At 40.2% G+C, this 144,179-nt stretch overlaps 1 protein-coding gene across 1 annotated transcript; it reads right to left on the bottom strand.

Moving 5' to 3' along the window:
* Nucleotides 1–27,639: 27,639 nt before the first annotated feature.
* LOC140554335 (uncharacterized) lies at nt 27,640–87,921 on the bottom strand. The gene is made up of 101 exons (XM_072677219.1): nt 87,809–87,921; nt 86,311–86,414; nt 85,963–86,051; nt 82,736–82,818; nt 76,015–76,169; nt 75,503–75,624; nt 74,344–74,405; nt 74,137–74,237; nt 73,958–74,030; nt 73,711–73,865; nt 73,193–73,314; nt 71,702–71,763; nt 71,495–71,595; nt 71,316–71,388; nt 71,069–71,223; nt 70,551–70,672; nt 69,060–69,121; nt 68,853–68,953; nt 68,674–68,746; nt 68,427–68,581; nt 67,846–68,030; nt 66,332–66,393; nt 65,699–65,853; nt 65,181–65,302; nt 64,019–64,080; nt 63,812–63,912; nt 63,633–63,705; nt 63,386–63,540; nt 62,868–62,989; nt 61,706–61,767; nt 61,499–61,599; nt 61,320–61,392; nt 61,073–61,227; nt 60,492–60,676; nt 59,393–59,454; nt 58,760–58,914; nt 58,242–58,363; nt 57,082–57,143; nt 56,875–56,975; nt 56,696–56,768; nt 56,449–56,603; nt 55,868–56,052; nt 54,772–54,833; nt 54,565–54,665; nt 54,386–54,458; nt 54,139–54,293; nt 53,621–53,742; nt 52,461–52,522; nt 52,254–52,354; nt 52,075–52,147; nt 51,828–51,982; nt 51,247–51,431; nt 50,150–50,211; nt 49,943–50,043; nt 49,764–49,836; nt 49,517–49,671; nt 48,999–49,120; nt 47,839–47,900; nt 47,632–47,732; nt 47,453–47,525; nt 47,206–47,360; nt 46,625–46,809; nt 45,526–45,587; nt 45,319–45,419; nt 45,140–45,212; nt 44,893–45,047; nt 44,375–44,496; nt 43,213–43,274; nt 43,006–43,106; nt 42,827–42,899; nt 42,580–42,734; nt 41,999–42,183; nt 40,902–40,963; nt 40,269–40,423; nt 39,751–39,872; nt 38,589–38,650; nt 38,382–38,482; nt 38,203–38,275; nt 37,956–38,110; nt 37,375–37,559; nt 36,276–36,337; nt 35,643–35,797; nt 35,125–35,246; nt 33,966–34,027; nt 33,759–33,859; nt 33,580–33,652; nt 33,333–33,487; nt 32,752–32,936; nt 31,654–31,715; nt 31,447–31,547; nt 31,268–31,340; nt 31,021–31,175; nt 30,629–30,750; nt 30,466–30,527; nt 30,278–30,378; nt 30,126–30,165; nt 29,663–29,841; nt 28,511–28,632; nt 28,321–28,382; nt 27,981–28,242; nt 27,640–27,735 (listed from the first exon to the last, which is right to left on the bottom strand). The coding sequence occupies exons 1-101, from the start codon at nt 87,919–87,921 to the stop codon at nt 27,640–27,642; spliced, it is 11,145 nt and encodes a 3,714-aa protein (XP_072533320.1).
* Between the last annotated feature and the right edge of the window lie 56,258 nt (nt 87,922–144,179).

Raw genomic sequence — 144,179 nt, 5'->3', positions numbered from 1 at the left:
ATATTCTGCTTCAACCTACCAATCTGTGTCTTGAGCTCAGTGAGGAAGCTGAGGGGTACTTTGCTGTCTCCATCTTGGAAGAAGTACTCCATGTTCCCTTCAATCTGGTTTGCTGAGCTTCTGTTTACAGAAATTGGAAGAAAGATCATTATGATTCTGTTTAACTCCACGATGACCATGAGAGGGGAAAGAATTGAGAGCAGAGATCAATGCTGTGGAGAACTTACGTGAAGACAGAGCTTTTTGGTTCAAACAGTTGTGCGTCAGGTTGATTTAGCAGTGTGTTCAGCTGGAGACAGAAACAAAGACATTTAGGTCCAATTGTATATATGACCTCATTTATAATGCCACCATCAGGTATTTTTAATGAGATCTTCAAGTGAAAACAGTTCAGTTGGTTCCACATATGACTCTCCAGTAGGTTAGAATCCATCAAATCAATAAGATGTTAACTACTGAACCTAATTCTGATTGGAGAAACATGTTCAGCTGTGTTTATTTAAACAGTCAGTGATATAGACTCACCGCTGTGTTGATGGAGTTCTGCACTTGAATGTAGGTGCTGTTCCTGAGGTCAGGGCTCTCTGGCATGTTGACATTACTGAGGCTAAATGTAAGGATGACTGCATAAGATGTGTCTGGAATTTCTGAGGAAGAAAATAAATGTCTTTTATTGATCAACTTACAAAATGGAACCAGAATTTCTGGACTGGCTGTGGATCAAGTCTTAGGGAATTGATTGGGCCATTCTCCGTTTAAAGGTTTACATTTCATAGAAAGGAAAACGTACTCTGATAGGTGATGTTCAGCACTTTAGTAGAATCGCTGAGGTTTGAGTATCGAGAATTGATCAGAGTTCTGGTAACATTGTTGACCAAACTCTCACTGGGAACGGGAGAGGAGGAGTTGAACACCAGCTTGGTGGAGACCACTGCAGCACCAGATCTGGAGGAATAATAAAACATTATATTGATGGTTTCTAAAGGATGATCAATCAACTATACCCTAAATCGAATCATCAGAAATGAAACATACATTGTGGAAGGAGTTGCTGCAAAAGTCACCGTCAGACTGCTTGTAGATGTTGGAGAAGCTGTTGTTGTTGGAGCTACAAAACAATAGAATTATTTAGAGATAAGGATTATATGAAACCTGATCAACTTCAGAACCAAAAGTAAGAGACCATCTGAAATACAGCATATTCTGCTTCAACCTACCAATCTGTGTCTTGAGCTCAGTGAGGAAGCTGAGGGGTACTTTGCTGTCTCCATCTTGGAAGAAGTACTCCATGTTCCCTTCAATCTGGTTTGCTGAGCTTCTGTTTACAGAAATTGGAAGAAAGATCATTATGATTCTGTTTAACTCCACAATGACCATGAGAGGGGAAAGAATTGAGAGCAGAGATCAATGCTTTGGAGAACTTACGTGAAGGCAGAGCTTTTCGGTTCAAACAGTTGTGCGTCAGGTTGATTTAGCAGTGTGTTCAGCTGGAGACAGAAACAAAGACATTTAGGTCCAATTGTATATATGACCTCATTTATAATGCCACCATCAGGTATTTTTAATGAGATCTTCAAGTGAAAACAGTTCAGTTGGTTCCACATATGACTCTCCAGTAGGTTAGAATCCATCAAATCAATGAGATGTTAACTACTGAACCTAATTCTGATTGGAGAAACATGTTCAGCTGTGTTTATTTAGACAGTCAGTGATATAGACTCACCGCTGTGTTGATGGAGTTCTGCACTTGGATGTAGGTGCTGTTCCTGAGGTCAGGGCTCTCTGGCATGCTGACATTACTGAGGCTAAATGTAAGGATGACTGCATAAGATGTGTCTGGAATTTCTGAGGAAGAAAATAAATGTCTTTTATTGATCAACTTACAAAATGGAACCAGAATTTCTGGACTGGCTGTGGATCAAGTCTTAGGGAATTGATTGGGCCATTCTCTGTTTAAAGGTTTACATTTCATAGAAAGGAAAACGTACTCTGATAGGTGATGTTCAGCACTTTAGTAGAATCGCTGAGGTTTGAGTATCGAGAATTGATCAGAGTTCTGGTAACATTGTTGACCAAACTCTCACTGGGAACGGGAGAGGAGGAGTTGAACACCAGCTTGGTGGAGACCACTGCAGCACCAGATCTGGAGGAATAATAAAACATTATATTGATGGTTTCTAAAGGATGATCAATCAACGATACCCTAAATCGAATCATCAGAAATGAAACATACATTGTGGAAGGAGTTGCTGCAAAAGTCACCGTCAGACTGCTTGTAGATGTTGGAGAAGCTGTTGTTGTTGGAGCTACAAAACAATAGAATTATTTAGAGATCAGGATTATATGAAACCTCATCAATTTCAGAACCAAAAGTAAGAGGCCATCTGAAATACAGCATATTCTGCTTCAACCTACCAATCTGTGTCTTGAGCTCAGTGAGGAAGCTGAGGGGTACTTTGCTGTCTCCATCTTGGAAGAAGTACTCCATGTTCCCTTCAATCTGGTTTGCTGAGCTTCTGTTTACAGAAATTGGAAGAAAGATCATTATGATTCTGTTTAACTCCACGATGACCATGAGAGGGGAAAGAATTGAGAGCAGAGATCAATGCTGTGGAGAACTTACGTGAAGACAGAGCTTTTTGGTTCAAACAGTTGTGCGTCAGGTTGATTTAGCAGTGTGTTCAGCTGGAGACAGAAACAAAGACATTTAGGTCCAATTGTATATATGACCTCATTTATAATGCCACCATCAGGTATTTTTAATGAGATCTTCAAGTGAAAACAGTTCAGTTGGTTCTACATATGACTGTCCAGTCGGTAAGAATCCATCAAATCAATGAGATGTTAACTACTGAACCTAATTCTGATTGGAGAAACATGTTCAGCTGTGTTTTTTAGACAGTCAGTGATATAGACTCACCGCTGTGTTGATGGAGTTCTGCACTTGGATGTAGGTGCTGTTCCTGAGGTCAGGGCTCTCTGGCATGCTGACATTACTGAGGCTAAATGTAAAGATGACTGCATAAAATGTGTCTGGAATTTCTGAGGAAGAAAATAAATGTCTTTTATTGATCAAATTACAAAATGGAACCAGAATTTCTGGACTGGCTGTGGATCAAGTCTTAGGGAATTGATTGGGCCATTCTCCGTTTAAAGGTTTACATTTCATAGAAAGGAAAACGTACTCTGATAGGTGATGTTCAGCACTTTAGTAGAATCGCTGAGGTTTGAGGATCGAGAATTGATCAGAGTTCTGGTAACATTGAGGACCAAACTCTCACTGGGAACGGGAGAGGAGGAGTTGAACACCAGCTTGGTGGAGACCACTGCAGCACCAGATCTGGAGGAATAATAAAACATAATATTGATGGTTTCTAAAGGATGATCAATCAACTATACCCTAAATAGAATCATCAGAAATGAAACATACATTGTGGAAGGAGTTGCTGCAGAAGTCACCGTCAGACTGCTTGTAGATGTTGGAGAAGCTGTTGTTGTTGGAGCTACAAAACAATAGAATTATTTAGCGATAAGGATTATATGAAACCTGATCAACTTCAGAACCAAAAGTAAGAGACCATCTGAAATACAGCATATTCTGCTTCAACCTACCAATCTGTGTCTTGAGCTCAGTGAGGAAGCTGAGGGGTACTTTGCTGTCTCCATCTTGGAAGAAGTACTCCATGTTACCTTCAATCTGGTTTGCTGAGCTTCTGTTTACAGAAATTGGAAGAAAGATCATTATGATTCTGTTTAACTCCACAATGACCATGAGAGGGGAAAGAATTGAGAGCAGAGATCAATGCTGTGGAGAACTTACGTGAAGGCAGAGCTTTTCGGTTCAAACAGTTGTGCGTCAGGTTGATTTAGCAGTGTGTTCAGCTGGAGACAGAAACAAAGACATTTAGGTCCAATTGTATATATGACCTCATTTATAATGCCACCATCAGGTATTTTTAATGAGATCTTCAAGTGAAAGCAGTTCAGTTGGTTCCACATATGACTCTCCAGTAGTTTAGAATCCATCAAATCAATGAGATGTTAACTACTGAACCTAATTCTGATTGGAGAAAAATGTTCAATTGTGTTTATTTAGACAGTCAGTGATATAGACTCACCGCTGTGTTGATGGAGTTCTGCACTTGGATGTAGGTGCTGTTCCTGAGGTCAGGGCTCTCTGGCATGCTGACATTACTGAGGCTAAATGTAAGGATGACTGCATAAGATGTGTCTGGAATTTCTGAGGAAGAAAATAAATGTCTTTTATTGATCAAATTACAAAATGGAACCAGAATTTCTGGACTGGCTGTGGATCAAGTCTTAGGGAATTGATTGGGCCATTCTCCGTTTAAAGGTTTACATTTCATAGAAAGGAAAACGTACTCTGATAGGTGATGTTCAGCACTTTAGTAGAATCGCTGAGGTTTGAGGATCGAGAATTGATCAGAGTTCTGGTAACATTGAGGACCAAACTCTCACTGGGAACGGGAGAGGAGGAGTTGAACACCAGCTTGGTGGAAACCACTGCAGCACCAGATCTGGAGGAATAATAAAACATAATATTGATGGTTTCTAAAGGATGATCAATCAACTATACCCTAAATAGAATCATCAGAAATGAAATATACATTGTGGAAGGAGTTGCTGCAGAAGTCCCCGTCAGACTGCTTGTAGATGTTGGAGAAGCTGTTGTTGTTGGAGCTACAAAACAATAGAATTATTTAGCGATAAGGATTATATGAAACCTGATCAACTTCAGAACCAAAAGTAAGAGACCATCTGAAATACAGCATATTCTGCTTCAACCTACCAATCTGTGTCTTGAGTTCAGTGAGGAAGCTGAGGGGTACTTTGCTGTCTTCATCTTGGAAGAAGTACTCCATGTTACCTTCAATCTGGTTTGCTGAGCTTCTGTTTACAGAAATTGGAAGAAAGATCATTATGATTCTGTTTAACTCCACAATGACCATGAGAGGGGAAAGAATTGAGACCATAGATCAATGCTGTGGAGAACTTACTTGAAGACAGAGCTGTTTGGTTCAAACAGTTGTGCGTCAGGTTGATTTAGCAATGTGTTCAGCTGGAGACAGAAACAAAGACATTTAGGTCCACTTGTATATATGACTTCATTTATAATGCCACCATCAGGTATTTTTAATGAGATCTTTAAGTGAAAACAGTTCAGTTGGTTCCACATATGACTCTCCAGTAGGTAAGAATCCATCAAATCATTGAGATGTTAACTACTGAACCTAATTCTGATTGGAGAAAAATGTTCAGTTGTGTTTATTTAGACAGTCAGTGATATAGACTCACCGCTGCGTTGATGGAGTTCTGCACTTGGATGTAGGTGCTGTTCCTGAGGTCAGGACTCTCTGGCATGCTGACATTACTGAGGCTAAATGTAAAGATGACTGCATAAGATGTGTCTGGAATTTCTGAGGAAGAAAATAAATGTCTTTTATTGATCAAATTACAAAATGGAACCAGAATTTCTGGACTGGCTGTGGATCAAGTCTTAGGGAATTGATTGGGCCATTCTCCGATTAAAGGTTTACATTTCATAGAAAGGAAAACGTACTCTGATAGGTGATGTTCAGCACTTTAGTAGAATCGCTGAGGTTTGAGGATCGAGAATTGATCAGAGTTCTGGTAACATTGAGGACCAAACTCTCACTGGGAACGGGAGAGGAGGAGTTGAACAGCAGCTTGGTGGAGACCACTGCAGCACCAGATCTGGAGGAATAATCTTGTTATTCATTTATTTTATTTTTCATGTGTAATCAATTTTCATTTTACATTCATATAATACCTACTTTTCTATTAGTTGACCTCCTAAAGCTGTTGTGGTTGGAGACAGAGCTGATTCAGTTGTTGGTGCTGATATGTCTGCCGTAGTCTCTGGTACTGATACTGTTGTACTGGACCAATCTGTTTGCATTGTTGATTTTGGTGTTATATTTGGAGTTGTAAGTGTAGACTCGGTAATTGTGGGAAATTCAGAGGTAGTCGCTGAAGTTGTTGGGTTTTTTGAAGTAGTTGAGTCAGCAGTTGTTCGTGCTGTGTTTGTAGCAGTCTGAGGTGTGGATAGCGTACCAGTCTCCAAACCAGCTCCTGGTAGTACAGCTGTTAGAGCAGTTATAGGTACATCAACAGTAGAAGTTGTAGCTAATGTTGATTCCATAACTTTAGGTGTAGTAGACTCCAGTGTGGAGGTATTGGTGGTTTCTGTGGTCGGTGAAGCTGTTTCTGTAATTTTTGGGTCTGAACCTGTAAATGCTGATGAAGAAAATGATACTGGAGTTGTTGGTGATTGGGTTGCAGTAGATTCAGGTGTGGATGCAGTTATAGTTGAAATATCTGTTGCTGTAGTTGTTGGTGCTATACCTGTAGTTACTTTACTAGAAGTGCTTTGAAGTGCTGGTGTTAATAAAGTTGTTGTCTTAGTAGTTGTTTCAGCTGCTTCTGTAACTGTTGTAGACTCAGGTAAGGGTGCAGTTGTTACTTCAGCAGTACTGGTTGCTGACTCTGTAGTTGAAAAAGTAATTGCCTTAGTAGTTGGTGGTGTTGTGACTGAAGTAGATTCAGGTGTATATTGAGTAGTTGTCACGTCAGTAGTAGTAGTTGCTGATTCTGCAGTTAAAGTAATTGCCTGAGTAGTTGTTTCAGTAGTTGTTGGTGGTGTGACTGTAGTAGTGTCATGTGTAGATTCAGTAGTTGTCACTTCAGTAGTAGTTGTTGCTTCTTTTACAGTTGAAGTAATTGTCTCAGTAATTGTCTCAGTAGTTGATGGTGTTTTGACTGCAGTGGACTCAGTAAATTCAGTAGTTGTCACTTCAGTAGTAGTGGTTCCTGGTTCTGTTGTAGATGTAATGGTTTCAGTAGTTGTAGTGACTGTGGTGGACTCGGGTGTAGATTGAGTAGTAGTCACTTCAGTAGTTGTGGTTATTGGTTTTGTAGTTGGTGAAATAATTGCCTGAGTAGTTGTTTCAGTAGTTGTTGTTGGTGTGACTGTAGTAGACTCAGGTGTAGATTGAGTAGTTGTTGCTTCTTCTGTAGTTGAAGAAATCATATCAGATTTTGTTTCAGTAGTTGGTGTTGTGACTGTTGTAGTTTTCACGTCAGTAGTAGTTGCTGCTTCTATACTTGATGTAATTGTCTCAGTAGTTGTTTCAGTAGCTGTTCTGACTGTAGTAGACTCAGGTGTAGATTGAGTAGTAGTCACTTCAGTAGTTGTGATTGTTGGTTCTGTAGTTGGAAAAGTACTTGCCTCATTAGTGGTTTCAGTAGTTGTTGTTGTAACTGTTGTAGACTCAGGTGTAGATTGAGTAGTAGTCACTTCAGTAGTTGTGGTTGTTGGTTCTGTAATTGGGGAAGTAATTGCCTGAGTAGTTGTTGCAGTAGTTGTTGGTTTTGTGACTGTAGTAGACTCAGGTGTAGATTCGGTAGTTGTCACTTCAGTAGTAGTGGTTCCTGCTGCTGTTGTCAATGTAATGGTTTCAGTAATTGTTGGTGTTGTGACTGTACTAGACTCAGGTGTATATTCAATGGTTGTCACTTCAGTAGTACTGGTTGCTTCTTCTGTTGTTGATGTAATGGTTTCAGTAGTTGTTTCAGTAGTTGTTAGTGTTGTGACTGTAATAGACTCAGGTGTAGATTGAGTCGTTTTCACTTCAGTAGTACTGGTTGCTGCTGCTGTTGTGAATGTAATGGTTTCAGTAGTTTTTGGTATTGTGACTGTAGTAGACTCAGGTGTCGTTTGAGTAGTTGTCACTTCAGTAGTAGTGGTTGCTGCTTCTGTTGTTGATGTAATGGATTCAGTAGTTGTTGGTGTTGTGACTGTAGTAGACTCAGGTGTAGATTGAGTAGTTGTCACTTCAGTAGTAGTGGTTGCTGCTTCTGTTGTTGATTTAAAGATTTCAGTAGTTGTTTCAGTAGTTGTTGGTGTTGTGACTGTACTTGACTCAGGTGTAGATTCGGTTGTTGTCACTTCAGTAGAAGTAATTGCTGCTTCTGTAGTTGATGGAATTGTCTCAGTAGTGGTTTCAGTAGTTGTTGTTGTGACTGCAGTGGACTCAGGGGTAGATTGAGTAGTAGTCACTTCAGTAGTACTGGTTGCTGCTTCTTTTGTTGATGTAATGGTTTCTGTAGTTGTTGGTGTTTTGACTGTAGTAGACTCAGGTGTAGATTGAGTAGTAGTCACTTCAGTAGTACTGGTTGCTGCTTCTGTTGTGGATTTAATGGTTTCAGTAGTTGTTTCAGTAGTTGTTGGTGTTGTGACTGTAGTAGACTCAGGTGTAAATTGAGTAGTTGTCACTTCAGTAGTAATGGTTGCTGCTTCTGTAGTTGAAGTAGTTGTCTCAGTAGTTGTTGGTGTTGTGACTGTACTAGACTCAGGTGTAGATTTGGTAGTTGTCACTTCAGTAGAAGTAATTGTTGTTTCTGTACCTGATGAAATTGTCTCAGTAGTGGTTTCAGTAGTTGTTGTTGTGACTGCAGTGGACTCAGGTGTAGATTGAGTAGTTGTCACTTCAATAGTAGTGGTTGTTGGTTCTGTAGTTCGTGAAGTAATTGCCTGAGTAGTTGTTTCAGTAGTTGTTGGTGTTTTGACTGTAGTAGACTCAGGTGTAGATTGAGCAGTAGTCACTTCAGTAGTAGTGGTTGCTGCTTCTGTTGTTGATTTAAAGGTTTCAGTAGTTGTTTCAGTAGTTGTTGGTGTTTTGACTGTAGTAGACTCAGGTGTAAATTGAGTAGTTGTCACTTCAGTAGTAATGGTTGCTGCTTCTGTAGTTGAAGTAGTTGTCTCAGTAGTTGTTGGTGTTGTGACTGTACTAGACTCATGTGTAGATTTGGTAGTTGTCACTTCAGTAGAAGTAATTGTTGTTTCTGTACTTGATGTAATTGTCTCAGTAGTGGTTTCAGTAGTTGTTGTGACTGCAGTGGACTCAGGTGTAGATTGAGTAGTTGTCACTTCAGTAGTTGTGGTTGTTGGTTCTGTAGTTTGTGAAGTAATTGCCTGAGTAGTTGTTTCAGTAGTTATTGGTGTTGTTACTGTAGTGGAATCAGGTGTAAATGCAATAGTTGTCACTTCCATAGTACTGGTTGCTGATTCTGTAGTTGATAATGTAATTGTCTCAGTAGTTGTTTCAGTAGTTGTTGATGTGGTTAATGTAGAGGAATCAGGTGTAAAATCAGTAGTTGTCTCTTCAGTAGTAGTGGTTCCTGCATTTGTTGTTGATGTAATGGTCTCAGTAGTTGCTGTTGTGACTGCAGTAGACTCAGGTGTAGATTGAGCAGTAGTCACTTCAGTAGTACTGCTTGCTGCTTCTGTTGTTGATGTAATGGTTTCAGTAGTTGTTGGTGTTTTGACTGTAGTAGACTCAGGTGTTGATTGAGTAGTTGTCACTTCAGTAGTAGTGGTTGCTGCTTCTGATGTTGATGTAAAGGTTTCTGTAGTCGTTTCAGTAGTTGTTGGTGTTGTGACTGTTGTAGACTCAGGTGTAGATTGAATAGTTTTAACTTCAGTGGTAGTGGTTGCTGCTTCTGGTGTTGATGTAAAGGTTTCAGTAGTTGTTTCAATAGTTGTTGGTGTTGTGACTGTACTAGACTCAGGTGTATATTCAGTGGTTGTCACTTCAGTAGAAGTAATTGCTGCTTCTGTACTTGATTTATTTGTCTCAGTAGTGGTTTCAGGAGTTGTTGGTATTGTGACTGTAGTAGACTCAGGTGTAGATTGAGTCGTTTTCACTTCAGTAGTCGTGGTTCCTACTTCTGTTGTGAATGTAATGGTTTCAGTAGTTTTCGGTATTGTGACTGTAGTAGACTCAGGTGTAGTTTGAGTAGTTGTCACTTCAGTAGTAGTGGTTGCTGCTTCTGTTGTTGATGTAATCATTTCAGTAGTTGTTGGTGTTTTGACTGTAGTAGACTCAGGTGTAGATTGAGTAGTTGTCACTTCAGTAGTAGTGGTTGCTGCTTCTGATGTTGATGTAAAGGTTTCAGTAGTCGTTTCAGTAGTTGTTGGTGTTGTGACTGTTGTAGACTCAGGTGTAGATTGAATAGTTTTAACTTCAGTGGTAGTGGTTGCTGCTTCTGGTGTTGATGTAAAGGTTTCAGTAGTTGTTTCAGTAGTTGTTGGTGTTGTGACTGTACTAGACTCAAGTGTATATTCAGTGGTTGTCACTTCAGTAGAAGTAATTGCTGCTTCTGTACTTGATGTATTTGTCTCAGTAGTGGTTTCAGGAGTTGTTGGTATTGTGACTGTAGTAGACTCAGGTGTAGATTGAGTCGTTTTCACTTCAGTAGTCGTGGTTCCTACTTCAGTCGTGAATGTAATGGTTTCAGTAGTTGTCGGTATTGTGACTGTAGTAGACTCAGGTGTAGTTTGAGTAGTTGTCACTTCAGTAGTAGTGGTTGCTGCTTCTGTTGTTGATGTAATGGATTTAGTAGTTGGTGGTGTTGTGACTGTAGTAGACTCAGGTGTAGATTGAGTAGTTGTCACTTCAATAGTAATGGTTTCTGCTTCTGTTGTTGATGTAAAGTTTTCAGTAGTTGTTTCAGTAGTTGTTGGTGTTGTGACTGTAGTAGACTCAGGTGTAGATTCGGTAGTTGTCACTTCAGTAGAAGTAATTGCTGCTTCTGTTGTTGATGTAATGGTTTCAGTAGTTGTTTCAGTAGTTGTTGGTGTTGTGACTGTAGTAGACTCGGATGTAGATTGACTAGTTGTTACTTCAGTAGAAGTAATTGCTGCTTCTGTAGTTGATGTAATTGTCTCAGTAGTGGTTTCAGTAGTTGTTGTTGTGACTGCAGTAGACTCAGGTGTAGATTTAGCAGTAGTCACTTCAGTAGTACTGGTTGCTGCTTCTGTTGTTGATGTAATGGTTTCAGTAGTTGTTGGTGTTTTGACTGTAGTAGACTCAGGTGTAGATTCGGTAGTTGTCACTTCAGTAGAAGTAATTGCTGCTTCTGTTGTTGATGTAATGATTTCAGTAGTTGTTTCAGTAGTTGTTGGTGTTGTGACTGTAGTAGACTCGGATGTAGATTGACTAGTTGTTACTTCAGTAGAAGTAATTGCTGCTTCTGTAGTTGATGTAATTGTCTCAGTAGTGGTTTCAGTAGTTGTTGTTGTGACTGGAGTAGACTCAGGTGTAGATTGAGCAGTAGTCACTTCAGTAGTAGTGGTTGCTGCTTCTGTTGTTGATTTAAAGGTTTCAGTAGTTGTTTCAGTAGTTGTTGGTGTTGTGACTGTAGTAGACTCAGATGTAGATTGACTAGTTGTTCCTTCAGTAGAAGTAATTGCTGCTTCTGTAGTTGATGTAATTGTCTCAGTAGTGGTTTCAGTAGTTGTTGTTTTGACTGCAGTAGACTCAGGTGTAGATTGAGCAGTAGTCACTTCAGTAGTACTGGTGGCTGCTTCTGTTGTTGATGTAATGGTTTCAGTAGTTGTTGGTGTTGTGACTGTAGTAGACTCAGGTGTAGATTGAGAAGTTGTCACTTCAGTAGTAGTGGTTGCTGCTTCTGTTGTTGATGTAATTGTCTCAGTAGTGGTTTCAGTAGTTGTTGTGACTGCAGTGGACTCAGGTGTAGATTGAGTAGTAGTCACTTCAGTAGTTGTGGTTGTTGGTTCTGTAGTTCGTGAAGTAATTGCCTGAGTAGTTGTTTCAGTAGTTGTTGGTGTTGTGACTGTAGTAGACTCAGGTGTAGATTGATTAGTAGTCACTTCAGTAGTTGTGGTTGCTGCTTCTGTTGTTGATGTAATGGTTTCAGTAGTTGTTTCAGTAGTTGTTGGTGTTGTTACTGTAGTGGAATCAGGTGTAAATGCAATAGTTGTCACTTCCGTAGTATTGGTTGCTGATTCTGTAGTTGATAATGTAATTGTCTCAGTAGTTGTTTCAGTATTTGTTGGTGTGGTTAATGTAGAGGAATCAGGTGTAGAATCAGTAGTTGTCTCTTTAGTAGTAGTGGTTCCTGCATTTGTTGTTGATGTAATGGTCTCAGTAGTTGTTGGTGTTGTGACTGTAGTAGACTCAGGTGTAGATTCAGTAGTTGTCACTTCAGTAGTAGTGGCTGCTGATTCTGCAGTTGATGATGTAATTTTCTCAGTAGTTGTCTCAGTTGTTGTTGGTGTTGTGGCTGTAGTAGACTCAGGTGTAGATTGAGTAGTTGTCACTTCAGTAGTACTGGTTGCTGCTTCTGTTGTTGATGTAATGGTTTCAGTAGTTGTTTCAGTAGTTGTTGGTGTTGTGACTGTAGTAGACTCAGGTTTAGATTGAGTAGTAGTCACTTCAGTAGTACTGGTTGCTGCTTCTGTTGTTGATGTAATGGTTTCAGTAGTTGTTTCAGTAGTTGTTGGTGTTGTGAATGTAGTAGACTCAGATGTAGATTGACTAGTTGTTACTTCAGTAGAAGTAATTGCTGCTTCTGTAGTTGATGTAATTGTCTCAGTAGTAGTTTCAGTAGTTGTTGTTGTGACTGCAGTAGACTCAGGTGTAGATTGAGTAGTAGTCACTTCAGTAGTAGTGGTTGCTGCTTCTGTTGTTGATGTAATGGTTTCAGTAGTTGTTTCAGTAGATGTTGGTGTTGTGACTGTAGTAGACTCAGATGTAGATTGACTAGTTGTTACTTCAGTAGAAGTAATTGCTGCTTCTGTATTTGATGTAATTGTCTCAGTAGTGGTTTCAGTAGTTGTTGTATCTGTAGTTGCGGATGTTTCAGTCATAGTGTCTGTAGGTGCTGTAGTTGTCTCTGTAATTAGTGATATTGTCGGGTCTGTTGTTACATCAGTAGCAGTAGTTGTAGTTTCCTCAGTGTTTATGTTTGTAGTACTGTTGGTAATTGGAGTGGTTGTTGTGTCCAGTGTTGTGGTGTCCAGTGTTCTACAATGAGTACAATGTGGTGTCATAGATTTTTTCAGAGTAAAATCTTCAGATAGTTGCAGTGAGGTTTCTAATATCTAATTTGAATTATATTTATATTAGTAAAAATGCTAACTTCATTTATTGACTTTGTACAACATTAAAACAGAGCTTCTTGAAGTTTACTTACGTTTGGGCTGCAATCCTGATAAGCATACACCATAGACAGACTGTCATTAAATAAAGAATATTATCATCAGATTTCAGTCTCAAAATCAATCGAGCTCAGAATCAATCTCAGAATTCAGTCTCAACAACATTCAGTGGTTTGTCAAGAATGATGCTCTTCTTTTTAGTATAAACTTTGTCCTATAGGCATATTTTCTCATAATTTAATTGGAAGCATTATATAGAATTGTCTTTTGCTAAAGTTTGTGTGCTCTTGTTTAAACTCCATGTACAGTTTATGTTGAGTGTAATTCTCATTCTCTATAGAGACACACTTCTGTACCGTGTTTGTACATAATTACTGTTTATTTACTATTTTAACAACAATAAAAATGGTAACAGCACATTAACATTTTCTAATCTGTTAACTTTAGTAAATATACATTGTGTTTAAATGCATGTGGAAAGTGTCATGTTTAAGTATTTTTCTTTTAAGAAAGTGTACATTTTCACAAAGGGTGCACTAAATTTTGTATAAGAATGTAAACATTTTATATATACAGTGGTGCTAAAAAGTGTTTGCCCACCTTCCTGATATCTTATTTCTTTGCATGTTTGTCACACTTAAATGTTTCAGATCATCAAACAAATGCCAATATTACACAAAGATAACACAATCAAACACAAAATGCAGTTTGAATGAAGTTATTATTAAGGGGGTTTCAAACCTACATGGCCCTGTGTGAAAAAGTGATTGTTGCATAAACCTAATAACTGGTTGGGCCACCCTTAACAGCAACAACTGCAATCAAGCATGTGCGATAACCGTGCTGTGGAGGAATTTTGGCCAACTCATCTCTGCAGAATTATTGTAATTCAGTCAAACATTAACCACCTTTTTAAGGTCATGCCACAGCATCTCAATCGGATTCAGGTCTTTGACGAGGCCACTCTAAAGTCTTCATTTTATTTTTCTTAAGCCATTCAAAGGTGGACTTGCTGGTGTATTTTGGATCATTGTCCTGCTGCAGAACCCAAGTGTGCTTCAGCTTGAGGTCTTGAACAGTCTCTTTCTTACGGTACACTGACCTTAACTGAGGCAAGTGAGGCCTGCAGTTCTTTGGATGTTGTTGTGGGGTCTTTTGCAACCTCTTGGATAAGTTGTCGCTGCGCTCTTGGGGTAATATTGGTCGGCCGGCCTTACCTGGGAAGGTTCACTATTGTTCAATGTTTTCGCCATTTGTGAATAATGGCTCTCACTGTTGTTCTAAAGCTTTAGAAATGGCTTTATAAACCTTTCCAGGTTATAATGATTTCAATTATGTTGTATCTCATTTGTTCCTGAATTTCTTTGGATCGCACCATGCCATTTAGCTGTTGAGGAACTTTTGTTCTACTTCACTTTGTCAGGCAGGTCCTATTTAAGTGATTTCTTGATTGAGAACTGGTTTAGCAGTAAGAGAAATTGAACTCAGCTTTCCAAAGATATGATAAACCACAGTTAGTTTTAACAGGGGGCAATCACTTTTTCACACAGAGCCATGTCATTTTGGATTTATTTCCCTTAATAATTAAAAAAAAATTAACTGCATTTTGTTTGTTAATTTTGTTATATCTTTTCAAGACAAAAATCTTTGTATAATATTTAAGTTTGTTTGATGATCTGAAACATTTAAAATGTGACAATTATGCAAAGAAAATCATATCAGGAGGGAGGGGCACCACTTCTTCACAACTCTGCATAAAGCTAAGAAGACAACATACCAGTTTTTCTTTTTTATTTATAGTTTTCTGCTCATGCATTTAAATTGTTTCAAGGCCTTCCACCATCCAGGCAGTTCATACATTTGTTCTACTAGACATTCAAACACAACTTTGCCAACACAATAAAATACAAAGTGTTTCAATAAACACAGACTCAGTCCTGAGTAGCTTGAACTGCAGAAATGTATAGTTACATAAATTGTTAGAAACTTAGTAAGTTGCTTTTTTGCCACCTGTAATACAAACACCAATGACAGTTCACCTCTCAATTTAGCATTCTAAAGAAACTGCAATAAATGACTAAATAAATGAATGTTGATGAACATTAGGGAGTAGTAATTTTTCAGAGTATTAGAGAGATTTATGTACTTGGCTCCACAGCTCTTCTTTTTCACGGTTGATCGTTTGACACATTTGACATATTGCTTAAGGGGTTATAGCCCCTATAGGGGGTATTGATCTCTATTAGGATTACAGTATGTGTAATTCAAACACTCTGCAGCTGGTGACTGTCCAAGTGTTAAAAACCTCAATTATTTATCCATCCATCATCTATAAATCTGCCTCAATTAAACAAGCACAAAATCAGTTGCTAAAGTCTATAAAACATATGTATTATGCAGTACATGATTCTAGGAGTGTCATTTCAGTGTTACTTACATATGGTGAGGAAAGTGTGTTTTCTGCTGCCATCATATTTCCAGAGAGGAAATCTACAGATCAGAGGTCAGTTTTAGTTTCACAAACTTTAAACATTAATTCTTAAACTGTTGTTTAAACTGTTGGTTCATATACTGGATCTTTTAGTCATGCTGAATGGTATTTAATGAAATTTGAAGATGTTGCTTATGCATTTGAAGTGTGAGAGTGTATGTCCTCCTTGAACTTAATTAAAGATGCAACACTAGACATACATTTAGCTCAATCTCCAATGTCTTATCTCTGATTTAAACATCGTTTCTCCTGAAAAACTGAGAAGCTCAACTACAGTTTATTAACAATTGAAAAATTATCTCAACTGGTAAAACAGTGAAATCTATAATGATCATAAGGCTGATGCCAGTAAGCAGTGGCTAAGATTTACATGTGAGCAAATGAAGACCATAAATACATTTAAAAGTATATTAAAGTAAATAAAAGTACACATGAATCTAACTTGCCAATAAGGTCTGAATTTCAATATTTGCAAATATTTAAAAGATTGCTTTACCTTAATGTATTCTTCAAAGTCATAACCATCCAATCTGAGCTCCAATCCGTCTGTAACTCAGTTCTGCTGTGTGTTCTAAAAGTGCAGGGTCGCTGTGGGACGTTATTTATTAAAAAGACAGTTTGACGTTGTAAGGTGTGGCTACAGGTTCTGCCTCTCCCTCTTCTTTTACTCAATCAACAATAACAGGTGTACGTCCACAGGCTGGTGATTATTACTAAGTGAATTCCAAATATGCCGTTATTACAGACTGAATACAGAATAGCAATAGTCAATATCACCATTAGAGCCACCATTTAACACCACAGCCTGAGGAAAGATATATACTGGGTTCATTGAGTTGTTTTTTGTTGGTTTTGACTGGTGTGATTCAGATTATTAATAAACATCTTAATATATATTAAATAGTTTTACTAAGAAGTTTAAAAGGGCTAAAATATTAGGGGTTTTTTTGCTTACATTCAGGATTTTGGTTGAAATGTAACTATCAATTTAGAAAATTTCACTTGTGAATAAAAAGTATTTTTAACTCAGACTCAACAAAATGTAATCACTTTATTCTGTGGTATTGTTTTACTCATTAAACAAGTAAACTAAAGGGGTAACGTAATAATAAGAGGTAAAGTAATGAGGTAATAAGAAAATATTATACAAAATGATCTTTAGAGCTAAATGTTGTTATATTTGAAAAAATCAGTCACCACAATGACCACAAGCTGAAGAAATCTCCATTCTCCTAAATGTTGTCTTTGTGATTAGATTAAGATTAATTATATTTGAGGAAAATTATTGCTGTGTTAGTAAATAAACACTGAAACTCTGAAAGGCCTGAAGATGTTGACATAACAGTCAGGAATGTGACCTCACTGTTTTCCCACCTAAAGCTTCATTATTCTAAATTGAGCCTCTGCTAAAAAGATTACACTGTATGAAGAGATTGTTTATTTTTATGTAAACTCAGAGAGTAGAGTAGATTCAATGTTTTGTTCTATAAATTCCTTCTAAACTATATATATTTTTTATAGAAATCTTGTTTTGTAGTTGTGTCCTAGTTTACTGTTGTGTATGTGTGTAATGTGGGCCTGTGTTTGTTGTAAAGGTTGCTGGTTGGTTCTGCTAAGGTATCACTCAAAGTATGTAAGTAAGTATGAACTACAAGAAAACATTGATATCCTACTATTAAAGGTTGATTTAACTTTTTTACAGAGCTTTTTTAAACTATAAATAAAACAGTATTATTATTATTATTATTATTATTATTATTATTCATTGTAGTAGTAGTAGTAGTAGTAGTATCTGTTTGTTTATTTCTTTCATGTGAATGCTAAAAGTGTGTGTTGTAGACCATCTGTGAGTGTTGGTTTGGTTTGTAGCAGATGTTTGTTTTAGATTAGGATACGATTAATAAAAGGTACAGATATATTTGGAGTGACATAAAAGTGTGAGGGGTGTGCGTAAAAGTGCAGAAATAGATCTAACGACAGCATGTAATAACTGAGTCTGTTGACGTGATGGAAATGGAAGTCTTTGCTCCACCCGAACATGTTCCTCTAGAACAAAACCGGTTCTTTTACATCACACATGTCCATCAGCCCAGAGGTTAGGACACCTGTGGGGATAAAGAAATAAACAAATTGATCAGGTTGTGATCGATAGCCGATTTGTTGAGTGGAATCAACTGTTAAATGTTACTCTCAGTCCAGATTTACTCTCAGTCCTGAACTACGAGCATTAATTTAGAAATATCATATAAGATGTAATCTTTCAGTACTGGAATGTCAGCTTGTTCCGGAAGCCAATAGGACATATAGGAACAATTCTGAAAAGCTAAAATAAAGAAAAAGAAATATATAAAAATGACTTACTTAAAACAACTTATCCTAAATATCATAAATGATGTAATAAATGTTTTAATGTGATTTCTGTAATAGTGATATGTAGTATGTCTAGAAATACTACCTATCACTATGTACTACATATATCACAGAGTACTACATATCACAGAGAGGGTAAAGGGCCTTGACAATTTAAACCCTCTCTGGGTTGGCTGCCCACCGCTCTGGGTGTGTGTGTACTCACTGCCCCTAGTTCACTAGTGTGTGTGTGTGTGTGTGTGTGTGTGAGTGTGTGTGTTCACTACCACAGATGGGTTAAATGCGGAGGACACATTTCACTGTACAGTGACAAATATATTCACCTATTTACCTATTTTTTACCTATTTAATTATCTAAATATTCTTTGATAATGAGAAATAGTGTTTATGACCCGAATAATAAATATGAAAGAAATATTTTGTATTTCCTAAACATTTAGAAGGACAGTCTCATTATAAAGTGAGTGATCATCAGGAAAGCTACAAATCTAGGTCTGAATACAGGTGACATGTGAGGTGGAGGCTGGTGATCAGAACTCCAGGGAAATTGTGGTTACACTGGTTTAGTTAAAGGTGTGTCACTCACTCACAGAAATATGCACACCTTAAAGGTGTGTCAGACATGATAGTGTATAACAGTGTTCTAGGGTGGGGATGGGGGGGGGGGTGAGTCACCTTATTACCAAGAATAAACACCTCTATTATGCTTCCTCTGAATAAGCTCTACCATATCTTCTTAATCTGCTAGCACAACACAACTGGAACTCAACACAACTGGAGCAGAATGCTAACTGTTAATTGTGTTATATTATCCTGCATTGACTAGCATCTGCCCTCTGCTGAGGGACGGGGAGAGGAAGACCTGTCTTTCCCAGAGATAGAAAGAAAGATGACAGTAATGCTTTCTGGATCCCAGAAAACCAGATATTTTTGGAAAAAATATCCAAATCATATGAAAAATAAAATCAATTTAAATAAAATAAATAAATAAACGTTCAACCCAATAAAGTATGATAGAAATGTGTGTGATCTGTGTGATAACGTCTGATTTCTTAGTTTCTTTTGTAAGAGAACCCGTCATGGGATTAAAGAGGGATCCGCATACATTATTATTAAAGTAAAAAAGTCACTTACTTTTTCTAGTCTGCAGTCTGTGTTCAGTGTTCATGTAGGAACAAGCAATTGAACTGGGTTAATTCAACTCAAGTAAATACCTTTCAATCTTATTTACAAAACATATTTGAGGTGAATGAACTCAGTTCAATTGCTTGTTACCGCACAAAGTAATGTTTCTAGGTTGAACAGAAACCATTTTACATTTTTACATTTTACAGTTTTTTAAACTTATAATTATTGCTGAAATTGTTATTAAAAATAGATAGATAAATAAATAAATAAATAAATAAATAAATGTGAACTGTAGGAAAGTGCGGAAGGGGTGTTGGAGTGTGTCTGTAACCCGTTACTTAGTTCCTCTATGTCTGCTCTCAGATTGGCTCTGAACTAATCTGCACTCTGTCTGTTGTTTTACGGATTTAGCCAGGGGCGTGTCTAAGACAGGTGGAATGTCTCTCTCACTCGTGCGTACACACACTTAAATATGCAGAGTGAAAGACAGTAGTAATTATAACAGTGTGTAACAGCATGGGTTGGGTGTTTTCAAGACAGATGGGAGGGCTCACACACCTTTCTTTATTGTGTAATAATTTGCAGTTTCAGTTACATATTGTTCTGAGAGTAAAACCTAAAGGTCACCAAACGCAGATCTTATAGTGCTGTCGGATGGAATTTGAACCCTGTACATTTTTTATTTCTGTATGTCTTTATCAACATTTGTAGGTGGGGACTGTGTGGAAAGAGTGCCTTCCTTCAGATTTCTGGGTACGCACATCTCTGAAGATCTCTCCTGGAACACCAACACCACAGCTGCGGTCAGGAAGGCACAGCAGAGACTCTATTTCCTGAGAATTCTCATGAAAAATAACCTCCATGAGAAGCTGCTGGTGTCCTACTACCGCTGTGCCATTGAGAGTGTGTTGACCTCCTGCATCTCAACATGCTGCTCAGCGGCAGGAAGGAGAGCACTACAGAGAGTGATCAACTCAGCCCAGAAGATCACCGGCTGTCCACTGCCCAGTCTGGAGGACCTGTTCAGCTCCCGCTGCCTCAGCAGGGCAGCCAACATCCTGAAGGACTCCTCCCACCCTGGACATCATCTGTTCCAACAGCTGCCCTCTGGAAAACGCTTCAGGTCCATCACATCCAGGACAAACAGACTGAAAAACAGTTTTTACCCCAGCGCTGTACGGGAACTGAACACAGCAAAACACACACACATTCACAGAGCACTACCAAGGATCTCAAAACTGAAAAAAAAACAACAACAACAACAACAACACTGATAGCTGCACTTTCACCAGCCTTGCGCACTTTCACTTTGCCATATTTATTCAGAAAAATCTCTTAACTACTCAGGATTTGTGCTATTTATTGTATGTTTAAGCACCTTAAGGATTGCTGCTCAATTTCGTTGTACATAGTGCATCTTATCTTATCTTACATCAAAAACAACACAGCACATAATGAATCATTAGTTCATTAAAACCAGCGTTAGTTATTAACCTTACAGCTTCTGTCAGCACAAACCCTTAACACAGACTTTACAGCCATTAGTCTTGGATTGCGATTCCACAGTTAATTTAACAGTTAACAGTGTAAACAGGATAAATGTTGATCTGACGTGTGTTAAAAGTTTGAGCTGATGTAAAGTACATCAGCTTAACAAATTAAGTTTTTTATTAAGATGTTATTCTTTTGTTTATTTGAATAACAGGATGGAAACAAGTGTTTGATTTCCATTACAATGAAAAATGTGATATTAGTTGTCAGGCCCTTGTTATCACCCCCTCCCCCGGGGCAATCCTCTCCGCATCACCGCCCTGGACGTGCACCCCATGGTTCCTAAACCTATCACCCACGTCACCACTAAGGTGAAACCAGCCCCTAGCTTCCTCCACAAGGAGGAGGCTTCCCTGTTGGTGCTCCCAGTCTCTGATCACGCTCTGATTCTCGGTTTGCCTTGGCTGAGCCAACACAACCCCCATATTTCCTGACCCGAACGACAAATCGTGTCCTGGTCCCTGTATTGTCACGAGCACTGTTTGGACCTAGCCCCCCTCCGTATCATGTCTACTAAAAGTAAAGGTAAAGGTGCACGTATTTGTCACTGTACAGTGTGGACTGTACAGTGAAATGTGTCCTCCACATTTAACCCATCTGGTAGTGAACACACACTCACATGTGTTAGGGGCAGTGAGTACACACACACACCCAGAGCGGTGGGCAGCCAACTCCAGCGCCCGGGGAGCAGAGAGGATAAAGGGCCTTGCTCAAGGGCCCAACAATGGCAGCTTGCCGAGCCCGGGAATCGAACCCACAACCTTGTTATCAGTATCCCGGCGCTCTAACCGCTGAGCCACCACTGTACTACTGTAGAGAGCCCCAAAACCCGAGGTTCAGGTCATCCTGCCCGCAGAGTACGTAGATATGCAGGATGTCTTTAGCGAGGCCCAGGCTTGTTAAACTAAGCTTCCACCTCATAGCCCCTATGATTGCACTATAGACCAAGCGGAAAGCTCCACATTGCCCAAGGCTCAGATGTACCTCCTTACAGGGGAAGAGGAGCGAGCGATGGTGGAGTACAAAGCAGAAGCTCTAGCTCAGGGTTATATATCCCCTTTTAAGTCGCCTGTAGCCTCGGGGCTCTTTTGTATTCAAAAGAAGGGAGGGGGGCTACGTCTATGTATCGATTATCGCGCCCTGAACGTGATACCGAAGCACTACTGTATGCGATACCGACTGTTTACTAAGCTAGACCTAAGGACAACCTCGGATGCTTCGTGGTAGCCTTTTGGACAACATTTTGGTCTACTCCCCTGACCTATGCATGTGCACCAAGTCCGTCTTATCCTGGCAAAGCTTAGGGCCCACCAGTGCTTCGCTTAACTGCAAAAGTATGTGTTTCATGTTTCCGAGATCCCTTTTCTAGGGAACATTATCAGCGAGCCGGGGGTTCAGATGGACCAGGTCAAGGTCCACAAAGTCCTAGATTGGCCTTCTCCTGGCTGTGTAAAGGAGGTATAGCGGTTCCTGGGGTTCACAAAGAAATTGGAATATGTTGGCAATGCAGACAGCTCAATTTCGGGATTCCGGAGGACATCGTATCAGATCGTGGGGGCCAGTTCTAGTCTCGGGTCTGGGGGCATTTTGTGAACACCTGGGGTTGAGTGTGAGCCTCACCTCTGGGTAACTCCCCTCCCAGTCCAACGACCAGTCCAACGGCCAGTGCGAGCACACCAACCAGGAGCTGGGGAAGTTCCTGAGATTATACTGTCACAAGTTCCCCAGTGACTGGTCCCAGTATTTAGTCTGGGCAGAGATGGCATAGAACTCTCTGTGGTGTGCAACCTCTGGCCTCACCCTGTATCAATGGTAGCTTGGGTATCAACCACCACTGCCCTCTGGACAGCCGCGGAGACACAGGTGCCCGCGATGGACTCATGGATGCGCCACAGTGAAGCAGTCTGGACCACAGCCCACCAGCACATCCAGACCTTCCTGCGGTGCTACAAAGCTCAGGCAGACCATAAGAGAGGGGAGACCCCGTCCTATGTGCCTGGAGATCGGGTATGGCTGGCTACGGATGATCTGCGGACGGGGATTCAAGTCAAGTCAAGTCAAGTCAGATTTATTTGTATAGCGCATTTTACAACTGTTGTTGTCACAAAGCAGCTTTACATAATTAGTACTTAATAAAGGACAGAGACAGAGAAGAAAGAAGAAATAACATGAAGGATCAAAGACCCCCATGAGCAAGCCAACGGCGACAGTGGCAAGGAAAAACTCAGAGCTGGAGGAAGAAACCTTGGGAGGAACCAAGACTCACAAGGGGGACCGACCCATCCTCCTCTGGTCAGAACTATTTAAACATTAATGATAAAAATTACCAAAGCAGATACAACAGAAAGTTAATAGTGGTGATATTAATAGTGGCAGACAGACACGAGTCCATCTAGGTTTCAACACGGCCACCAAACAGTCACCTAAGTCAGATAGTTTATATCTAGTGTCTTTTGGACCTAAAAAGAGAACCTCGGTTTTGTCACTGTTAAGAAAAAGGAAGTTATGTGACATCCAGAGTTTTATATCCTTTACACAGTCCTCCATTTTCTGTAGTCTAAATTTATCGTCAGGTTTGGCTGATATATAGAGCTGTGTGTCATCTGCATAACAGTGGAAATTAACGCCATGTCTGCTTATAACTGAGCCCAGTGCTAACATGTATAATGTAAATAATAGTGGTCCTAAGGTTGATCGAAGGGTATTTTCTAGATCGTTTGTTAATTTAACTTGCTCCGTTTGGTCTGACCAAGCTAAGCTAAGGTTGATAGGGGTGGGAGGTTTTTAGTAAACTGTACAGCGGTCATTGTGGCTATTGTGTGCTTTAGACAGTGTTGGGGGGACGAATTTACATTTCGCCTAAGATGTAGCTCAAAGGAGATTAGATAATGATCTGATATTACTGAGCTTTGAGGTAGAATATTTAGCTGATCAATGCTAACACCCAGGGTCAGGACTAAATCTAGGGTATGATTACAGTAATGTGTGGGTCCAGTTACGTTTTGTATAATGCCAACAGAATCTAAAATTGATACAAACGCCTTTGTTAATGGATCGTCTGCTTTTTCGAAGTGAATATTAAAGTCTCCTACTATTATAACTTTGTCACTGCACACTGCCAAGTCTGCAGCAAAATCACTAAATTCTTTTAAACATTCAGAGTCGGGCCCTGGAGGCTTATAGATATTAATCAGTGTGAAAGCATTTTTATTAGTGTCTGGATTTGATATATTAATGTAGAGAATCTCAAAAGAAGTGCAGGTGTTACAGTGCTGTTGAATAATATCTAGTGTATTCTGGGAGATTATACATACTCCACCTCCTCTGCCTGATAATCTAGGGCTATGTACGTATTTATAGCCTGTGGGGGTGGCTTCATTTAGAGCTATATATTGATCAGGTCTAATCCAGGTTTCGGTTAGGCAAAAAACATCTAGTTTCTGAGCACATATAATTTCATTTACCATCACTGCTTTTGAGGTTAGTGATCTAATGTTAAGTAGACTGAACTTTAGGTCTGAGGTGCTGCTGTTATCGTTTGATTGCGAGATTTTAACACTGATTCATTTATTAAAACGAGCTGATCTAGATGTTCTCTGTTTGGCTTTAATTCAGGGCACAGACACAGTCTCAATACGGTGAAACCTGGGTGACACCTCAAAGCAGCTCTCAGACGGTGGGTTTAGCCAGTCTGTCTGTGGCCTGGTCTCGGCTCTGGATTGTCAGCAGTCCTTTACACTCCTCTGCCGACTAACTAGCAGACTATGCGCTATGCTGCACGAAAGTAAGGCAGCACCCTCCCGCGTGGGGTGGACACCATCCCTACCTAAAAAACCTGGCTTGCCCTCAAACTGTAACCAGTTATCTATGAAGCCCACATGATTTTCGGAACACCACTTGGACATCCAGCGGTTCAGCGCTGTGAGTCGGCTGTAGGACTCAGCGCCGTGCCTCATTGGGATGGGACCAGAGCAAATTACGGCATCGGACATCGTCTGGGCCAGTTTAACCACCTCTTTAATATTATCCTTCGTAACTTCTGACTGCCGCAGACGAATATCATTGGCCCCTACATGAATAACTATCCTCGAATATCTCCTGTTTGCTAGCCGCTTAAGGTCACTGCTGGAGCCCCTAAAGGACCAGCTATCTTCAGGTGTCGAACAATAGAGTCTCCTATTACCAGAGTTCTTTAAACAGGCTCCTCAGCCCCCGGGGCTGCTACCAGTGACTCTTTCACTGGTAACCCTAACCCTAACCCTAACCCTAAACCCTAACCCTAACCCTAACCTAACCTAACCTAACCCTAAACCCTAAACCCTAAACCCTAACCCTAACCCTAACCTAACCCTAACCCTAAACCCTAACCCTAACCCTAACCCTAACCCTAACCTAACCCTAACCCTAACCCTAACCCTTTGGCTCTCTATCCTTTAGTAACCCCATGATGCATACCTCTAACTGGTCCACCTTTTCCACCAGAGAGCTAACTAACTCACATTTAGTGCAAACACTATCATTATCACTAGCGGTGGGAAAAGGGTCTAGACTAAACATGCCACACTTCTCACACTCAGAAAGTCCAGAAACAGCCATAATAAAGTAGGAACTCACCGCCTGCAGTTGACTTGAAATAAACTGAAATAAACGTTGTTGTGGGGTACTCCGCTTTTTGTTTTGTCTTTTTGATAAACCTGTGGACTGTAAACACAATCTAAAAGCAGTTATGACGAAAAGCGCTAGAAAGTGATAGAAAGCAGAAAAAACAAGCTAAACACAGAGACAGTGATTCCTCCAAGGACCGGGGCTGGAGTCAGGATTTCACACAAGGGTTAGCTGCAAAGTCAGGGTGAGTGCTATGGTGTGGATTCCCCCTCACAAATGATCAGTTAAGTTTTCTGGACCTTATTTGATTTCTAAAAAAGTAAACCCCAAAATTCCTCCTTAGTTTATCTTCTGCTTATATCCTGCTCAGCTCTTTTGCTCCCTGCTCCTCCCAGTCTCAGGTTTGTTGTTTTTGCCATCTTGTTTGTCATATTCTGTTTTGTTCCTCATTCTGGCCTTTAGTTGCTGCACTTTGTTTTTTCATAGTACCTTATTTTGTGTTCTGTTGAGTTTAATAAACAATCTTGTTTAGTTCCATCTCTGCGAGTGTTCATCCCTTTTTTACACAGTGGATCATATTTAGGGCTGTTTTGTTCTTATAAGAACAGGTGCTTGGACCTACATACCACCAGGGCTTCCAGGTATCATTTGGGAGAATATAATGTTGTAATGTTGTAAGTATGAAAAAACAAAAAATAGTAATAGATAGCACCTTTCTCCTGATTAAAATCCTTCCTCCATCTTCTTATATGCTTCTTTCTGTTCAGGGTCACAGACGGTCAAAAATATAAGTAAATGAGCTGCATCTGAAACCTATTAAGTATTGTGTAAAACTCTCTCTTTATGTTGGATTTTTGACCAAACTGAGATGCAGAAGTAAAACAATAGTAAAAAAAAGTTTACTTTGAGAAATTGTTCTGTAATCAGTTACTTCATCAGTTTAAATTGGACTGACTGGTCACTTTAGGTCAGGGATGATCAGTCTTATCCACAAAGGACTACAGGTTCTCATTCTAACCACACATGACTCCTTCTCTTTATTCAGTCGGCCTCAGTGTTCAAACAGTGAGGTAAGCTCCTGCAGTGTTGGAATGAGAACCTGCTGCCTGGCCTACCAGGCCTTTATGGATGGACATTCCTGCTTTAGAATGATCAGAACAAGTTATTTGGAATGTCTTCCTTATTATTCCAACGTTATTGTATGAATTAGAACAAACAGTTCTGATCAAACTCTGTGTATAGTTGATGTTGTAAGAGTAAATAATTCACATTCTCTTCAGAGAGACACCTTTCTGTACATTTTAATTACTGTTTAGGTAAAGGTGCACGTATTTGTCACTGTACACTGTACACTGTGTCCTCCGCATTTAACCCATCTGGTAGTGAACACACACTCACACACACACTAGTGAACTAGGGGCAGTGACTACACACACACACCCAGAGTGGTGGGCAGCCAACTCCAGCGCCCGGGGAGCAGAGAGGGTAAAGGGCCTTGCTCAAGGGCCCAACAGTGGCAGCTTGCCGAGCCCGGGAATCGAACCCACAACCACTATTAATCTTCTAATTGCTGCTATTAACCATCATTATTCTTACCATTACTCCTGCTAAACATATCAGTGACAACTTATGAGATCTTGGACCCTCCGAATATTTCTTCCTCCAGTTTTTCTGTTACTGTAGCCTTTGGTTTTGTGTTTTATGCTTTTGCCTTATTTCTGGATTCCTGTAAAGCTTTTTTTTGTGACAACAACAGTTATAAAAAGTGCTAAATATAAAATCTGATTCAGTTTAGATTTTCTTTGCTTTCAATGTACTAAATTTAGTAAATAAATATAAAATATGATTAAAACATAAAGTTTGCTGTAAAGGAACTTATACTCAGAACATCAACAACATGTGCAGTTTAAACAAGGGTGCACAAACTTTTGCTAAAAAACTGTGTGTAAATTAATGCTGTTTTTACTTTCTATTCTTACATATCTTACATTTCTTGTTGTAGCGTGTTTTTAATGCCATATTATACTGATTACCTTCCCCCACTGTTTACTATTTCTCTCAAAGTTTTTTCATAAACAACAACAAGCTTTGCATGAATCATTGTTTTATTGATTTGATTTATTTATTTGATTTGAGTTGAACAGTTACATTTCTTGTTACCACTTGTATTTTTGTGTCTTTATACAGATTTTTACAACTGAACTGTTTCTTTTTATCTGAACAATAATTATGTAATTAGAGATACATTTGTGATTTTAATGAATGAATTATAATTTTTTAATATCATAGATTTCTCTTTACCTCAGAAAATAAATTAAAGCAAAAATATATGTTCTTTCAGCTTAGAAAAATAAATCTTTTATACTGTTTCAGTTAAGCTACATTAAAAGACCTTACAAACATTTACTCATGCTTAAAAAAATGAACCCCCCCCCCAAAAAAAAAAAAAAAATTCCAATGATTACATGTTTTTTTTATGGTGTGTTTTTTAAAAGAGTCCATTTCGTGTTGTGTACTGGACATTGTAGGATCTCCTTCTACTGTAGCGCCTTCTTATGGCAGCACAGCAACCACATAGCATACACTGAGAGAGAGGGAGACAGAGAAAAACCTTTTGATTAGTTTCATTGATGTTTAATTACAAGGCATTTTGGAGCATTTCTATTGGTCCATTTGTTATTAAGAGTTTTTAAAATTACATTAAAGAAAGGAAACTAACAAACCTGGAGATTTTAGGTTTTGTTCTGACAATGATGATCTGTTTGGTGCTGACTGTGTTCATAAGCAGGACATTGCAAATAGATTTAAAAGTGTTTTAGTGTTACTTACACCAATTATAATCCACAAGGGTACAAGAATGATGGCTATCCCACAGGGGATGATGATGGCCAGTGCCCATCCAGGAAACCCTCCTCCAGTGCTGTTTGTGTGGGGTGTGGCTTGAACAGTGGTACTGAGGACTGTGGGCTGAGGGGTGGTGGAAGCCAGACCACTAACTTTGAGAATTTCCTCAAGAAATCCACTTGGGGTCTTGATATCCCCCTCCACAAAGACATACTCTGAGTCTGCCTGAATTACAGTGTAATTACCACTAAAAAAGGAAAAAGAGAAGTAAGTAATTATTTCTCTCTATATATAAATGAATACTAACTGTGGAGAGAACACTTACGTGTAGTTTGCCACTGGGAAGACAAACTGTGAAGCATTTTTGGAGTTCAATATTTTGTTTAGCTGAAAGAGAATGAACAGATTAAATACAGAATAAATATAAATCAAGTGACAAATACAACAAATGTATTTTTTTTATTATTATTTATTAATTATTTTTATATTTCTTTCATTCAGAATATTCCCCTCACCAGGCTGTTGACAGTGTTCTGAATTGCAATATACGTTTCATTCCTCATTTGAGTGTCTGGAGACATGTTCACATTGCTGATTTTGAAACCAAAGCTAATACGGTAGGAGTTGTTACCCGTTTCTAAAATGATGATGGAAAAAAACACAGGATTATAAACAAAAGCTGAAATAAACATTATTTTTAAAATGAAAAAAAAATTAACAATAAAACTTGAGAGCAATTTTTGCTGGTTGTTACTGTCAGGCCCTCGATATCGCACCCTCCCCCGGGGCGATCCCGAGCCGCTGCCCACAGGCCCATTTAAGGACTTCCTGGCTGTTTGTGTTCATTCACTGTTCATGACTTGAACCTGGGACTGGGAGCCATGAATTGAACCTCATTGTATCCCTGGATCTCCAGGGATCTCCTTTACTCCCCAAGTATTGGTGGCGTGTTTAGTTTGGCAAGTGATTCGTTCTTAGTCAAGCGATACCACAGTCTGGCAAGCGTGTTATGTTTGCTTCCTGCTCAGGCGACCCCAGTTCTAGGCAGGTGCTGCTTACTCAGGTTTGGCTTGCCTCATTTTCTAGTCAGGCAGCTGGCCCCGTAGGTTCACAGAGCGCAGCTCTGGATCTACTGTTCTGTTATTAGTCAAGAGATATAGTCTGGTTCAAGAGGCAAGCGTGTTACGTTCGCTTCCTGCGCATGCTCCTAGGCGACCCCGGCTCGAAGCAGTCGCTACATACCCAGGTCAGGTTATCTAGTCATGCAGCTGGCTGCTCAGCTACCCCTGTATGTTCACAGAGCGCGGCCCTGGATCTAGTTTAGTGCTACCCCTGTTTGTATACAGAGCGCGGCTCTGTCCTTAGTTCGTTATTGCCCAAGTGAGGCTTTCAGTTTAGTCCCCTTTTTAGATCACCCCCCTCGTTATTCTCTCGTTCAGCTCCCTGCTTCTCCCAGTCCCAGGTTTGTTATGTTCGCCATCTTGTTTGCCACAGTCTGTTGTGTTCTTTGTTTTGACCCTTAGTTGCTGCACCTGGTTTACTCTTAGTACCTTGTTTGTGTTCTGTTAAGTTAATGAATGTTCTTGCCTTGCTGAAGACACAATAGTACGTTGTAGAACATCCACACTTTATACTACAAAATTAACATCATGAAAACAAAAACTTACTCTGAAAGGTGATGTTCTGGATGCTCACTGGGTTGTTCAGTTTTTGCATTCTGATATTTTGCCTCATTCTAATGCTGGAATCCAGCAGAGAATTGGCAGCTTTAAGGATGTCAGCTTCAGTGGGTAAAATGGTCACGTTCTTAAAGACCAGGTGAATATAAATCAGTACGGTTCCCAGTCTGAAACATCACAGAATTTTTAGAGGAAGAAACACGGATGAAAAGAGCAGCTTTTCTAACTTGCAGTGAAAGTCAAGGTATAAAGATATTATTTCAAGTCATTTTTGAGCATTTCCATTGGTATATTCATTATAGAATTCAGACAAAATAAAGATAAAATATAAAGATTCAATATTCAAATTATAAAAAAAAAGAAAAAGGACACAAAACAACTAAAGTGACAATATGTAAGAATATGTACATATTTAAATGTTAAATTAATATTTAATATGCATTGCACTTACAGACTTGGGGCTGTAGAAGTCTCCAGAGTTGTGGTTGCTGTGGCAGTTGTAGTTGTTGTCAAAACTACAAAAATATTGCTTGCAAGATGTTAACAAAAACATGCCAAGTAATGTGAAACTGAAAAACAATTAAAGACTAATAGCAGAAATAAACATACCATTTGCAATCAGACTTAGGAAACTGGTTGGTTTTTTAATATCCCCTTCTTGAAAACTGTAAAGAACATCTCCAAGAATTTGATCAGATGTGCCCCTGAAAAATGTAAGTTATCAGGAATCAGATTATAAGTTGCTTCATATCGGTTTGTAATTTAAGAACTGAATCAATTTTAATACATACGTGAAACTAGTTGTTTGAGGAATAAAATTATCAATGCTTGGATCATTAAGGATTGTGTTCAGCTGAAGAAACAAAAAAGACATGTAAAGATACCCATTATAAGAGGAGTGTTATTTAAATATTAGCTAGAAACACAAATTTTTTAAAGCGTGAACAGACTCACCGCTGCGTTGATGGAGTTCTGCACATGGATGTAGGTGCTGTTCCTGAGGTCAGGGCTCTCTGGCATGCTGACATTACTGACGCTAAATGTAAAGATGACCACAAAGGAGGTGTCTGAAATTTCTGTAGAATACAAAAAGTGTCTTTTAGTCTTTTAACACAGATTTCAAAAAGGTGCAATAACTGTCTGAATAGACGTGGATAAGGACTTCTAAGTCATGTGGTGACTGTGGTCATTGAAAACCAGATTATGGCTAAAATGTTAAATAATACAGTCCAAACTCTATATACAAAAAATGTTCCCTAAATGCTGAACATTATAAACTGCTAAGTTAACTATAAATTGGGGAATGAATTGGGATATTCAAATATCAGGTATAATGAAAAACATACTCTCATAGGTGATGTTCAGTACTTTAGTAGAACTGGTAAGGTTTGGGGATCGAGAGTTGAGCAGAGTTCCGGCCACACTGAGGACCAAACTCTCACTGGGGACGGGAGATGAGGAGTTGAACCCCAGCCTGCTGTGAACCACCGCAGTACCAGATCTGGAGGAATGAAAAAATTGTGGATTCTTTTTTAGTAAAGTGTTTTAACACCTGAATATCTGTTCAAGGTAAAACTCATAAACACAACATACATTTTGGAGGATGTTGTGGAAGAGGTCTCCAGCAGTTTGGTTGTAGTTGCAGGAGAAACTGTTGTAGATGCAGCTAAGAGATAAAAAGACATGAAGGTAAGTCTATTCAAAGCACTGGGTGGGATTCTAAAACAACATAACCAAACCAGGCACTGGCAGGACATTGTTCCTTAACATACCAGTTTGTGTTTGAAGGTTACTGAGGAAGCTGATTGGAGTGTGTTTATCTCCATCTTGGAAGCCGTATTCCATGCTTCCTTCAACCTGGTTTGCTGAAGTTCTACCAATGGAAATGGAAGTGTAAGTTAGTGTTGATATCAGTTGTTGCGTGATAACAAGGACGGGAAGTGATTCTGGAAGTAAAATAAATGCTGTGGTCAGCTTACGTGAAGACAGAGCTCTTGGGTTCAAATGGTTCTGCATCAGGTTCATTCAGAAGGGTGTTTAGCTGGAGACCAACACAAAGATTTTGAAATTTAATCACACATAATATGAAGTCTCATTGCACCCTTTTGAACCCATCAGTTACTGATTTCTTGTTAAAAAGCTTTTCAAACTTATTTACAACTGGGCACTTTAAATAGTAGCTACAGTAGCACCGCCTTCAATGTCAAATGAAGTTTCAGAGTTGATTAAATGTCTCACAACTGATTGGATATTGAATTTGGGAACAAATGCCACATGTTTTAAGATTTACTACAGCATAAAACCTCCTGTCATTTTTATGCAGTTTGGGTAAGTTCTAGGATTGAAGCGGGTTGAATTTAGAGAAGTTCGATCCAGAACTATTTTTTCCAGTATTTTTCACTTCAAAACAGCTCCATACTCCAGCAATTTGGGTGTTTTCTTAAGTTCTGAAAATGTTACTCTTTGTTGCCATAACAAGAACTTAATGCCATAACATATCATTGATAAGGGATTTGAACTGGATCAGGATTAATTCAGTCAACATTAATAAATATAACATGTCTGGATCAGCTCTGGATGTAAAATGTCTGCATCAGGATCAAAGCAGTTATTTCTATGTTATAATGTGTTTGGATAGGCTTTACACCCACTCCTTTAGGTCAGATTAGGACATCTAGAAGGTTTACAGTTTGGTTGGAAAGAAAAGTGTACCATATCAACTGATAGTTCAATCATTTTAAATGTGTTCATTAAAAAAAATAAGAAGTTTTAAATCATTTCCAACTGGACAGACACAATACTAGGAACAACATCCAACCTTTCCAATTTTACGTTTCAGGCTTGATTCCCCTGATTACACCTGACTGTAAGTAGACATTTGTAAACACCTCACAAAGTTCCAGGATATATAACACAAAACCTTCTGATTGGAAGAGTATGATTTTTGGACAGCTCATCTCTGACAGCCCTGTATGACCCAGCTGTAAAAGACCTGAGTCAATATGATGGGTTTAACAGTGAGCTGATGCTTTGAATCTAGTGTGTAAGAGTTGGGAAAACACTCAACTCTGCAGTACCGGGTTCTCCCTACAGGGGCTCTGAGATTCACTGCTATAGGACAGGTGGTAATACGGACTCACCGCTGTGGTGATGGAGTTCTGCACTTGGATGTAGGTGCTGTTCCTGAGGTCAGGGCTTTCTGGCATGCTGACATTACTGAGGCTAAATGTAAAGATGACCACATAGAAGGCGTCCGTCTTTTCTGTGGAATAAATCAATTGATTTTTAGGATTTTGGAACAAAGTACAAATTTCAAATGAGTAGGATACCACTGTGGAGAGCTGTAGGTAAGGATTGTTTAATAGGTTGTTCCACCAATCATGATTCAAGTTGTTTATTTTTGACAATGACTCTGATCTGATCTCTAACCTGATATAACTGTGGTCATACTGAGTCTGTTTCATCTTTGATTTTTTCAAATTCTTCCATAGTGAAGATACGTTCATTTATTCCCAGAATCTGAAAATGCGTCTGTTGGTCTTAAATTGTAGATAGCGCTTTTTAGCACCTCTATGACAGTGGAATTATCAGGTCATAACAAGGTCAGATAGCCTCTCCAAAGGATCTGAAAGGAATTCAGGAAGAAAGACAAACATACTCTCATAGGTGATGTTCAGTACTTTAGTAGAACTGGTAAGGTTTGGGGATCGAGAGTTGAGCAGAGTTCCGGCCACACTGAGGACCAAACTCTCACTGGGGACGGGAGATGAGGAGTTGAACCCCAGCCTGCTGTGAACCACCGCAGTACCAGATCTGGAGGAATGAAAAAAATGTGGATTATTTTTTAGTAAAGTGTTTTAACACCTGAATATCTGTTCAAGGTAAAACTCATAAACACAACATACATTTTGGAGGATGTTGTGGAAGAGGTCTCCAGCAGTTTGGTTGTAGTTGCTGGAGAAACTGTTGTAGATGCAGCTAAGAGATAAGAAGACATGAAGGTAAGTCTATTCAAAGCACTGGGTGGTATTCTAAAACAACATAACCAAACCAGGCACTGGCAGGACATTGTTCCTTAACATACCAGTTTGTGTTTGAAGGTTACTGAGGAAGCTGATTGGAGTGTGTTTATCTCCATCTTGGAAGCTGTATTCCATGCTTCCTTCAACCTGGTTTGCTGAAGTTCTACCAATGGAAATGGAAGTGTAAGTTAGTGTTGATATCAGTTGTTGCGTGATAACAAGGACGGGAAGTGATTCTGGAAGTAAAATAAATGCTGTGGTCAGCTTACGTGAAGACAGAGCTCTTGGGTTCAAATGGTTCTGCATCAGGTTCATTCAGAAGGGTGTTTAGCTGGAGACCAACACAAAGATTTTGAGATTTAATCACACATAATATGAAGTCTCATTGCACCCTTTTGAAACCATCAGTTACTGATTTCTTGTTAAAAAGCTTTTCAAACTTATTTACAACTGGGCACTTTAAATAGTAGCTACAGTAGCACCGCCTTCAATGTCAAATGAAGTTTCAGAGTTGATTAAATGTCTCACAACTGATTGGATATTGAATTTGGGAACAAATGCCACATGTTTTAAGATTTACTACAGCATAAAACCTCCTGTCATTTTTATGCAGTTTGGGTAAGTTCTAGGATTGAAGCGGGTTGAATTTAGAGAAGTTCGATCCAGAACTATTTTTTCCAGTATTTTTCACTTCAAAACAGCTCCATACTCCAGCAATTTGGGTGTTTTCTTAAGTTCTGAAAATGTTACTCTTTGTTGCCATAACAAGAACTTAATGCCATAACATATCATTGATAAGGGATTTGAACTGGATCAGGATTAATTCAGTCAACATGAAAAAATATAACATGTCTGGATCAGCTCTGGATGTAAAATGTCTGCATCAGGATCAAAGCAGTTATTTCTATGTTATAATGTGTTTGGATAGGCTTTACACCCACTCCTTTAGGTCAGATTAGGACATCTAGAAGGTTTACAGTTTGGTTGGAAAGAAAAGTGTACCATATCAACTGATAGTTCAATCATTTTAAATGTGTTCATTAAAAAAAAGAAGAAGTTTTAAATCATTTCCAACTGGACAGACACAATACTAGGAACAACATCCAACCTTTCCAATTTTACGTTTCAGGCTTGATTCCCCTGATTACACCTGACTGTAAGTAGACATTTGTAAACACCTCACAAAGTTCCAGGATATATAACACAAAACCTTCTGATTGGAAGAGTATGATTTTTGGACAGCTCATCTCTGACAGCCCTGTATGACCCAGCTGTAAAAGACCTGAGTCAATGATGGGTTTAACAGTGAGCTGATGCTTTGAATCTAGTGTGTAAGAGTTGGGAAAACACTCAACTCTGCAGTACCGGGTTCTCCCTACAGGGGCTCTGAGATTCACTGCTAAAGGACAGGTGGTAATACGGACTCACCGCTGTGGTGATGGAGTTCTGCACTTGGATGTAGGTGCTGTTCCTGAGGTCAGGGCTTTCTGGCATGCTGACATTACTGAGGCTAAATGTAAAGATGACCACATAGAAGGCGTCCGTCTTTTCTGTGGAATAAATCAATTGATTTTTAGGATTTTGGAACAAAGTACAAATTTCAAATGAGTAGGATACCACTGTGGAGAGCTGTAGGTAAGGATTGTTTAATAGGTTGTTCCACCAATCATGATTCAAGTTGTTTATTTTTGACAATGACTCTGATCTGATCTCTGACCTGATATAACTGTGGTCATACTGAGTCTGTTTCATCTTTGATTTTTTCAAATTCTTCCATAGTGAAGATACGTTCATTTATTCCCAGAATCTGAAAATGCGTCTGTTGGTCTTAAATTGTAGATAGCGCTTTTTAGCACCTCTATGACAGTGGAATTATCAGGTCATAACAAGGTCAGATAGCCTCTCCAAAGGATCTGAAAGGAATTCAGGAAGAAAGACAAACATACTCTCATAGGTGATGTTCAGTACTTTAGTAGAACTGGTAAGGTTTGGGGATCGAGAGTTGAGCAGAGTTCCGGCAACACTGAGGACCAAACTCTCACTGGGGACGGGAGATGAGGAGTTGAACCCCAGCCTGCTGTGAACCACCGCAGTACCAGATCTGGAGGAATGAAAAAATTGTGGATTCTTTTTTAGTAAAGTGTTTTAACACCTGAATATCTGTTCAAGGTAAAACTCATAAACACAACATACATTTTGGAGGATGTTGTGGAAGAGGTCTCCAGCAGTTTGGTTGTAGTTGCTGGAGAAACTGTTGTAGATGCAGCTAAGAGATAAGAAGACATGAAGGTAAGTCTATTCAAAGCACTGGGTGGTATTCTAAAACAACATAACCAAACCAGGCACTGGCAGGACATTGTTCCTTAACATACCAGTTTGTGTTTGAAGGTTACTGAGGAAGCTGATTGGAGTGTGTTTATCTCCATCTTGGAAGCTGTATTCCATGCTTCCTTCAACCTGGTTTGCTGAAGTTCTACCAATGGAAATGGAAGTGTAAGTTAGTGTTGATATCAGTTGTTGCGTGATAACAAGGACGGGAAGTGATTCTGGAAGTAAAATAAATGCTGTGGTCAGCTTACGTGAAGACAGAGCTCTTGGGTTCAAATGGTTCTGCATCAGGTTCATTCAGAAGGGTGTTTAGCTGGAGACCAACACAAAGATTTTGAGATTTAATCACACATAATATGAAGTCTCATTGCACCCTTTTGAAACCATCAGTTACTGATTTCTTGTTAAAAAGCTTTTCAAACTTATTTACAACTGGGCACTTTAAATAGTAGCTACAGTAGCACCGCCTTCAATGTCAAATGAAGTTTCAGAGTTGATTAAATGTCTCACAACTGATTGGATATTGAATTTGGGAACAAATGCCACATGTTTTAAGATTTACTACAGCATAAAACGTCCTGTCATTTTTATGCAGTTTGGGTAAGTTCTAGGATTGAAGCGGGTTGAATTTAGAGAAGTTCGATCCAGAACTATTTTTTCCAGTATTTTTCACTTCAAAACAGCTCCATACTCCAGCAATTTGGGTGTTTTCTTAAGTTCTGAAAATGTTACTCTTTGTTGCCATAACAAGAACTTAATGCCATAACATATCATTGATAAGGGATTTGAACTGGATCAGGATTAATTCAGTCAACATGAATAAATATAACATGTCTGGATCAGCTCTGGATGTAAAATATCTGCATCAGGATCAAAGCAGTTATTTCTATGTTATAATGTGTTTGGATAGGCTCTACACCCACTCCTTTAGGTCAGATTAGGACATCTAGAAGGTTTACAGTTTGGTTGGAAAGAAAAGTGTACCATATCAACTGATAGTTCAATCATTTTAAATGTGTTCATTAAAAAAAAAGAAGAAGTTTTAAATCATTTCCAACTGGACAGACACAATACTAGGAACAACATCCAACCTTTCCAATTTTACGTTTCAGGCTTGATTCCCCTGATTACACCTGACTGTAAGTAGACATTTGTAAACACCTCACAAAGTTCCAGGATATATAACACAAAACCTTCTGGTTGGAAGAGTATGATTTTTGGACAGCTCATCTCTGACAGCCCTGTATGACCCAGCTGTAAAAGACCTGAGTCAATATGATGGGTTTAACAGTGAGCTGATGCTTTGAATCTAGTGTGTAAGAGTTGGGAAAACACTCAACTCTGCAGTACCGGGTTCTCCCTACAGGGGCTCTGAGATTCACTGCTATAGGACAGGTGGTAATACGGACTCACCGCTGTGGTGATGGAGTTCTGCACTTGGATGTAGGTGCTGTTCCTGAGGTCAGGGCTTTCTGGCATGCTGACATTACTGAGGCTAAATGTAAAGATGACCACATAGAAGGCGTCCGTCTTTTCTGTGGAATAAATCAATTGATTTTTAGGATTTTGGAACAAAGTACAAATTTCAAATGAGTAGGATACCACTGTGGAGAGCTGTAGGTAAGGATTGTTTAATAGGTTGTTCCACCAATCATGATTCAAGTTGTTTATTTTTGACAATGACTCTGATCTGATCTCTGACCTGATATAACTGTGGTCATACTGAGTCTGTTTCATCTTTGATTTTTTCAAATTCTTCCATAGTGAAGATGCGTTCATTTATTCCCAGAATCTGAAAATGCGTCTGTTGGTCTTAAATTGTAGATAGCGCTTTTTAGCACCTCTATGACAGTGGAATTATCAGGTCATAACAAGGTCAGATAGCCTCTCCAAAGGATCTGAAAGGAATTCAGGAAGAAAGACAAACATACTCTCATAGGTGATGTTCAGTACTTTAGTAGAACTGGTAAGGTTTGGGGATCGAGAGTTGAGCAGAGTTCCGGCCACACTGAGGACCAAACTCTCACTGGGGACGGGAGATGAGGAGTTGAACCCCAGCCTGCTGTGAACCACCGCAGTACCAGATCTGGAGGAATGAAAAAAATGTGGAGTCTTTTTTAGTAAAGTGTTTTAACACCTGAATATCTGTTCAAGGTAAAACTCATAAACACAACATACATTTTGGAGGATGTTGTGGAAGAGGTCTCCAGCAGTTTGGTTGTAGTTGCTGGAGAAACTGTTGTAGATGCAGCTAAGAGATAAAAAGACATGAAGGTAAGTCTATTCAAAGCACTGGGTGGTATTCTAAAACAACATAACCAAACCAGGCACTGGCAGGACATTGTTCCTTAACATACCAGTTTGTGTTTGAAGGTTACTGAGGAAGCTGATTGGAGTGTGTTTATCTCCATCTTGGAAGCTGTATTCCATGCTTCCTTCAACCTGGTTTGCTGAAGTTCTACCAATGGAAATGGAAGTGTAAGTTAGTGTTGATATCAGTTGTTGCGTGATAACAAGGACGGGAAGTGATTCTGGAAGTAAAATAAATGCTGTGGTCAGCTTACGTGAAGACAGAGCTCTTGGGTTCAAATGGTTCTGCATCAGGTTCATTCAGAAGGGTGTTTAGCTGGAGACCAACACAAAGATTTTGAGATTTAATCACACATAATATGAAGTCTCATTGCACCCTTTTGAAACCATCAGTTACTGATTTCTTGTTAAAAAGCTTTTCAAACTTATTTACAACTGGGCACTTTAAATAGTAGCTACAGTAGCACCGCCTTCAATGTCAAATGAAGTTTCAGAGTTGATTAAATGTCTCACAACTGATTGGATATTGAATTTGGGAACAAATGCCACATGTTTTAAGATTTACTACAGCATAAAACCTCCTGTCATTTTTATGCAGTTTGGGTAAGTTCTAGGATTGAAGCGGGTTGAATTTAGAGAAGTTCGATCCAGAACTATTTTTTCCAGTATTTTTCACTTCAAAACAGCTCCATACTCCAGCAATTTGGGTGTTTTCTTAAGTTCTGAAAATGTTACTCTTTGTTGCCATAACAAGAACTTAATGCCATAACATATCATTGATAAGGGATTTGAACTGGATCAGGATTAATTCAGTCAACATGAATAAATATAACATGTCTGGATCAGCTCTGGATGTAAAATATCTGCATCAGGATCAAAGCAGTTATTTCTATGTTATAATGTGTTTGGATAGGCTCTACACCCACTCCTTTAGGTCAGATTAGGACATCTAGAAGGTTTACAGTTTGGTTGGAAAGAAAAGTGTACCATATCAACTGATAGTTCAATCATTTTAAATGTGTTCATTAAAAAAAAAGAAGAAGTTTTAAATCATTTCCAACTGGACAGACACAATACTAGGAACAACATCCAACCTTTCCAATTTTACGTTTCAGGCTTGATTCCCCTGATTACACCTGACTGTAAGTAGACATTTGTAAACACCTCACAAAGTTCCAGGATATATAACACAAAACCTTCTGGTTGGAAGAGTATGATTTTTGGACAGCTCATCTCTGACAGCCCTGTATGACCCAGCTGTAAAAGACCTGAGTCAATATGATGGGTTTAACAGTGAGCTGATGCTTTGAATCTAGTGTGTAAGAGTTGGGAAAACACTCAACTCTGCAGTACCGGGTTCTCCCTACAGGGGCTCTGAGATTCACTGCTATAGGACAGGTGGTAATACGGACTCACCGCTGTGGTGATGGAGTTCTGCACTTGGATGTAGGTGCTGTTCCTGAGGTCAGGGCTTTCTGGCATGCTGACATTACTGAGGCTAAATGTAAAGATGACCACATAGAAGGCGTCCGTCTTTTCTGTGGAATAAATCAATTGATTTTTAGGATTTTGGAACAAAGTACAAATTTCAAATGAGTAGGATACCACTGTGGAGAGCTGTAGGTAAGGATTGTTTAATAGGTTGTTCCACCAATCATGATTCAAGTTGTTTATTTTTGACAATGACTCTGATCTGATCTCTGACCTGATATAACTGTGGTCATACTGAGTCTGTTTCATCTTTGATTTTTTCAAATTCTTCCATAGTGAAGATGCGTTCATTTATTCCCAGAATCTGAAAATGCGTCTGTTGGTCTTAAATTGTAGATAGCGCTTTTTAGCACCTCTATGACAGTGGAATTATCAGGTCATAACAAGGTCAGATAGCCTCTCCAAAGGATCTGAAAGGAATTCAGGAAGAAAGACAAACATACTCTCATAGGTGATGTTCAGTACTTTAGTAGAACTGGTAAGGTTTGGGGATCGAGAGTTGAGCAGAGTTCCGGCCACACTGAGGACCAAACTCTCACTGGGGACGGGAGATGAGGAGTTGAACCCCAGCCTGCTGTGAACCACCGCAGTACCAGATCTGGAGGAATGAAAAAAATGTGGATTCTTTTTTAGTAAAGTGTTTTAACACCTGAATATCTGTTCAAGGTAAAACTCATAAACACAACATACATTTTGGAGGATGTTGTGGAAGAGGTCTCCAGCAGTTTGGTTGTAGTTGCTGGAGAAACTGTTGTAGATGCAGCTAAGAGATAAAAAGACATGAAGGTAAGTCTATTCAAAGCACTGGGTGGTATTCTAAAACAACATAACCAAACCAGGCACTGGCAGGACATTGTTCCTTAACATACCAGTTTGTGTTTGAAGGTTACTGAGGAAGCTGATTGGAGTGTGTTTATCTCCATCTTGGAAGCTGTATTCCATGCTTCCTTCAACCTGGTTTGCTGAAGTTCTACCAATGGAAATGGAAGTGTAAGTTAGTGTTGATATCAGTTGTTGCGTGATAACAAGGACGGGAAGTGATTCTGGAAGTAAAATAAATGCTGTGGTCAGCTTACGTGAAGACAGAGCTCTTGGGTTCAAATGGTTCTGCATCAGGTTCATTCAGAAGGGTGTTTAGCTGGAGACCAACACAAAGATTTTGAGATTTAATCACACATAATATGAAGTCTCATTGCACCCTTTTGAAACCATCAGTTACTGATTTCTTGTTAAAAAGCTTTTCAAACTTATTTACAACTGGGCACTTTAAATAGTAGCTACAGTAGCACCGCCTTCAATGTCAAATGAAGTTTCAGAGTTGATTAAATGTCTCACAACTGATTGGATATTGAATTTGGGAACAAATGCCACATGTTTTAAGATTTACTACAGCATAAAACGTCCTGTCATTTTTATGCAGTTTGGGTAAGTTCTAGGATTGAAGCGGGTTGAATTTAGAGAAGTTCGATCCAGAACTATTTTTTCCAGTATTTTTCACTTCAAAACAGCTCCATACTCCAGCAATTTGGGTGTTTTCTTAAGTTCTGAAAATGTTACTCTTTGTTGCCATAACAAGAACTTAATGCCATAACATATCATTGATAAGGGATTTGAACTGGATCAGGATTAATTCAGTCAACATGAATAAATATAACATGTCTGGATCAGCTCTGGATGTAAAATATCTGCATCAGGATCAAAGCAGTTATTTCTATGTTATAATGTGTTTGGATAGGCTCTACACCCACTCCTTTAGGTCAGATTAGTACATCTAGAAGGTTTACAGTTTGGTTGGAAAGAAAAGTGTACCATATCAACTGATAGTTCAATCATTTTAAATGTGTTCATTAAAAAAAGAAGAAGTTTTAAATCATTTCCAACTGGACAGACACAATACTAGGAACAGCATCCAACCTTTCCAATTTTACGTTTCAGGCTTTATTCCCCTGATTACACCTGACTGTAAGTAGACATTTGTAAACACCTCACAAAGTTCCAGGATATATAACACAAAACCTTCTGGTTGGAAGAGTATGATTTTTGGACAGCTCATCTCTGACAGCCCTGTATGACCCAGCTGTAAAAGGCCTGAGTCAATATGATGGGTTTAACAGTGAGCTGATGCTTTGAATCTAGTGTGTAAGAGTTGGGAAAACACTCAACTCTGCAGTACCGGGTTCTCCCTACAGGGGCTCTGAGATTCACTGCTATAGGACAGGTGGTAATACGGACTCACCGCTGTGGTGATGGAGTTCTGCACTTGGATGTAGGTGCTGTTCCTAAGGTCAGGGCTCTCTGGCATGCTGACATTACTGAGGCTAAATGTAAAGATGACCACATAGAAGGCGTCCGTCTTTTCTGTGGAATAAATCAATTGATTTTTAGGATTTTGGAACAAAGTACAAATTTCAAATGAGTAGGATACCACTGTGGAGAGCTGTAGGTAAGGATTGTTTAATAGGTTGTTCCACCAATCATGATTCAAGTTGTTTATTTTTGACAATGACTCTGATCTGATCTCTGACCTGATATAACTGTGGTCATACTGAGTCTGTTTCATCTTTGATTTTTTCAAATTCTTCCATAGTGAAGATGCGTTCATTTATTCCCAGAATCTGAAAATGCGTCTGTTGGTCTTAAATTGTAGAAAGCGCTTTTTAGCACCTCTATGACAGTGGAATTATCAGGTCATAACAAGGTCAGATAGCCTCTCCAAAGGATCTGAAAGGAATTCAGGAAGAAAGACAAACATACTCTCATAGGTGATGTTCAGTACTTTAGTAGAACTGGTAAGGTTTGGGGATCGAGAGTTGAGCAGAGTTCCGGCCACACTAAGGACCAAACTCTCACTGGGGACGGGAGATGAGGAGTTGAACCCCAGCCTGCTGTGAACCACCGCAGTACCAGATCTGGAGGAATGAAAAAAATGTGGATTCTTTTTTAGTAAAGTGTTTTAACACCTGAATATCTGTTCAAGGTAAAACTCATAAACACAACATACATTTTGGAGGATGTTGTGGAAGAGGTCTCCAGCAGTTTGGTTGTAGTTGCTGGAGAAACTGTTGTAGATGCAGCTAAGAGATAAAAAGACATGAAGGTAAGTCTATTCAAAGCACTGGGTGGTATTCTAAAAGAACATAACCAAACCAGGCACTGGCAGGACATTGTTCCTTAACATACCAGTTTGTGTTTGAAGGTTACTGAGGAAGCTGATTGGAGTGTGTTTATCTCCATCTTGGAAGCTGTATTCCATGCTTCCTTCAACCTGGTTTGCTGAAGTTCTACCAATGGAAATGGAAGTGTAAGTTAGTGTTGATATCAGTTGTTGCGTGATAACAAGGACGGGAAGTGATTCTGGAAGTAAAATAAATGCTGTGGTCAGCTTACGTGAAGACAGAGCTCTTGGGTTCAAATGGTTCTGCATCAGGTTCATTCAGAAGGGTGTTTAGCTGGAGACCAACACAAAGATTTTGAGATTTAATCACACATAATATGAAGTCTCATTGCACCCTTTTGAAACCATCAGTTACTGATTTCTTGTTAAAAAGCTTTTCAAACTTATTTACAACTGGGCACTTTAAATAGTAGCTACAGTAGCACCGCCTTCAATGTCAAATGAAGTTTCAGAGTTGATTAAATGTCTCACAACTGATTGGATATTGAATTTGGGAACAAATGCCACATGTTTTAAGATTTACTACAGCATAAAACCTCCTGTCATTTTTATGCAGTTTGGGTAAGTTCTAGGATTGAAGCGGGTTGAATTTAGAGAAGTTCGATCCAGAACTATTTTTTCCAGTATTTTTCACTTCAAAACAGCTCCATACTCCAGCAATTTGGGTGTTTTCTTAAGTTCTGAAAATGTTACTCTTTGTTGCCATAACAAGAACTTAATGCCATAACATATCATTGATAAGGGATTTGAACTGGATCAGGATTAATTCAGTCAACATGAATAAATATAACATGTCTGGATCAGCTCTGGATGTAAAATATCTGCATCAGGATCAAAGCAGTTATTTCTATGTTATAATGTGTTTGGATAGGCTCTACACCCACTCCTTTAGGTCAGATTAGGACATCTACAAGGTTTACAGTTTGGTTGGAAAGAAAAGTGTACCATATCAACTGATAGTTCAATCATTTTAAATGTGTTCATTAAAAAAAAAGAAGAAGTTTTAAATCATTTCCAACTGGACAGACACAATACTAGGAACAACATCCAACCTTTCCAATTTTACGTTTCAGGCTTGATTCCCCTGATTACACCTGACTGTAAGTAGACATTTGTAAACACCTCACAAAGTTCCAGGATATATAACACAAAACCTTCTGGTTGGAAGAGTATGATTTTTGGACAGCTCATCTCTGACAGCCCTGTATGACCCAGCTGTAAAAGACCTGAGTCAATATGATGGGTTTAACAGTGAGCTGATGCTTTGAATCTAGTGTGTAAGAGTTGGGAAAACACTCAACTCTGCAGTACCGGGTTCTCCCTAAAGGGGCTCTGAGATTCACTGCTATAGGACAGGTGGTAATACGGACTCACCGCTGTGGTGATGGAGTTCTGCACTTGGATGTAGGTGCTGTTCCTGAGGTCAGGGCTTTCTGGCATGCTGACATTACTGAGGCTAAATGTAAAGATGACCACATAGAAGGCGTCCGTCTTTTCTGTGGAATAAATCAATTGATTTTTAGGATTTTGGAACAAAGTACAAATTTCAAATGAGTAGGATACCACTGTGGAGAGCTGTAGGTAAGGATTGTTTAATAGGTTGTTCCACCAATCATGATTCAAGTTGTTTATTTTTGACAATGACTCTGATCTGATCTCTGACCTGATATAAATGTGGTCATACTGAGTCTGTTTCATCTTTGATTTTTTCAAATTCTTCCATAGTGAAGATGCGTTCATTTATTCCCAGAATCTGAAAATGCGTCTGTTGGTCTTAAATTGTAGATAGCGCTTTTTAGCACCTCTATGACAGTGGAATTATCAGGTCATAACAAGGTCAGATAGCCTCTCCAAAGGATCTGAAAGGAATTCAGGAAGAAAGACAAACATACTCTCATAGGTGATGTTCAGTACTTTAGTAGAACTGGTAAGGTTTGGGGATCGAGAGTTGAGCAGAGTTCCGGCAACACTAAGGACCAAACTCTCACTGGGGACGGGAGATGAGGAGTTGAACCCCAGCCTGCTGTGAACCACCGCAGTACCAGATCTGGAGGAATGAAAAAAATGTGGATTCTTTTTTAGTAAAGTGTTTTAACACCTGAATATCTGTTCAAGGTAAAACTCATAAACACAACATACATTTTGGAGGATGTTGTGGAAGAGGTCTCCAGCAGTTTGGTTGTAGTTGCAGGAGAAACTGTTGTAGATGCAGCTAAGAGATAAAAAGACATGAGCGTAAGTCTATTCAAAGCACTGGGTGGTATTCTAAAACAACATAACCAAACCAGGCACTGGCAGGACATTGTTCCTTAACATACCAGTTTGTGTTTGAAGGTTACTGAGGAAGCTGATTGGAGTGTGTTTATCTCCATCTTGGAAGCTGTATTCCATGCTTCCTTCAACCTGGTTTGCTGAAGTTCTACCAATGGAAATGGAAGTGTAAGTTAGTGTTGATATCAGTTGTTGCGTGATAACAAGGACGGGAAGTGATTCTGGAAGTAAAATAAATGCTGTGGTCAGCTTACGTGAAGACAGAGCTCTTGGGTTCAAATGGTTCTGCATCAGGTTCATTCAGAAGGGTGTTTAGCTGGAGACCAACACAAAGATTTTGAGATTTAATCACACATAATATGAAGTCTCATTGCACCCTTTTGAAACCATCAGTTACTGATTTCTTGTTAAAAAGCTTTTCAAACTTATTTACAACTGGGCACTTTAAATAGTAGCTACAGTAGCACCGCCTTCAATGTCAAATGAAGTTTCAGAGTTGATTAAATGTCTCACAACTGATTGGATATTGAATTTGGGAACAAATGCCACATGTTTTAAGATTTACTACAGCATAAAACCTCCTGTCATTTTTATGCAGTTTGGGTAAGTTCTAGGATTGAAGCGGGTTGAATTTAGAGAAGTTCGATCCAGAACTATTTTTTCCAGTATTTTTCACTTCAAAACAGCTCCATACTCCAGCAATTTGGGTGTTTTCTTAAGTTCTGAAAATGTTACTCTTTGTTGCCATAACAAGAACTTAATGCCATAACATATCATTGATAAGGGATTTGAACTGGATCAGGATTAATTCAGTCAACATGAATAAATATAACATGTCTGGATCAGCTCTGGATGTAAAATATCTGCATCAGGATCAAAGCAGTTATTTCTATGTTATAATGTGTTTGGATAGGCTCTACACCCACTCCTTTAGGTCAGATTAGGACATCTACAAGGTTTACAGTTTGGTTGGAAAGAAAAGTGTACCATATCAACTGATAGTTCAATCATTTTAAATGTGTTCATTAAAAAAAAAGAAGAAGTTTTAAATCATTTCCAACTGGACAGACACAATACTAGGAACAACATCCAACCTTTCCAATTTTACGTTTCAGGCTTGATTCCCCTGATTACACCTGACTGTAAGTAGACATTTGTAAACACCTCACAAAGTTCCAGGATATATAACACAAAACCTTCTGGTTGGAAGAGTATGATTTTTGGACAGCTCATCTCTGACAGCCCTGTATGACCCAGCTGTAAAAGACCTGAGTCAATATGATGGGTTTAACAGTGAGCTGATGCTTTGAATCTAGTGTGTAAGAGTTGGGAAAACACTCAACTCTGCAGTACCGGGTTCTCCCTAAAGGGGCTCTGAGATTCACTGCTATAGGACAGGTGGTAATACGGACTCACCGCTGTGGTGATGGAGTTCTGCACTTGGATGTAGGTGCTGTTCCTGAGGTCAGGGCTTTCTGGCATGCTGACATTACTGAGGCTAAATGTAAAGATGACCACATAGAAGGCGTCCGTCTTTTCTGTGGAATAAATCAATTGATTTTTAGGATTTTGGAACAAAGTACAAATTTCAAATGAGTAGGATACCACTGTGGAGAGCTGTAGGTAAGGATTGTTTAATAGGTTGTTCCACCAATCATGATTCAAGTTGTTTATTTTTGACAATGACTCTGATCTGATCTCTGACCTGATATAAATGTGGTCATACTGAGTCTGTTTCATCTTTGATTTTTTCAAATTCTTCCATAGTGAAGATGCGTTCATTTATTCCCAGAATCTGAAAATGCGTCTGTTGGTCTTAAATTGTAGATAGCGCTTTTTAGCACCTCTATGACAGTGGAATTATCAGGTCATAACAAGGTCAGATAGCCTCTCCAAAGGATCTGAAAGGAATTCAGGAAGAAAGACAAACATACTCTCATAGGTGATGTTCAGTACTTTAGTAGAACTGGTAAGGTTTGGGGATCGAGAGTTGAGCAGAGTTCCGGCAACACTAAGGACCAAACTCTCACTGGGGACGGGAGATGAGGAGTTGAACCCCAGCCTGCTGTGAACCACCGCAGTACCAGATCTGGAGGAATGAAAAAAATGTGGATTCTTTTTTAGTAAAGTGTTTTAACACCTGAATATCTGTTCAAGGTAAAACTCATAAACACAACATACATTTTGGAGGATGTTGTGGAAGAGGTCTCCAGCAGTTTGGTTGTAGTTGCAGGAGAAACTGTTGTAGATGCAGCTAAGAGATAAAAAGACATGAGCGTAAGTCTATTCAAAGCACTGGGTGGTATTCTAAAACAACATAACCAAACCAGGCACTGGCAGGACATTGTTCCTTAACATACCAGTTTGTGTTTGAAGGTTACTGAGGAAGCTGATTGGAGTGTGTTTATCTCCATCTTGGAAGCTGTATTCCATGCTTCCTTCAACCTGGTTTGCTGAAGTTCTACCAATGGAAATGGAAGTGTAAGTTAGTGTTGATATCAGTTGTTGCGTGATAACAAGGACGGGAAGTGATTCTGGAAGTAAAATAAATGCTGTGGTCAGCTTACGTGAAGACAGAGCTCTTGGGTTCAAATGGTTCTGCATCAGGTTCATTCAGAAGGGTGTTTAGCTGGAGACCAACACAAAGATTTTGAGATTTAATCACACATAATATGAAGTCTCATTGCACCCTTTTGAAACCATCAGTTACTGATTTCTTGTTAAAAAGCTTTTCAAACTTATTTACAACTGGGCACTTTAAATAGTAGCTACAGTAGCACCGCCTTCAATGTCAAATGAAGTTTCAGAGTTGATTAAATGTCTCACAACTGATTGGATATTGAATTTGGGAACAAATGCCACATGTTTTAAGATTTACTACAGCATAAAACCTCCTGTCATTTTTATGCAGTTTGGGTAAGTTCTAGGATTGAAGCGGGTTGAATTTAGAGAAGTTCGATCCAGAACTATTTTTTCCAGTATTTTTCACTTCAAAACAGCTCCATACTCCAGCAATTTGGGTGTTTTCTTAAGTTCTGAAAATGTTACTCTTTGTTGCCATAACAAGAACTTAATGCCATAACATATCATTGATAAGGGATTTGAACTGGATCAGGATTAATTCAGTCAACATGAAAAAATATAACATGTCTGGATCAGCTCTGGATGTAAAATATCTGCATCAGGATCAAAGCAGTTATTTCTATGTTATAATGTGTTTGGATAGGCTCTACACCCACTCCTTTAGGTCAGATTAGGACATCTAGAAGGTTTACAGTTTGGTTGGAAAGAAAAGTGTACCATATCAACTGATAGTTCAATCATTTTAAATGTGTTCATTAAAAAAAGAAGAAGTTTTAAATCATTTCCAACTGGACAGACACAATACTAGGAGCAGCATCCAACCTTTCCAATTTTACGTTTCAGGCTTGATTCCCCTGATTACACCTGACTGTAAGTAGACATTTGTAAACACCTCACAAAGTTCCAGGATATATAACACAAAACCTTCTGGTTGGAAGAGTATGATTTTTGGACAGCTCATCTCTGACAGCCCTGTATGACCCAGCTGTAAAAGACCTGAGTCAATATGATGGGTTTAACAGTGAGCTGATGCTTTGAATCTAGTGTGTAAGAGTTGGGAAAACACTCAACTCTGCAGTACCGGGTTCTCCCTAAAGGGGCTCTGAGATTCACTGCTATAGGACAGGTGGTAATACGGACTCACCGCTGTGGTGATGGAGTTCTGCACTTGGATGTAGGTGCTGTTCCTGAGGTCAGGGCTTTCTGGCATGCTGACATTACTGAGGCTAAATGTAAAGATGACCACATAGAAGGCGTCCGTCTTTTCTGTGGAATAAATCAATTGATTTTTAGGATTTTGGAACAAAGTACAAATTTCAAATGAGTAGGATACCACTGTGGAGAGCTGTAGGTAAGGATTGTTTAATAGGTTGTTCCACCAATCATGATTCAAGTTGTTTATTTTTGACAATGACTCTGATCTGATCTCTGACCTGATATAAATGTGGTCATACTGAGTCTGTTTCATCTTTGATTTTTTCAAATTCTTCCATAGTGAAGATGCGTTCATTTATTCCCAGAATCTGAAAATGCGTCTGTTGGTCTTAAATTGTAGATAGCGCTTTTTAGCACCTCTATGACAGTGGAATTATCAGGTCATAACAAGGTCAGATAGCCTCTCCAAAGGATCTGAAAGGAATTCAGGAAGAAAGACAAACATACTCTCATAGGTGATGTTCAGTACTTTAGTAGAACTGGTAAGGTTTGGGGATCGAGAGTTGAGCAGAGTTCCGGCAACACTAAGGACCAAACTCTCACTGGGGACGGGAGATGAGGAGTTGAACCCCAGCCTGCTGTGAACCACCGCAGTACCAGATCTGGAGGAATGAAAAAAATGTGGATTCTTTTTTAGTAAAGTGTTTTAACACCTGAATATCTGTTCAAGGTAAAACTCATAAACACAACATACATTTTGGAGGATGTTGTGGAAGAGGTCTCCAGCAGTTTGGTTGTAGTTGCAGGAGAAACTGTTGTAGATGCAGCTAAGAGATAAAAAGACATGAGCGTAAGTCTATTCAAAGCACTGGGTGGTATTCTAAAACAACATAACCAAACCAGGCACTGGCAGGACATTGTTCCTTAACATACCAGTTTGTGTTTGAAGGTTACTGAGGAAGCTGATTGGAGTGTGTTTATCTCCATCTTGGAAGCTGTATTCCATGCTTCCTTCAACCTGGTTTGCTGAAGTTCTACCAATGGAAATGGAAGTGTAAGTTAGTGTTGATATCAGTTGTTGCGTGATAACAAGGACGGGAAGTGATTCTGGAAGTAAAATAAATGCTGTGGTCAGCTTACGTGAAGACAGAGCTCTTGGGTTCAAATGGTTCTGCATCAGGTTCATTCAGAAGGGTGTTTAGCTGGAGACCAACACAAAGATTTTGAGATTTAATCACACATAATATGAAGTCTCATTGCACCCTTTTGAAACCATCAGTTACTGATTTCTTGTTAAAAAGCTTTTCAAACTTATTTACAACTGGGCACTTTAAATAGTAGCTACAGTAGCACCGCCTTCAATGTCAAATGAAGTTTCAGAGTTGATTAAATGTCTCACAACTGATTGGATATTGAATTTGGGAACAAATGCCACATGTTTTAAGATTTACTACAGCATAAAACCTCCTGTCATTTTTATGCAGTTTGGGTAAGTTCTAGGATTGAAGCGGGTTGAATTTAGAGAAGTTCGATCCAGAACTATTTTTTCCAGTATTTTTCACTTCAAAACAGCTCCATACTCCAGCAATTTGGGTGTTTTCTTAAGTTCTGAAAATGTTACTCTTTGTTGCCATAACAAGAACTTAATGCCATAACATATCATTGATAAGGGATTTGAACTGGATCAGGATTAATTCAGTCAACATGAAAAAATATAACATGTCTGGATCAGCTCTGGATGTAAAATATCTGCATCAGGATCAAAGCAGTTATTTCTATGTTATAATGTGTTTGGATAGGCTCTACACCCACTCCTTTAGGTCAGATTAGGACATCTAGAAGGTTTACAGTTTGGTTGGAAAGAAAAGTGTACCATATCAACTGATAGTTCAATCATTTTAAATGTGTTCATTAAAAAAAGAAGAAGTTTTAAATCATTTCCAACTGGACAGACACAATACTAGGAGCAGCATCCAACCTTTCCAATTTTACGTTTCAGGCTTGATTCCCCTGATTACACCTGACTGTAAGTAGACATTTGTAAACACCTCACAAAGTTCCAGGATATATAACACAAAACCTTCTGGTTGGAAGAGTATGATTTTTGGACAGCTCATCTCTGACAGCCCTGTATGACCCAGCTGTAAAAGGCCTGAGTCAATATGATGGGTTTAACAGTGAGCTGATGCTTTGAATCTAGTGTGTAAGAGTTGGGAAAACACTCAACTCTGCAGTACCGGGTTCTCCCTACAGGGGCTCTGAGATTCACTGCTATAGGACAGGTGGTAATACGGACTCACCGCTGTGGTGATGGAGTTCTGCACTTGGATGTAGGTGCTGTTCCTAAGGTCAGGGCTCTCTGGCATGCTGACATTACTGAGGCTAAATGTAAAGATGACCACATAGAAGGCGTCCGTCTTTTCTGTGGAATAAATCAATTGATTTTTAGGATTTTGGAACAAAGTACAAATTTCAAATGAGTAGGATACCACTGTGGAGAGCTGTAGGTAAGGATTGTTTAATAGGTTGTTCCACCAATCATGATTCAAGTTGTTTATTTTTGACAATGACTCTGATCTGATCTCTGACCTGATATAACTGTGGTCATACTGAGTCTGTTTCATCTTTGATTTTTTCAAATTCTTCCATAGTGAAGATGCGTTCATTTATTCCCAGAATCTGAAAATGCGTCTGTTGGTCTTAAATTGTAGAAAGCGCTTTTTAGCACCTCTATGACAGTGGAATTATCAGGTCATAACAAGGTCAGATAGCCTCTCCAAAGGATCTGAAAGGAATTCAGGAAGAAAGACAAACATACTCTCATAGGTGATGTTCAGTACTTTAGTAGAACTGGTAAGGTTTGGGGATCGAGAGTTGAGCAGAGTTCCGGCCACACTAAGGACCAAACTCTCACTGGGGACGGGAGATGAGGAGTTGAACCCCAGCCTGCTGTGAACCACCGCAGTACCAGATCTGGAGGAATGAAAAAAATGTGGATTCTTTTTTAGTAAAGTGTTTTAACACCTGAATATCTGTTCAAGGTAAAACTCATAAACACAACATACATTTTGGAGGATGTTGTGGAAGAGGTCTCCAGCAGTTTGGTTGTAGTTGCTGGAGAAACTGTTGTAGATGCAGCTAAGAGATAAGAAGACATGAAGGTAAGTCTATTCAAAGCACTGGGTGGTATTCTAAAACAACATAACCAAACCAGGCACTGGCAGGACATTGTTCCTTAACATACCAGTTTGTGTTTGAAGGTTACTGAGGAAGCTGATTGGAGTGTGTTTATCTCCATCTTGGAAGCTGTATTCCATGCTTCCTTCAACCTGGTTTGCTGAAGTTCTACCAATGGAAATGGAAGTGTAAGTTAGTGTTGATATCAGTTGTTGCGTGATAACAAGGACGGGAAGTGATTCTGGAAGTAAAATAAATGCTGTGGTCAGCTTACGTGAAGACAGAGCTCTTGGGTTCAAATGGTTCTGCATCAGGTTCATTCAGAAGGGTGTTTAGCTGGAGACCAACACAAAGATTTTGAGATTTAATCACACATAATATGAAGTCTCATTGCACCCTTTTGAAACCATCAGTTACTGATTTCTTGTTAAAAAGCTTTTCAAACTTATTTACAACTGGGCACTTTAAATAGTAGCTACAGTAGCACCGCCTTCAATGTCAAATGAAGTTTCAGAGTTGATTAAATGTCTCACAACTGATTGGATATTGAATTTGGGAACAAATGCCACATGTTTTAAGATTTACTACAGCATAAAACCTCCTGTCATTTTTATGCAGTTTGGGTAAGTTCTAGGATTGAAGCGGGTTGAATTTAGAGAAGTTCGATCCAGAACTATTTTTTCCAGTATTTTTCACTTCAAAACAGCTCCATACTCCAGCAATTTGGGTGTTTTCTTAAGTTCTGAAAATGTTACTCTTTGTTGCCATAACAAGAACTTAATGCCATAACATATCATTGATAAGGGATTTGAACTGGATCAGGATTAATTCAGTCAACATTAATAAATATAACATGTCTGGATCAGCTCTGGATGTAAAATATCTGCATCAGGATCAAAGCAGTTATTTCTATGTTATAATGTGTTTGGATAGGCTCTACACCCACTCCTTTAGGTCAGATTAGGACATCTAGAAGGTTTACAGTTTGGTTGGAAAGAAAAGTGTACCATATCAACTGATAGTTCAATCATTTTAAATGTGTTCATTAAAAAAAGAAGAAGTTTTAAATCATTTCCAACTGGACAGACACAATACTAGGAACAGCATCCAACCTTTCCAATTTTACGTTTCAGGCTTTATTCCCCTGATTACACCTGACTGTAAGTAGACATTTGTAAACACCTCACAAAGTTCCAGGATATATAACACAAAACCTTCTGGTTGGAAGAGTATGATTTTTGGACAGCTCATCTCTGACAGCCCTGTATGACCCAGCTGTAAAAGGCCTGAGTCAATATGATGGGTTTAACAGTGAGCTGATGCTTTGAATCTAGTGTGTAAGAGTTGGGAAAACACTCAACTCTGCAGTACCGGGTTCTCCCTACAGGGGCTCTGAGATTCACTGCTATAGGACAGGTGGTAATACGGACTCACCGCTGTGGTGATGGAGTTCTGCACTTGGATGTAGGTGCTGTTCCTGAGGTCAGGGCTTTCTGGCATGCTGACATTACTGAGGCTAAATGTAAAGATGACCACATAGAAGGCGTCTGTCTTTTCTGTGGAATAAATCAATTGATTTTTAGGATTTTGGAACAAAGTACAAATTTCAAATGAGTAGGATACCACTGTGGAGAGCTGTAGGTAAGGATTGTTTAATAGGTTGTTACACCAATCATGATTCAAGTTGTTTATTTTTGACAATGACTCTGATCTGATCTCTGACCTGATATAACTGTGGTCATACTGAGTCTGTTTCATCTTTGATTTTTTCAAATTCTTCCATAGTGAAGATGCGTTCATTTATTCCCAGAATCTGAAAATGCGTCTGTTGGTCTTAAATTGTAGATAGCACTTTTTAGCACCTCTATGACAGTGGAATTATCAGGTCATAACAAGGTCAGATAGCCTCTCCAAAGGATCTGAAAGGAATTCAGGAAGAAAGACAAACATACTCTCATAGGTGATGTTCAGTACTTTAGTAGAACTGGTAAGGTTTGGGGATCGAGAGTTGAGCAGAGTTCCGGCCACACTGAGGACCAAACTCTCACTGGGGACGGGAGATGAGGAGTTGAACCCCAGCCTGCCGTGAACCACCGCAGTACCAGATCTGGAGGAATGAAAAAAATGTGGATTCTTTTTTAGTAAAGTGTTTTAACACCTGAATATCTGTTCAAGGTAAAACTCATAAACACAACATACATTTTGGAGGATGTTGTGGAAGAGGTCTCCAGCAGTTTGGTTGTAGTTGCTGGAGAAACTGTTGTAGATGCAGCTAAGAGATAAAAAGACATGAAGGTAAGTCTATTCAAAGCACTGGGTGGTATTCTAAAACAACATAACCAAACCAGGCACTGGCAGGACATTGTTCCTTAACATACCAGTTTGTGTTTGAAGGTTACTGAGGAAGCTGATTGGAGTGTGTTTATCTCCATCTTGGAAGCTGTATTCCATGCTTCCTTCAACCTGGTTTGCTGAAGTTCTACCAATGGAAATGGAAGAGTAAGTTAGTGTTGATATCAGTTGTTGCGTGATAACAAGGACGGGAAGTGATTCTGGAAGTAAAATAAAAGCTGTGGTCAGCTTACGTGAAGACAGAGCTCTTGGGTTTAAATGGTTCTGCATCAGGTTCATTCAGAAGGGTGTTTAGCTGGAGACCAACACAAAGATTTTGAGATTTAATCACACATAATATGAAGTCTCATTGCACCCTTTTGAAACCACCAGTTACTGATTTCTTGTTAAAAAGCTTTTCAAACTTATTTACAACTGGGCACTTTAAATAGTAGCTACAGTAGCACCGCCTTCAATGTCAAATGAAGTTTCAGAGTTGATTAAATGTCTCACAACTGATTGGATATTGAATTTGGGAACAAATGCCACATGTTTTAAGATTTACTACAGCATAAAACCTCCTGTCATTTTTATGCAGTTTGGGTAAGTTCTAGGATTGAAGCGGGTTGAATTTAGAGAAGTTCGATCCAGAACTATTTTTCCAGTATTTTTCACTTCAAAACAGCTCCATACTCCAGCAATTTGGGTGTTTTCTTAAGTTCTGAAAATGTTACTCTTTGTTGCCATAACAAGAACTTAATGCCATAACATATCATTGATAAGGGATTTGAACTGGATCAGGATTAATTCAGTCAACATGAAAAAATATAACATGTCTGGATCAGCTCTGGATGTAAAATATCTGCATCAGGATCAAAGCAGTTATTTCTATGTTATAATGTGTTTGGATAGGCTCTACACCCACTCCTTTAGGTCAGATTAGGACATCTAGAAGGTTTACAGTTTGGTTGGAAAGAAAAGTGTACCATATCAACTGATAGTTCAATCATTTTAAATGTGTTCATTAAAAAAAGAAGAAGTTTTAAATCATTTCCAACTGGACAGACACAATACTAGGAACAGCATCCAACCTTTCCAATTTTACGTTTCAGGCTTTATTCCCCTGATTACACCTGACTGTAAGTAGACATTTGTAAACACCTCACAAAGTTCCAGGATATATAACACAAAACCTTCTGGTTGGAAGAGTATGATTTTTGGACAGCTCATCTCTGACAGCCCTGTATGACCCAGCTGTAAAAGGCCTGAGTCAATATGATGGGTTTAACAGTGAGCTGATGCTTTGAATCTAGTGTGTAAGAGTTGGGAAAACACTCAACTCTGCAGTACCGGGTTCTCCCTACAGGGGCTCTGAGATTCACTGCTATAGGACAGATGGTAATACGGACTCACCGCTGTGGTGATGGAGTTCTGCACTTGGATGTAGGTACTGTTCCTATGGTCAGGGCTCTCTGGCATGCTGACATTACTGAGGCTAAATGTAAAGATGACCACATAGAAGGCGTCCGTCTTTTCTGTGGAATAAATCAATTGATTTTTAGGATTTTGGAACAAAGTACAAATTTCAAATGAGTAGGATACCACTGTGGAGAGCTGTAGGTAAGGATTGTTTAATAGGTTGTTCCACCAATCATGATTCAAGTTGTTTATTTTTGACAATGACTCTGATCTGATCTCTGACCTGATATAACTGTGGTCATACTGAGTCTGTTTCATCTTTGATTTTTTCAAATTCTTCCATAGTGAAGATGCGTTCATTTATTCCCAGAATCTGAAAATGCGTCTGTTGGTCTTAAATTGTAGAAAGCGCTTTTTAGCACCTCTATGACAGTGGAATTATCAGGTCATAACAAGGTCAGATAGCCTCTCCAAAGGATCTGAAAGGAATTCAGGAAGAAAGACAAACATACTCTCATAGGTGATGTTCAGTACTTTAGTAGAACTGGTAAGGTTTGGGGATCGAGAGTTGAGCAGAGTTCCGGCCACACTAAGGACCAAACTCTCACTGGGGACGGGAGATGAGGAGTTGAACCCCAGCCTGCTGTGAACCACCGCAGTACCAGATCTGGAGGAATGAAAAAAATGTGGATTCTTTTTTAGTAAAGTGTTTTAACACCTGAATATCTGTTCAAGGTAAAACTCATAAACACAACATACATTTTGGAGGATGTTGTGGAAGAGGTCTCCAGCAGTTTGGTTGTAGTTGCTGGAGAAACTGTTGTAGATGCAGCTAAGAGATAAAAAGACATGAAGGTAAGTCTATTCAAAGCACTGGGTGGTATTCTAAAACAACATAACCAAACCAGGCACTGGCAGGACATTGTTCCTTAACATACCAGTTTGTGTTTGAAGGTTACTGAGGAAGCTGATTGGAGTGTGTTTATCTCCATCTTGGAAGCTGTATTCCATGCTTCCTTCAACCTGGTTTGCTGAAGTTCTACCAATGGAAATGGAAGTGTAAGTTAGTGTTGATATCAGTTGTTGCGTGATAACAAGGACGGGAAGTGATTCTGGAAGTAAAATAAATGCTGTGGTCAGCTTACGTGAAGACAGAGCTCTTGGGTTCAAATGGTTCTGCATCAGGTTCATTCAGAAGGGTGTTTAGCTGGAGACCAACACAAAGATTTTGAGATTTAATCACACATAATATGAAGTCTCATTGCACCCTTTTGAAACCATCAGTTACTGATTTCTTGTTAAAAAGCTTTTCAAACTTATTTACAACTGGGCACTTTAAATAGTAGCTACAGTAGCACCGCCTTCAATGTCAAATGAAGTTTCAGAGTTGATTAAATGTCTCACAACTGATTGGATATTGAATTTGGGAACAAATGCCACATGTTTTAAGATTTACTACAGCATAAAACCTCCTGTCATTTTTATGCAGTTTGGGTAAGTTCTAGGATTGAAGCGGGTTGAATTTAGAGAAGTTCGATCCAGAACTATTTTTTCCAGTATTTTTCACTTCAAAACAGCTCCATACTCCAGCAATTTGGGTGTTTTCTTAAGTTCTGAAAATGTTACTCTTTGTTGCCATAACAAGAACTTAATGCCATAACATATCATTGATAAGGGATTTGAACTGGATCAGGATTAATTCAGTCAACATGAATAAATATAACATGTCTGGATCAGCTCTGGATGTAAAATATCTGCATCAGGATCAAAGCAGTTATTTCTATGTTATAATGTGTTTGGATAGGCTCTACACCCACTCCTTTAGGTCAGATTAGGACATCTAGAAGGTTTACAGTTTGGTTGGAAAGAAAAGTGTACCATATCAACTGATAGTTCAATCATTTTAAATGTGTTCATTAAAAAAAGAAGAAGTTTTAAATCATTTCCAACTGGACAGACACAATACTAGGAACAGCATCCAACCTTTCCAATTTTACGTTTCAGGCTTTATTCCCCTGATTACACCTGACTGTAAGTAAACATTTGTAAACACCTCACAAAGTTCCAGGATATATAACACAAAACCTTCTGGTTGGAAGAGTATGATTTTTGGACAGCTCATCTCTGACAGCCCTGTATGACCCAGCTGTAAAAGGCCTGAGTCAATATGATGGGTTTAACAGTGAGCTGATGCTTTGAATCTAGTGTGTAAGAGTTGGGAAAACACTCAACTCTGCAGTACCGGGTTCTCCCTACAGGGGCTCTGAGATTCACTGCTATAGGACAGGTGGTAATACGGACTCACCGCTGTGGTGATGGAGTTCTGCACTTGGATGTAGGTGCTGTTCCTGAGGTCAGGGCTTTCTGGCATGCTGACATTACTGAGGCTAAATGTAAAGATGACCACATAGAAGGCGTCCGTCTTTTCTGTGGAATAAATCAATTGATTTTTAGGATTTTGGAACAAAGTACAAATTTCAAATGAGTAGGATACCACTGTGGAGAGCTGTAGGTAAGGATTGTTTAATAGGTTGTTCCACCAATCATGATTCAAGTTGTTTATTTTTGACAATGACTCTGATCTGATCTCTGACCTGATATAACTGTGGTCATACTGAGTCTGTTTCATCTTTGATTTTTTCAAATTCTTCCATAGTGAAGATGCGTTCATTTATTCCCAGAATCTGAAAATGCGTCTGTTGGTCTTAAATTGTAGATAGCGCTTTTTAGCACCTCTATGACAGTGGAATTATCAGGTCATAACAAGGTCAGATAGCCTCTCCAAAGGATCTGAAAGGAATTCAGGAAGAAAGACAAACATACTCTCATAGGTGATGTTCAGTACTTTAGTAGAACTGGTAAGGTTTGGGGATCGAGAGTTGAGCAGAGTTCCGGCCACACTGAGGACCAAACTCTCACTGGGGACGGGAGATGAGGAGTTGAACCCCAGCCTGCCGTGAACCACCGCAGTACCAGATCTGGAGGAATGAAAAAAATGTGGATTCTTTTTTAGTAAAGTGTTTTAACACCTGAATATCTGTTCAAGGTAAAACTTATAAACACAACATACATTTTGGAGGATGTTGTGGAAGAGGTCTCCAGCAGTTTGGTTGTAGTTGCAGGAGAAACTGTTGTAGATGCAGCTAAGAGATAAAAAGACATGAAGGTAAGTCTATTCAAAGCACTGGGTGGTATTCTAAAACAACATAACCAAACCAGGCACTGGCAGGACATTGTTCCTTAACATACCAGTTTGTGTTTGAAGGTTACTGAGGAAGCTGATTGGAGTGTGTTTATCTCCATCTTGGAAGCTGTATTCCATGCTTCCTTCAACCTGGTTTGCTGAAGTTCTACCAATGGAAATGGAAGTGTAAGTTAGTGTTGATATCAGTTGTTGCGTGATAACAAGGACGGGAAGTGATTCTGGAAGTAAAATAAATGCTGTGGTCAGCTTACGTGAAGACAGAGCTCTTGGGTTCAAATGGTTCTGCATCAGGTTCATTCAGAAGGGTGTTTAGCTGGAGACCAACACAAAGATTTTGAGATTTAATCACACATAATATGAAGTCTCATTGCACCCTTTTGAAACCATCAGTTACTGATTTCTTGTTAAAAAGCTTTTCAAACTTATTTACAACTGGGCACTTTAAATAGTAGCTACAGTAGCACCGCCTTCAATGTCAAATGAAGTTTCAGAGTTGATTAAATGTCTCACAACTGATTGGATATTGAATTTGGGAACAAATGCCACATGTTTTAAGATTTACTACAGCATAAAACCTCCTGTCATTTTTATGCAGTTTGGGTAAGTTCTAGGATTGAAGCGGGTTGAATTTAGAGAAGTTCGATCCAGAACTATTTTTTCCAGTATTTTTCACTTCAAAACAGCTCCATACTCCAGCAATTTGGGTGTTTTCTTAAGTTCTGAAAATGTTACTCTTTGTTGCCATAACAAGAACTTAATGCCATAACATATCATTGATAAGGGATTTGAACTGGATCAGGATTAATTCAGTCAACATGAATAAATATAACATGTCTGGATCAGCTCTGGATGTAAAATATCTGCATCAGGATCAAAGCAGTTATTTCTATGTTATAATGTGTTTGGATAGGCTCTACACCCACTCCTTTAGGTCAGATTAGGACATCTAGAAGGTTTACAGTTTGGTTGGAAAGAAAAGTGTACCATATCAACTGATAGTTCAATCATTTTAAATGTGTTCATTAAAAAAAAAGAAGAAGTTTTAAATCATTTCCAACTGGACAGACACAATACTAGGAACAACATCCAACCTTTCCAATTTTACGTTTCAGGCTTGATTCCCCTGATTACACCTGACTGTAAGTAGACATTTGTAAACACCTCACAAAGTTCCAGGATATATAACACAAAACCTTCTGATTGGAAGAGTATGATTTTTGGACAGCTCATCTCTGACAGCCCTGTATGACCCAGCTGTAAAAGACCTGAGTCAATATGATGGGTTTAACAGTGAGCTGATGCTTTGAATCTAGTGTGTAAGAGTTGGGAAAACACTCAACTCTGCAGTACCGGGTTCTCCCTACAGGGGCTCTGAGATTCACTGCTATAGGACAGGTGGTAATACGGACTCACCGCTGTGGTGATGGAGTTCTGCACTTGGATGTAGGTGCTGTTCCTGAGGTCAGGGCTTTCTGGCATGCTGACATTACTGAGGCTAAATGTAAAGATGACCACATAGAAGGCGTCCGTCTTTTCTGTGGAATAAATCAATTGATTTTTAGGATTTTGGAACAAAGTACAAATTTCAAATGAGTAGGATACCACTGTGGAGAGCTGTAGGTAAGGATTGTTTAATAGGTTGTTACACCAATCATGATTCAAGTTGTTTATTTTTGACAATGACTCTGATCTGATCTCTGACCTGATATAACTGTGGTCATACTGAGTCTGTTTCATCTTTGATTTTTTCAAATTCTTCCATAGTGAAGATGCGTTCATTTATTCCCAGAATCTGAAAATGCGTCTGTTGGTCTTAAATTGTAGATAGCGCTTTTTAGCACCTCTATGACAGTGGAATTATCAGGTCATAACAAGGTCAGATAGCCTCTCCAAAGGATCTGAAAGGAATTCAGGAAGAAAGACAAACATACTCTCATAGGTGATGTTCAGTACTTTAGTAGAACTGGTAAGGTTTGGGGATCGAGAGTTGAGCAGAGTTCCGGCCACACTGAGGACCAAACTCTCACTGGGGACGGGAGATGAGGAGTTGAACCCCAGCCTGCTGTGAACCACCGCAGTACCAGATCTGGAGGAATGAAAAAAATTTGGATTCTTTTTTAGTAAAGTGTTTTAACACCTGAATATCTGTTCAAGGTAAAACTCATAAACACAACATACATTTTGGAGGATGTTGTGGAAGAGGTCTCCAGCAGTTTGGTTGTAGTTGCTGGAGAAACTGTTGTAGATGCAGCTAAGAGATAAGAAGACATGAAGGTAAGTCTATTCAAAGCACTGGGTGGTATTCTAAAATAACATAACCAAACCAGGCACTGGCAGGACATTGTTCCTTAACATACCAGTTTGTGTTTGAAGGTTACTGAGGAAGCTGATTGGAGTGTGTTTATCTCCATCTTGGAAGCTGTATTCCATGCTTCCTTCAACCTGGTTTGCTGAAGTTCTACCAATAGAAATGGAAGTGTAAGTTAGTGTTGATATCAGTTGTTGCGTGATAACAAGGACGGGAAGTGATTCTGGAAGTAAAATAAATGCTGTGGTCAGCTTACGTGAAGACAGAGCTCTTGGGTTCAAATGGTTCTGCATCAGGTTCATTCAGAAGGGTGTTTAGCTGGAGACCAACACAAAGATTTTGAGATTTAATCACACATAATATGAAGTCTCATTGCACCCTTTTGAAACCATCAGTTACTGATTTCTTGTTAAAAAGCTTTTCAAACTTATTTACAACTGGGCACTTTAAATAGTAGCTACAGTAGCACCGCCTTCAATGTCAAATGAAGTTTCAGAGTTGATTAAATGTCTCACAACTGATTGGATATTGAATTTGGGAACAAATGCCACATGTTTTAAGATTTACTACAGCATAAAACCTCCTGTCATTTTTATGCAGTTTGGGTAAGTTCTAGGATTGAAGCGGGTTGAATTTAGAGAAGTTCGATCCAGAACTATTTTTTCCAGTATTTTTCACTTCAAAACAGCTCCATACTCCAGCAATTTGGGTGTTTTCTTAAGTTCTGAAAATGTTACTCTTTGTTGCCATAACAAGAACTTAATGCCATAACATATCATTGATAAGGGATTTGAACTGGATCAGGATTAATTCAGTCAACATGAATAAATATAACATGTCTGGATCAGCTCTGGATGTAAAATATCTGCATCAGGATCAAAGCAGTTATTTCTATGTTATAATGTGTTTGGATAGGCTCTACACCCACTCCTTTAGGTCAGATTAGGACATCTAGAAGGTTTACAGTTTGGTTGGAAAGAAAAGTGTACCATATCAACTGATAGTTCAATCATTTTAAATGTGTTCATTAAAAAAAAAGAAGAAGTTTTAAATCATTTCCAACTGGACAGACACAATACTAGGAACAACATCCAACCTTTCCAATTTTACGTTTCAGGCTTGATTCCCCTGATTACACCTGACTGTAAGTAGACATTTGTAAACACCTCACAAAGTTCCAGGATATATAACACAAAACCTTCTGGTTGGAAGAGTATGATTTTTGGACAGCTCATCTCTGACAGCCCTGTATGACCCAGCTGTAAAAGGCCTGAGTCAATATGATGGGTTTAACAGTGAGCTGATGCTTTGAATCTAGTGTGTAAGAGTTGGGAAAACACTCAACTCTGCAGTACCGGGTTCTCCCTACAGGGGCTCTGAGATTCACTGCTATAGGACAGGTGGTAATACGGACTCACCGCTGTGGTGATGGAGTTCTGCACTTGGATGTAGGTGCTGTTCCTGAGGTCAGGGCTTTCTGGCATGCTGACATTACTGAGGCTAAATGTAAAGATGACCACATAGAAGGCGTCCGTCTTTTCTGTGGAATAAATCAATTGATTTTTAGGATTTTGGAACAAAGTACAAATTTCAAATGAGTAGGATACCACTGTGGAGAGCTGTAGGTAAGGATTGTTTAATAGGTTGTTACACCAATCATGATTCAAGTTGTTTATTTTTGACAATGACTCTGATCTGATCTCTGACCTGATATAACTGTGGTCATACTGAGTCTGTTTCATCTTTGATTTTTTCAAATTCTTCCATAGTGAAGATGCGTTCATTTATTCCCAGAATCTGAAAATGCGTCTGTTGGTCTTAAATTGTAGATAGCGCTTTTTAGCACCTCTATGACAGTGGAATTATCAGGTCATAACAAGGTCAGATAGCCTCTCCAAAGGATCTGAAAGGAATTCAGGAAGAAAGACAAACATACTCTCATAGGTGATGTTCAGTACTTTAGTAGAACTGGTAAGGTTTGGGGATCGAGAGTTGAGCAGAGTTCCGGCCACACTGAGGACCAAACTCTCACTGGGGACGGGAGATGAGGAGTTGAACCCCAGCCTGCTGTGAACCACCGCAGTACCAGATCTGGAGGAATGAAAAAAATGTGGATTCTTTTTTAGTAAAGTGTTTTAACACCTGAATATCTGTTCAAGGTAAAACTCATAAACACAACATACATTTTGGAGGATGTTGTGGAAGAGGTCTCCAGCAGTTTGGTTGTAGTTGCTGGAGAAACTGTTGTAGATGCAGCTAAGAGATAAGAAGACATGAAGGTAAGTCTATTCAAAGCACTGGGTGGTATTCTAAAATAACATAACCAAACCAGGCACTGGCAGGACATTGTTCCTTAACATACCAGTTTGTGTTTGAAGGTTACTGAGGAAGCTGATTGGAGTGTGTTTATCTCCATCTTGGAAGCTGTATTCCATGCTTCCTTCAACCTGGTTTGCTGAAGTTCTACCAATAGAAATGGAAGTGTAAGTTAGTGTTGATATCAGTTGTTGCGTGATAACAAGGACGGGAAGTGATTCTGGAAGTAAAATAAATGCTGTGGTCAGCTTACGTGAAGACAGAGCTCTTGGGTTCAAATGGTTCTGCATCAGGTTCATTCAGAAGGGTGTTTAGCTGGAGACCAACACAAAGATTTTGAGATTTAATCACACATAATATGAAGTCTCATTGCACCCTTTTGAAACCATCAGTTACTGATTTCTTGTTAAAAAGCTTTTCAAACTTATTTACAACTGGGCACTTTAAATAGTAGCTACAGTAGCACCGCCTTCAATGTCAAATGAAGTTTCAGAGTTGATTAAATGTCTCACAACTGATTGGATATTGAATTTGGGAACAAATGCCACATGTTTTAAGATTTACTACAGCATAAAACCTCCTGTCATTTTTATGCAGTTTGGGTAAGTTCTAGGATTGAAGCGGGTTGAATTTAGAGAAGTTCGATCCAGAACTATTTTTTCCAGTATTTTTCACTTCAAAACAGCTCCATACTCCAGCAATTTGGGTGTTTTCTTAAGTTCTGAAAATGTTACTCTTTGTTGCCATAACAAGAACTTAATGCCATAACATATCATTGATAAGGGATTTGAACTGGATCAGGATTAATTCAGTCAACATGAATAAATATAACATGTCTGGATCAGCTCTGGATGTAAAATATCTGCATCAGGATCAAAGCAGTTATTTCTATGTTATAATGTGTTTGGATAGGCTCTACACCCACTCCTTTAGGTCAGATTAGGACATCTAGAAGGTTTACAGTTTGGTTGGAAAGAAAAGTGTACCATATCAACTGATAGTTCAATCATTTTAAATGTGTTCATTAAAAAAAAAGAAGAAGTTTTAAATCATTTCCAACTGGACAGACACAATACTAGGAACAACATCCAACCTTTCCAATTTTACGTTTCAGGCTTGATTCCCCTGATTACACCTGACTGTAAGTAGACATTTGTAAACACCTCACAAAGTTCCAGGATATATAACACAAAACCTTCTGATTGGAAGAGTATGATTTTTGGACAGCTCATCTCTGACAGCCCTGTATGACCCAGCTGTAAAAGACCTGAGTCAATATGATGGGTTTAACAGTGAGCTGATGCTTTGAATCTAGTGTGTAAGAGTTGGGAAAACACTCAACTCTGCAGTACCGGGTTCTCCCTACAGGGGCTCTGAGATTCACTGCTATAGGACAGGTGGTAATACGGACTCACCGCTGTGGTGATGGAGTTCTGCACTTGGATGTAGGTGCTGTTCCTGAGGTCAGGGCTTTCTGGCATGCTGACATTACTGAGGCTAAATGTAAAGATGACCACATAGAAGGCGTCCGTCTTTTCTGTGGAATAAATCAATTGATTTTTAGGATTTTGGAACAAAGTACAAATTTCAAATGAGTAGGATACCACTGTGGAGAGCTGTAGGTAAGGATTGTTTAATAGGTTGTTCCACCAATCATGATTCAAGTTGTTTATTTTTGACAATGACTCTGATCTGATCTCTGACCTGATATAACTGTGGTCATACTGAGTCTGTTTCATCTTTGATTTTTTCAAATTCTTCCATAGTGAAGATGCGTTCATTTATTCCCAGAATCTGAAAATGCGTCTGTTGGTCTTAAATTGTAGATAGCGCTTTTTAGCACCTCTATGACAGTGGAATTATCAGGTCATAACAAGGTCAGATAGCCTCTCCAAAGGATCTGAAAGGAATTCAGGAAGAAAGACAAACATACTCTCATAGGTGATGTTCAGTACTTTAGTAGAACTGGTAAGGTTTGGGGATCGAGAGTTGAGCAGAGTTCCGGCCACACTGAGGACCAAACTCTCACTGGGGACGGGAGATGAGGAGTTGAACCCCAGCCTGCTGTGAACCACCGCAGTACCAGATCTGGAGGAATGAAAAAAATGTGGATTCTTTTTTAGTAAAGTGTTTTAACACCTGAATATCTGTTCAAGGTAAAACTCATAAACACAACATACATTTTGGAGGATGTTGTGGAAGAGGTCTCCAGCAGTTTGGTTGTAGTTGCTGGAGAAACTGTTGTAGATGCAGCTAAGAGATAAGAAGACATGAAGGTAAGTCTATTCAAAGCACTGGGTGGTATTCTAAAACAACATAACCAAACCAGGCACTGGCAGGACATTGTTCCTTAACATACCAGTTTGTGTTTGAAGGTTACTGAGGAAGCTGATTGGAGTGTGTTTATCTCCATCTTGGAAGCTGTATTCCATGCTTCCTTCAACCTGGTTTGCTGAAGTTCTACCAATGGAAATGGAAGTGTAAGTTAGTGTTGATATCAGTTGTTGCGTGATAACAAGGACGGGAAGTGATTCTGGAAGTAAAATAAATGCTGTGGTCAGCTTACGTGAAGACAGAGCTCTTGGGTTCAAATGGTTCTGCATCAGGTTCATTCAGAAGGGTGTTTAGCTGGAGACCAACACAAAGATTTTGAGATTTAATCACACATAATATGAAGTCTCATTGCACCCTTTTGAAACCATCAGTTACTGATTTCTTGTTAAAAAGCTTTTCAAACTTATTTACAACTGGGCACTTTAAATAGTAGCTACAGTAGCACCGCCTTCAATGTCAAATGAAGTTTCAGAGTTGATTAAATGTCTCACAACTGATTGGATATTGAATTTGGGAACAAATGCCACATGTTTTAAGATTTACTACAGCATAAAACCTCCTGTCATTTTTATGCAGTTTGGGTAAGTTCTAGGATTGAAGCGGGTTGAATTTAGAGAAGTTCGATCCAGAACTATTTTTTCCAGTATTTTTCACTTCAAAACAGCTCCATACTCCAGCAATTTGGGTGTTTTCTTAAGTTCTGAAAATGTTACTCTTTGTTGCCATAACAAGAACTTAATGCCATAACATATCATGCCTCTATCATGCTGCTCTCTTGTTTGATTTTGCTGCTGTAAAAACTGACTTTCCCTGTGGGATAAATAAAGTGATCTATCTATCTATCTATAAGGGATTTGAACTGGATCAGGATTAATTCAGTCAACATTAATAAATATAACATGTCTGGATCAGCTCTGGATGTAAAATATCTGCATCAGGATCAAAGCAGTTATTTCTATATTATAATGTGTTTGGATAGGCTCTACACCCACTCCTTTAGGTCAGATTAGTACATCTAGAAGGTTTACAGTTTGGTTGGAAAGAAAAGTGTACCATATCAACTGATAGTTCAATCATTTTAAATGTGTTCATTAAAAAAAGAAGAAGTTTTAAATCATTTCCAACTGGACAGACACAATACTAGGAACAGCATCCAACCTTTCCAATTTTACGTTTCAGGATTGATTCCCCTGATTACACCTGACTGTAAGTAGACATTTGTAAACACCTCACAAAGTTCCAGGATATATAACACAAAACACACTATTTCATCTCTGTATATATATTTGTATATTTGTATTTTGTATTTTTTTTGCTTATTTCTATATTTTCATATTTTTATATTTTATTCTTTAACTTAAATGTAACTTATTCTATTTTTATTTTCTTCATTTTTATTCTATTTTTCTTTTGCACTTTTGCACTTTACTTCATTAAGTTAAGGTTTAGTTAAGTTTAAATGTAGATTTTTATTGTATAGCTTGATGTGGGCAGACTGTCAAAAAAGCATTTCACTGCAAGTTATACTGTGTATGACTATGTATGTGACAAATAAAATTTGATTTGAATTTTGATTTTGATTTGAAAACCTTCTGATTGGAAGAGTATGATTTTTGGACAGCTCATCTCTGACAGCCCTGTATGACCCAGCTGTAAAAGACCTGAGTCAATATGATGGGTTTAACAGTGAGCTGATGCTTTGAATCTAGTGTGTAAGAGTTGGGAAAACACTCAACTCTGCAGTACCGGGTTCTCCCTACAGGGGCTCTGAGATTCACTGCTATAGGACAGGTGGTAATACGGACTCACCGCTGTGGTGATGGAGTTCTGCACTTGGATGTAGGTGCTGTTCCTGAGGTCAGGGCTCTCTGGCATGCTGACATTACTGAGGCTAAATGTAAAGATGACCACATAGAAGGCGTCCGTCTTTTCTGTGGAATAAATCAATTGATTTTTAGGATTTTGGAACAAAGTACAAATTTCAAATGAGTAGGATACCACTGTGGAGAGCTGTAGGTAAGGATTGTTTAATAGGTTGTTCCACCAATCATGATTCAAGTTGTTTATTTTTGACAATGACTCTGATCTGATCTCTGACCTGATATAACTGTGGTCATACTGAGTCTGTTTCATCTTTGATTTTTTCAAATTCTTCCATAGTGAAGATACGTTCATTTATTCCCAGAATCTGAAAATGCGTCTGTTGGTCTTAAATTGTAGATAGCGCTTTTTAGCACCTCTATGACAGTGGAATTATCAGGTCATAACAAGGTCAGATAGCCTCTCCAAAGGATCTGAAAGGAATTCAGGAAGAAAGACAAACATACTCTCATAGGTGATGTTCAGTACTTTAGTAGAACTGGTAAGGTTTGGGGATCGAGAGTTGAGCAGAGTTCCGGCCACACTGAGGACCAAACTCTCACTGGGGACGGGAGATGAGGAGTTGAACCCCAGCCTGCCGTGAACCACCGCAGTACCAGATCTGGAGGAATGAAAAAATTGTGGATTCTTTTTTAGTAAAGTGTTTTAACACCTGAATATTTGTTCAAGGTAAAACTCATAAACACAACATACATTTTGGAGGATGTTGTGGAAGAGGTCTCCAGCAGTTTGGTTGTAGTTGCAGGAGAAACTGTTGTAGATGCAGCTAAGAGATAAAAAGACATGAGCGTAAGTCTATTCAAAGCACTGGGTGGTATTCTAAAACAACATAACCAAACCAGGCACTGGCAGGACATTGTTCCTTAACATACCAGTTTGTGTTTGAAGGTTACTGAGGAAGCTGATTGGAGTGTGTTTATCTCCATCTTGGAAGCTGTATTCCATGCTTCCTTCAACCTGGTTTGCTGAAGTTCTACCAATGGAAATGGAAGTGTAAGTTAGTGTTGATATCAGTTGTTGCGTGATAACAAGGACGGGAAGTGATTCTGGAAGTAAAATAAATGCTGTGGTCAGCTTACGTGAAGACAGAGCTCTTGGGTTCAAATGGTTCTGCATCAGGTTCATTCAGAAGGGTGTTTAGCTGGAGACCAACACAAAGATTTTGAGATTTAATCACACATAATATGAAGTCTCATTGCACCCTTTTGAAACCATCAGTTACTGATTTCTTGTTAAAAAGCTTTTCAAACTTATTTACAACTGGGCACTTTAAATAGTAGCTACAGTAGCACCGCCTTCAATGTCAAATGAAGTTTCAGAGTTGATTAAATGTCTCACAACTGATTGGATATTGAATTTGGGAACAAATGCCACATGTTTTAAGATTTACTACAGCATAAAACCTCCTGTCATTTTTATGCAGTTTGGGTAAGTTCTAGGATTGAAGCGGGTTGAATTTAGAGAAGTTCGATCCAGAACTATTTTTTCCAGTATTTTTCACTTCAAAACAGCTCCATACTCCAGCAATTTGGGTGTTTTCTTAAGTTCTGAAAATGTTACTCTTTGTTGCCATAACAAGAACTTAATGCCATAACATATCATTGATAAGGGATTTGAACTGGATCAGGATTAATTCAGTCAACATTAATAAATATAACATGTCTGGATCAGCTCTGGATGTAAAATATCTGCATCAGGATCAAAGCAGTTATTTCTATATTATAATGTGTTTGGATAGGCTCTACACCCACTCCTTTAGGTCAGATTAGGACATCTAGAAGGTTTACAGTTTGGTTGGAAAGAAAAGTGTACCATATCAACTGATAGTTCAATCATTTTAAATGTGTTCATTAAAAAAAAAGAAGAAGTTTTAAATCATTTCCAACTGGACAGACACAATACTAGGAACAGCATCCAACCTTTCCAATTTTACGTTTCAGGATTGATTCCCCTGATTACACCTGACTGTAAGTAGACATTTGTAAACACCTCACAAAGTTCCAGGATATATAACACAAAACACACTATTTCATCTCTGTATATATATTTGTATATTTGTATTTTGTATTTTTTTTGCTTATTTCTATATTTTCATATTTTTATATTTTATTCTTTAACTTAAATGTAACTTATTCTATTTTTATTTTCTTCATTTTTATTCTATTTTTCTTTTGCACTTTTGCACTTTACTTCATTAAGTTAAGGTTTAGTTAAGTTTAAATGTAGATTTTTATTGTATAGCTTGATGTGGGCAGACTGTCAAAAAAGCATTTCACTGCAAGTTATACTGTGTATGACTATGTATGTGACAAATAAAATTTGATTTGAATTTTGATTTTGATTTGAAAACCTTCTGATTGGAAGAGTATGATTTTTGGACAGCTCATCTCTGACAGCCCTGTATGACCCAGCTGTAAAAGACCTGAGTCAATATGATGGGTTTAACAGTGAGCTGATGCTTTGAATCTAGTGTGTAAGAGTTGGGAAAACACTCAACTCTGCAGTACCGGGTTCTCCCTACAGGGGCTCTGAGATTCACTGCTATAGGACAGGTGGTAATACGGACTCACCGCTGTGGTGATGGAGTTCTGCACTTGGATGTAGGTGCTGTTCCTGAGGTCAGGGCTCTCTGGCATGCTGACATTACTGAGGCTAAATGTAAAGATGACCACATAGAAGGCGTCCGTCTTTTCTGTGGAATAAATCAATTGATTTTTAGGATTTTGGAACAAAGTACAAATTTCAAATGAGTAGGATACCACTGTGGAGAGCTGTAGGTAAGGATTGTTTAATAGGTTGTTCCACCAATCATGATTCAAGTTGTTTATTTTTGACAATGACTCTGATCTGATCTCTGACCTGATATAACTGTGGTCATACTGAGTCTGTTTCATCTTTGATTTTTTCAAATTCTTCCATAGTGAAGATACGTTCATTTATTCCCAGAATCTGAAAATGCGTCTGTTGGTCTTAAATTGTAGATAGCGCTTTTTAGCACCTCTATGACAGTGGAATTATCAGGTCATAACAAGGTCAGATAGCCTCTCCAAAGGATCTGAAAGGAATTCAGGAAGAAAGACAAACATACTCTCATAGGTGATGTTCAGTACTTTAGTAGAACTGGTAAGGTTTGGGGATCGAGAGTTGAGCAGAGTTCCGGCAACACTGAGGACCAAACTCTCACTGGGGACGGGAGATGAGGAGTTGAACCCCAGCCTGCTGTGAACCACCGCAGTACCAGATCTGGAGGAATGAAAAAATTGTGGATTCTTTTTTAGTAAAGTGTTTTAACACCTGAATATCTGTTCAAGGTAAAACTCATAAACACAACATACATTTTGGAGGATGTTGTGGAAGAGGTCTCCAGCAGTTTGGTTGTAGTTGCTGGAGAAACTGTTGTAGATGCAGCTAAGAGATAAGAAGACATGGAGGTAAGTCTATTCAAAGCACTGGGTGGTATTCTAAAACAACATAACCAAACCAGGCACTGGCAGGACATTGTTCCTTAACATACCAGTTTGTGTTTGAAGGTTACTGAGGAAGCTGATTGGAGTGTGTTTATCTCCATCTTGGAAGCTGTATTCCATGCTTCCTTCAACCTGGTTTGCTGAAGTTCTACCAATGGAAATGGAAGTGTAAGTTAGTGTTGATATCAGTTGTTGCGTGATAACAAGGACGGGAAGTGATTCTGGAAGTAAAATAAATGCTGTGGTCAGCTTACGTGAAGACAGAGCTCTTGGGTTCAAATGGTTCTGCATCAGGTTCATTCAGAAGGGTGTTTAGCTGGAGACCAACACAAAGATTTTGAGATTTAATCACACATAATATGAAGTCTCATTGCACCCTTTTGAAACCATCAGTTACTGATTTCTTGTTAAAAAGCTTTTCAAACTTATTTACAACTGGGCACTTTAAATAGTAGCTACAGTAGCACCGCCTTCAATGTCAAATGAAGTTTCAGAGTTGATTAAATGTCTCACAACTGATTGGATATTGAATTTGGGAACAAATGCCACATGTTTTAAGATTTACTACAGCATAAAACCTCCTGTCATTTTTATACAGTTTGGGTAAGTTCTAGGATTGAAGCGGGTTGAATTTAGAGAAGTTCGATCCAGAACTATTTTTTCCAGTATTTTTCACCTTAAAACAGCTCCATACTCCAGCAATTTGGGTGTTTTCTTAAGTTCTGAAAATGTTACTCTTTGTTGCCATAACAAGAACTTAATGCCATAACATATCATTGATAAGGGATTTGAACTGGATCAGGATTAATTCAGTCAACATTAATAAATATAACATGTCTGGATCAGCTCTGGATGTAAAATATCTGCATCAGGATCAAAGCAGTTATTTCTATATTATAATGTGTTTGGATAGGCTCTACACCCACTCCTTTAGGTCAGATTAGGACATCTAGAAGGTTTACAGTTTGGTTGGAAAGAAAAGTGTACCATATCAACTGATAGTTCAATCATTTTAAATGTGTTCATTAAAAAAAAAGAAGAAGTTTTAAATCATTTCCAACTGGACAGACACAATACTAGGAACAGCATCCAACCTTTCCAATTTTACATTTCAGGATTGATTCCCCTGATTACACCTGACTGTAAGTAGACATTTGTAAACACCTCACAAAGTTCCAGGATATATAACACAAAACACACTATTTCATCTCTGTATATATATTTGTATATTTGTATTTTGTATTTTTTTTGCTTATTTCTATATTTTCATATTTTTATATTTTATTCTTTAACTTAAATGTAACTTATTCTATTTTTATTTTCTTCATTTTTATTCTATTTTTCTTTTGCACTTTTGCACTTTACTTCATTAAGTTAAGGTTTAGTTAAGTTTAAATGTAGATTTTTATTGTATAGCTTGATGTGGGCAGACTGTCAAAAAAGCATTTCACTGCAAGTTATACTGTGTATGACTATGTATGTGACAAATAAAATTTGATTTGAATTTTGATTTTGATTTGAAAACCTTCTGATTGGAAGAGTATGATTTTTGGACAGCTCATCTCTGACAGCCCTGTATGACCCAGCTGTAAAAGACCTGAGTCAATATGATGGGTTTAACAGTGAGCTGATGCTTTGAATCTAGTGTGTAAGAGTTGGGAAAACACTCAACTCTGCAGTACCGGGTTCTCCCTACAGGGGCTCTGAGATTCACTGCTATAGGACAGGTGGTAATACGGACTCACCGCTGTGGTGATGGAGTTCTGCACTTGGATGTAGGTGCTGTTCCTGAGGTCAGGGCTCTCTGGCATGCTGACATTACTGAGGCTAAATGTAAAGATGACCACATAGAAGGCGTCCGTCTTTTCTGTGGAATAAATCAATTGATTTTTAGGATTTTGGAACAAAGTACAAATTTCAAATGAGTAGGATACCACTGTGGAGAGCTGTAGGTAAGGATTGTTTAATAGGTTGTTCCACCAATCATGATTCAAGTTGTTTATTTTTGACAATGACTCTGATCTGATCTCTGACCTGATATAACTGTGGTCATACTGAGTCTGTTTCATCTTTGATTTTTTCAAATTCTTCCATAGTGAAGATACGTTCATTTATTCCCAGAATCTGAAAATGCGTCTGTTGGTCTTAAATTGTAGATAGCGCTTTTTAGCACCTCTATGACAGTGGAATTATCAGGTCATAACAAGGTCAGATAGCCTCTCCAAAGGATCTGAAAGGAATTCAGGAAGAAAGACAAACATACTCTCATAGGTGATGTTCAGTACTTTAGTAGAACTGGTAAGGTTTGGGGATCGAGAGTTGAGCAGAGTTCCGGCAACACTGAGGACCAAACTCTCACTGGGGACGGGAGATGAGGAGTTGAACCCCAGCCTGCTGTGAACCACCGCAGTACCAGATCTGGAGGAATGAAAAAATTGTGGATTCTTTTTTAGTAAAGTGTTTTAACACCTGAATATCTGTTCAAGGTAAAACTCATAAACACAACATACATTTTGGAGGATGTTGTGGAAGAGGTCTCCAGCAGTTTGGTTGTAGTTGCTGGAGAAACTGTTGTAGATGCAGCTAAGAGATAAGAAGACATGGAGGTAAGTCTATTCAAAGCACTGGGTGGTATTCTAAAACAACATAACCAAACCAGGCACTGGCAGGACATTGTTCCTTAACATACCAGTTTGTGTTTGAAGGTTACTGAGGAAGCTGATTGGAGTGTGTTTATCTCCATCTTGGAAGCTGTATTCCATGCTTCCTTCAACCTGGTTTGCTGAAGTTCTACCAATGGAAATGGAAGTGTAAGTTAGTGTTGATATCAGTTGTTGCGTGATAACAAGGACGGGAAGTGATTCTGGAAGTAAAATAAATGCTGTGGTCAGCTTACGTGAAGACAGAGCTCTTGGGTTCAAATGGTTCTGCATAAGGTTCATTCAGAAGGGTGTTTAGCTGGAGACCAACACAAAGATTTTGAGATTTAATCACACATAATATGAAGTCTCATTGCACCCTTTTGAAACCATCAGTTACTGATTTCTTGTTAAAAAGCTTTTCAAACTTATTTACAACTGGGCACTTTAAATAGTAGCTACAGTAGCACCGCCTTCAATGTCAAATGAAGTTTCAGAGTTGATTAAATGTCTCACAACTGATTGGATATTGAATTTGGGAACAAATGCCACATGTTTTAAGATTTACTACAGCATAAAACCTCCTGTCATTTTTATGCAGTTTGGGTAAGTTCTAGGATTGAAGCGGGTTGAATTTAGAGAAGTTCGATCCAGAACTATTTTTTCCAGTATTTTTCACCTTAAAACAGCTCCATACTCCAGCAATTTGGGTGTTTTCTTAAGTTCTGAAAATGTTACTCTTTGTTGCCATAACAAGAACTTAATGCCATAACATATCATTGATAAGGGATTTGAACTGGATCAGGATTAATTCAGTCAACATTAATAAATATAACATGTCTGGATCAGCTCTGGATGTAAAATGTCTGCAACAGGATCAAAGCAGTTATTTCTATGTTATAATGTGTTTGGATAGGCTCTACACCCACTCCTTTAGGTCAGATTAGGACATCTAGAAGGTTTACAGTTTGGTTGGAAAGAAAAGTGTACCATATCAACTGATAGTTCAATCATTTTAAATGTGTTCATTAAAAAAAAGAAGAAGTTTTAAATCATTTCCAACTGGACAGACACAATACTAGGAACAACATCCAACCTTTCCAATTTTACGTTTCAGGCTTGATTCCCCTGATTACACCTGACTGTTAGTAGACATTTGTAAACACCTCACAAAGTTCCAGGATATATAACACAAAACCTTCTGATTGGAAGAGTATGATTTTTGGACAGCTCATCTCTGACAGCCCTGTATGACCCAGCTGTAAAAGACCTGAGTCAATGATGGGTTTAACAGTGAGCTGATGCTTTGAATCTAGTGTGTAAGAGTTGGGAAAACACTCAACTCTGCAGTACCGGGTTCTCCCTACAGGGGCTCTGAGATTCACTGCTAAAGGACAGGTGGTAATACGGACTCACCGCTGTGGTGATGGAGTTCTGCACTTGGATGTAGGTGCTGTTCCTGAGGTCAGGGCTCTCTGGCATGCTGACATTACTGAGGCTAAATGTAAAGATGACCACATAGAAGGCGTCCGTCTTTTCTGTGGAATAAATCAATTGATTTTTAGGATTTTGGAACAAAGTACAAATTTCAAATGAGTAGGATACCACTGTGGAGAGCTGTAGGTAAGGATTGTTTAATAGGTTGTTCCACCAATCATGATTCAAGTTGTTTATTTTTGACAATGACTCTGATCTGATCTCTGACCTGATATAACTGTGGTCATACTGAGTCTGTTTCATCTTTGATTTTTTCAAATTCTTCCATAGTGAAGATGCGTTCATTTATTCCCAGAATCTGAAAATGCGTCTGTTGGTCTTAAATTGTAGATTTTTAGCACCTCTATGACAGTGGAATTATCAGGTCATAACAAGGTCAGATAGCCTCTCCAAAGGATCTGAAAGGAATTCAGGAAGAAAGACAAACATACTCTCATAGGTGATGTTCAGTACTTTAGTAGAACTGGTAAGGTTTGGGGATCGAGAGTTGAGCAGAGTTCCGGCCACACTGAGGACCAAACTCTCACTGGGGACGGGAGATGAGGAGTTGAACCCCAGCCTGCTGTGAACCACAGCAGTACCAGATCTGGAGGAATGAAAAAAATGTGGATTCTTTTTTAGTAAAGTGTTTTAACACCTGAATATCTGTTCAAGGTAAAACTCATAAACACAACATACATTTTGGAGGATGTTGTGGAAGAGGTCTCCAGCAGTTTGGTTGTAGTTGCAGGAGAAACTGTTATAGATGTCATCACTGTGGAATGTTCAGTTGATCCTGTTACTAAAGAATATGTCGTTGCAGATACTTGTGATGAACTTCTAGGCAATGTTGCTGTTGATGACATTTCAGTTGAGGAAATCTGCTGACTTGTTGCTACTTCCTTTGTCACAGACACTGTGGAAGTTACCACTGCAGATTCCTGGGCAATTGTTGACAATGTCACTGTGGACTCTTCTGTTGATGGTGTTACTACATAAGATGTCGTTGGAGATATTTGTGCTGGACTTTCAGACATTTTCGCTGTTGATGACATTTCAGTTGTGGACAACTTCTGATTTTTTTTTACTTCCTCTGTGGTAGTTACCGATGCAGATTCCAAGGGAGGTATTGACACCATCACTGTAGACTGTTCTGTTGATTTTGTTACCAAAGAAGTTGATGTTGCAGATACTTGTGCTGGAGTTTTAGGACTTGCTGCTGTAGTTGACATTATAGTTTGGGACAACTGCTGATTTGTTGTTACTCCTTCTGTTTTAGATGCTGTGGTACTTAACACAGCAGATTCCTGGGGAGTTGTTGATAGCGTTGCTGTGGGCAGTTCTGACGATGTTGTTACTACAGAAGGTATTGTTGGAGATATATGTGCTGGACTTTCAGATATTTTCGCTGTTGATAACATTTCAGCTGTGGACAACCCCTGATTTTTTGTTATTCCCTCTGTGGTAGATGTTGTCTTAGTTACCATTGCAGATCCCAAGGGAGGAGTTGACACCATCACTGTAGACTGTTCTGTTGATGTTGTTTCCACAGAAGTTGATGTGCCAGATACTTGTGCTGGAGTTTTGGAAATTGTTGCTGTAGTTGACATTTCAGTTGTGGACAATACCTGATTTGTTGTTACTCCCTTTGTGGTAGATGCTGTGGTAGTTACCAATGTAGATTCCTGGGGAGATGTTGACAACGACACTGTAGACTGTTCTGTTGATGGTGTTACTACATAAGATGTTGTTGGAGATACTTCAGCTTGAGTTTCAGACATTGTTGCTTTAGTTGACATTTCAGTTGTGGACAACTGCTGATTTGTTGTTACTGCCTCTGTTGTAGATGCTGTGGTACTTACCACAGCAGATTCCTGGGGAGTTGTTGATAGCGTTGCTGTAGGCAGTTCTGTGAATGTTTTTGGAGCAATATGTGCTGGAATTTGAGACATTTGCTCTGTTGATAACATTTCAGTTGGGGACAACTGCTGACTTGATGTTGCTCCCTCTGTAGCAGATACTGTGGAAGTTACCACTGCAGATTCCTTGGGACTTGCTGACAATATCACTGTGGGCTGTTCTGTTGATGGTGTTACTGCATAAGATGTTGTTTCAGATACTTTTGTTGGTGATTCAGACAGTCTTCCTTTTGATGACATTTCAGTTGTGGACAACTCTTGATTTGTTGCTAGTCCCTCAGTGGTAGATGCTGTGGTTGTTACCACTGTAGATTCCAAGGGGGTTGTTGATATCATAGTAGCCTGTTCTGTTGATGGTGTTACTACAGAAGATGTTGTTGGAGCGATATGTGCTGGACTTTCAGATATTTGCACTGTTAATAACATTTCAGTTGTGGACAACTGCTGACTTGATGAAGCTTCCTCTGTAAAAGATACTGTGGAAGTTACCACTGCAGATTCCTTGGGACTTGCTGACAATATCACTGTGGGCTGTTCTGTTGATGGTGTTACTGCATAAGATGTTGTTTCAGATACTTTTGTTGGTGATTCAGACAGTCTTCCTTTTGATGACATTTCAGTTGTGGACAACTCTTGATTTGTTGCTAGTCCCTCAGTGGTAGATGCTGTGGTTGTTACCACTGTAGATTCCAAGGGAGTTGTTGATATCATAGTAGCCTGTTCTGTTGATGGTGTTACTACAGAAGATGTTGTTGAAGATACTTGAGCTTGAGTTTCAGACATTGTTGCTGTTGTTGATATTATATTTTGGGACAACTGCTTATATGTTGTTACTCCCTCTGTGGTTGTTACCAATGTATATTCCTGGGGAGTTGTTGACAACATCGCTGTGGACTGTTCAGTTGACGCTGTTACTACAGAAGATGTCGTTGAAGATACTTGCGCTGGACTTTCAGATATTTGCACCGTTGATGACATATCAGTTGTGGACAATACCTGATTTCTTGTTACTCCCTCTGTGGTAGATGGTGTGGTAGTCACCAATGTAGATTCCTGGGGAGTTGTTGATATCGTAGTAGTCTGTTCTGTTGAGGGTGTTACTACAGAAGATGTTGTTGGAGATACTTGAGCTTGAGATTCAGACATTGTTGCTGTAGTTGACATTTCAGTTGTTGACAACTGCTGATTTGTTGTTACTGCCTCTGTTGTAGATGCTGTGGAAGTTACCACTGCAGATTCCTTGGGACTTGCTGACAATATCACTGTGGGCTGTTCTGTTGATGGTGTTACTGCATAAGATGTTGTTTCAGATACTTTTGTTGGTGATTCAGACAGTCTTCCTTTTGATGACATTTCAGTTGTGGACAACTCTTGATTTGTTGCTAGTCCCTCAGTGGTAGATGCTGTGGTTGTTACCACTGTAGATTCCAAGGGGGTTGTTGATATCATAGTAGCCTGTTCTGTTGATGGTGTTACTACAGAAGATGTTGTTGGAGCGATATGTGCTGGACTTTCAGATATTTGCACTGTTAATAACATTTCAGTTGTGGACAACTGCTGACTTGATGAAGCTTCCTCTGTAAAAGATACTGTGGAAGTTACCACTGCAGATTCCTTGGGACTTGCTGACAATATCACTGTGGGCTGTTCTGTTGATGGTGTTACTGCATAAGATGTTGTTTCAGATACTTTTGTTGGTGATTCAGACAGTCTTCCTTTTGATGACATTTCAGTTGTGGACAACTCTTGATTTGTTGCTAGTCCCTCAGTGGTAGATGCTGTGGTTGTTACCACTGTAGATTCCAAGGGAGTTGTTGATATCATAGTAGCCTGTTCTGTTGATGGTGTTACTACAGAAGATGTTGTTGAAGATACTTGAGCTTGAGTTTCAGACATTGTTGCTGTTGTTGATATTATATTTTGGGACAACTGCTTATATGATGTTACTCCCTCTGTGGTTGTTACCAATGTATATTCCTGGGGAGTTGTTGACAACATCGCTGTGGACTGTTCAGTTGACGCTGTTACTACAGAAGATGTCGTTGAAGATACTTGCGCTGGACTTTCAGATATTTGCACCGTTGATGACATATCAGTTGTGGACAATACCTGATTTCTTGTTACTCCCTCTGTGGTAGATGGTGTGGTAGTCACCAATGTAGATTCCTGGGGAGTTGTTGATATCGTAGTAGTCTGTTCTGTTGATGGTGTTACTACAGAAGATGTTGGAGATACTTGAGCTTGAGTTTCAGACAATGTTGCTGTAGTTGACATTATAGTTTGGGACAACTGCTGATTTGTTGATACGCCCTCTGTGGTAGATGCTGTGGTAGTTACAAATGTAGATTCCTTAGGAGGAGTTGACAACGTCACTGTAGTCTGTTCAGTTGATGGTGTTCCTACAGAAGATGTCATGGCAGACACTTGTGCTGGACTTTCAGACATTTTCACTGTTAATGACATTTCATTTGTGGACAACTGCTGACTTGATGTTGCTCCCTCTTTAGCAGATGCTGTGGTATCTACCACTGCAGATTCTTGGGGAGTTGTTGACAATGTCACTGAAAACTGTTCTGTTGATGGTGTTACTACATAAGATGTCGTTGGAGATACTTGCGCTGGACTTTCAGACATTTGCACAGTTGATGACATCTCAGTTGCGGACAATACCTGATTTGTTGTAACTACCTCTGTTGTAGATGCTGTGGTACTTACCATAGCAGATTCCCTTGGAGTTGTTGATAGTGTTTCTGTGGGCAGTTCTGTTGATGTTGTTACTACAGAAGATGTTATTGGAGATATATGTGCTGGACTTTCAGACATTTGCCCTGTTAATAACATTTCAGTTGTGGACAACTGCTGACTTGATGTTGCTGCCTCTGTGGAAGATGCTGTGGTAGTTACCAATGTAGATTCCAAGGTAGTTGTTGATATCATAGTAGTCTGTTCGGTCAATGTTGTTACTACAGAAGATGTTGTTGGAGCGATATGTGCTGGACTTTCAGACATTTGCGCTGGTGATAACATTTCAGTTGTGGACAACTGCTGACTTGATGTTGCTCCCTCTGTAGCAGATACTGTGGAAGTTACCACTGCAGATTCCTTGGGACTTTCTGACAATGTCACTGTGGACTGTTCTGTTGACAGTATTACTGCATAAGGTGTTGTTTCAGATACTTCTATTGGTGATTCAGACAGTCTTCCTTTTGATGACATTTCAATTGTGGACAACTCCTGATTTGTTGCTAGTCTCTCAGTGGCAGATGCTGTGGTTGTTACCAATGTAGATTCCTGGGGAGTTGTTGACAACATCACTGTGGACCGTTCTGTTGATGCTATTACTACAGAAGATGTTGTTGGAGATACTTGCGCTGGACTTTCAGACATTTGTGCTGTTGATGACATTTCAGTTGTGGACAATTCCTGATTTGTTCTTACTCCCTCTATGGGAGATGCTTTGGTAGTTACCAATGTAGATTCCAAGGGAGTTGTTGATATCATATTAGTCTGTTCTGTTGATGGTGTTACTACAGAAGATGTTGTTGGAGATACTTGAGCTTGAGTTTCAGACATTGTTGCTGTTGTTGATATTATATTTTGGGACAACTGCTTATTTGTCGTTACTCCCTCTGTGGTAGTTACCAATGTAGATTCCTGGGGAGGTGTTGACAACGTCACTTTAGACTGCTCAGTTGATGATGTTACTACAGAAGATGACATGGCAGACAGTTGTACTGTACTTTCAGACATTTGCGCTGTTGATGTCATTTCAGTTGTGGACAGCTGCTGACTTGATGTTGATCCCTCTTTAGCAGATGCTGTGGTAGTTACCACTGCAGATTCGTGGGGAGTTGTTGACAACATCAATGTGGACTGGTCTGTTGATTCTGTTACTACAGATGTCATTGCAGACACTTGTGCTGGACTTTCAGACATTTTTGCTGTTGATGACATTTCAGTTGTGGACAGCTGCTGACTTGATGTTGCTCCCTCTTTAGCAGATACTGTGGTAGCTACCACTGCAGATTCGTTGGGAGTTGTTGACAATGTCACTGTAGTCCGTTCTGTTGATGGTTTTACTAAAGAGGATGTTGATGGAGATACCTGAGCTTGAGTTTCAGACATTGTTGCTGTAGTTGACATTTCAGTTGTGGACAACTCCTGGTTTGTTGCTAGTTCTTTAGTGGTAGATGCTGTGGTAGTTACCAATGTAGATTCCTTGGGAGGTGTTGACAACGTCACTGTAGACTGTTCAGTTGATGGTGTTACTACAAAAGATGTCATGGCAGACACTTGTGCAGGACTTTCAGACATTTGCGCTGTTGATGTAATTTCATTTGTGGACAACTGCTGACTTGATGTTGCTCCCTCTTTGGCAGATACTGTGGAAGTTACCACTGCAGATTCCTTGGGACTTGCTGACAATGTCACAGTGGGCTGTTCTTTTGATGGTATTACTGCATAAGATGTTGTTTCAGATACTCCTGTTGGTGATTCAGATAGTCTTCCTTTTGATGACATTTCAGTTGTGGACAACTCCTGATTTGTTGCTAGTTCTTCAGTGGTAGATGCTGTGGTAGTTACCAATGGAGATTCCTTGGGAGGTGTTGACAACATCACTGTAGACTGTTCAGTTGATGGTGTTACTACAAAAGATGTCATGGCAGACACTTGTGCAGGACTTTCAGACATTTGCTCTGTTGATGACATTTTAGTTGCGGACAATACCTGATTTGTTGTTACTGCCTCTGTTGTAGATGCTGTGGTACTTACCACAGCAGATTCATTGGGAATTGTTGATAGTGTTTCTGTGGGAAGTTCTGTTGATGTTGTTACTACAGAAGATGTTGTTGGAGATACTTGCGCTGGACTTTCAGACATTTGTGCTGTTGATGACATTTCAGTTGTGGACAATTCCTGATTTGTTCTTATTCCCTCTATGGGAGATGCTTTGGTAGTTACCAATGTAGATTCCTGGGGAGTTGTTGACAACATCACTGTGGACCGTTCTGTTGATGCTATTACTACAGAAGATGTTGTTGGAGATACTTGCGCTGGACTTTCAGACATTTGTGCTGTTGATGACATTTCAGTTGTGGACAATTCCTGATTTGTTCTTACTCCCTCTATGGGAGATGCTTTGGTAGTTACCAATGTAGATTCCAAGGGAGTTGTTGATATCATATTAGTCTGTTCTGTTGATGGTGTTACTACAGAAGATGTTGTTGGAGATACTTGAGCTTGAGTTTCAGACATTGTTGCTGTTGTTGATATTATATTTTGGGACAACTGCTTATATGTTGTTACTCCCTCTGTGGTTGTTACCAATGTATATTCCTGGGGAGTTGTTGACAACATCACTGTGGACTGTTCAGTTGACGCTGTTACTACAGAAGATGTCGTTGAAGATACTTGCGCTGGACTTTCAGATATTTGCACCGTTGATGACATATCAGTTGTGGACAATACCTGATTTCTTGTTACTCCCTCTGTGGTAGATGGTGTGGTAGTCACCAATGTAGATTCCTGGGGAGTTGTTGATATCGTAGTAGTCTGTTCTGTTGATGGTGTTACTACAGAAGATGTTGGAGATACTTGAGCTTGAGTTTCAGACAATGTTGCTGTAGTTGACATTATAGTTTGGGACAACTGCTGATTTGTTGATACGCCCTCTGTGGTAGATGCTGTGGTAGTTACCAATGTAGATTCCTTAGGAGGAGTTGACAACGTCACTGTAGTCTGTTCAGTTGATGGTGTTCCTACAGAAGATGTCATGGCAGACACTTGTGCTGGACTTTCAGACATTTTCACTGTTAATGACATTTCATTTGTGGACAACTGCTGACTTGATGTTGCTCCCTCTTTAGCAGATGCTGTGGTATCTACCACTGCAGATTCTTGGGGAGTTGTTGACAATGTCACTGAAAACTGTTCTGTTGATGGTGTTACTACATAAGATGTCGTTGGAGATACTTGCGCTGGACTTTCAGACATTTGCACAGTTGATGACATCTCAGTTGCGGACAATACCTGATTTGTTGTAACTACCTCTGTTGTAGATGCTGTGGTACTTACCATAGCAGATTCCCTTGGAGTTGTTGATAGTGTTTCTGTGGGCAGTTCTGTTGATGTTGTTACTACAGAAGATGTTATTGGAGATATATGTGCTGGACTTTCAGACATTTGCCCTGTTAATAACATTTCAGTTGTGGACAACTGCTGACTTGATGTTGCTGCCTCTGTGGAAGATGCTGTGGTAGTTACCAATGTAGATTCCAAGGTAGTTGTTGATATCATAGTAGTCTGTTCGGTCAATGTTGTTACTACAGAAGATGTTGTTGGAGCGATATGTGCTGGACTTTCAGACATTTGCGCTGGTGATAACATTTCAGTTGTGGACAACTGCTGACTTGATGTTGCTCCCTCTGTAGCAGATACTGTGGAAGTTACCACTGCAGATTCCTTGGGACTTTCTGACAATGTCACTGTGGACTGTTCTGTTGACAGTATTACTGCATAAGGTGTTGTTTCAGATACTTCTATTGGTGATTCAGACAGTCTTCCTTTTGATGACATTTCAATTGTGGACAACTCCTGATTTGTTGCTAGTCTCTCAGTGGCAGATGCTGTGGTTGTTACCAATGTAGATTCCTGGGGAGTTGTTGACAACATCACTGTGGACCGTTCTGTTGATGCTATTACTACAGAAGATGTTGTTGGAGATACTTGCGCTGGACTTTCAGACATTTGTGCTGTTGATGACATTTCAGTTGTGGACAATTCCTGATTTGTTCTTACTCCCTCTATGGGAGATGCTTTGGTAGTTACCAATGTAGATTCCAAGGGAGTTGTTGATATCATATTAGTCTGTTCTGTTGATGGTGTTACTACAGAAGATGTTGTTGGAGATACTTGAGCTTGAGTTTCAGACATTGTTGCTGTTGTTGATATTATATTTTGGGACAACTGCTTATTTGTCGTTACTCCCTCTGTGGTAGTTACCAATGTAGATTCCTGGGGAGGTGTTGACAACGTCACTTTAGACTGCTCAGTTGATGATGTTACTACAGAAGATGACATGGCAGACAGTTGTACTGTACTTTCAGACATTTGCGCTGTTGATGTCATTTCAGTTGTGGACAGCTGCTGACTTGATGTTGATCCCTCTTTAGCAGATGCTGTGGTAGTTACCACTGCAGATTCGTGGGGAGTTGTTGACAACATCAATGTGGACTGGTCTGTTGATTCTGTTACTACAGATGTCATTGCAGACACTTGTGCTGGACTTTCAGACATTTTTGCTGTTGATGACATTTCAGTTGTGGACAGCTGCTGACTTGATGTTGCTCCCTCTTTAGCAGATACTGTGGTAGCTACCACTGCAGATTCGTTGGGAGTTGTTGACAATGTCACTGTAGTCCGTTCTGTTGATGGTTTTACTAAAGAGGATGTTGATGGAGATACCTGAGCTTGAGTTTCAGACATTGTTGCTGTAGTTGACATTTCAGTTGTGGACAACTCCTGGTTTGTTGCTAGTTCTTTAGTGGTAGATGCTGTGGTAGTTACCAATGTAGATTCCTTGGGAGGTGTTGACAACGTCACTGTAGACTGTTCAGTTGATGGTGTTACTACAAAAGATGTCATGGCAGACACTTGTGCAGGACTTTCAGACATTTGCGCTGTTGATGTAATTTCATTTGTGGACAACTGCTGACTTGATGTTGCTCCCTCTTTGGCAGATACTGTGGAAGTTACCACTGCAGATTCCTTGGGACTTGCTGACAATGTCACAGTGGGCTGTTCTTTTGATGGTATTACTGCATAAGATGTTGTTTCAGATACTCCTGTTGGTGATTCAGATAGTCTTCCTTTTGATGACATTTCAGTTGTGGACAACTCCTGATTTGTTGCTAGTTCTTCAGTGGTAGATGCTGTGGTAGTTACCAATGGAGATTCCTTGGGAGGTGTTGACAACATCACTGTAGACTGTTCAGTTGATGGTGTTACTACAAAAGATGTCATGGCAGACACTTGTGCAGGACTTTCAGACATTTGCTCTGTTGATGACATTTTAGTTGCGGACAATACCTGATTTGTTGTTACTGCCTCTGTTGTAGATGCTGTGGTACTTACCACAGCAGATTCATTGGGAATTGTTGATAGTGTTTCTGTGGGAAGTTCTGTTGATGTTGTTACTACAGAAGATGTTGTTGGAGATACTTGCGCTGGACTTTCAGACATTTGTGCTGTTGATGACATTTCAGTTGTGGACAATTCCTGATTTGTTCTTATTCCCTCTATGGGAGATGCTTTGGTAGTTACCAATGTAGATTCCTGGGGAGTTGTTGACAACATCACTGTGGACCGTTCTGTTGATGCTATTACTACAGAAGATGTTGTTGGAGATACTTGCGCTGGACTTTCAGACATTTGTGCTGTTGATGACATTTCAGTTGTGGACAATTCCTGATTTGTTCTTACTCCCTCTATGGGAGATGCTTTGGTAGTTACCAATGTAGATTCCAAGGGAGTTGTTGATATCATATTAGTCTGTTCTGTTGATGGTGTTACTACAGAAGATGTTGTTGGAGATACTTGAGCTTGAGTTTCAGACATTGTTGCTGTTGTTGATATTATATTTTGGGACAACTGCTTATATGTTGTTACTCCCTCTGTGGTTGTTACCAATGTATATTCCTGGGGAGTTGTTGACAACATCACTGTGGACTGTTCAGTTGACGCTGTTACTACAGAAGATGTCGTTGAAGATACTTGCGCTGGACTTTCAGATATTTGCACCGTTGATGACATATCAGTTGTGGACAATACCTGATTTCTTGTTACTCCCTCTGTGGTAGATGGTGTGGTAGTCACCAATGTAGATTCCTGGGGAGTTGTTGATATCGTAGTAGTCTGTTCTGTTGATGGTGTTACTACAGAAGATGTTGGAGATACTTGAGCTTGAGTTTCAGACAATGTTGCTGTAGTTGACATTATAGTTTGGGACAACTGCTGATTTGTTGATACGCCCTCTGTGGTAGATGCTGTGGTAGTTACCAATGTAGATTCCTTAGGAGGAGTTGACAACGTCACTGTAGTCTGTTCAGTTGATGGTGTTCCTACAGAAGATGTCATGGCAGACACTTGTGCTGGACTTTCAGACATTTTCACTGTTAATGACATTTCATTTGTGGACAACTGCTGACTTGATGTTGCTCCCTCTTTAGCAGATGCTGTGGTATCTACCACTGCAGATTCTTGGGGAGTTGTTGACAATGTCACTGAAAACTGTTCTGTTGATGGTGTTACTACATAAGATGTCGTTGGAGATACTTGCGCTGGACTTTCAGACATTTGCACAGTTGATGACATCTCAGTTGCGGACAATACCTGATTTGTTGTAACTACCTCTGTTGTAGATGCTGTGGTACTTACCATAGCAGATTCCCTTGGAGTTGTTGATAGTGTTTCTGTGGGCAGTTCTGTTGATGTTGTTACTACAGAAGATGTTATTGGAGATATATGTGCTGGACTTTCAGACATTTGCCCTGTTAATAACATTTCAGTTGTGGACAACTGCTGACTTGATGTTGCTGCCTCTGTGGAAGATGCTGTGGTAGTTACCAATGTAGATTCCAAGGTAGTTGTTGATATCATAGTAGTCTGTTCGGTCAATGTTGTTACTACAGAAGATGTTGTTGGAGCGATATGTGCTGGACTTTCAGACATTTGCGCTGGTGATAACATTTCAGTTGTGGACAACTGCTGACTTGATGTTGCTCCCTCTGTAGCAGATACTGTGGAAGTTACCACTGCAGATTCCTTGGGACTTTCTGACAATGTCACTGTGGACTGTTCTGTTGACAGTATTACTGCATAAGGTGTTGTTTCAGATACTTCTATTGGTGATTCAGACAGTCTTCCTTTTGATGACATTTCAATTGTGGACAACTCCTGATTTGTTGCTAGTCTCTCAGTGGCAGATGCTGTGGTTGTTACCAATGTAGATTCCTGGGGAGTTGTTGACAACATCACTGTGGACCGTTCTGTTGATGCTATTACTACAGAAGATGTTGTTGGAGATACTTGCGCTGGACTTTCAGACATTTGTGCTGTTGATGACATTTCAGTTGTGGACAATTCCTGATTTGTTCTTACTCCCTCTATGGGAGATGCTTTGGTAGTTACCAATGTAGATTCCAAGGGAGTTGTTGATATCATATTAGTCTGTTCTGTTGATGGTGTTACTACAGAAGATGTTGTTGGAGATACTTGAGCTTGAGTTTCAGACATTGTTGCTGTTGTTGATATTATATTTTGGGACAACTGCTTATTTGTCGTTACTCCCTCTGTGGTAGTTACCAATGTAGATTCCTGGGGAGGTGTTGACAACGTCACTTTAGACTGCTCAGTTGATGATGTTACTACAGAAGATGACATGGCAGACAGTTGTACTGTACTTTCAGACATTTGCGCTGTTGATGTCATTTCAGTTGTGGACAGCTGCTGACTTGATGTTGATCCCTCTTTAGCAGATGCTGTGGTAGTTACCACTGCAGATTCGTGGGGAGTTGTTGACAACATCAATGTGGACTGGTCTGTTGATTCTGTTACTACAGATGTCATTGCAGACACTTGTGCTGGACTTTCAGACATTTTTGCTGTTGATGACATTTCAGTTGTGGACAGCTGCTGACTTGATGTTGCTCCCTCTTTAGCAGATACTGTGGTAGCTACCACTGCAGATTCGTTGGGAGTTGTTGACAATGTCACTGTAGTCCGTTCTGTTGATGGTTTTACTAAAGAGGATGTTGATGGAGATACCTGAGCTTGAGTTTCAGACATTGTTGCTGTAGTTGACATTTCAGTTGTGGACAACTCCTGGTTTGTTGCTAGTTCTTTAGTGGTAGATGCTGTGGTAGTTACCAATGTAGATTCCTTGGGAGGTGTTGACAACGTCACTGTAGACTGTTCAGTTGATGGTGTTACTACAAAAGATGTCATGGCAGACACTTGTGCAGGACTTTCAGACATTTGCGCTGTTGATGTAATTTCATTTGTGGACAACTGCTGACTTGATGTTGCTCCCTCTTTGGCAGATACTGTGGAAGTTACCACTGCAGATTCCTTGGGACTTGCTGACAATGTCACAGTGGGCTGTTCTTTTGATGGTATTACTGCATAAGATGTTGTTTCAGATACTCCTGTTGGTGATTCAGATAGTCTTCCTTTTGATGACATTTCAGTTGTGGACAACTCCTGATTTGTTGCTAGTTCTTCAGTGGTAGATGCTGTGGTAGTTACCAATGGAGATTCCTTGGGAGGTGTTGACAACATCACTGTAGACTGTTCAGTTGATGGTGTTACTACAAAAGATGTCATGGCAGACACTTGTGCAGGACTTTCAGACATTTGCTCTGTTGATGACATTTTAGTTGCGGACAATACCTGATTTGTTGTTACTGCCTCTGTTGTAGATGCTGTGGTACTTACCACAGCAGATTCATTGGGAATTGTTGATAGTGTTTCTGTGGGAAGTTCTGTTGATGTTGTTACTACAGAAGATGTTGTTGGAGATACTTGCGCTGGACTTTCAGACATTTGTGCTGTTGATGACATTTCAGTTGTGGACAATTCCTGATTTGTTCTTACTCCCTCTATGGGAGATGCTTTGGTAGTTACCAATGTAGATTCCTGGGGAGTTGTTGACAACATCACTGTGGACCGTTCTGTTGATGCTATTACTACAGAAGATGTTGTTGGAGATACTTGCGCTGGACTTTCAGACATTTGTGCTGTTGATGACATTTCAGTTGTGGACAATTCCTGATTTGTTCTTACTCCCTCTATGGGAGATGCTTTGGTAGTTACCAATGTAGATTCCAAGGGAGTTGTTGATATCATATTAGTCTGTTCTGTTGATGGTGTTACTACAGAAGATGTTGTTGGAGATACTTGAGCTTGAGTTTCAGACATTGTTGCTGTTGTTGATATTATATTTTGGGACAACTGCTTATATGTTGTTACTCCCTCTGTGGTTGTTACCAATGTATATTCCTGGGGAGTTGTTGACAACATCACTGTGGACTGTTCAGTTGACGCTGTTACTACAGAAGATGTCGTTGAAGATACTTGCGCTGGACTTTCAGATATTTGCACCGTTGATGACATATCAGTTGTGGACAATACCTGATTTCTTGTTACTCCCTCTGTGGTAGATGGTGTGGTAGTCACCAATGTAGATTCCTGGGGAGTTGTTGATATCGTAGTAGTCTGTTCTGTTGATGGTGTTACTACAGAAGATGTTGGAGATACTTGAGCTTGAGTTTCAGACAATGTTGCTGTAGTTGACATTATAGTTTGGGACAACTGCTGATTTGTTGATACGCCCTCTGTGGTAGATGCTGTGGTAGTTACCAATGTAGATTCCTTAGGAGGAGTTGACAACGTCACTGTAGTCTGTTCAGTTGATGGTGTTCCTACAGAAGATGTCATGGCAGACACTTGTGCTGGACTTTCAGACATTTTCACTGTTAATGACATTTCATTTGTGGACAACTGCTGACTTGATGTTGCTCCCTCTTTAGCAGATGCTGTGGTATCTACCACTGCAGATTCTTGGGGAGTTGTTGACAATGTCACTGAAAACTGTTCTGTTGATGGTGTTACTACATAAGATGTCGTTGGAGATACTTGCGCTGGACTTTCAGACATTTGCTCAGTTGATGACATTTCAGTTGCGGACAATACCTGATTTGTTGTAGCTACCTCTGTTGTAGATGCTGTGGTACTTACCATAGCAGATTCCCTTGGAGTTGTTGATAGTGTTTCTGTGGGCAGTTCTGTTGATGTTGTTACTACAGAAGATGTTATTGGAGATATATGTGCTGGACTTTCAGACATTTGCCCTGTTAATAACATTTCAGTTGTGGACAACTGCTGACTTGATGTTGCTGCCTCTGTGGAAGATGCTGTGGTAGTTACCAATGTAGATTCCAAGGTAGTTGTTGATATCATAGTAGTCTGTTCGGTCAATGTTGTTACTACAGAAGATGTTGTTGGAGCGATATGTGCTGGACTTTCAGACATTTGCGCTGGTGATAACATTTCAGTTGTGGACAACTGCTGACTTGATGTTGCTCCCTCTGTAGCAGATACTGTGGAAGTTACCACTGCAGATTCCTTGGGACTTTCTGACAATGTCACTGTGGACTGTTCTGTTGACAGTATTACTGCATAAGGTGTTGTTTCAGATACTTCTATTGGTGATTCAGACAGTCTTCCTTTTGATGACATTTCAATTGTGGACAACTCCTGATTTGTTGCTAGTCTCTCAGTGGCAGATGCTGTGGTTGTTACCAATGTAGATTCCTGGGGAGTTGTTGACAACATCACTGTGGACCGTTCTGTTGATGCTATTACTACAGAAGATGTCGTTGGAGATACTTGCGCTGGACTTTCAGACATTTGTGCTGTTGATGACATTTCAGTTGTGGACAATTCCTGATTTGTTCTTACTCCCTCTATGGGAGATGCTTTGGTAGTTACCAATGTAGATTCCAAGGGAGTTGTTGATATCATATTAGTCTGTTCTGTTGATGGTGTTACTACAGAAGATGTTGTTGGAGATACTTGAGCTTGAGTTTCAGACATTGTTGCTGTTGTTGATATTATATTTTGGGACAACTGCTTATTTGTCATTACTCCCTCTGTGGTAGTTACCAATGTAGATTCCTGGGGAGGTGTTGACAACGTCACTTTAGACTGCTCAGTTGATGATGTTACTACAGAAGATGACATGGCAGACAGTTGTGCTGTACTTTCAGACATTTGCGCTGTTGATGTCATTTCAGTTGAAGACAGCTGCTGACTTGATGTTGATCCCTCTTTAGCAGATGCTGTGGTAGCTACCACTGCAGATTCCTGGGGAGTTGTTAACAATGTCACTGTAGTCTGTTCTGTTGATGGTTTTACTAAAGAAGATGTTGATGGAGATACCTGAGCTTGAGTTTCAGACATTGTTGCTGTAGTTGACATTTCAGTTGTGGACAACTGCTGAATTGTTGTTACTGCCCCTTTTATAGATGCTGTGGTACTTACCACAGCAGATTCCTGGGGAGTTGTTGATAGTGTTGCTGTGGGCTGTTCTGTTGATTCTGTTACTACAGAAGATGTCGTTGAAGATACTTGCGCTGGACTTTTAGACATTTGCACCGTTGATGATTTATCAGTTGTGGACAATACCTGATTTGTTGTTACTCCCTCTGTGGAAGATGGTGTGGTTATTACCAATGTAGATTCCTGGGGAGTTGTTGATAGCGTTGCTGTGGGCAGTTCTGTCAATGTTGTTACTACAGAAGATGTTGTTGGAGATATATGTGCTGGACTTTCAGACATTTGCGCAGTTGATAACATTTCAGTTGTGGACAACTGCTGACTTGATGTAGCTCCCTCTGTAGCAGATACTGTGGAAGTTACCACTGCAGATTCCTTGGGACTTGCTGACAATGTCACAGTGGGCTGTTCTGTTGATGGTCTTACTGCATAAGATGTTGTTTTAGATACTCCTGTTGGTGATTCAGATAGTCTTCCTTTTGATGACATTTCAGTTGTGGACAACTCCTGATTTGTTGCTAGTTCTTTAGTGGTAGATGCTGTGGTAGTTACCAATGTAGATTCCTTGGGAGGTGTTGACAACGTCACTGTAGACTGTTCAGTTGATGGTGTTACTACAAAAGATGTCATGGCAGACACTTGTGCAGGACTTTCAGACATTTGCGCTGTTGATGTAATTTCATTTGTGGACAACTGCTGACTTGATGTTGCTCCCTCTTTGGCAGATACTGTGGAAGTTACCACTGCAGATTCCTTGGGACTTGCTGACAATGTCACAGTGGGCTGTTCTTTTGATGGTATTACTGCATAAGATGTTGTTTCAGATACTCCTGTTGGTGATTCAGATAGTCTTCCTTTTGATGACATTTCAGTTGTGGACAACTCCTGATTTGTTGCTAGTTCTTCAGTGGTAGATGCTGTGGTAGTTACCAATGGAGATTCCTTGGGAGGTGTTGACAACATCACTGTAGACTGTTCAGTTGATGGTGTTACTACAAAAGATGTCATGGCAGACATTTGTGCAGGACTTTCAGAAATTTGCTCTGTTGATGACATTTTAGTTGCGGACAATACCTGATTTGTTGTTACTGCCTCTGTTGTAGATGCTGTGGTACTTACCACAGCAGATTCCTGGGGAGTTGTTGATAGTGTTGCTGTGGGAGGTTCTGTCAATGTTGTTACTACAGAAGATGTTGTTGGAGATATATGTGCTGGACTTTCAGACATTTTCCCTGTTAATAACATTTCAGTTGTGGACAACTGCTGACTTGATGTTGCTGCCTCTGTGGTAGATGCTGTGGTAGTTTCCAATGTATATTCCAAGGTAGTTGTTGATATCATATTAGTCTGTTCTGTTGATGGTGTTATTACAGAAGATGTTGTTGGAGATACTTGAGCTTGAGTTTCAGACATTGTTGCATTAGTTGACATTTCAGTTGTGGACAACTGCTGATTTGATGTTACTGCCTCTGTTGTAGATGCTGTGGTACTTACCACAGCAGATTCCTGGGGAGTTGTTGATAGTGTTGCTGTGGGAGGTTCTGTCAATGTTGTTACTACAGAAGATGTTGTTGGAGATATATGTGCTGGACTTTCAGACATTTGTGCTGTTGATGACATTTCAGTTGTGGAAAACTGCTGACTTGATGTTGCTACCTCTGTAGCAGATACTGTGGAAGTTACCACTGCAAATACCTGGGGAGTTGCTGAAAATGTCACTGTGGACTGTTCTGTTGATGGTGTTACTGCATAAGATGTCATTTCAGATGCTTCTGTTGGTGATTCAGACAGTGTTCCTTTTGATGACATTTCAGTTGTGGAAAACTCCTGATTTGTTGCTAGTCCCTCAGTGGTAGATATTGTGGTTGTCACCAAAGTAGATTCCTGAGGATTTGTTGATATCATAGTAGTCTTTTCTGTTGATGGTGTAACTAAAGAAGATGTTGTTGGAGATACTTGAGCTTGAGTTTCAGACATTGTTGCTGTAGTTGACATTTCATTTGTGGACAACTGCTGATTTGCTGTTACTGCCTCTGTTGTAGATGCTGTGGTACTTACCAATGTATATTCCAAGGGAGTTGTTGATATGATAGTATTCTGTTCTTTTGATGGTGTTACTAAAGAAGATGTTGTTGGAGATACTTGAGCTTGAGTTTTAGACATTGCTGCTGTAGCTGACATTTCAGTTGTTGACAACTGCTGATTTGTTGTTACGGCCTCTGTTGTAGATGGTGTGGTACTTACCACAGCAGATTCCTGGGGAGTTGTTGATAGTGTTGCTTTGGGAAGTTCTGTCGATGTTGTTACTACAGAAGATGTTGTTGGAGCGATATGTGCTGGACTTTCAGATATTTGCACTGTTAATAACATTTCAGTTGTGGACAACTGCTGACTTGATGAAGCTTCCTCTGTAAAAGATACTGTGGAAGTTACCACTGCAGATTCCTTGGGACTTGCTGACAATATCACTGTGGGCTGTTCTGTTGATGGTGTTACTGCATAAGATGTTGTTTCAGATACTTTTGTTGGTGATTCAGACAGTCTTCCTTTTGATGACATTTCAGTTGTGGACAACTCTTGATTTGTTGCCAGTCCCTCAGTGGTAGATGCTGTGGTTGTTACCACTGTAGATTCCAAGGGAGTTGTTGATATCATAGTAGCCTGTTCTGTTGATGGTGTTACTACAGAAGATGTTGTTGAAGATACTTGAGCTTGAGTTTCAGACATTGTTGCTGTTGTTGATATTATATTTTGGGACAACTGCTTATATGTTGTTACTCCCTCTGTGGTTGTTACCAATGTATATTCCTGGGGAGTTGTTGACAACATCGCTGTGGACTGTTCAGTTGACGCTGTTACTACAGAAGATGTCGTTGAAGATACTTGCGCTGGACTTTCAGATATTTGCACCGTTGATGACATATCAGTTGTGGACAATACCTGATTTCTTGTTACTCCCTCTGTGGTAGATGGTGTGGTAGTCACCAATGTAGATTCCTGGGGAGTTGTTGATATCGTAGTAGTCTGTTCTGTTGATGGTGTTACTACAGAAGATGTTGGAGATACTTGAGCTTGAGTTTCAGACAATGTTGCTGTAGTTGACATTATAGTTTGGGACAACTGCTGATTTGTTGATACGCCCTCTGTGGTAGATGCTGTGGTAGTTACCAATGTAGATTCCTTAGGAGGAGTTGACAACGTCACTGTAGTCTGTTCAGTTGATGGTGTTCCTACAGAAGATGTCATGGCAGACACTTGTGCTGGACTTTCAGACATTTTCACTGTTAATGACATTTCATTTGTGGACAACTGCTGACTTGATGTTGCTCCCTCTTTAGCAGATGCTGTGGTATCTACCACTGCAGATTCTTGGGGAGTTGTTGACAATGTCACTGAAAACTGTTCTGTTGATGGTGTTACTACATAAGATGTCGTTGGAGATACTTGCGCTGGACTTTCAGACATTTGCTCAGTTGATGACATTTCAGTTGCGGACAATACCTGATTTGTTGTAACTACCTCTGTTGTAGATGCTGTGGTACTTACCATAGCAGATTCCCTTGGAGTTGTTGATAGTGTTTCTGTGGGCAGTTCTGTTGATGTTGTTACTACAGAAGATGTTATTGGAGATATATGTGCTGGACTTTCAGACATTTGCCCTGTTAATAACATTTCAGTTGTGGACAACTGCTGACTTGATGTTGCTGCCTCTGTGGAAGATGCTGTGGTAGTTACCAATGTAGATTCCAAGGTAGTTGTTGATATCATAGTAGTCTGTTCGGTCAATGTTGTTACTACAGAAGATGTTGTTGGAGCGATATGTGCTGGACTTTCAGACATTTGCGCTGGTGATAACATTTCAGTTGTGGACAACTGCTGACTTGATGTTGCTCCCTCTGTAGCAGATACTGTGGAAGTTACCACTGCAGATTCCTTGGGACATTCTGACAATGTCACTGTGGACTGTTCTGTTGACAGTATTACTGCATAAGGTGTTGTTTCAGATACTTCTATTGGTGATTCAGACAGTCTTCCTTTTGATGACATTTCAATTGTGGACAACTCCTGATTTGTTGCTAGTCTCTCAGTGGCAGATGCTGTGGTTGTTACCAATGTAGATTCCTGGGGAGTTGTTGACAACATCACTGTGGACCGTTCTGTTGATGCTATTACTACAAAAGATGTCGTTGGAGATACTTGCGCTGGACTTTCAGACATTTGTGCTGTTGATGACATTTCAGTTGTGGACAATTCCTGATTTGTTCTTACTCCCTCTATGGGAGATGTTTTGGTAGTTACCAATGTAGATTCCAAGGGAGTTGTTGATATCATATTAGTCTGTTCTGTTGATGGTGTTACTACAGAAGATGTTGTTGGAGATACTTGAGCTTGAGTTTCAGACATTGTTGCTGTTGTTGATATTATATTCTGGGACAACTGCTTATTTGTCGTTACTCCCTCTGTGGTAGTTACCAATGTAGATTCCTGGGGAGGTGTTGACAACGTCACTTTAGACTGCTCAGTTGATGATGTTACTACAGAAGATGACATGGCAGACAGTTGTGCTGTACTTTCAGACATTTGCGCTGTTGATGTCATTTCAGTTGTGGACAGCTGCTGACTTGATGTTGATCCCTCTTTAGCAGATGCTGTGGTAGTTACCACTGCAGATTCGTGGGGAGTTGTTTTTGATAACATCAATGTGGACTGGTCTGTTGATTCTGTTATTACAGATGTCATTGCAGACACTTGTGCTGGACTTTCAGACATTTTTGCTGTTGATGACATTTCAGTTGTTGACAGCTGCTGACTTGTTGTTGATACCTCTTTAGCAGATGCTGTGGTAGTTACCACTGCAGATTCGTGGGGAGTTGTTGACAACATCAATGTGGACTGGTCTGTTGATTCTGTTACTAAAGATGTCATTGCAGACACTTGTGCTGGACTTTCAGACATTTTTGCTGTTGATGACATTTCAGTTGTGGACAACTGCTGACTAAATGTTGCTCCCTCTTTAACAGATGCTATGGTAGCTAGCACTGCAGATTCCAGGGGAGTTGTTAACAATGTCACTGTAGTCTGTTCTGTTGATGGTGTTACTAAAGAAGATGTTGTTGGAGATACTTGAGCTTGAGTTCCAGACATTGTTGCTGTAGTTGACATTTCAGTTGTTGACAACTGTTGATTTGTTGTTACGGCCTCTGTTGTAGATGCTGTTGTACTAACCACAGCAGATTCCTGGGGAGTTTTTGATAGTGTTGCTGTGTGAAGTTCTGTCGATGTTGTTACTACCGAAGATGTTGTTGGAGCGATATGTGCTGGACTTTCAGACATTTGTGCTGTTGATGACATTTCAGTTGTGGACAATTCCTGATTTGTTGTTACTCCCTCTGTGGGAGATGCTTTGGTAGTTATCAATGTAGATTCCAAGGGAGTTGTTGATATCATATTAGTCTGTTCTGTTGATGGTGTTACTACAGAAGATGTTGTTGGAGATACTTGAGCTTGAGTTTCAGACATTGTTGCTGTTGTTGATATTATATTCTGGGACAACTGCTTATTTGTCGTTACTCCCACTGTGGTAGTTACCAATGTAGATTCCTGGGGAGGTGTTGACAACGTCACTTTAGACTGTTCAGTTGATGGCATTACTACAGAATATGACATGGCAGACAGTTGTGCTGTACTTTCAGACATTTGCGCTGTTGATGTCATTTCAGTTGTGGACAGCTGCTGACTTGATGTTGATCCCTCTTTAGCAGATGCTGTGGTAGTTACCACTGCAGATTCGTGGGGAGTTGTTGACAACATCAATGTGGACTGGTCTGTTGATTCTGTTACTACAGATGTCATTGCAGACACTTGTGCTGGACTTTCAGACATTTTTGCTGTTGATGACATTTCAGTTGTGGACAGCTGCTGACTTGATGTTGCTCCCTCTTTAGCAGATACTGTGGTAGCTACCACTGCAGATTCCTGGGGAGTTGTTGACAATGTCACTGTAGTCCGTTCTGTTGATGGTGTTACTAAAGAAGATGTTGATGGAGATACTTGAGCTTGAGTTTCAGACATTGTTGCTGTAGTTGACATTTCAGTTGTCGACAACTGCTGAATTGTTGTTACTGCCCCTTTTATAGATGCTGTGGTACTTACCACAGCAGATTCCTGGGGAGTTGTTGATAGTGTTGCTGTGGGCTGTTCTGTTGATTCTGTTACTACAGAAGATGTCGTTGAAGATACTTGCGCTGGACTTTTAGACATTTGCATCGTTGATGAATTATCAGTTGTGGACAATACCTGATTTGTTGTTACTCCCTCTGTGGAAGATGGTGTGGTTATTATCAATGTAGATTCCTGGGGAGTTGTTGATAGCGTTGCTGTGGGCAGTTCTGTCAATGTTCTTACTACAGAAGATGTTGTTGGAGATATATGTGCTGGACTTTCAGACATTTGCGCAGTTGATAACATTTCAGTTGTGGACAACTGCTGACTTGATGTAGCTCCCTCTGTAGCCGATACTGTGGAAGTTACCACTGCAGATTCCTTGGGACTTGCTGACAATGTCACTGTGGACTGTTCTGTTGACGGTGTTACTGCATGAGATGTTGTTTCAGATACTTTTGTTGGTGATTCAGACAGTGTTCCTTTTGATGACATTTCACTTGTGGACAATACCTGATTTGTTGTTACTCCCTCTGTGGTAGATGGTGTGGTAGTTACCAATGTAGATTCCTGGGGAGTTGGTGATATCATATTAGTCTGTTCTGTTGATGGTGTTACTGCATAAGATGTTGTTTCAGATACGTTTGTTGGTGATTCAGACAGTGTTCCTTTTGATGACATTTCAGTTGTGGACAACTCCTGATTTGTTGCTAGTCCCTCAGTGGTAGATGCTGTGGTTGTTACCAATGTAGATTCCAAGGGAGTTGTTGATATCATAGTAGTCTGTTCTGTTGATGGTGTTACTACAGAAGATGTTGTTGGAGATACTTGAGCTTGAGTTTCAGACATTTTTGCTGTAGTTGACATTTCAGTTGTTGACAGCTGCTGACTTGTTGTTGATACCTCTTTAGCAGATGCTGTGGTAGTTACCACTGCAGATTCGTGGGGAGTTGTTGACAACATCAATGTGGACTGGTCTGTTGATTCTGTTACTAAAGATGTCATTGCAGACACTTGTGCTGGACTTTCAGACATTTTTGCTGTTGATGACATTTCAGTTGTGGACAACTGCTGACTAAATGTTGCTCCCTCTTTAACAGATGCTATGGTAGCTAGCACTGCAGATTCCAGGGGAGTTGTTAACAATGTCACTGTAGTCTGTTCTGTTGATGGTGTTACTAAAGAAGATGTTGTTGGAGATACTTGAGCTTGAGTTCCAGACATTGTTGCTGTAGTTGACATTTCAGTTGTTGACAACTGTTGATTTGTTGTTACGGCCTCTGTTGTAGATGCTGTTGTACTAACCACAGCAGATTCCTGGGGAGTTTTTGATAGTGTTGCTGTGTGAAGTTCTGTCGATGTTGTTACTACCGAAGATGTTGTTGGAGCGATATGTGCTGGACTTTCAGACATTTGTGCTGTTGATGACATTTCAGTTGTGGACAATTCCTGATTTGTTGTTACTCCCTCTGTGGGAGATGCTTTGGTAGTTATCAATGTAGATTCCAAGGGAGTTGTTGATATCATATTAGTCTGTTCTGTTGATGGTGTTACTACAGAAGATGTTGTTGGAGATACTTGAGCTTGAGTTTCAGACATTGTTGCTGTTGTTGATATTATATTCTGGGACAACTGCTTATTTGTCGTTACTCCCACTGTGGTAGTTACCAATGTAGATTCCTGGGGAGGTGTTGACAACGTCACTTTAGACTGTTCAGTTGATGGCATTACTACAGAATATGACATGGCAGACAGTTGTGCTGTACTTTCAGACATTTGCGCTGTTGATGTCATTTCAGTTGTGGACAGCTGCTGACTTGATGTTGATCCCTCTTTAGCAGATGCTGTGGTAGTTACCACTGCAGATTCGTGGGGAGTTGTTGACAACATCAATGTGGACTGGTCTGTTGATTCTGTTACTACAGATGTCATTGCAGACACTTGTGCTGGACTTTCAGACATTTTTGCTGTTGATGACATTTCAGTTGTGGACAGCTGCTGACTTGATGTTGCTCCCTCTTTAGCAGATACTGTGGTAGCTACCACTGCAGATTCCTGGGGAGTTGTTGACAATGTCACTGTAGTCCGTTCTGTTGATGGTGTTACTAAAGAAGATGTTGATGGAGATACTTGAGCTTGAGTTTCAGACATTGTTGCTGTAGTTGACATTTCAGTTGTCGACAACTGCTGAATTGTTGTTACTGCCCCTTTTATAGATGCTGTGGTACTTACCACAGCAGATTCCTGGGGAGTTGTTGATAGTGTTGCTGTGGGCTGTTCTGTTGATTCTGTTACTACAGAAGATGTCGTTGAAGATACTTGCGCTGGACTTTTAGACATTTGCATCGTTGATGAATTATCAGTTGTGGACAATACCTGATTTGTTGTTACTCCCTCTGTGGAAGATGGTGTGGTTATTATCAATGTAGATTCCTGGGGAGTTGTTGATAGCGTTGCTGTGGGCAGTTCTGTCAATGTTGTTACTACAGAAGATGTTGTTGGAGATATATGTGCTGGACTTTCAGACATTTGCGCAGTTGATAACATTTCAGTTGTGGACAACTGCTGACTTGATGTAGCTCCCTCTGTAGCAGATACTGTGGAAGTTACCACTGCAGATTCCTTGGGACTTGCTGACAATGTCACTGTGGACTGTTCTGTTGACGGTGTTACTGCATGAGATGTTGTTTCAGATACTTTTGTTGGTGATTCAGACAGTGTTCCTTTTGATGACATTTCACTTGTGGACAATACCTGATTTGTTGTTACTCCCTCTGTGGTAGATGGTGTGGTAGTTACCAATGTAGATTCCTGGGGAGTTGGTGATATCATATTAGTCTGTTCTGTTGATGGTGTTACTGCATAAGATGTTGTTTCAGATACGTTTGTTGGTGATTCAGACAGTGTTCCTTTTGATGACATTTCAGTTGTGGACAACTCCTGATTTGTTGCTAGTCCCTCAGTGGTAGATGCTGTGGTTGTTACCAATGTAGATTCCAAGGGAGTTGTTGATATCATAGTAGTCTGTTCTGTTGATGGTGTTACTACAGAAGATGTTGTTGGAGATACTTGAGCTTGAGTTTCAGACATTTTTGCTGTAGTTGACATTTCAGTTGTTGACAGCTGCTGACTTGTTGTTGATACCTCTTTAGCAGATGCTGTGGTAGTTACCACTGCAGATTCGTGTGGAGTTGTTGACAACATTAATGTGGACTGGTCTGTTGATTCTGTTACTAAAGATGTCATTGCAGACACTTGTGCTGGACTTTCAGACATTTTTGCTGTTGATGATATTTCAGTTGTGGACAGCTGCTGACTTGATGTTGCTCCCTCTTTAGCAGATACTGTGGTAGCTACCACTGCAGATTCCTGGGGAGTTGTTGACAATGTCACTGTAGTCCGTTCTGTTGATGGGGTTACTAAAGAAGATGTTGATGGAGATACCTGAGCTTGAGTTTCAGACATTGTTGCTGTAGTTGACATTTCAGTCGTGGACAACTGCTGAATTGTTGTTACTGCCCCTTTTGTAGATGCTGTGGTACTTACCACAGCAGATTCCTGGGGAGTTGTTGATAGTGTTGCTGTGGGCTGTTCTGTTGATTCTGTTACTACAGAAGATGTCGTTGAAGATACTTGCGCTGGACTTTTAGACATTTGCACCGTTGATGACTTATCAGTTGTGGACAATACCTGATTTGTTGTTACTCCCTCTGTGGAAGATGGTGTGGTTATTACCAATGTAGATTCCTGGGGAGTTGTTGATAGCGTTGCTGTGGGCAGTTCTGTCAATGTTGTTACTACAGAAGATGTTGTTGGAGATATATGTGCTGGACTTTCAGACATTTGCGCAGTTGATAACATTTCAGTTGTGGACAACTGCTGACTTGATATAGCTCCCTCTGTAGCAGATACTGTGGAAGTTACCACTGCAGATTCCTTGGGACTTGCTGACAATGTCACTGTGGACTGTTCTGTTGACGGTGTTACTGCATGAGATGTTGTTTCAGATACTTTTGTTGGTGATTCAGACAGTGTTCCTTTTGATGACATTTCACTTGTGGACAATACCTGATTTGTTGTTACTCCCTCTGTAGTAGATGGTGTGGTAGTTACCAATGTAGATTCCTGGGGAGTTGGTGATATCATATTAGTCTGTTCTGTTGATGGTGTTACTGCATAAGATGTTGTTTCAGATACGTTTGTTGGTGATTCAGACAGTGTTCCTTTTGATGACATTTCAGTTGTGGACAACTCCTGATTTGTTGCTAGTCCCTCAGTGGTAGATGCTGTGGTTGTTACCAATGTAGATTCCAAGGGAGTTGTTGATATCATAGTAGTCTGTTCTGTTGATGGTGTTACTAAAGATGTCATTGCAGACACTTGTGCTGGACTTTCAGACATTTTTGCTGTTGATGACATTTCAGTTGTGGACAACTGCTGACTAAATGTTGCTCCCTCTTTAACAGATGCTATGGTAGCTAGCACTGCAGATTCCAGGGGAGTTGTTAACAATGTCACTGTAGTCTGTTCTGTTGATGGTGTTACTAAAGAAGATGTTGTTGGAGATACTTGAGCTTGAGTTCCAGACATTGTTGCTGTAGTTGACATTTCAGTTGTTGACAACTGTTGATTTGTTGTTACGGCCTCTGTTGTAGATGCTGTGGTACTAACCACAGCAGATTCCTGGGGAGTTTTTGATAGTGTTGCTGTGTGAAGTTCTGTCGATGTTGTTACTACCGAAGATGTTATTGGAGCGATATGTGCTGGACTTTCAGACATTTGTGCTGTTGATGACATTTCAGTTGTGGACAATTCCTGATTTGTTGTTACTCCCTCTGTGGTAGATGCTTTGGTAGTTACCAATGTAGATTCCAAGGGAGTTGTTGATATCATATTAGTCTGTTCTGTTGATGGTTTTACTACAGAAGATGTTGTTGGAGATACTTGAGCTTGAGTTTCAGACATTGTTGCTGTTGTTGATATTATATTTTGGGACAACTGCTTATTTGTTGTAACTCCCTCTGTGGTAGTTAACAATGTAGATTCCTGGGGAGGTGTTGACAACGTCACTTTAGACTGTTCAGTTGATGGCATTACTACAGAAGATGACATGGCAGACAGTTGTGCTGTACTTTCAGACACTTGCGCTGTTGATGTCATTTCAGTTGTGGACAACTGCTGACTTGATGTTGCTCCCTCTGTAGCAGATACTGTGGAAGTTACCACTGCAGATTCCTTGGGACTTTCTGAAAATGTCACTGTGGACTGTTCTGTTGATAGTATTACTGCATAAGGTGTTGTTTCAGATACTTCTGTTGGTGATTCAGACAGTCTTCCTTTTGATGACATTTCAATTGTGGACAACTCCTGATTTGTTGCTAGTCTCTCAGTGGCAGATGCTGTGGTTGTTACCAATGTAGATTCCTGGGGAGTTGTTGACAACATCACTGTGGACCGTTCTGTTGATGCTATTACTACAGAAGATGTCGTTGGAGATACTTGCGCTGGACTTTCAGACATTTGTGCTGTTGATGACATTTCAGTTGTGGACAATTCCTGATTTGTTGTTACTCCCTCTGTGGGAGATGCTTTGGTAGTTATCAATGTAGATTCCAAGGGAGTTGTTGATATCATATTAGTCTGTTCTGTTGATGGTGTTACTACAGAAGATGTTGTTGGAGATACTTGAGCTTGAGTTTCAGACATTGTTGCTGTTGTTGATATTATATTTTGGGACAACTGCTTATTTGTCGTTACTCCCTCTGTGGTAGTTAACAATGTAGATTCCTGGGGAGGTGTTGACAACGTCACTTTAGACTGTTCAGTTGATGGCATTACTACAGAAGATGACATGGCAGACAGTTGTGCTGTACTTTCAGACACTTGCGCTGTTGATGTCATTTCAGTTGTGGACAACTGCTGACTTGATGTTGCTCCCTCTGTAGCAGATACTGTGGAAGTTACCACTGCAGATTCCTTGGGACTTTCTGACAATGTCACTGTGGACTGTTCTGTTGATAGTATTACTGCATAAGGTGTTGTTTCAGATACTTCTGTTGGTGATTCAGACAGTCTTCCTTTTGATGACATTTCAATTGTGGACAACTCCTGATTTGTTGCTAGTCTCTCAGTGGCAGATGCTGTGGTTGTTACCAATGTAGATTCCTGGGGAGTTGTTGACAACATCACCGTGGACCGTTCTGTTGATGCTATTACTACAGAAGAAGTCGTTGGAGATACTTGCGCTGGACTTTCAGACATTTGTGCTGTTGATGACATTTCAGTTGTGGACAATTCCTGATTTGTTGTTACTCCCTCTGTGGGAGATGCTTTGGTAGTTATCAATGTAGATTCCAAGGGAGTTGTTGATATCATATTAGTCTGTTCTGTTGATGGTTTTACTACAGAAGATGTTGTTGGAGATACTTGAGCTTGAGTTTCAGACATTGTTGCTGTTGTTGATATTATATTTTGGGACAACTGCTTATTTGTTGTAACTCCCTCTGTGGTAATTAACAATGTAGATTCCTGGGGAGGTGTTGACAACGTCACTTTAGACTGTTCAGTTGATGGCATTACTACAGAATATGACATGGCAGACAGTTGTGCTGTACTTTCAGACATTTGCGCTGTTGATGTCATTTCAGTTGTGGACAGCTGCTGACTTGATGTTGATCCCTCTTTAGCAGATGCTGTGGAAGTTACCACTGCAGATTCGTGGGGAGTTGTTGACAACATCAATGTGGACTGGTCTGTTGATTCTGTTACTAAAGATGTCATTGCAGACACTTGTGCTGGACTTTCAGACATTTTTGCTGTTGATGACATTTCAGTTGTGGACAGCTGCTGACTTGATGTTGCTCCCTCTTTAGCAGATACTGTGGTAGCTACCACTGCAGATTCCTGGGGAGTTGTTGACAATGTCACTGTAGTCCGTTCTGTTGATGGTGTTACTAAAGAAGATGTTGATGGAGATACCTGAGCTTGAGTTTCAGACATTGTTGCTGTAGTTGACATTTTAGTTGTGGACAACTGCTGAATTGTTGTTACTGCCCCTTTTATAGATGCTGTGGTACTTACCACAGCAGATTCCTGGGGAGTTGTTGATAGTGTTGCTGTGGGCTGTTCTGTTGATTCTGTTACTACAGAAGATGTCGTTGAAGATACTTGCGCTGGACTTTTAGACATTTGCACCGTTGATGACTTATCAGTTGTGGACAATACCTGATTTGTTGTTACTCCCTCTGTGGAAGATGGTGTGGTTATTACCAATGTAGATTCCTGGGGAGTTGTTGATAGCGTTGCTGTGGGCAGTTCTGTCAATGTTGTTACTACAGAAGATGTTGTTGGAGATATATGTGCTGGACTTTCAGACATTTGCGCAGTTGATGACATTTCAGTTGTGGACAACTGCTGACTTGATGTAGCTCCCTCTGTAGCAGATACTGTGGAAGTTACCACTGCAGATTCCTTGGGACTTGCTGACAATGTCACTGTGGACTGTTCTGTTGACGGTGTTACTGCATGATATGTTGTTTCAGATACTTTTGTTGGTGATTCAGACAGTGTTCCTTTTGATGACATTTCAGTTGTGGACAACTCCTGATTTGTTGCTAGTCCCTCAGTGGTAGATGCTGTGGTTGTTACCAATGTAGATTCCAAGGGAGTTGTTGATATCATAGTAGTCTGTTCTGTTGATGGTGTTACTACAGAAGATGTTGTTGGAGATACTTGAGCTTGAGTTTCAGACATTTTTTCTGTAGTTGACATTTCAGTTGTTGACAGCTGCTGACTTGTTGTTGATACCTCTTTAGCAGATGCTGTGGTAGTTACCACTGCAGATTCGTGGGGAGTTGTTGACAACATCAATGTGGACCGTTCTGTTGATGTTGTTACCACAGAAGTTGATGTTGCAGATACTTGAGCTTGAGTTTCAGACATTGTTTTTGTAGTTGACATTATAGTTTGGGACAACTGTTGATTTGTTGTTACTCCCTCTGTGGTAGATGCTGTGGTAGTTACCAATGTAGATTCCTTGGGAGGTGTTGACAACGTCACTGTAGACTGTTCAGTTGATGGTGTTACTACAGAAGACGTCATGGCAGACAATTGTGCTGGACTTTCAGACATTTGCTCTGTTGATGACATTTCATTTGTGGACAACTGCTGACTTGATGTTGCTCCCTCTTTAGCAGATGCTGTGGTATCTACCACTGCAGATTCTTGGGGAGTTGTTGACAATGTCACTGAAAACTGTTTTGTTGATGGTGTTACTACATAAGATGTCGTTGGAGATACTTGCGCTGGACTTTCAGACATTTGCTCTGTTGATGACATTTCAGTTGCGGACAATACCTGATTTGTTGTAACTGCCTCTGTTGTAGATGCTGTGGTACTTACCACAGCAGATTCCTTGGGAGTTGTTGAAAGTGTTTCTGTGGGCAGTTCTGTTGATGTTGTTACTACAGAAGATGTTATTGGAGATATATGTGCTGGACTTTCAGACATTTGCCCTGTAAATAACATTTCAGTTGTGGACAACTGCTGACTTGATGTTGCTGCCTCTGTGGTAGATGCTGTGGTAGTTTCCAATGTAGATTCCAAGGTAGTTGTTGATATCATAGTAGTCTGTTCTGTTGAGGGTGTCACTACAGAAGATGTTGTTGGAGATACTTGAGCTTGAGATTCAGGCATTGTTGCTGTAGTTAACATTTCAGTTGTGGACAACGGCTGATTTGTTGTTACTGCCTCTTTTGTAGATACTGTGGTACTTACCACAGCAGATTCCTGGGGAGTTGTTGATAGTGTTGCTGTGGGAAGTTCTGTCGATGTTGTTACTACAGAAGATGTTGTTGGAGATATATGTGCTGGACTTTCAGACATTTGCGCTGTTGATAACATTTCAGTTGTGGACAACTGCTGACTTGATGTTGCTCCCTCTGTAGCAGATACTGTGGAAGTTACCACTTCAGATTCCTTGGGACTTGTTGACAATGTCACTGTGGTCTGTTCTGTTGATGGTGTTACTGCATAAGATGTTTCAGATACTTTTCTTGGTGATTCAGACAGTGTTCCTTTTGATGACATTTCAGTTGTGGACAACTCCTGATTTGTTGCTAGTCCCTCAGTGGTAGATGCTGTGGTTGTTACCAATGTAGATTCATGGGGAGTTGTTGACAACGTCACTTTAGACTGTTCTGTTGATGCTGTTATTACAGAAGATGTCATTGAAGATACCTGCGCTGGACTTTCAGACATTTGCCCTGTTGATGACATATCAGTTGTGGACAATACCTGATTTGTTGTTACTCCCTCTGTGGTAGATGGTGTGGTAGTTACCAATGTAGATTCCTGGGGAGTTGTTGATATCATTTTAGTCTGTTCTGTTGATGGTGTTACTGCATAAGATGTTGTTTTAGATACGTTTGTTGGTGATTCAGACAGTGTTCCTTTTGATGACATTTCATTTGTGGACAACTCCTGATTTGTTGCTAGTCCCTCAGTGGTAGATGCTGTGGTTGTTACCAATGTAGATTCCTGGGGAGTTGTTGATATCATAGTAGTCTGTTCTGTTGATGGTGTTACTACAGAAGATGTTGTTGGAAATTCTTGAGCTTGAGTTTCAGACATTGTTGCTGTAGTTGACATTTTAGTTGTGGACAGCTGCTGACTTGATGTTGATCCCTCTTTAGCAGATGCTGTGGTAGTTACCACTGCAGATTCGTTGGGAGTTGTTGACAATGTCACTGTAGTCTGTTCTTTTGATGGTGTTACTACAGAAGATGTTGTTGGAGATACTTGAGCTTGAGTTTTAGATAATGCTGCTGTAGTTGACATTTCAGTTGTTGAAATCTGCTGATTTGTTGTTACGGCCTCTGTTGTAGATGCTGTGGTACTTACCACAGCAGATTCCTGGGGGGTTGTTGATATTGTTGCTGTGGGAAGTTCTGTCGATGTTGTTACTACCGAAGATGTTGTTGGAGCGATATGTGCTGGACTTTCAGACATTTGTGCTGTTGATGACATTTCAGTTGTGGACAATTCCTGATTTATTGTTACTCCCTCTGTGGTAGATGCTTTGGTAGTTACCAATGTAGATTCCAAGGGAGTTGTTGATATCATATTAGTCTGTTCTGTTGACGGTTTTACTACAGAAGATGTTGTTGGAGATACTTGAGCTTGAATTTCAGACATTGTTGCTGTTGTTGAAATATTTTGGGACAACTGCTTATTTGTCGTTACTCCCTCTGTGGTAGTTACCAATGTAGATTCCTGGGGAGGTGTTGACAACGTCACTTTAGACTGTTCAGTTGATGGCATTACTACAGAAGATGACATGGCAGACAGTTGTGCTGTATTTTCAGACATTTGCGCTGTTGATGTCATTTCAGTTGTGGACAGCTGCTGACTTGATGTTGATCCCTCTTTAGCAGATGCTGTGGTGGTTACTACTGCAGATTCCTGGGGAGTTGTTGACAAAATCATTGTGGACTGTTCTGTTGATGTTGTTACCACAGAAGTTGATGTTGCAGATACTTGATCTTGAGTTTCAGACATTGTTGTTGTAGTTGACATTATAGTTTGGGACAACTGATGATTTGTTGTTACTCCCTCTGTGGTAGATGCTGTGGTAGTTACCAGTGTCGATTCCTTGGGAGGTGTTGACAACATCACTGTGGACTGTTCAGTTGATGGTGTTACTACAGAAGAGGTCATGGCAGACAATTGTGCTGGACTTTCAGACATTTGCTCTGTTGATGACATTTCAGTTGCGGACAATACCTGATTTGTTGTAACTGCCTCTGTTGTAGATGCTGTGGTAGTTTCCAATGTAGATTCCAATGTAGTTGTTGATATCATAGTAGTCTGTTCTGTTGAGGGTGTTACTACAGAAGATATTGTTGGAGATACTTGAGCTTGAGATTCAGACATTGTTGCTGTTGTTGATATTTCAGTTGTTGACAACTGCTGATTTGTTGTTACTGCCTCTTTTGTAGATGCTGTGGTACTTACCACAGCAGATTCCTGGGGATTTGTTGATAGTGTTGCTGTGGGAAGTTCTGTCGATGTTGTTACTACAGAAGATGTTGTTGGAGATATATGTGCTGGACTTTCAGACATTTGCGCTGTTGATAACATTTCAGTTGTGAACAACTGCTGACTTGATGTTGCTCCCTCTGTAGCAGATACTGTGGAAGTTACCACTGCAAATTCCTTGGGACTTGCTGACAATGTCACTGTGGACTGTTCTGTTGATGGTGTTACTGCATAAGATGTTGTTTCAGATACTTTTCTTGGTGATTCAGACAGTGTTCCTTTTGATGACATTTCAGTTGTGGACAACTCCTGATTTGTTGCTAGTCCTTCAGTGGTAGATGCTGTGGTTGTTACCAATTTAGATTCCTGGGGAGTTTTTGACAACATCACTGTGGACTGTTCTGTTGATGCTGTTACTAAAGAAGATGTCGTTGAAGATACCTGCGCTGGACTTTCAGACATTTGCCCTGTTGATGACATATCAGTTGTGGACAATACCTGATTTGTTGTTACTCCCTTTGTGGTAGATGGTGTGGTAGTTACCAATGTAGATTCCTGGGGAGTTGTTGATATCATATTAGTCTGTTCTGTTGATGGTGTTACTGCATAAGATGTTGTTTCAGATACGTTTGTTGGTGATTCAGACAGTGTTCCTTTTGATGACATTTTAGTTGTGGACAACTCCTGATTTGTTGCTAGTCCCTCAGTGGTAGATGCTGTGGTTGTTACCAATGTAGATTCCAGGGCAGTTGTTGACAACATCACTGTGGACTGTTCTGTTGATGCTATTACTACAGAAGATGTCGTTGGAGATACTTGTGCTGGACTTTCAGACATTTGTGCTGTTGATGTAATTTCAGTTGTGGACAATTTCTGATTTGCTGTTACTCCCTCTGTGGTAGATGCTTTGGTAGTTACCAATGTAGAGTCCAAAGGAGTTGTTGATATCATAGTAGTCTGTTCTGTTGATGGTGTTACTACAGAAGATGTTGTTGGAGATATTTGAGCTTGAGTTTCAGACATTTTTACTGTAGTTGACACTTCAGTTGTTGACAGCTGCTGACTTGTTGTTGATCCCTCTTTAGCAGATGCTGTGGTAGTTACCACTGCAGATTCGTGTGGAGTTGTTGACAACATCAATGTGGACTGGTCTGTTGATTCTGTTATTAAAGATGTCATTGCAGACACTTGTGCTGGACATTCAGACATTTTTGCTGTTGATGACATTTCAGTTGTGGACAACTGCTGACTAAATGTTGCTCCCTCTTTAGCAGATGCTATGGTAGCTAGCACTGCAGATTCCAGGGGAGTTGTTAACAATGTCACTGTAGTCTGTTCTGTTGATGGTGTTACTAAAGAAGATGTTGTTGGAGATACTTGAGCTTGAGTTTCAGACATTGTTGCTGTAGTTGACATTTCAGTTGTTGACAACTGCTGATTTGTTGTTACGGTCTCTGTTGTAGATGATGTGGTACTAACCACAGCAGATTCCTGGGGAGTTGTTGATAGTGTTGCTGTGGGAAGTTCTGTCGATGTTGTTACTACCGAAAATGTTGTTGGAGCGATATGTGCTGGACTTTCAGACATTTGTGCTGTTGATGACATTTCAGTTGTGGACAATTCCTGGTTTGTTGTTACTCCCTCTGTGGTAGATGCTTTGGTAGTTACCAATGTAGATTCCAAGGGAGTTGTTGATATCATATTAGTCTGTTCTGTTGACGGTTTTACTACAGAAGATGTTGTTGGAGATACTTGAGCTTGAGTTTCAGACATTGTTGCTGTTGTTGATATTATATTTTGGGACAACTGCTTATTTGTTGTTACTCCCTCTGTGGTAGTTAACAATGTAGATTCCTGGGGAGGTGTTGACAACGTCACTTTAGACTGTTCAGTTGATGGCATTACTACAGAAGATGACATGGCAGACAGTTGTGCTGTACTTTCAGACTTTTGCGCTGTTGATGTCATTTCAGTTGTGGACAGCTGCTGACTTGATGTTGATCCCTCTTTAGCAGATGCTGTGGTGGTTACTACTGCAGATTCCTGGGGAGTTGTTGATAGTGTTGCTGTGGGAAGTTCTGTCGATGTTGTTACTACAGAAGTTGTTGTTGGAGATATATGTGCTGGACTTTCAGACATTTGCGCTGTTGATAACATTTCAGTTGTGGACAACTGCTGACTTGATGTTGCTCCCTCTGTAGCAGATACTGTGGAAGTTACCACTGCAGATTCCTTGGGACTTGCTGACAATGTCACTGTGGACTGTTCTGTTGATGGTGTTACTGCATAAGATGTTGTTTCAGATACTTTTCTTGGTGATTCAGACAGTCTTCCTTTTGATGACATTTCAGTTGTGGACAACTCCTGATTTGTTGCTAGTCCTTCAGTGGTAGATGCTGTGGTTGTTACCAATGTAGATTCCTGGGGAGTTTTTGACAACATCACTGTGGACTGTTCTGTTGATGCTGTTACTAAAGAAGATGTCGTTGAAGATACCTGCGCTGGACTTTCAGACATTTGCCCTGTTGATGACATATCAGTTGCGGACAATACCTGATTTGTTGTTACTCCCTCTGTGGTAGATGGTGTGGTAGTTACTAATGTAGATTCCTGGGGAGTTGTTGATATCATATTAGTCTGTTCTGTTGATGGTGTTACTGCATAAGGTGTTGTTTCAGATACGTTTGTTGGTGATTCAGACAGTGTTCCTTTTGATGACATTTCAGTTGTGGACAACTCCTGATTTGTTGCTAGTCCTTCAGTGGTAGATGCTGTGGTTGTTACCAATGTAGATTCCGGGGGAGGTGTTGACAACATCACTGTAGACTTTTCAGTTGATGGCATTACTACAGAAGATGACATGGCAGACAGTTGTGCTGTACTTTCAGACATTTGCGCTGTTGATGTCATTTCAGTTTTGGACAGCTGCTGACTTGATGTTGATCCCTCTTTAGCAGATGTTGTGGTAGTTACCACTGCAGATTCGTGCGGAGTTGTTGACAAAATCATTGTGGACTGTTCTGTTGATGTTGTTAACACAGAAGTTGATGTTGCAGATACTTGAGCTTGAGTTTCAGACATTGTTGTTGTAGTTGACATTATAGTTTGGGACAACTGTTGATTTGTTGTTACTCCCTCTGTGGTAGATGCTGTGGTAGTTACCAATTTAGATTCCTTGGGAGGTGTTGACAATGTCACTGTAGACTGTTCAGTTGATGTTGTTACTACAGAAGAGGTCATGGCAGACAATTGTGCTGGACTTTCAGACATTTGCTCTGTTGATGACATTTCAGTTGCGAACAATACCTGATTTGTTGTAACTGCCTCTGTTGTAGATGCTGTGGTAGTTTCCAATGTAGATTCCAAGGTAGTTGTTGATATCATAGTAGTCTGTTCTGTTGAGGGTGTTACTACAGAAGATGTTGTTGGAGATACTTGAGCTTGAGTTTCAGACATTGTTGCTGTAGTTGACATTTCAGTTGTTGACAACTGCTGATTTGTTGTTACTGCCTCTGTTGTAGATGCTGTGGTACTTACCACAGCAGATTCCTGGGGATTTCTTGATAGTGTTGCTGTGGGAAGTTCTGTCGATGTTGTTACTACAGAAGATGTTGTTGGAGATATATGTGCTGGACTTTCAGACATTTGCGCAGTTGATAACATTTCAGTTGTGGACAAATGCTGACTTGATGTTGCTCCCTCTGTAGCAGATACTGTGGAAGTTACCACTGCAGATTCCAAGGTGGTTGTTGATATCATAGTAGTCTGTTCTGTTGAGGGTGTTACTACAGAAGATGTTGTTGGAGATACTTGAGCTTGAGATTCAGACATTGTTGCTGTAGTTGACATTTCAGTTGTTGACAACTGCTGATTTGTTGTTACTGCCTCTGTTGTAGATGCTGTGGAAGTTACCACTGCAGATTCCTTGGGACTTGCTGACAATGTCACTGTGGACTGTTCTGTTGATGGTGTTACTGCATAAGATGTTATTTCAGATACTTTTCTTGGTGATTCAGACAGTGTTCCTTTTGATGACATTAAAGTTGTGGACAACTCCTGATTTGTTGCTAGTCCTTCAGTGGTAGATGCTGTGGTTGTTACCAATGTAGATTCCTGGGGAGTTTTTGACAACATCACTGTGGACTGTTCTGTTGATGCTGTTACTACAGAAGATGTCGTTGAAGATACCTGCGCTGGACTTTCAGACATTTGCCCTGTTGATGACATATCAGTTGTGGACAATACCTGATTTGTTGTTACTCCCTCTGTGGTAGATGGTGTGGTAGTTACCAATGTAGATTCCTGGGGAGTTGGTGATATCATATTAGTCTGTTCTGTTGATGGTGTTACTGCATAAGATGTTGTTTCAGATACGTTTGTTGGTGATTCAGACAGTGTTCCTTTTGATGACATTTCAGTTGTGGACAACTCCTGATTTGTTGCTAGTCCCTCAGTGGTAGATGCTGTGGTTGTTACCAATGTAGATTCATGGGGAGTTGTTGACAACATCACTGTGGACTGTTCTATTGATGCTATTACTACAGAAGATGACATGGCAGACAGTTGTGCTGTACTTTCAGACATTTGCGCTGTTGATGTCATTTCAGTTTTGGACAGCTGCTGACTTGATGTTGATCCCTCTTTAGCAGATGCTGTGGTGGTTACTACTGTAGATTCCTGGGGAGTTGTTGACAAAATCATTGTGGACTGTTCTGTTGATGTTGTTACCACAGAAGTTGATGTTGCAGATACTTGAGCTTGAGTTTCAGACATTGTTGTTGTAGTTGACATTATAGTTTGGGACAACTGTTGATTTGTTGTTACTCCCTCTGTGGTAGATGCTGTGGTAGTTACCAATGTAGATTCCTTGGGAGGTGTTGACAACGTCACTGTAGACTGTTCAGTTGATGTTGTTACTACAGAAGAGGTCATGGCAGACAATTGTGCTGGACTTTCAGACATTTGCTCTGTTGATGACATTTCAGTTGCGAACAATACCTGATTTGTTGTAACTGCCTCTGTTGTAGATGCTGTGGTAGTTTCCAATGTAGATTCCAAGGTAGTTGTTGATATCATAGTAGTCTGTTCTGTTGAGGGTGTTACTACAGAAGATGTTGTTGGAGATACTTGAGCTTGAGTTTCAGACATTGTTGCTGTAGTTGACATTTCAGTTGTTGACAACTGCTGATTTGTTGTTACTGCCTCTGTTGTAGATGCTGTGGTACTTACCACAGCAGATTCCTGGGGATTTCTTGATAGTGTTGCTGTGGGAAGTTCTGTCGATGTTGTTACTACAGAAGATGTTGTTGGAGATATATGTGCTGGACTTTCAGACATTTGCGCAGTTAATAACATTTCAGTTGTGGACAAATGCTGACTTGATGTTGCTCCCTCTGTAGCAGATACTGTGGAAGTTACCACTGCAGATTCCAAGGTGGTTGTTGATATCATAGTAGTCTGTTCTGTTGAGGGTGTTACTACAGAAGATGTTGTTGGAGATACTTGAGCTTGAGATTCAGACATTGTTGCTGTAGTTGACATTTCAGTTGTTGACAACTGCTGATTTGTTGTTACTGCCTCTGTTGTAGATGCTGTGGAAGTTACCACTGCAGATTCCTTGGGACTTGCTGACAATGTCACTGTGGACTGTTCTGTTGATGGTGTTACTGCATAAGATGTTATTTCAGATACTTTTCTTGGTGATTCAGACAGTGTTCCTTTTGATGACATTAAAGTTGTGGACAACTCCTGATTTGTTGCTAGTCCTTCAGTGGTAGATGCTGTGGTTGTTACCAATGTAGATTCCTGGGGAGTTTTTGACAACATCACTGTGGACTGTTCTGTTGATGCTGTTACTACAGAAGATGTCGTTGAAGATACCTGCGCTGGACTTTCAGACATTTGCCCTGTTGATGACATATCAGTTGTGGACAATACCTGATTTGTTGTTACTCCCTCTGTGGTAGATGTTTTGGTAGTTACCAATGTAGATTCCAAGGGAGTTGTTGATATCATATTAGTCTGTTCTGTTGATGGTGTTACTACAGAAGATGTTGTTGGAGATACTTGAGCTTGAGTTTCAGACATTGTTGCTGTTGTTGATATTATATTTTGGGACAACTGCTTATTTGTTGTTACTCCCTCTGTTGTAGTTAACAATGTAGATTCCTGGGGAGGTGTTGACAACGTCACTTTAGACTGTTCTGTTGATTGCGTTACTACAGAAGATGTCATGGCAGACAGTTGTGCTGTACTTTCAGAAATTTGCGCTGTTGATGACATTTCAGTTGTGGACAATTCCTGATTTGTTGTTACTCCCTCTGTGGTAGATGCTTTGGTAGTTACCAATGTAGATTCCAAGGGAGTTGTTGATATCATATTAGTCTGTTCTGATGATGGTGTTACTGCATAAGATGTTGTTTCAGATACGTTTGTTGGTGATTCAGACAGTGTTCCTTTTGATGACATTTCAGTTGTGGACAACTCCTGATTTGTTGCTAGTCCCTCAGTGGTAGATGGTGTGGTAGTTACCAATGTAGATTCCTGGGGAGTTGGTGATATCATATTAGTCTGTTCTGTTGATGGTGTTACTGCATAAGATGTTGTTTCAGATACGTTTGTTGGTGATTCAGACAGTGTTCCTTTTGATGACATTTCAGTTGTGGACAACTCCTGATTTGTTGCTAGTCCCTCAGTGGTAGATGCTGTGGTTGTTACCAATGTAGATTCATGGGGAGTTGTTGACAACATCACTGTGGACTGTTCTATTGATGCTATTACTACAGAAGATGTCTTTGGAGATACTTGTGCTGGACTTTCAGACATTTGTGCTGTTGATGTCATTTCAGTTGTGGACATTTCCTGATTTGTTGTTACTCCCTCTGTGGTAGATGCTTTGGTAGTTACCAATGTAGATTCCAAGGGAGTTGTTGATATCATAGTAATCTGTTCTGTTGATGGTGTTACGACAGAAGATGTTGTTGGAGATACTTGAGCTTGAGTTTCAGACATTGTTGCTGTAGTTGACATTTCAGTTGTTGACAACTGCTGATTTGTTGTTACGGCCTCTGTTGTAGATGCTGTGGTACTTACCACAGCAGATTCCTGGGGAGTTTTTGATAGTGTTGCTGTGGGAAGTTCTGTCAATGTTGGTACTACAGAAGATGTTGTTTGAACGATATGTGCTGGACTTTCAGACATTTGTGCTGTTGATGACATTTCAGTTGTGGACAATTCCTGATTTGTTGTTACTCCCTCTGTGGTAGATGTTTTGGTAGTTACCAATGTAGATTCCAAGGGAGTTGTTGATATCATATTAGTCTGTTCTGTTGATGGTGTTACTACAGAAGATGTTGTTGGAGATACTTGAGCTTGAGTTTCAGACATTGTTGCTGTTGTTGATATTATATTTTGGGACAACTGCTTATTTGTTGTTACTCCCTCTGTTGTAGTTAACAATGTAGATTCCTGGGGAGGTGTTGACAACGTCACTTTAGACTGTTCAGTTGATTGCGTTACTACAGAAGATGTCATGGCAGACAGTTGTGCTGTACTTTCAGAAATTTGCGCTGTTGATGACATTTCAGTTGTGGACAATTCCTGATTTGTTCTTACTCCCTCTATGGGAGATGCTTTGGTAGTTACCAATGTAGATTCCAAGGGAGTTGTTGATATCATATTAGTCTGTTCTGATGATGGTGTTACTGCATAAGATGTTGTTTCAGATACGTTTGTTGGTGATTCAGACAGTGTTCCTTTTGATGACATTTCAGTTGTGGACAACTCCTGATTTGTTGCTAGTCCCTCAGTGGTAGATGCTGTGGTAGTTACCAATGTAGATTCCTGGGGAGTTGTTGATATCATATTAGTCTGTTCTGTTGATGGTTTTACTGCATAAGATGTCGTTTCAGATACGTTTGTTGGTGATTCAGACAGTGTTCCTTTTGATGACATTCCAGTTGTGGACAACTCCTGATTTGTTGCTAGTCCCTCAGTGGTAGATGCTATGGTTGTTACCAATGTAGATTCATGGTGAGTTGTTGACAACATCAATGTGGACTGTTCTGTTGATGCTGTTACTACAGAAGATGTCGTTGAAGATACTTGCGCTGGACTTTCAGACATTTGCACTGTTGATGACATATCAGTTGTGGACAATACCTGATTTGTTGTTACTCCCTCTGTGGTAGATAGTGTGGTAGTTACCAATGTAGATTCCTGGAGAGTTGTTGATATCGTAGTAGTCTGTTCTGTTGATGGTGTTACTACAGAAGATGTTGGAGATACTTTAGCTTGAGTTTCAGACATTGTTGTTGTATTTGACATTATAGTTTGGGACAACTGCTGATTTGTTGTTACTCCCTCTGTGGTAGATGCTGTGGTAGTTACCAATGTAGATTCCTTGGGAGGTGTTGACAACGTCACTGTAGACTGTTCAGTTGATGGTGTTACTACAGAAGATGTCATGGCAGACAGTTGTGCGGTACTTTCAGACATTTGCGCTGTTGATGACATTTCAGTTGTGGACAGCTTCTGACTTGATGTTGATCCCTCTTTAGCAGATGCTGTGGTAGTTACCACTGCAGATTCCTGGGGAGTTGTTGACAATGTCACTGTAGACTGTTCTGTTGATTCTGTTACTAAAGAAGATGTTGTTGGAGATACTTGCGCTGGACTTTCAGACATTTGCTCTGTTGATGACATTTCAGTTGCGGACAATACCTGATTTGTTGTAACTGCCTCTGTTGTAGATGCTGTGGTACTTACCACAGCAGATTCCTTGGGAGTTGTTGATAGTGTTTCTGTGGGCAGTTCTTTTGATGTTGTTACTACAGAAGATGTTATTGGAGATATATGTGCTGGACTTTCAGACACTTGCCCTGTAAATAACATTTCAGTTGTGGACAACTGCTGACTTGATGTTGCTGCCTCTGTGGTAGATGCTGTGGTAGTTTCCAATGCAGATTCCAAGGTAGTTGTTGATATCATAGTAGTCTGTTCTGTTGAGGGTGTTACTACAGAAGATGTTGTTGGAGATACTTTAGGTTGAGATTCAGACATTGTTGCTTTAGTTGAAATTTCAGTTGTGAACAACTCCTGATTTGTTGCTAGTCCCTCAGTGGTAGATACTGTGGTACTTACCACAGCAGATTCCTGGGGAGTTGTTGATATTGTTGCTGTGGGAAGTTCTGTCGATGTTGTTACTACAGAAGATGTTTTTGGAGCGATATGTGCTGGACTTTCAGACATTTGCGCTGTTGATAACATTTCAGTTGTGGACAACTGCTGACTTGATGTTGCTCCCTCTGTAGCAGATACTGTGGAAGTTACCACTACAGATTCCTTGGCACTTGCTGACAATGTCACTGTGGACTGTTCTGTTGATGGTGTTACTGCATAAGGTGTTGTTTCAGATACTTCTGTTGGTGATTCAGACAGTGTTCCTTTTGATGACATTTCAGTTGTGGACAACTCCTGATTTGTTGCTAGTCCCTCAGTGGTAGATGCTGTGGTTGTTACCAATGTAGATTCCTGAGGAGTTGTTGACAACATCACTGTGGACTGTTCTGTTGATGCTATTACTACAGAAGATGTCGTTGGAGATACTTGCGCTGGACTTTCAGACATTTGTACTGTTGATGACATATCAGTGGTGGACAATACCTGATTTGTTGTTACTCCCTCTGAGGTAGATGGTGTGGTAGTTATCAATGTAGATTCCTGGGGAGTTGTTGATATCGTAGTAGTCTGTTCTGTTGATGATGTTGCTAAAGAAGATGTTGTTGGAGATAATTGAGCTTGAGATTCAGACATTGTTGCTGTAGTTGACATTTCAGTTGTGGACAACTGCTGATTTGTTCTTACAGCCTCTGTTGTAGATGCTGTGGTACTTACCAATGTAGATTCCAAGGGAGTTGTTGATATCATAGTATTTTGTTCTTTTGATGGTGATACTAAAGAAGATGTTGTTTGAGATACGTGAGCATGAGTTTCAGACATTGTTGCTTTAGTTGACATTTCAGTTGTTGACAACTGCTGATTTGTTGTTACTGCCTCTGTTGTAGATGCTGTGGTACTTATCACAGCAGAGTCCTGGGGAGTTGTTGATAGTGTTGCTGTGGGCAGTTCTGTCGATGTTGTTACTACAGAAGATGTTGTTGGAGATATATGTGCTGGACTTTCAGACATTTGCGCTGTTGATAACATTTCAGTTGTGGATAACTGCTGACTTGATGTTGCTTCCTCTGTAGCAGATACTGTGGAAGTTACCACTGCAGATTCCTGGGGAGTTGCTGACAATATCACTTTGGACTGTTCTGTTGATGGTGTTACTGCATAAGATGTCGTTTCAGATACTTTTGTTGGTAATTCACACAGTGTTCCTTTTGATGACATTTCAGTTGTGGACAATACCTGATTTGTTGTTACTCCCTCTGTGGTAGATGCTGTGGTAGTTACCAATGTAGATTCCAAGGTAGTTGTTGATATCATAGTAGTCTGTTCTGATGATGGTGTTACTACAGAAGATATCGTCGGAGATACTTGCCCTGGACTTTCAGACATTTGTGTTGTTGATAACATTTCAGTTGTGGACAACTCCTGATTTGTTGCTAGTCCCTCAGTGGTAGATACTGTGGTTGTTACCACTGTAGATTTCTGGGGAGTTGTTGACAACATCACTGTGGACTGTTCTGTTGATGCTGTTACTACAGACGATGTCATTGAATATACTTGCGCTGGACTTTCAGACATTTGCGCTGTTGATGACATATCAGTTGTGGACAATACCTGATTTGTTGTTACTCCCTCTTTGGTAGATGCTGTGGTAGTTACCAATGTAGATTCCAAGGTAGTTGTTGATATCATAGTAGTCTTTTCTGTTGATGGTGTTACTAAAGAAGATGTTGGAGATACTTGAGCTTGAGTTTCAGACATTGTTGCTGTAGTTGACATTTCAGTTGTGGACAACTGCTGACCTGATGTTGCTCCCTCTGTAGCTGATGCTGTGGTAGCTACCACTGCAGATTCCTGGGGAGTTGCTGACAATGTTACTGTAGACTGTTCTGTTGATGGTGTTACTGCAGAAGATGTTATTGGAGATGTATGTACTGGACTTTCAGACATTTGCGCTGTTGATGACATTTCAGTTGTGGACAATAGGTGATTTGTTGTTACTGCCTCTGTTGTAGATGCTGTGGTACTTACTACAGCAGATTCCTGGGGAGTTGTTGATAGTGTTGCTGTGGGCAGTTCTGTCGATGGTGTTACTACAGAAGATGTTGCTGGAGATGCTTGAGCTGGACTTTCAGACATTTGCGCTGTTGATGACATTTCATTTGTGGACAACTGCTGACTTGATGTGGCTCCTTCTGTAGAAGATGCTGTGGTTGTTACAAATGTAGATTCCTGGGGAGTTGTTGACAATGTCACTGTGGACTGTTCTGTTGATGGTTTTACTAGATAAGATGTTGTTGGAGATACTTGTGCTGGACTTTTAGGCATTGTTGCTGTTGATGACATTTCAGTTGTGGACAACTCCTGATTTGTTGTTACTCCCTCTGTGGTAGATGCTGTGCATGTTACCAATGTAGATTCCAAGGGAGTTGTTGATAGCATCACCGTGGACTGTTCTGTTGATGCTGTTACTACAGAAGATGTCTTTGTTGCTGTTGTTGATGTTTCAGTTGTGGACAATTGCTGAGTTGTTGATCCTCCCTCTGTAGCAGACGCTATGGTAGGTACTAATTTGTTATCTTCAGCAGTTGCTGATGAAATCACCATGGATTCTGTAGTTGATGGTTTGTTTACATCTGATGATGTTGAGGCAGAAGCTGTTGTAGAAGAAGGGGTTTTCTCTAAAGATGCTGTATCTAATTGTACTGTAGTTTTAGAGATTGTTTTTGCTTTTGAATTTTCAATTGTGGACAACCTTTCAGTTGTTGATTTTGCATCTATGCTTTTTGTCATCTGTTTATTTGAGGTGATTTTTGTGGACAGTGGCTTAGCAATTTTTGGTGTACGAGCAGTTGTCACAGAAGTAGTGGCAGTGATTGTAGTTGTTGTAACCACTGATGTGATGGCTTCTGTGAATATTTGTGTTGAATTTTCTGTGTCTATTAATTTTGTTTCCGCAGTTGTTACATTTCGTGAAGCTGTTGTGCATGTTATATGCACACTGAGTTGACAGATGATCAATACTGCATTGTTAAAAAGAAATAATGTAGTTGAAGTTTGATTGCTCTGTATTGTCAAACATCTTTTATGTAATAGGAGGAATGAACCGTTGAGTGCTAAAACAATGCATGTTCTTATTATCTACACTGTAAACCCTCAAATGTATTAACTAAATGAACCCTTGTGTAGTCTTCTGTATAATTCCCTTAGGGTCAAAATGACAAAAAGACCATCCACGCACTCTGGTATGTATGGTAAGTATGAACAAAGATGACGTTTCACAGTCTCTAATGTTGGAGTCACTTTTAAAAAAGTAAAAAATATTTCAAGCAGAAAAAAGATTATGTAGGGGGTTTTATCTGCTGTTAACCATGATAGCATGTCATTTTTGAACCGTAAGACAACACATGGGTTAAGAGAGCACCTACAGTCAGTATTTTCAATATATATGAAAGTAAAGCTTTTGTGTGTTTACATTTTATTATGTAATTTACTTTGAATTTTTGAATGTTTGAATAGTATTACATATGTCTATCAGGGCGACCCAATAATAGTCCTGGTGATCTACCTTCCTACAGAGTTTAAGTCCAACCTTCATGTAGCTAACCTGATCCAAGTATTGAAGACCTTTAGAGACACCTGGATTTAACAAACCTATTTCTGGTAATTAGCCATACATAACCAATGAAATTCACTAAATTAGGTCTTAGCCAGGTCATTATGTAGCCTAATATTTGTTACTGTTTTTATTGTTTTGATGCAAATATTTATTTAGTGCTGATGTTTTAGAGCAAAAAAGAGAAGTTAATGCCACTCACTAGTTCTGAATGAGCAGTTGTGTGTTCATTCATGACATGCATACTTCTGTACGTTTAATTAGAGCAGTAAAATGCCACACAATGTTTAAGCAGATATTCATGTAATTGAAAGCTATCATTACTTTTGTTAGTTTAATTACTTAATTACACTGAGTCACTAAATACAAAATACTGACTAATATCAAACTATGAGACCAGATCCCCTCTGATAGGTAGAGCTAGGACTCGAGAATTGACAAAGGAAGTGGTTGGGTGTGAATCTTCGTAATGGGCATGGAAGGTGAGACAGAATTTATATAACGTTAGATTGGGAAGAGGAGGGTTATGTTCCTACTCCAAAAATTGTTCAGTCATGGCCAGACATTTCCGCACCCCTTCACCACTTCTCTGAGAGCACTGCTGCAAGGTTTGGATTAGCTTTTGGGTTAGGTGTAGGGTTACATTCAATAGTCATTTAATATATTCAGCTTAGAGTTTGTAATATATGCATTTAATATACATTGCCAGTGATGTATTTCCAGTGAAAACCATTCATCTCCATTTTGTCTGTTTAGTCCAGTGAAAACCATTCATCTCCATTTTGTCTGTTTAGTCCCTTAATGGTTTGAATCCTGGAGCTGCTTCTGTACACTGTGTAAATTTGCCTTAATCTGTAAAGTTGCTATTTTAGAGATATGTTTTTCAGAAGAGCATGTACTACACATCTACAATGGACCATCCAAGTAAATTGATACTAAAATAAACATGAGAATACCAAAGCATTAATAACTGCAAAAATGGTCTGGGTGAAGTGGTGCATTTCTGAAGGAAGTGCAGGGGTGCCAATATTCTTACCCATAATTGACCTATAAACCTCTGATGTTTGACTTTATGGAATTAAAATATAAAAGTAATGTTGTGTGTATTGTTTCTCAGTCCTGCTATTGTATGTGGGTTTACAGTGCAGTATGAATTTTGACCTAATAACTAAATTATTAATGTGGAAAAATAATGGTTTCTTACCCATAGTGTAAAATATGGATTTTGCTTCCCTTCGAGTTTTGCCATGTAGAAACAGGGAGATTTCTCTGTAAGTACAGATGAAAGTAAGCCCAACAAAAATGTAGATTAAATGAAGATTATACATCATAAAATATAACACTTTTTACACATTGTACACAATCAGTACCCCGGTTTCATGTTTACCAAAGTGTAAAATTATTCCTTATTAGTGCTATTCCCATGTGTTAGTGTTAGTGTTAATCTCTAAACCTTGAGATTAAATACTTAACACTCCCAGGCTTATCACACACTAAGGTGTATTAATCAGTAACTACACAGACTTTTGTACAAACTGGTTGGGCTGTTCTCCTTCATTAGAAGTTTATAACAACACTTGTGGACCTCCAACGGACCCTAGGATGTTTAAGGGATCAAGTGTGTGTTGTTGTTTCTGTTTTTGTTATTGAACATGCATCTTTAATTACTTTTGGGTTTTAGAAATTGATCATCACAGACATAAAGGTAAGGCATATCTCCATACAGTGGCAAGAAAAAGTATGTGAACCTGACAAATATAATGTGCCTAAAATAATGACACAGAAAATATATAGTCATTCATATCTCTTTATGACAGACCAACCATAAAACCTTGTAGTGCTTAGTGGATAATGTATGTGAGTTTATGATCTCAAAAAAGCTAAGTGGAGGTGTTAGCATACCTAGAGTCTTCTTAAGAAATTGAGTATGGAGGTGTGGATCTACGATCCTACGATCTATGAAAAATTGTTGATTTACATAAAGCTGGAATGGGTTACAAAGTGATTTCAAATTTACCAGTCTACAGTGAGGCAAACAATCTACAAATGGAGAGAATCTGAGACTGTGGCTACTCTGCCAAGAAGTGGGTGCCCAGTCAAATGACCCCAAGAGCACAACGGAGACTCACCAATAGGGTAAAAAGAGAACCCTGAGTGACAGCCAAAGATTTGAAGGCGTCATTGGTCCAGGCTACGATCTGTGCTCATGTCTACAGTCAATAAAGCCTTGAACAAGATGGGTGTCGATGGCAGGACACAAAGGAAAGCCGCTGCTTACTAAAAAGAACACTGCTGCACGCCTGAAGTTTGCGAAAGAGCACATTGACACTCCACATAGTTCTGACTAAATCAGAACTGACAAATGAAACTAAGATTTACATGTGGGGTAGAAAAGGCACTGCACATCACCATGGAAGCATCATACCAACCATAAAGTACAGTGGAGGGAACATCATGATTTGGGCCTGCTTTGCTGCATCAGGGCCTGGCCAGCTTACAATCATTGAGGGGAAGATGAATTCCCAAGTATCTCAAAATATTCTACAGGATAATGTCAGAGTGTCTGTACGTCAGCTGAAACGCTGTAGAAGTAAAAGCAACAGGGCAATGACCTAAAACACCAGAGCAATTCCACAACAGAATGGCTTATGAAAAATAAATCTGCCTTTTGGAGTGGCCAAGTCCGAGCCCAGATCTCAGCCCTACAGAAATGCTTTGGATTGGCTTGAAGAGAGCAAGACCTGCACGATAAATTAGATTTAGATTTTTTTGTGTTATTATTTTAGGCACATTATATTTGTCAATATGCTTGACTTGGATGAGGATCAGATCACATTTTATGACAAAGTATTATAGAAAACCATAAAATTCTTCACATAGGGTTCACATACTTTTTCTTGCCACTGTATATGTAGTTATCGAAGCATTTCACTACTAGTACTGAATAGGTTAAGTGACAAATAAACTTTGAATGTGAAATTGAACTTGATAATACTGGTTTTCTCTCATCTTTAATAGAAACAAACCAGAATTTCGTCATAAGTTTCAATTTAGGGTTTTTTTCTGAAAGCAAATGGTCAACAGCATCCACACAGCACACCTTAATATCTGGTTTAAATATCTGTTAGCAGGCTGCTTGACCAGTATAAAATTAAACCCAAATAACAACATACCATATATGTTTGATGGTTTAGCTGGTCTGCCAGCATGGCCACCTTTACCATCATGACCATACATGTTGACCAGCAAGAATATCCTAACCCCAACGGTCAACCAGTATGACCAGCATGACTAATTGTCCATTCAGCTTTAACAAACTAGTGAACCAGTATGACCAGCTAGTTGATCAGCTTGGTAAGGATCATGCTGATAGACCAGCTAATCCATCAAAGTGAAAAAATATACCACTGGTTAAAAGGTAAACATGGTTACTAGATGACCAACTTTTCAACCAATGACAAAATACTGCAAGTGATCACACTGTTTCAAGGATTTGCTGGTCTAGCATGACCAGCTTAAGTGTCATGGTTATGCTTTAACAAAAGAATAAACCAGTATAACCAGCGTGTCCCTTACAAAACATAACTGCATTTTTTGTATATAAAGGTACAGTAAAATACAGTTTTGCAATACTGCAATGACTGTCAGGCTTCCTGCAGTTCAATACCATACTAATGCAATAATGTCATCTGATTGTTTTGTAATACAATTACAGTGTAAACAAAACTGCATAACTGCACTTTACTATACTAATACTACTAGTAATATTGCAGTACCACTTGGTATATGGTATATTTCATCTTAAATGGAATATGGGTACATCATTTACAAACTGAATGGTTCCACAGCTAGAGAAAATCTGCAGCTCTTATAAATGATGCAGTTCTGCTCACTCACACACTTAGTATTTTTACTTACTTCATTATCAAAACTGCATTATACTGCAATGTACTGTAATGTAATAACTGCAGTTATTTTGACCGGCTTGGTGAAGATGATCATGACTAATTAGCCCATCAAACTCATGTGAAAACATATGGTACTGGTCAGGAGCTACGCTGTTTTGTTTTTTTTTCAGCTTTTTCAATTGCCATCAAAGACCAGCCTGGACCATCTAAAACCAGCTACCAGCATATACATATAAACCAATCAAGGCCATCATAGGTCACATCACATAACATCACTAGCTACGACGTGAAATCAGTGGGTTAAAGGCAGGACTGTACCCTCTCTGCTGTGGGAGAGACATTCCGCGGTTCCTCCAGACGCCCACCAGCGTCGCTGAGTCCTGATTCCCCCGCAGTTCGCTTTCACAGAGCGGCTCCAGGGATGCAGCGGTTCACTGCAAGCCCTCCTTCAGGTTCTCCAGTGTTCTTCAGCGTGCAGACAGGGCGTGCTGCTACACCTGCGCGCCTGATGACGTGACGTCACTGAGCAGGGGAGGACGGGCACTGCTCTGAAAGAGGAATAAAAAAACACCCCTCCATCACCACCACCCTGAGACAGGTGAGCTGTAGCTCACAGTGAACATTCTGAAGATCTTTAATTAAAGTGAAACCAAAATGTAGCATTTTAGCTCCTCTTCAGCTGCTGAGTTATGTAAACACAATGAAACTGATTTAAACTGAAATAAACTGATAGAAATGTGTATAAACTGAAATTTCCATCTCTTGTTATATATTTCATATCTGAGACATGAAACATGCTGCAGAGTGAAACTGAGTACACACAGATAAGAACAGATAGGACTCGATATCCCAGACTCTAAACTAATGTTTAAAGTGGATCATAAAAGGAGAATTCCTGTGGACTCATTAGGGCACACCCAGATCCAGCCTCGAATTACGCACAAATGTACCGTTATTGTTTTGCTGTCACAGGAGGATCAATCACAGAACGGGTTTCTGCTTCCTGGGAGCTGCTTTAACCTTGTTCTGCTTTGCTTTGCTTTGCTTTTCTTTTGGGACAGAGGAGACAGATATACCTGCACACCCTCTGCTGTGGGCGCACCTGCTACTGAACAAACGGAATTCATTAAAATCCTATAGTACATTTATATAATATCATTCTAAATATTTTAATTGGCATAAATGTATATAAACTCATTAAAACTTTAAGAGGATATAAACTCATATACACTCAATTAGCTTTATATAAACTGACAGCACCTAATACATTTATATAACCTTACATAAACTGATTTGGAATATATTTTCATATAAACTTAGAAACTGATAGAAAGCACTTTACCAGTTATAAAGTGGGTTTGGTCTGATTTTGTTTTGCTGCAGCACAGTTCCTGCAGAATATTTACAGAATTGTAAACATTAGGAGAATACAATTTTAACACGTATCTGTTGTTGTTTTTAAAAGCATTCATGGTTAATCTGTACACGTAAATACGTTAAATCATTAATGTGTTTAAACATTAAACCTTAATTTAGAACCTGCATTTAGAGCAAAACTATTAAAGGCATATTCGAATGTGATGCATGTTTAAACCAAACCTGCCACACACAGTGCCACCCTGTCCAGCGAATGACCCAGTTCTAACCTGGCATTATTCAGATCATCTGGGCCCAGTTTTCTAAAAGCATTTAAGTGTTAAGATCTTCTGAACTGTTAGAGAGAGTGTTCAGTGTGATGCTCACTTAACCATTTAAGAGTGGTCTTTGTGTTGAGGCCCGGCCCTGATGGTTAACTGTAAATGAGAAGATCAGAGCTGAACTTCACATTTGAGTTGTGCTGAATCTGTGATTGTGAAAGCAGTCACCCGGCCTGATCGTCTTATTGCAGTGACTCACTGAGGATTATTACTCCAAACGCTCAGAGCAGAACAACCCTGGCAGTCTTTTCTCCGTTCAGAACAGGAGAACACCCTGGGCTGGGCTGCAGAACCTCCCTTACTGAAACCTGCCAAACTGATCGCCCACGTTTCTCCTTCTGATGACAAACAGAACACTAACACACAAACCAACAAACACTCACCAACGCTCTGGTTCCACTGGAAGGTTCCACATGGAGGTTCTACACTAAACGCTCTCTCTGTCTCTGTTCCTCTATCTCTCCAGGAGTGTATAATTACTGGGTGCTAGAGGTGAATTTCAACACATGATAAACACTATTGTTCACTGGAACAGGACTTGCCAGTTTGATCACACCCAGCAGCTGAAAACTGTTATAATAATAATAACACAAATAATAATAAACACCTCATTATAATCATATAATAATCATAATAACAAGAACTACAGCTGTCTGTCAAGTTTAAAATACTGTGATTTTATTTAAATTGCAGTGAAATTAAAATAAAAATGCTACTATCATAATTAGCTTCTACTTCTACTAATGTTGCTTCTATTGCTACTTCTACTCATACAACTGCTACTCTTACTATAGAATTATTATAACTACTACAACTATTATTATTGCTAATTATAACTACTACTGTGACAAGTACTCTTACTGTTACTACTGCTGCTACTACTACTACTAATTCTTATTATAATTACTATTATTATTGTTGTTTTTATCATTAGTAGTATTAGTAGTAGTATACTATGATTGCAATTAGCTGTCACATATTTAATAATATCACATAATAATAATAATAATTATTATTATTATTATAGTTCCTTTATGGTGTGTGTGTGTGTGTGTGTGTGTGTGTGTGTGTGTGTGAGTGGTGGCAGGGGCAGTGTGCTGATGGAGTCGTTTGTGAGAAACTGTTTGTGAGTCTGGTGGCAGTAGGAACTAGTAGCAGTAATACTCGTAATACTAGCAGTTGTAGGAGTTGTTGTAATACTGGTAGTCATGTCATCAGCTCAGCATTGATCACTCCTCCTTTAATCCTTAATTGATCAGAAGATGAGTCAGTAAACGTTCTAGAAGGTTACGCTGGTTCATATTCCAGCCTCACCCACAGCCTTATTTCTACAGCGTTCAGATCCACTGGGGTCGTCTGAAAGCTGGTGTAGGTGACAATTCATGTTTAACTGATTCATAAAACATACTGTGATGCGAGTGTGTTTATATTTACATACCTTTCCAGGCTGACATACCAACAATTTGTATCGGCGCCCCCATGAGTTTAAGTGCGTTAAGGGCAATGTTGTGAACATTGTATTTTTATCACTCAAGAACTGAAGATCTGCAGTCACCCCTCCCTGACAATCTGGCCACATAACCGCATACCAGCTCAAACAGCATGTCTGTTAGAGCCTCGGGGTAAATTGTCACCAGGTTGGATGAAGATTTATAATAGAAAATAAAGCGTCTAATGGGAATGAACTGAAATGGTGTATCTGTTGTGTTGTGCACTTTCGTGTTCAGGGCTGACTTTGGAGGACTGACTGATCGAACAGGTTGCTCCTGAGACTTGTTTTTATTATCATTGGAAAGCAGCGAGTAAATGTACAAGAACAAAAAGAGAAAAAGAGAAAGCACTCTCTCACAATAGTGAGACAGAGAGGTGAGAAGTGAGACTGGAACTGAGTGACAGAAGATCAGATTACAGTGCAATCACGGCATCTCAGCTCAAACAAATACACCTTTATTCTCAGCTTTTCTGGTCTAAATTTGTCTCCTCTAAGCAAAAGCAACAAGGACAGAATTAAAGAACCACAGTCTGCTTTAAAAGAGAGATTAATGTTTGTAAATAAAAATAAAAACCAGCATTTTTTAACTGAAAAAAAATCACCTTTTAGGTTATAAAAATAAAAACATGACCTCTTCTGTCATTAAAACACATTTATCTTCTGTCACTAGGTCCTAGATAGAGATTATAGTGTGCCTATTCTATACATTATACGCTTAGAAGAGTTTTTTATCCAAATGATCCTTATTACCTGATGGCTTGACTGAGAGCCTACAGCATAAAGACCATAGCAGCATCGGTATCTGATATCTGATTATCAGTGTAAAACTGTGACATGTTTATTTTCACTTATTTGATATAAAATGTTTGTCAATCAATTATAATGTAAAAAAATGGTATTCATTTATTTTACTTTAAATATTATTTTTTAAATTGTATTACTTTTTTGTTGCTGTCCTGCAAAACCCTCGCATCTCTATTTTTACCTTCTCTCTCTTTTTTCCATAATATGAATCAGAATTTCATGATAAATAGAATAATAGACAGTGATAATTATAGTATTATTACCTGAATAATCACAAATTCGAGACTCTGCAGTTGCTCATGCTTATACTCATGCTTATTGTGTGTTTGTGGGAACAATCCACTGAAGGGAATTATGTAGGGCGGTATAATATAAGGCTGCTCAGTTTGCATCAGCCAGTTTTATGTAATTAAACAGTGGATTTCATTCTCTGTGGTGTGAAACCCTGCTCTGCATGCTCCTATTACACCTGGTTGAGTACCCTACACCACCAGGTGAGTTGGGTGAGTCTATGGGATCTACATAACTAATACAGAAACTGAGTGAACCACCCGCTGGGATCTCTCTCAGACATTCAGTGAGACCCATTCGAATTCAGGGATATAATTACTTTTCAGAGATGGTATTTCAGTCCCACTGTATAATAACCCATCATCCTGTATCAGCTCCACCTTCAATCAGCAGCTTCAGGATCATGCTGATGCTCCACTGACTGGAACAGGGAGAACGGCATCTCCGTCATTCTGTAAAGCTGCGTTAGTCCATAGAGTCATATTAGTGTAAAATCCTGTAGTATTACTCTACCGCCTCAGCACCATACTGCTTCCAGTTCTCTCAACTTGTCCAGAAATGCATGTGAACAGCTGTCCATGAGGGGACGCTCAAATCAGGATTTGTATTTACTGCAGCGTTGAGTTTGCTGTAAGGCAACCCAGTCCTGATCAATTACATGAAAACAAACAGTGTAACACCATACCTGATCCTTAATCAATAGCTGATATTGGCTTCTGATACCCACTCTAATATCTGCCTAATTCAAGTCAAGTCAAGTCAAATTTATTTGTATAGCGCTTTTTACAACTGTTGTCGTCACAAAGCAGCTTTACATAATTATTACTTAATAAAGAACATAGACAGAGAAGAAAGAAGAAATAACATGAAGCGTCAAAGACCCCCGTGAGCAAGCCAACGGCGACAGTGGCAAGGAAAAACTCCCTCAGAGCTGGAGGAAGAAACCTTGGGAGGAACCAAGACTCACAAGGGGGACCCATCCTCCTCTGGCCAGACTGTTTTAAACATTAATGATAAAAATTACCAAACCAGGTACAACAGAAAGTTAATAGTGGTGATATTAATAGTGTCAGACAGGCACGAGTCCATCTAGGTTTCAGCACGGCCACCAAACAGGCAGCAGCGGCTGGCGGGTGAGCCATGGGTGGTGGCGGGTTGGGGGGGACCCGCTGGCTGGACTGGTAGGTGGCAGCTGGTTAGATGCAGGTAGAGGGGACCTCAGCGGGCAATCTTCCTGCAGATCGGGCTGGGTGGCCATTTACTCGGGGAAGGTAAAGAGAGAGAAGTTAGTTCTAAGAGGAATTTTATGGAGTGCAGAGAATGTTGATCATCAGCATCTGGGTATGTCTGATGACTCCGGCAGGTCTGATTATCACAGCATAATTAAAAGGAGAGAGCCAGAAGGTAACACGGACACGGGCGTACCCTGAGAACACCAGCATCTATCTGCTCCACCGTCAACAAACCTGAGTGATCGCGTGTAAGCAGCGAGACGACAGCTCCAGCATCTCAGAGTACTACAATTCCCTGGGTCCGCGAACCCCTGGACCTGCAGCCCTTATCTAAGAAACATTAATTACCAAAAGCTAAACTAAACATATAAGTTTTCAGTTTAGATTTAAAGATTGAGACTGTGTCTGAGTCCCGAACATTATCTGGAAGGTTATTCCAGAGCTGGGGGGCTTTATAGGAAAAGGCTCTTCCCCCTGCTGAGGTTTTCTGAATTTTGGGAACGCGTAAGAGGCCAGCACCCTGAGATCTAAGTAGTCTTGATGGTTCGTAATATACTATAAGATCCTGCAGGTACTCAGGAGCGAGGCCATGTAGGGCTTTATATGTTAATAAAAGAATTTTGTATTCAATACGGAATTTAACTGGGAGCCAATGAAGTGCTGATAGAACTGGACTGATATGGTCAAATTTTCTAGTTTTAGTAAGGACCCTGGCTGCAGCATTTTGCACCAGCTGAAGTTTATTGAGGTTCCTGCTGGAACAACCTAAGGGATGAATTTACAATTGTTAAAAGAGGTCCGATTATAATTGGGAGAATTTCTTTTAGCAATTTAGAGGGAATCGGGTCGAGTGTACATGTTGTACAATTAGCTGAGGATATAATTTTTTCTAGTTCTGGCTGTGGAAGTGGGTAGAAGGCTTCCAGCCTTTGTTCTACAACTAAGTTTTGTTCTAAAGCAACTACATCGGGTGATGGCCATGTTTGATTTAATAAGCAGGGTTGGATTTGTTGTCTAATATTTTCTATTTTATTATTAAAATAGTCCATAAAAACATGACTAGTTAAAGATGTTGGGATCTGGGGTTGAGTATCTGCCTGGCTTTTAGTAAGTTTAGAGATCTCATTAAAAAGAACTCTGGGATTGTTTTTGTTTTTCTCGATCAGCAAGGCCAAATACACTGAGCGAGCTTTAATGAGTGCCTTTCTATATTGACTAAGGCCGTCCTTCCACGCAGAGTGGAACACCTCTAGTTTGGTCGTCCGCCATTTACGCTCTAGTTTCCGCACTGTTTGTTTTAAGGTACGAGTTTGATCACTGTACCACGGTGCGAGCCTTTTTTGCCTCATCATTTTATTTTTGAACGGTGCTACTTTGTCTAAGGTTGATCGGAGGGTATTCTCTAGATCGTTTGTTAATTTGACGAGCTCCGTTTGGTCTGACGGAGTGTAAGCTAAGGTCGATAGGGGTGGGAGATTTTTAGTATACTGTACAGCTGTCATTGGTGTTATTGTGCGTTTTAGGCAGTGTTGGGGAGAAGAATTTACATTTTGCCTTAGATGTAGCTCAAAGGAGATTAGATAATGATCTGATATCACTGAGCTTTGAGGTAGAATATTTAGCTGATCAATGCTAACACCCAGGGTCAGGACTAAATCTAGGGTATGATTACAGTAATGTGTGGGTCCAGTTATGTTTTGTATAATGACAACAGAATCTAAAATTGATACAAACGCCTTTGTTAATGGATCGTCTGCTTTTTCAAAGTGAATATTAAAATCTCCTACTATTATAACTTTGTCACTGTACACTGCCAAGTCTGCAGAAAAATTACTGAATTCTTTTAAAAATTCAGAGTAGGGCCCTGGAGGCCTATAAATATTAATCAGTGAGAAAACATTTTTATTTGTGGTCGGATTTGATATATTAATGTAGATAAGCTCAAAAGAAGTGAAGGTGTTACAGTGTTTTTGAATAATCTCTAGTGTATTCTGGTAGATTATACATACTCCACCTCCTCTGCCTGATAATCTAGGGCTATGTACATATTTATAGCCTGCGGGGGTGGCTTCATTTAGAGCTATATATTGATCAGGTCTAATCCAGGTTTCGGTGAGGCAGAAAACATCTAGTTTCTGATCACATATCATTTCATTCATGATCACTGCTTTTGAGGATAGTGATCTAATGTTAAGTAGACCGAGCTTTAGGTCTGAGGTGCTGCTGTTATCGTTGAAATGAGAGATTTACCCAACAGGTGCCGGCAGACCAGATTCCACTGTCTTCCATCCCATACCAAATCATACAAAAAGACTTAGGTCATGCAGAGTTTTAGAGATAATAAACAACAGCTCAGACTCTGGCCAGTCCTGTTTCCTGGAAACTGACCGGTTCTCCCTAAGCAGATCCCTAGAGTGATTGCAGGGAATTTCATGAGTGCATCTGATATCTGATATGGTGCTGGTAAAATATCCTGAGGTGGTTTTCCTGCCATGGTTCTGCTTGCCCTCTGGACTTGGAACTGTTTCCATGTGCCGTTGTCCTGCTGGGAAGGAAAAGCTTTTTGTGTTAAGCTTCAGTGCTGATCCCTGAATGAGCTCCTAATTGGTTACAGCCACCGTACACCTGTCCTCACACTGAGCTCCTGACACATCATCTCCTCAAATCCTACACTGAACAGTACGCCAGGCTTAGAGGCCTCAGACTCCAGAGGGTTAACACTGTGAGGTATAGAGGTTCTTCTTCTCAGTGGATCTACCTTGTGCTCTTAGGGAGGTTCTCCTTTTGAGACTTGGTTTCTTTCTGTGGTTCTCCATCATTAGAGACATTTTCCTTTTCTCTGTTTGAAGGTGTTTGCACACCTGTAGCTGGTTTGCTCTGGTCTGAATCAAGTTCAGGAGTTTCTAAGTTTCTCTTGAGTTGGTATGTTTTCACTCAGGGAAAAATCCAAGTGCACCAAAATGCGTCACAACAAACCACAAGACAGTGCTCTCTCTGCCGATTAGTCAGAGCTGTCTGGGGCGGAGCCAGACAGTAAAACAGGAAGAAGGTCCTGTGTTCCGGACTAGTGCAGATTTCTGTGCAGTGTAACATGGAGCAACAGCAGAGATTCATCTGTTCAGAGCTGTAGTGATGATCTGGGCAGTAGACCAGGCTAACATCTGGCTACAGGAGCTGTTTAGCTCAAACCTGTGGAGCACACCTGATAGTTGGGTCGAATTGAGGTCAGCTTCTTACCACAAACAATCCGTTTGTTGGGGACTGGACCAAGACCACCTCTTCTCAAGGGTCTCATGCGGTTGGTTTGATCCACATGCGAGTGTGATTACTGTATTCACAGTACCTCCCCAAACGAATCACTCCAAGGGTGAAAACAAGCCCGAGTCCGGAGTAAAAAGTGCAGGTGCATTAATTACAGCTGCATTACAACTAATTCTTTTAAAATATATCTTTAAGAAAAAACTCATTACTTGTAATGTGCAAGCAAGTGATTTCTGAATGATCAAAGAGGTCCTTCCAGTCTACAGTTCCACTGAAAAAAACAGTGATCCTGCAGAAACAGTGTCCCTCAATGAGTGGAATATTTTAGCTCTTCCTTCCCACTTCCTAATGAGAATCCACACATGTAGAGTAGACAGGACAATAGCGTCCCTCTTGAGGATTCCCATCTGTTTTGTGTTTGAGATCAACGGATGGCTAGACAGAGAGATCGTGTTCCCATTATGAATGATTCAATATCAAACCACACAGAACCTCCTCATCTCTCATCCACACTACTCAGCTGAAATTCCGGTTAACAGAACCTGATACTTTTTCAGCTAGAAGAGGCTTTTAGAGGCTTTTAGAGTTTAAGACAAAATCAAAGTCTGGGTTCTTTTTTCTTTTTTTTTTTACTGCATCCTTAAAAAGGGTTCTTCTCGGGTTCTTTAGTAAAGACAATGGCTCTATATAAAACTCTATAGAACTTTTTGAATGCCATAAGGGCCATTTGTCTAGTTGAATGGTTCTTCATGTACAAGGAAAATTATGTATAGATGGTTGTTATGATTCTAAAAAGACATGTCTACTCTTAATCATCGGGTGCCTCAGGTTATTGATTGATCCAGCATCATGTAGAACCATTTTTTAGAGTTTAGCTCACCACATGTTTGCCTTATACATGTGCTGAAGGTGGTGATGCACACATTAAGGCAAGGGTACAGGTTTGATTGCGAGATGTGAGAAGTGGTCCACAGGGGGCTCCTTGGAAACTGAGGCTTTTCACGTCATCTAGAGCCTTTATTTCTAAATATGGTAGCAAACACTTTTACACAAGGAGACATTTCTATCCAGCTGCTCCTGAGACAGTAAATCCACAGCTGGTGTTCTGTTCTTCAGCATAAAACATCTAAGCAAGCAGACCTTCATAACTGAAAACAGCGCTATTAAGAGACTGACCTTTAGCCTTTCGGTCAGGGTTACTGAATTCAAGAATATGTTAATGAGTGGTTTCAATAACAATTCAGTACTGATTCAGTAAGGGACAATATTGATTACTGAAGTTCCACCCAGATGGGATGGCTTTTACAACCTTGCGCATTGATGAGCCTCTGGCACCTCAGGTTACTGATCTGTCCCTACTTGGCCCCTTGCAAACCTTGGAGTCCAGTCGCCTGGACATCTGCCCATAATCAAAGTGTCTCAGGTCAACTATGAGAGCAGACTGTTCAGTTTCCATCTAACAGAAAACCCAGACCTTCAGATGCAGCTCTGACCACACCAGCAATGCTTTGCACTAGCCTGGCCTGAACACTGGTCTGAACACTTCACTCTGTAACTGGGTTCTGGGCATCTTCAGTACCACCATACTGAATACCGGGGCCCCCCAGGGCTGTGTGCTAAGCCCACTGCTGTTCACTCTGCTGACTCACGACTGTGCTGTGAAGTACAACACAAATCACAGAGAAATTTGTAGATGTTACGTCAGTCAGTAGTGGGCCTCATCACCAAGAACAACAAGACTGTCATGTATTGAGTATCTCCTGAAAGTCCAGTAGGTGTCACTATATACTGTATGACTTGTGAAAACGCAGTAAAACACAGTCACAGTTTAAGTTGATAAATACTAACGACAACTTGGTGACGAGGATGATAGAACTGTTTTCACACAGTGCTAAAGGCTGTGATTATCGGCAGTACTGACCTTTTTGATGCTACTGCAGAGCAGTGGAGTTTATGTACGGAGCCTGGTTTATTACACTAGATTAGACCTAAAGTAGAAGCACACTTACAATCCTTAGTCAAGAGCAGGGTTCTAGAACCAGTCTGCGTGAGTACTTGGGCCACACCCATTGTGGCGGTGATAAAAAAAAAGATGGGTCAATCAGGATATGCAGGGATTTCAAAGTCATACTTAATCCTGTGTTGAAGGCAGAGCAGTACCCACTGCCCCACATTTACGACTTATTCGCTGAGCTAGCTGGAGGACAAAAATGTAGCCAAGCCTATCTCTAGATGCATGCTCCAGGTTACCACTTCCTGTAACGCATGCTGAGCAAAAGCAGGCTGGCATTTTCTACCAATGGCAGGTGGAAGATGCGCCATTCACATCAGCGCAAGTACGACGACACGCAAGGAATGATCCGCTGCTGTCTACTGTGATGGATATGCCAGCTCCATAGCCAAGAAACTTCCTCTATTTCCTGCGGAGACTGAGGAGAGCTCATCCTCCTCCATCAATCCTCTCCATGTTCTACAGAGGGACTGTGGAGAGCATCCAGAGCAGCTGCATTATCGCCTGGTTTGGGAATTGCAATGCCTCAGACCGCAAGACACTACAGCGAATAGTGAGGACCGCTGAGAAGATCATAGGAATCTCTCTCCCCTCTGTCACAAACCTTCACACCACACCCTACAACCACCATCAGCATGGTGAAGGGTCCCACTCATCCCTCACATGGACTTTTTCCACTGCTGCCGTCTGGCAGATGGTACAGGAGCATCCGTGCTGTCACTGCATGGCTCTGCAATAGCTTCGTCTCACAAGCAGTCAGACTTCTAAACTACAGAGACTAAACTAAACCCCCCCGGCCAACGACCCCCCCGCCCTCGAGCATTTTAACCCGTCTGCAACCTGTTTATCTGATTTATATATTCCACACTTTACTCCCTCAGTGCTGAGTCTCATGTTTCATGTGCAGTATAAGCTGCCTGCATATAACATCACAGCATGCTAAATATTTATGCACCTTACACTCACTCATTTATTGTATTTATTGTATTTATTATATTTATCAAAGTGTCTTTTTACTTTAATGTTGTCTCCTACGTCACACTTTCTGCAGTCTGTCCTGTACTGTATAGTTTTTTGTTCTCGTTTTGTTCCATGTTGCACCTGTTCATTTCACTGTGTACTGCACAGAGCTGAAAGGACGAGAACAGCCCCTTGACTTGACCTGACTTGGTTCATATTTCTAATTGGTGGAAAGACTTTCTCTTTCTATCATTAATTGTTGGTTGGTAAAAGTCACCTCCAAATCAGTCAGGTCCTGCCTCGTGATCGTCGTGTTCAGAAGAGTCACCTTATTGTCTTGTGTTTAGTAATGTCTAAAGCTTAGAGGTATCTTTGAATTATTAGTCTATTCTAACTAGCTAAGGTTTCTTTCTTGGGTAAATAGCAAAACACTTTGTAAGTCGCTCTGGATAAGAGCATCTGCTAAATGCCGTAAATGTAAATGTAGAAGAGCTTTTTCTTGCTTGCTTATTTTGTTGCTTCCTTTTTAGATTCATACAATCTTTGCTTTTTTAAGCTTAGACTCAGTTCTACTTTCTGCACATGCACTGAATTTGGTGTTTCCCCTCATAATCAGCATCCTATTCATATTTATCATGTCTTCTCACTCACATCCAGTCAGTAGTAAAGTTGTGTGTTTTTACTGAATAAATAAGGCCATTCGCCGAGTCCCAAATAGCACACTTGCAGTCCTCCTGTCTTCATGTGTGTGTACAGGCAAGGACCAGGAGGCTGTGGGGTGTCTCATGTTGCCCATCTAAAGTGTGTTTATGAGCGCCCTCTATCTATTATTATATCCATGGGTCCTTCATAGAGGACCATCCAACTCAGCAACAGACTCAGCAACACCCTGTTAAAGGGTGCTGTTAAAAGGGAAGCTGTAGTAATAATAATAATAATAATAATAATAATAATAATAAAGGGAGAGTATGATTCCACTCCAGAAAAACATACCTGTCCCTGTCCCACCTGAACACCTTTAGACCTGGTGCTCTTGAGGACAATGTTGCTGATTTGACTTGAGAGTGAAGAGGAGGACTGCAGAGCTCAGGGCACTATTTGGGTCTAAGCAATTTGGCTGGAAGGAAATCAGGGGTGAACAGCAGCTCTGCAGGAGGAACCTTCTGAGCTTTCAGTGGAAGTCAGAGTAGAAGATTTGATTCAGAGTCATGTTGGAGCATTTCTATTGGTCCGTTCATCCTGAAATTCTCATACAGTATAAAGAATCACCGATTTACTATAAAGATTCACTTTACGGAGGAAAGATAGAAAGTGCAGAAATGGAGATAGAAGGGTTTGATATAAGAGTGATGTGTGTACAGGTTTTGGGCAGTCAGGAAAATTATTTCAGATGATTTACCAACAAAAAAGGTAAAGGTACATGTATTTGTCACTGTACAGCGAAATGTGTCCTCCGCATTTAACCCATCTGTGGTAGTGAACACACACACACACACACACACACACACACACGCACACACACACACTAGTGAACTAGGGGCAGTGAGTACACACACACACCCAGAGCGGTGGGCAGCCAACTCCAGCGCCCGGGGAGCAGAGAGGGTAAAGGGTGGCAGTGGCAGCTTGCCAAGCCCGGGAATCGAACCCACAACCCTGTTGTGGCCTGGCGCTCTAACTGCTGAGCCACCACTGCCCCTAAGAGATCATATTCTAACAGATATAATCATATTCACATATTCAGGAGAGTAGGACCTGCACAGAACTGTGAGTGTATTTCTACAGTTCTGATGTCATGGTTGAGCCGTGGCTGTTTGTCCTCTCCTGCGCTGAGGGTCACACCTCTCTTCAGAAGACACTGTTAGCTGTTGATCGCTGCGGTTCGCTGCGGTTTGCTGTATTCAGTGTTATATGACTCACCTGCTTTAATGCTTAGTTACTGCAGATTTCTCAGGCAGTGTGTCTGTTATTATTTCCCCACACTGCTCCTGCTCCCGCTGGCCTGCTAATCCGGTCTGACCACACTTTCTAACCACCAGCCCTTTAATTCTCACCAGCCTCTATATAATTACACCACTGTGTGAAGGCAGTGAGTAACCCTTTGTGCAGCTGATTACAGAAATAGCTCTGTATGGAAATGAAGGACGGCTGGGCGAGTGTAGAGACGACCCTGCAGTCTGTGCGTCAGTCTGTGGTGTATGAGTCTCGTGGTCAATCGGAGGGCAGAAAGCGCTGATGCTTGGTGTGCAGGTCCAACACGAACAGCCCTGTATTTACCTGCGGCTGCTGACCGGTGACGCTATTCCAGCACAACAGAGAGGACATGTCTGAGTTTGTACACGTGTGAATACAATACACCAAAATTCATCATAGACCATCTGATCCATCATCAAAACGTTCATCATATTTTTATTTACATTTTTACCCAATCATAAAATAATCAATCAGGCCATTCAGAACTAATCAAGGTTCTGATGTCTTTATTAACACATGACCACATAAAGCAGTTTAGCCCCTCCCATTCAGCCTACAGCAGTTTAACCCCTCCCATTCAGCCTACAGCAGTTTAACCCCTCCCATTCAGCCCACAGCAGTTTAGCCCCTCCCATTCAGCCTACAGCAGTTTAGTCCCTCCCATTCAGCCCACAGCAGTTTAGCCCCTCCCATTCAGCCTACAGCAGTTTAACCCCTCCCATTCAGCCTACAGCAGTTTAGCCCCTCCCATTCAGCCTACAGCAGTTTAGCCCCTCCCATTCAGCCTACAGCAGTTTAGCCCCTCCCCTTCAGCCCACAGCAGCTTAGCCCCTCCCATTCAGCCTACAGCAGTTTAGCCCCTCCCATTCAGCCCACAGCAGTTTAGCCCCTCCCATTCAGCCTTCAGCAGTTTAGCCCCTCCAGGACTTCAGTGGTAGAACTGAACTCAGCAGATTTACCACCAACACAGAATACCTATTCAGATTTCAGTCGGATGGGTTGTGAGTAAAAACATCAGTCTATCTAAGAGCTCTAGACAGGCTGTGAGTGTGAGAAGTGAAGATGTGACGCTAGTCCTTTTGAAGGCAGTGAGTGGTAGAGTAAGCAGAATTAACATCACCTGTCATCACTCCTGTCCATCTGGAGGCGCTAGACAGGCTGTACAAGTGAGCAGCTCCACCAAAGCTCCATAGTGCAGTAGCAGCAGCGTTAGACTTTGGGGATGTTGTAGCTTTGTGTGTGCATCTACACAGTACAGTTACTCTTTCTAAAAAGAGGCTCCGAACATCATGAGCTCATATTTACCATCAGCTGCAGTTCCTGAACCGCAGGAGCCCAGAAAGAGATGAGCTAGAGAATAGTGTTGGTTCTACTGAAATGGCTCATCATTGAGGGTTTACCACGCCTTGTCAACAGGCCTTGCCTCCAGGTGGGTTGATGGCTCTCCCTCCCCCCCCATCTCACCTCAGCACATGCATCTGCTGGCCGAAGTATCAGAGCTGGGTACCCGGTGCTGTCCTCTGAGCGCGTTGGTTGCCTGATGATGTTGCATTACACGGGATGGGGAGGGCACTAACAAGGGGGAGCGTTGATCTGTACAATTAGCTTTAAAAGGTAAATGATGAACGCTGTGCTGTCAGTGTGCTATAAATACAACCAGCCTGAACTGACCCAACCCCCGCCACAGAGTCAAACATGACTTCACACTGTGTGTAATTGTGGGCAGTGTGTGTGTGTGTGTGTAATTGTAGGTTGTTGGCGTGTTGATCTGTGTATCTGTACAGCAGTGTGTTATTAAAGAGATGCTCTGTAAAACTCCAAAACACTGAGCTTAATCTGCTGTGGTCAGAGTGTGTCTATAAAAGCCTAAACTCTGCACAACACACACACACACACACAGACACACTCCAGCTGCCCAAGCCGAGGGACCAGTGACAGCGCAGTAACCCGTCTATATTTTATTATTATCGGTGCTTCTGTTTATCATGATCTGTCTGTGGTGGATCCTCTTCAAAACACTGGCTGTTCTGGTGAGGCTCTTATGGACTTTTGGTTCTATTTTTGTCAAATTCAGAGAAAAAAAGCAGAAGCACATTTTAAGATGCTGAGATTTGGTCAATAATCTTTTCTGTGATGTTTTTAGGCAGATGCTGGAACATCTTCAGGAAGCGCTGAGGTATGAGGAAATTCTATTCTATTCTATTCTATTGTAGCACACTCACACTGAAGCTATAAGCTATCAAACCACAGGGCAGCCAATCAGAACTGAGCTTACTGTGAGACTATAATAGGGTTAAAGAGACAAACGCTAAAGGCGGAGCTTAACGATCACACTGCCGAGGATTTCCTTCTTTTAGTGCTTTTATCTGCTCACTCTGCTTTCAGCTCAGGGTGTCTTGGTGGTCTCCCTCATTAGTCTCCTTCTTGCTCGGTCACTCAGTGTGAGGGCGGTCTGCAGATTTACAGATGTGCTGTATTCCTCCATTCCTTACTGATGGACTGGACTGAGCTCCAGATGTTCAGAGACTGACTGATCCTCCTCAGTGAGCTTCTCTCAGAGCTGTGTGAAGGGGCTTCTGCCTTCATGGTGTATTTCTGTAGTCAGGAACCCTGATTACCCAGAGACTGGAGCTTCCAGACAGGTGTGTTTCACCTGTAGTCACCTGAGACTCCTTCACTGATCTTCATTCCACTGACTGTGAGACTACCAGCGCCACCTGCCTGCTGGAGCTCTGCTGAATCACCCCAGTCTCTTTAAAGGGGGTGAAGATTTAAGCAGACACTGGTTTTACATTATATATTTAGAAATGAAACTTACTTAAATGATATTGATCATGATTCCATTTCTAAAGCAATAAAAGGGGAAACATCAAAGAGATGAAGACTGTTTATAGTCAGTGTACATTATGAACATTATCATTTTAATAAAGTTGGTCAATTGATGCTAACATACTGTACTGTGTGTGTGTGTGTGTGTGTGTGTGTGTGTGTGTGAGACAGGCCATTGCTGCAGCTGCAAACAGAGCTGCTGCTAAGGGGGGTAACGCAGCCAATCCTGGAGCTGTGGGCGGAGTTATTCTTCCTCAGGTAAAATAACCTGTGTTCTGTTTTATGATCTTTAATGTAAACTGTGTGGGTTGGTTGGGGGATAGTGTGTGTGTGTGTGTGTAAGACTGTAAGAGTCTCTGTGTGTGTGTGTGTGTGTGTGTGTTTGTGTGGGAGTATGTGAGTGTGTAAGACTGAGTGTGTGTGTGTGTATGTGTGAGAGAGTATGTGAGTGTGATAGTGTGTGTTTATGTGTGTGTATGTGTGTGTGAGAGAGAGTGTGATAGTGTGTGTGTGTGTATGTGTGTGTGAGAGAGAGTATGTGAGTGTGATAGTGTGTGTTTATGTGTGTGTATGTGAGTGAGAGAGAGAATGTGAGTGTGATAGTGTGTGTGTGTGAGTGAGAGAGAGAATGTGAGTGTGATAGTGTGTGTGTGTGTGAGTGAGAGAGTATGTGAGTGTGATAGTGTGTGTGTGTGTGTGTGAGTGAGAGAGAGTATGTGAGTGTGATAGTGTGTGTATGTGTGTGTGAGTGTTAGTGTCAGTGTTAGTGACAGTGTCAGTGTTAGTGACAGTGTGTTAGTGTCTGTCAGTGACTGTTAGTGACAATGTCAGTGTTAGTGACAGTGTTAGTGACAGTGTTAGTGACAGTGACAGTGTTAGTAAAAGTGTTAGTGACAGTGTTAGAGAGAGTGTCAGTGTTAGTGACAGTGTTAGAGAGAGTGTCAGTGTTAGTGTCAGTGTTAGTGTCAGTGTTAGTGACAGTGTTAGAGAGAGTGTCAGTGTTAGTGTCAGTGTTAGTGTCAGTATCAGTGTTCGTGACAGTGTCAGTGATAGTGTTCGTGACAGTGTCAGTTAGTGATAGTGACAGTGTTAGTGTCAGTGACAGTGACAGTGTTAGTGTCAGTGTCAGTTAGTATTGGGACACCTGCTCTTCTGAAATCAAATTAAAAAGAGCTGATCCTGCTTCTGTTGGAGTAACTGTCTCTACTGTCCAGAGAAGAAGACTTTCTACTAGATTCTGGAGGAGGAGCATTGCTGTGAGGATTTGATTGCATTCAGTCATAAGAGTGTTAGTGAGGTCAGGATGATGGATGATGATGATCACCACCCCACCTCATCATCCCCACCTCCTCCCAAAAGTACTGGATGGAGCTCCTCCACCATCATTCCAGAGAACACAGTTCTTCCACTGCTCCACAGCTCCTCAATGCTGGGGGGCTTTATACCCCTCTAGCCCACGCCTGGCATTATTAGGCAGCATGGAGCCAATAGGGTCATGATGTTGATCTGCTCCAGAGAGTCCTATTCTATTGGCAGTAACATTTGGACATATGGTGTATGTATTCGTAACCTGGTGTGGAGAGGCTGAAAAGAGTACCTACCCGCAGAGTGCTTGCCAACCGTCCTCGGTGTAGGCGGGGCTGGTTCTGGGCGGGGCATCTGGCTCCAGGGTCTCACAGAGGAACAGAAAACTCAGTTTTCAGATTTTAATAGATGTTTCCTTCTTGTTGCAGTTGGTGCTCTTGCAGCAGGCTCCCGCTGCCGCTGGTCAGAACGCTGTTCCGATAGGGCCAGGACTCGTGGCCTTTCCTCTTCTGCCGCAGCAGCAAGGCGCTGCCCCCCAGCCTCAGGGACAAGCCCCCCAGCCCGTCAGTGAGATTCCAATTTTACTAGATGAGACTACATACAAAAACCCAAATGCAGCCGACCAGCCAAGACATGTTTAGTGTTTCTCTATTTTCACACTGGAGCTACGATGCTAATATAGCAAACAAGCAGAGGAAGCTAATACCCCACCAGTTAGCTGCGAGGTTAACGTCGCAGAAGCAGCTGTAAGATTTAAGCCTCCAGTCTTAATGGCACTTGGAGGAAGACCGGAAGTCTGAGTTCTGCTGTAGCTGAAGTGTCACTTTAAG

This window comes from Salminus brasiliensis, chromosome 4, assembly GCF_030463535.1.
Source record: "Salminus brasiliensis chromosome 4, fSalBra1.hap2, whole genome shotgun sequence".
Taxonomy (NCBI): Eukaryota; Metazoa; Chordata; class Actinopteri; order Characiformes; family Bryconidae; genus Salminus; species Salminus brasiliensis.
This window is presented reverse-complemented; position numbering and strand designations above follow the sequence as displayed.

Coding starts and splice junctions, on each gene's coding strand:
- LOC140554335 (XM_072677219.1), bottom strand. CDS start 87,921: ATGTCATCTTCTGTAGTAACATCATCAACTGAGCAGTCTAAAGTGACG. Junction 65,303..65,698: donor ACTGAACATCACCTATGAGA/GTATGTTTGTCT, acceptor TTTATTCCACAG/AAAAGACGGACGCCTTCTAT. Junction 40,964..41,998: donor GCCCCTGTAGGGAGAACCCG/GTACTGCAGAGT, acceptor GTTGGTCTCCAG/CTAAACACCCTTCTGAATGA.